This window comes from Calliphora vicina, chromosome 2, assembly GCF_958450345.1.
Source record: "Calliphora vicina chromosome 2, idCalVici1.1, whole genome shotgun sequence".
Lineage (NCBI taxonomy): Eukaryota > Metazoa > Arthropoda > Insecta > Diptera > Calliphoridae > Calliphora > Calliphora vicina.
Genome location: NC_088781.1, coordinates 96214103 through 96358281, shown reverse-complemented (window position 1 = coordinate 96358281; position 144179 = coordinate 96214103).

The window sequence follows — 144179 nt, the reverse complement described above, 5'->3', positions numbered from 1 at the left end:
TATATTTTGTTGCGTAATTTTTAATCAAATTGCATGTTTAAAAAACTTTAATGAAAAATAACGGGATTTAGAATTTTTGCAACGATAGAGTTGCCTTATTCTTTTTTTTAATCCTTATCTGCGGCGGCTTATCTTCCAAAAATATTGGACCTTGGACCTCTGCTAATAGGGTAAAGTATTTTTGATAAAAAAGTTAAAATAATAAGAAATATACACGGAATTCATTTCACCAATTTATATTTTGGTCGGTCCATAATTAGTCATAGCTCCCATATAAGACCCGCTTCCGAAATCACTTTAACGTGAATAAATTTCCAAAAAAATTTGGTTTACACATAAAATTCAACATAAATGAATCACACGGTCACGAATATAAATTATTGTAATTTTATTGCTTATTTACTTAGTGTAGGGTATTACTTGGTCGTGCTTGACCGACCATACTTTATTACTTGTTTATTATTATCTTTTCTATATCATTAATTTTCAACTGTTATTTTGGTCAAAATTATCACGAAAAAAAGTGCGTGGAAAAAATTTATAAAATGTTCATAAAAATATAATATGGACTTTCAAAAAAAATAGCAAAAGATCTGAAGGTTCATCTACATACTCTTTCCAAATCCATTAAACAGTATAAGGAAGTCCTGAACATTGAAAGGAAACCTGGATCAGGAAAAGTTAAAATTACTTTGTAAAATAACTTAATTTTTATTGATTTTTAACTTAAAAGAAAACTTAATTTTTATTGATTTTTAACATAACAGAAAAATCTTTTAAAAAACTACAATCAGTAAATGTAAAAAAAATTTGAGTGATGGATGACAAAATTTATGTACGGCAGACTTTTCACAACTTCCGGGTCAAGATTTTTATCTAGCTGATGAATGTTCAAGAAAAATACTGGACAAAAAAAAATTTCCCAAGAAAATTCTTGTGTAGCCAGCCGTTTGCAATTGTGGCAAAATAAGCCAATCATTTCTGGCACGAAAGGCTTTTACCTTTCTTAAAACAGCACAGAGTGTCTTCATATTTCTGGAACGATTTGGCAAAAATTTCCCAAGAAGTTTCTTGTGTAGCCAGCCGTTTGCAATTGTGGCAAAATAAGCCAATCATTTCTGGCACGAAAGGCTTTTACCTTTCTTAAAACAGCACAGAGTGTCTTCATATTTCTGGAACGATTTGGCAACATGCCACTATGGAAAAAGGCACTTGAGTGGTATTCAAACAATAATGTCAATTATGTACCAATTTTTGCAACTATAAAATCTTTAATGAAGAATTTCCGGAAAAAGTTTATAAATTTTAAAATACCCAGTAATATTCCAATATTTGTTAATTTCTAAACAATTACTGTTTGTTTAATGATACCCTACACCACCATAGTGGGGAGGGTATTATGCTTTTGTGCAGATGTTTGTAACGCCCAAAAACATTAGTCCAACACCCACCTTAAAGTATACCGATCGACTTAGAATCACTTTCTGTTTAATTTATCTATGTATCTACACAAATTTCGCTCCAAATAAGTTTTATATATACAAAATTCATGTCACCAAATTTTGTTACGATCGGTCCATAATTAGTCATAGCTCCCATATAGACCCGCTTCCGAAAATCACTTTAACGTGCATAAATCGCTTAAAAATGTTGGTATACTCACAAAATTCAACATAGTAAACTTTCATATAGACACAAATCACACGACCTAATTTCATGGTGGTCGGTCCATAATTGGTCATAGCCCCCATATAAGGCCCACTTCCGAAAATCACTCAAAAATATAAATTATTGAAATTGTAAAATAAAAATGTTTTTGCTCTTTTACTTAGTGTAGGATATTAAATGGTCGGGCTTGACCGACCATACTTTCTTACTTGTTTTTTTTTACGTTTATTATAATATTATTCCTGCCTTTAATTTCTAGGCCTTACAATCAGTGTTTAAAAAGCTACGATAACTAACAAATTTTTAACTGTTGCTACAACTACTGCTTCAAAAAAGTGTATGTAGCGGTAGCAGTAGCATTTGACTTTTTTCGTTTTCTTGTTTTATTTAAAGCTACTGCTACCTTCAAAATATAAAACTCTTAACAGAGCAGTAGTAATAAAACATGAATTGTAAATGTAAAAGTAGCATAAAAATACAAATCATTGCTACTGCTCTATATCGAGTTTTAATTTTTATTATTTAGAAATAAGGTATCAGTTAAGTAGCAGTTGATGCAGCAGTTAAGGTAGCAATAAAAGTAGTCAAAAAAGAAAATCTTCAGTCATAACACCATAATTGACAGAATTAAACACTGTGTGTTGTTTTTGTTTTGAGAGTGTTTGAAAGAATTATTCGTTTTTATTCCTCTCAGATGTTCGTGTTGCTAACAGAAAGATCGTGTTGTCTGTGTGTATAACAAAAAAGCCGATCTTTTGTTTACAACATGACCAACTTACACAAATATACATTCACAATAACAACACACAATATACTTTTTTGGCTGAAGATTTTTATTTTGACTTATTTTATTCTATATCAACTGCTACTTCAACTGCTACTTATTCTACTATCTATCTGCTACTTCTATTACTACTAAATTTTAAAAGTAGCAGAATTAATAAAAAACTAATGGCTCTGCTACATGAAAACTTTTTCTTTTTTAAGGTAGCAATAGAAAATAAATTACTCTGCTACTTTTAAATTTTTCTTTTATTGGTACTACTACAACTACTGCTACCAAAATGTGAAGGTAGCAGTAGTAGTAGTAGTTGATTGACTCCGAGTTTTTATTAATTTTTAAACTAGACTACTTGTGTTTTTTCGTTGCTACTGCTACTTGTAGTCTAGTTTTTCAAACACTGCTTACAATATGTAATTAAATCTTAAAACTAAACAATTATTGTACAATTTAATAAGCTAATAAATTAAAACTATCTCAATGTTAGACAACCTTAATGGTTCACTGGTGTTGCGGATGTGTTACCTTATTGAGTTCACATTACACTGTTGATCCAAATTATAATTAATTAGAAAACTTATTTTCATTAATGCTTAACCCATTTCTTACCGCCGTGTGTTTGAACACACGTTTATCATTTCTTAACTTTGAGTAAATATAAAACACAGATAAATATAAATAATAAAATGTATGAGGCGTTTATATTAAGGTTTGGTCTCTTACCAACACTAAAATAAAAAAAAATTTCTCAAGCCTCCCCACATTTCATAAGTGGTGATTGAAAAAGGTCCAAAAATGGACTCTTTTTAAATTAATTATATAATATATATAAAAAAATCAGAATTATTATATATGTATTGCCGTGTGTTACTAAATCTCCAAAAAGGAACCTAAGGCCATTCTCCCAGCGTACTGGTGAATATACAAGCCGCTAGGTGGCAGCAAATACCGGCGTGTGTTTCACCACACGTTGGTACTGATAGTGACATTGGTAATTAAATATTTTTTGTAATTACGACACAATCGATCTAATGGTAAACTTGGTTTACGTCTAACTACTTTGAAACATTAATTGCTAATATACTTTCCAAAATACATACCATAAACAACATAAATAACTAAAAAAATTGTACCGAACAAAAGATTTCAAAACACTTAACAGTACCAACGTGTGGTCAAACACACGGCAAAAACTATGCGTCAAAAACAAATTTTTTTTTCCAAAAATATTAGAAATGATAACATAAGACGTTCCTGAAATTTTCATCAAAAAATTCCAAAGTTTAAATTTCCGGTAATTAATGAGTTAAATATTTTTACTTTAAAGAATTTTTGTAGATTAAGTAAGTTTTCTGTTTACTTTTATTCTTTAATCTTTTACGTATTTTCAGTGTTGAAAAATATTTAATAATACAAAACCACTAACGGTATCTCGGCACCAAATTCTTTTCTTATTTGTTGACCCGTGTAATTTTGGTAGTAGCGTCAGATTTTGGTAGTAGCGTCATTGACACAAAACTATTTCCAATATTGTTAAAATAATAAAAATGAGCGATCAGCTAAAGTCGGATTCATAGATTTAAACAAAAACTGAGTATGCCCAAATATGTACATTTGCATATGTCGGATAGCCAATAATGGAAAAAATATTGTTTTATCTTGAATTCTTTTAACCAAAAAACACAAAACTTGTCCTTACTATGAGGAAGGGTATGTAAGATTCGGCCCAGCCAAATATAGCACACTTACTTGTTTCGATAAAAAATATTTGAAATATTTTATCATGATTTCTGCAGGATATTTTTTTGGATATAATGACTTAGGCTTAAAAGAAGAAATGATAAAAGCACTTAAATTAATAAATTTCTTTTTGTAGACCATAAAAACATTTCGAAAAAAATTCATTAGAAGATGATTTGAAGTGGATAAAGAGAAATTAAATATAAATAAAAAAGGAATAAATATAAAATTCTAATTTCATTTCTTTTGTAGCGTAGATTTAAATATTTGGCCTTTAAAAATTGAAGCATATATATGTGTATGAGTAAGTAGTACAGTAATTGTACTTGTTTATTTATTTTATAATAAAATTTTTATTTTTTTTTATTTTATTCAGGGTTTCGATATTCAGCTCTAGCAACATATTTCTTACATTTGACTATGCAATAAATATGAAATTATCTCATTTCATCACAATCAGCTAATATAAATATTCATACTGTTCGTTCGTATTACTATTAAAATTGCAATGCTAGTCTGCAATTTTTAGTAGCAAACACAATCCATTGCATATCCACCAAAATATATGTTCGTGCTTTAGTAGCACACACAGTTTTTTTGTCGTGCTAATATTGCACTCCATTCGTTTTACTTTGTTGTGCTGGCAAACTTTTCTAGCAAAAATACACACTTCTGTAGTTGTGCTATAGCACAATTGACATTTCTGCACTTGATGCTATCAGTTGCTGTTCTTGATAAGTGCATAACAACATATCAGTAAACACACCCAATGTATAGTTGGGCAGAATCAAAATTTTTTTGAAATAAATCTGGCATTTCTAAACGGCTGATTTGATCAGGATAAAATTTGACGCGGGCGTAGCCAAGGAGTATTCGAGTTTAAATTATTGAAATGGGCCCTACAAATGCCCCAGGGGCGGCGCTATGGGGGCTCAGAATAGGGTACCTTCGACATGCAAAATTTTTAAACACGTCCCATTTTTTTGTTTCCCATTCGATTTCAAAGAGTTTTGTATGTTTAGAAAGCGCTCGCCTATGTCTTGAAAAAATATGCTTGCGTGTGCTATTTATCTCTTATACTTTTCGAGTTATAGGCATTTCAAAATTGAAATTTTAAAATTTTGCCATACCTTGGTCCGCTTTTTTAAAAATATAGGTCGTACTTTTGTACCGAACGGGCTCGATTTTTTTTTTGTTAGTTAGATAACTAAATTATCAGTAATATACAAAATATTTCTGAGTAATATCGATTATAGATCCAAAAATAAACGATTTTCAATTTAAGAATTCAAAAAATAGTAGATTTTTGCTGTTTTTTGGATGAAAAGGTGACTTAACTCTTTTTTAATAAAAAAAAACTTTCTTTAAGAACATATAACAATGTTATGTTTTTCTGTAAGGTAGCTTTACAGAGAACATTTTGGTATAAAAAACATGTAATATTTTTTGAACATGTTGCCCTTTCGTCCTGCGGAATTTGACCTATTTTTTGATAAAAATTTCAACTTTGGGCCACATGTTCTAAAATCCCAAAGTTGGGATAAAAAAACGGAAAGCAGCTTTAGAAACCTTGATGTGTTCCCTATTTATCCCCAAAGTATTTTCCCAGCCCCGAAGGAAATGTAGACCCTATGGTTAAAATTGTAAAAAATACCATTTTCGGGATTTTCGCTTAAATTTTTAGGAATTGTGGGATTCCTTTTGACCTTTTGAAAAGTTTTTTTACACTTTGTAATTTGGAATGACAAATTTAAAAAACGTTGAAAATTTCATTGAGTTTTGCTAATAAATAAAGATTTTATTACATATTACATATTTATTGAGTTTCTAAAACTAAAATTTTTATCAAAATTTTAATAGGATTGCAAACACATATTAGGAACAATTTGATCCACATTTATTCCGAACATTTTTTTCTTGTTTAGATATTTTAATTTTGGTCTTACAAAAAAAATTCAAGTCAATATCTCAGTTAGATTCAAAAATATTTACACTAATGAATAATCGTTATTTCGTATTACATACTTGACAATAAAATAACTAGCAGCATCCAAATAGCCAAAAAACAAGAAATATCAATGCAACCATAGCAGAGCAACCAAAGAAATGTAAATTGCTGCCAGAGAAAATTGCTAGCACAACAAAACAAAAACGAATGCTGACGCGCAATATTAGTTCGGCAAAAAAGTGTGTATGCTGCTATAGCACGAACATATATTTTGGTTGTTGTGCTACAATAACGAGTTGACAACTGGTTGTATCTGCTACTAGAAATTGCAAACTAACATTGCAATTTGTATAGTAATATATGAATAGTAACAGCAAATTTATATTAGCAGAGTTATATAAAATTATAATAGTAACTATATTTTTAGTATGCAGATTGATAAAAATGTATATTTACTGCAATTGACGGCTAATATAGTAGCAATTGTAAACCCTGATTTTATTCATTACTTTTTGTGAAGAAGATTTTTAAACAATATTGTAAATATATAAATTTTGTGTGTCTGTCCATCCGTGTGCCTGTCAGTCAGTCAGTTTGTAGCACTCAAGTGCAATTAATTTAGCAGAAGTACTCACAGCCATTATTGCACCCTCCCACTGCTACTGCCACCGCACACCATCATTTAATGTTGGTTGGTTATACTTAACATGACCGCACATCTGGTATGGATAAGTATTCTACTTATTGCGGATTTTAATGAAGAATGGAATATTCAGAACAACACGTACTTACGAGTATTGTAGGTTAATTGATTCAGAAGAATACTTTACTCGGAATCATAGGTGTCCAATTCCATGTTTGTAGGTAACCTCCTCTGAATATCCTGATTTTTACTTCATTATTTGAATTACCTTCAAATTTTAAATATGATGTTTTCTTTAATTTGAAATATTTGGTCGATTCACAAGGGTTCCTATCATGTCATATTGTCATAATGTCCTAATATTTCAAAATGGTTTAAAAATGTTGTTATTGCCTTTCAAGCCAAAAATTTCCTAAAATAATACTACTCTGTATGCTATGTTTATGTTTAAACAGCAGATGCCTTCGCCGAACGCCTAAGAGTTGGTTAAGCCGAAAAGCCGCTTCGTGAAACATTAGGACATTATGATAATATGACATGTTAGGAGACCATGTGAATTGAAAAAGTACCATTTACTATTCGAAGTCAAAATACATAAATTTGGGGAATGTTAATGTGATATCGATATAATTCAAATGAACATGGGTTTATATAAGACCGCTTTCACACTAGACAATTTAGTTGCGCAAGTCTGTTTTTCGTTTTCAAAAACAGGAATATCCGTGTACAAGCAAGTCTGTACTTAAATACGAAAAAAAATTGTCTCCTTAAAGCTGGAGGTCCACACCACGCGTTTTACGCTTTCTCGCATTCTACGCGGCTGTCAAAAAAGTGGAATCAATGTATAGTACGCTGCAAGTTACAAGTACAAAAGCGTAGAATGCCGAACGTAAATCTACTTTATACCTTTATAAGCATCACAAGCGGCGCGCGAACATGTCAGCTGATTTTGACAATTTATACTCTTTTTTTTTGTGTGTATTTTTCAATTTTAATAAATTAAAACAAGCTTAATGGTGTAAAAATAACTAAAAGCTGCAGAAAACGCGAAGTTTTTTTTAATAATAAAATAAAAAATTGATGCTTAAAAAGCATCGCATGTAACTTGAAGCTTAGAATGCGAAGTAGGTATGAAAAGCACGCAAAGCTTTGACGCGTAGTGTGGACCTCCAGCTTAAACCGGCAGAAGCCTTGCGCAACTAATTGCCTAATGTAAAAGAGGTCTAAGTACTAGGGTATTCATTCGACTAATGATCGTTCGATTAATCGAATAATTTCTTACGAATAATTATTCGAACAATTTAAAAACGGCCATTTTCGAATTACGAATAATTCGAACAATTTTATGTAGAATAATCGAATAAAACGAATAAATGTTCATATATATTTATATTGATTAAATATTTTTCATAATTTCAAATTTAAATAAGTAATATGAATCACAAAAATTGTATTGTTTCTCAAATAAGACAAATATCTAAAGACAAAGGGACTTTCGATCAATATAGATGAGTGTTCCGATAGATCTTTCAATAAATATATAAATATTACTGCAAGAAGTTACAATTCTAAAAACAAATCTTTCAAAAATTTTAACTTAGGACTTGAACCAATGAAAATAAAAGGTACGTAATAAAATATTTGTATTTAGCTGGCGAAATATTAGAAGAATCGCAATTAATAATCAAAATATTAACTTAGATTAAAGTAGAGTTGAATGTGATGGAGAATGTGAGAAAGTGATATTGAGGATGATATTTATAGATAAAGGCCATGATATTAAAATATATTTAAGTGATGTTATTAACCGCGTATGTAAGTGTTGCAAAATATTTAATAAATCGAATGATAAACACAAATATTGCAAAGTTACGTTTTGCTGCAAGAAAAGCTGGAGTTCGTTTTATACATGATTTTGAACATCGTTGAACATCTTTGTCTAACATGGTAATAAAGTTTTTGCGTATTTGTAAATGCGTCAATCATGCACTGCCTGACTTTTAGCCACGTTCACTGACAATGATATCAAACTTTGGACAGATTTGTGTAATTCCCTACGACAACTTGATTAAGCAAAGATTCGGAACCCTGATAGAACTTGAGGGTATAATACAATTTGTTATAAATAATTTAAAAAAAGTGAATAATTTATTTACTAAAGAATTAGTTACTCATTTTAAAACCCGAATTAATGAACGTCATTAACGTTCTTAATACATTTTTATTGTACTTGAATTCAGGATCATGTCCAACTAGCTGAAATTTTTTAAAGCATAGCTCCAAAACGGAAACTATAGATTTAGCTAGTCAATTGAAAATTTAATGATGGACTTTGTTTTCGAATGTTTTTTAACATTATCAATACTTGAATTGTTAACTTTAATGTTATTTTTTGTTTTCTTTAACAATAAAATATTAAAAAACCGACATCAAAACTTCAATCTTTATTTTTTTAAAAAAATTTAAATTATTCGAATAATTCGATTAATTTTAAACTTGTGATCGAATTATTCGAACAAGTTAAAATCTCTTATTCGAATTATTCGTTTTATTCGAACAATAGAAAATCGAATAATTCGAATACCCTACTAAGTACATAAAAAGAATTTATGTAAGATTGGTTGAGACATAAAAACTGTTCGATTATTTCACTTTGGTTACTTCAAACTTTGTGCGTTTTGATGTCCTGGTATCCAGCACATCCTAACGTTGTACAGACCCGCCGATATTGTCACCTCTACCCTTTACTCGCGCAATTGGCAGTCATTTATTCATTTTTATACCGTCGTGGGAAGGGTATATAAAAGATTGTCATTCCGTTTGTAATTACAATATAATTTTCAGACCCTATAAAGTGTAAATACATATATATTCTGGAGCCTTAGCAGTGTTGCCATATTAACTTCAAAAACAGACCAGAAAAAAGCTAAAATATCATAAATTAAGAATTTAGGTTTATATTTATTTTTAAATAAGAAATAAGAAAATATGTTCATATAATTCATAAAAGTAAATAAAATTAAAAAGGTACTACTGTTTATAAAAAACCGACTTTTTAAAAAACCGGTTTGTCGGTTAACCGAAACTTGGCCTTTTTTAGAAACCCCGTTTTTTGGTTAATCGACATCGACATACAAAACATAAAATGTCTTATAAAGTTAAAATTTTTAGTTTTTAGTAGTCAGGAATGGTTAATATTAAATCTTATATATAAATAGGCTACACGTTTTTTTGTGGTACACTTTTAAGTATGTTATTGTCCACCAATACTGATGAAACATATATGGTTTAAAAGGTTTTTTTCCCTAGATGTGCACAATATAAAATATTTAAAAATTCTTTCCATAAAAGTGGTAAAAAGCGTTTTAAAAGTGGTAGAATTTCGGCCACCAGGCGATCCTAGTAACTATAAATATACAAAAGTGCTAAGTCCATTTTATTTTGTAAAAATTTCAAAATTATTATCTCAGTCAAATGGAATTGAGTATAAATATGTTACTAAATATATAATATTTGTTTTAATTATTGGTTTATTCATTAAATTTCAACCAAAAATGTAAATAAATTTTTTAATTAAATATTTGATAGTTTTAAAATTTACTAGGATCGACTGGTGGTCAAAATTCGTCCACTAATAACGAAATTATACAGTTACTTTGAGTATACGCAAAAATATTTTTTCACGTTTGTGTACAAATAAACGTGTATTTAGATGTGCATAAACATGTTGTTGTAGTTTTTCAAGCAAATTTAGAACGCTTTCCACTTTTGTGGAAATAATTTTTAAGAAGAATTTATATTGTGCACATCTAGAGAAAATAATCTTTTAAACCATATATGTTTCATCAATATTGGTGGACAATAACATACTTAAAAGTGTACCACAAAAAAACGTGTGGCCTATTTATATATAAGATTATCACCTCGACTTTCTGATATGAAACAGAAAATGTTACAGGTCCCAAAAAAGGAACTATTATTCTTAGCTGTGAATATTTGTCATTATAAATCTCTCCTGTAATATTTCTGAAAAGGACTTTGTACACTAAGCTAACGAAATGAATAATACAATTGAGGAGCCGCAGAACAAAAGGTACTTTTTCGCAATTTTCCAAATATTGGTTTTTTGGTATTTTTATAATATTTGGGTTGAAATCTTCTAGAAACAATCAAGTTAGCAAATTTTTTTTAATTTTATTACTAAGTAAATGGGTTCTAAAAACATTTGTGCTTAACAAAACGTACAATTTAATTTCAATGTGTAATTTGTTTATATATATTATATATATATATATTTATATTTATGTATATTAGATCAGGATTAAAAACATACTGGCATGTGCAATATATCTCATTTTGAAATTCAAATGAGTTCAGCGCTAGATTTTTTTTACACGCAGTTGAATTTAGTGATTTTGGAACACAGTGGTTCAAGAGCGGCATTAATTAATTGTTTTTATGTCTTCTGATCTACCTGATTTTTACACAGTTATATCTTTATTACTTTTTTGTCCAGAGACAGTTAAAGTTGACCTAAGTGAATGCGTCTGAAATGACCGTATTATATATGCTACCTTTTATCGCTTCATGCTTTTAAAATGACTTTTTTATACAATTGGATGTTATAATGAATATGTATATGCAAATAAAAAAAAATTTTAAAATTTTTTTTAAAAAAATCTCCAAAAATCAATTTATGATCCGAATGAACTGAAATTTAAAATATAAATAGTACTTGAGAAGATCTACTAAAAATATGCTTAGGTTATCTATATTAGTTGAAGGGATATTTAGGTTAATTGATTTACTTTTGTTTATATTTTGCACGATTTTTTTTACAAAGCTATATTGCCGATGAAACTCTAAATAAGATAAAAACAACATGGTAACAGTTATGTCGTCCCTATAAAAAGTTACATGAATCCAAATTTGGAACATGTAAAAACTAAAAAAATTATAATATGGTGATTTTCTATGAAGAAAAACATAAATTTTGGATTAAAATTTTAACGTTTAAAGATATCATAACAAAATGTGGAACTAATATAGACTCAAATGTCCTTAAATCAATGGCATTATAATTTTTGACATTTTTTATTTACAAATACCGAAATTCCTCAAATGAGCCAAGTTTTACTTTATACGCTTTTGCATTAGGTTCTCTTTTCTGATCATATACAAATTGTATATAGTTCCGAAGAAAATTTTTTCCTACAAAAGAAAAATATATAGGGACTTTTTTGGGAAAAAAAGTAAAAAATACGGCCCATTTTAGATGTTCCAAATTTGGATGCATGTAATTTTTTATAGGGACGACATAACTTTTAGCAAGTTGTTTCTATCTGATTTAGAATTGTATCACCAATATAGCTGATTTTGTAAAAAAAATTCGACCCGCCATATTTAAAAAATCAAAAAAAGATCAAGCAAAATTAAAAAAAATAAATCAATAAACCTAAATATCTCTTCAACTAATGGTGATAACCTACACGTGTAAGCGTAGACCTTCTTAAGGGCTATTTACATTTTAAATTTCAGCTCATTCGGATTATAAATGGATTTTTGGCAATTTTTTTTAAAAATTCGAGACCCGAGGTGACCAAATTTAAAGGACTACATACTGGCCCACATTGCACCTAGGAAGCTGAACAACTACGAATCAACTCGAAAACACCTCAGCTCTAACCATATGAAATTTCTTTTTTTTAAAAAAAGCTATTATTGCATGCTCAATAACATGCTTGTGAAGGAATTTTTTCCTAACTTTTTCAAGCTGAGACTTCAAGCGTTAATTTGATATAAGTCTCGGACTAGAGGTCGTTGGAGATCAATAGATACAAGCCATAGAAGTTGGAGAAAATAAATATTTTTGTATAATTTATAGTAGTAAACATTTTTTATAATTTCTCTCTGGAAAAAAAGTAATAAAATAAGCCTAATATTTTTGTTACGTGATAATTGGATTGTTTGTTGGATTTGTAAAAATTAGGGAGATCAGATGACATGAAAAAAAATTAATTAATGCCTCCCATACATATGTATATAACAGACATGTATGTAGCATCATAAACTAATTAATTTCAACTTCCAGAATAATGCAGCATGCTCCAGAGGATTCTCCCAGAGGCCAAAAAATAAACCAATCTATTGGTATTTTAAATTATTTTTTCCTTTATCCTTAATAAAATTTTGTATTAAGAAAATTCTAAATAAAACTTTTATCAAAGTGAAAATATTAAAAACACTAGTTTATTTTATAAAAGAAATTTACACACTTATGTAATTGTCCAAGTTGCAAATTTTAATTCCAAATTAAGCAAAATACAATTGGAGAATAGTGTATGTAATTGATTTTCGCTGAGTCTTTAACATATACACAATCTCATCTTACTAGCCATAATGATATCGAGCCATAACAGCCAAAAAGACGTAAGTAAATATAACAATATTTATAAAAAAAGATGGAAATTAAAGCAAATTTGTATGTTTGATACATTCGCTGTCAGTTACATAATAACAGACCCTTATCTAACCGAAATATTGATTGTTTAAGGCTGGGTTTACACCATGATTTTTACAACGTCGTTTTTTCTTAATTCCCTTTTGAAGTTGCATCCAAAATCATGTTGCGTTTATAAGATGAATTTTGGTTTCATGTCTTTTTTTGCAGCCAGGGTTGATTTTTATTGTTTAATCGTTTAATCTTCTTTATTAAACTTCAAAATCAGGAAAGAAAAATAAAACGGAACAAGAAGAAAAGAAATTAGTATAAAGAGAAATCTGAAAAAAAAACTCTAAAAACACAAATCGAGTCTATTTGATTACCCCCCAAGCTTCACTTCACCTCTCGCGAACAAACAAAAAGAGACGTTGTAAAAATCATCATGTAAGCGCAGTGTAAGAACATAAAGTTTTTTCTTATCATTAATAAAAATCGGAGATATTTTATGATCACGCTATTCTACAAAAATAAATCTGTAATTTAAATATAATCATACAGGTGTTAAACATGAAAGTTACGATCATTTGTATAATTTTTGTAATACAAAAAATATATGAAAAATTTTGTAAATCTTCGAGTTATGTGACAAATAGTTTATGACATTATCAGCGAATTTTAAATTTTTTATATACATTAGTTTATTAATATGTTTTAATATATATCGTGAAAATTGTTAACCCTTTTACCATAGGTCAAACTTTTAAAAATGAAACTGAAAAAAAATAATTTTCATAAACAAATTTGATTACAAAGAAAAGATACTTTTGTGTAGAATATAAGTAGAAACATGCTTTTTTAATTTTAGTCTCCATTTATGCAATATTTAACCAATAAGAAAAAAATTACAGAATCATGACAGGTAAAAACGAATATCAAAACTGGATTCCTCGACCCCAAAAATAGTAAGATACCGCAACTTTCCGGGATAATAAAAATAAATAGGCATTGTTTTATCAAATTTTTAATGATTTTTTCTTGTTAGACAGCGTTCCAAAATCACTAACTTCAAATGCGTGTAAAAAAAATCTAGCGCTGAACTAAAAAAAGCCTAGGGTTAGTTTTGTTATGGAAAACATAAGCTTTCATTTGCTTTTGGTTTCATCCCATTCCGATTTTGGTTGTTGCACGGTATAATTAATCATAGCTCTTAGAAAGTTGGTATCCACAAAAAGTTCAACAGAAATAAGTTTCATATGGACATAAATCACACAACCTAATTTCATGGTAATCGGTCCATTATTAGTCATAGCTCCCATATAAGGCCAACTTACGATTTTATTAAAATTTTATTAGTTAATTAGTTAAATAATAAAATCAAAAGTAATTGATTTTGAATCTGAAAATGTTGAGTTCTTCTGAATTTATGCTAAAACAACAGTTATTACTAGATCCCAAATAACCACACAGTATGTTTATCCCGCTTTCTGATAAATAAAAAAGCATTGGTCACGTTAGTTATGCTGCTACCGGCATTGTGTAATGCATCCTTTTGTTCTGGTTTCCTTTTGTGGCTCCTTTTGCTATTGCATCAAAAGTTCCATGTTATTTGTCGTTTGTCATTTTCTATTGTCACTCGTTTATGTTCCAGATATACATTTTTTCTCATTTTCTCTTTTTTTATTTCATTTTCAGATGTTTTTTTTTTTCTTTTATGTGGTAAATTTACAGTAGCATCTTTTCTAAACGGACTGATAATGGGTTCGATGTGCAGATGGCCAAGTGTATGTGCTATGATCGTAGTTGTTTCGTTCAACATTTACTGTTATGTATATTGCAACACTTACTTACGTGCGGGGTTGAGGTTTATGCTGTTGATGATGTTATTGCTGATGTTCTTTGCTTCCTTGCCTCCTTTGGCTGCAACTTCATCATCAAGTGTGCATTGAATATGAGTGGGTGTATGTATATCGCCGGGTGAATCTGTCTTTCGATATACAAAGAAAAGTTTTTCATTTCATTTCCTTTGATTTTATGATTTTTCATTTTGAAAAAATATCCTTTTGTTTGAGCTCAAGTATGTGTGCATTTCAAAATGTTGCTGGGTGGTATGTGTGGGTTCTGTCGAAGCTGATGTTATTGTTTTTCTCAATTTCCATTTTGCTACTGCAGCTGTTGTTGTTGTTCAAATTGAAGAAAATAACTTTTATATGATTTTCCATAAACATAAGTACGTTTTGCATACTTCCACTTGTACAAAAGCAAACGCAAATATTACTATGCACACATCCATGTTTACTGGCATGTATCCAAGTTATTTGTGTTTACATTAATGTGCATATATACTATATAGTATGTTTGGGATTGTGTTTCTAACAATACCGGCTCGTTCTCTCGATGCCAATGCACCCCTCACAAGTAACTGGTCACATGACCGACCCAAATTATTCTTCAGTGGGGTTAATTGACACTTTGAATTCCAATAACTTACGATTTTATATAGAGGCCAAGAATTATGGACCGAACTACAAACAATTTTCTATACTAACAATACATACCAAATTATATTTGAGAGTTTAGAATATTGTAATAATTTTTGTGAGTATGACTTATGTGGAATCTATGGTAAATTATGGACAATTCTTCACAAAATATATTAGATCGATTTATGTTTACATGCTTTTTATTTTGAGTTTTGTGAGCGCTTATATATATAATTTTTCAACAAGGTCAGGTTCTGAGTTAAAGCGGGAGCAAATTTGACATTTTGGCCAAACAGATGTTTTTTTTCTTCCATGTAACTTATTTTAGCAAAATGTGTCCCAAATAGTTTATTATTTGTTTATGTGCAGTTTAAATTAATAAATCATTTTGATAAATAAACGAAAAAAATATGTATTTAAAAGTTTGTTTGATTGTTGGTTTATTTGTTTGTGTGACAATCACGCTTAAACGGCTGGACCAATTTTATTTAAATTTGGAACAGAAATACTTGAATGCTATCTCCAAAAAAGGTTTAAACAGGGGTAAAACCGGTAAAATTGGTACCTTTAGTTCTTAAACTATCAAGACTAAACGGCTAAACCGATTTTATTGAAATCGGGAACTTATGTAAATAGATCCTTATAAAAAAATATTTTTAATTTAGCTCAATATAATCACAAAACTATGTATGTAGAAATTATCTACATTTTCAAAGGTTTACCTTCAAGGAGGTAAAAACGGGTAAATTTAGATATTTTGTGTTTATCCATATTTATGACTGTTTATTTGTTTGTTTGCACCTTATAGGAGGCTAAACCACTGGTCCGATCCGATTGTGCACTGCTTGCCTCAAAGTGGGCGGGATTGTATAAATGGGCGTGGCACCACCCATACAAAGTAACTAGTTATTTTCGAATATCTGCAAAACTATAATTGTGACAATGTTCACTGCATACGGTTTAACCTAAAAAGGGAGGGATCGGGACAGGAGATGAGTCATCTACCAAACAAAGTAAATAGTTATTTCTAAACAACTTGAGAACCATAGTTACAAATATTCATCAAAACTTTGTCCGAATAGCTCACTTATTATTATACATAAATTGAAAATGGACGCAAATAAAGTAAATAATTAATTTCGTATATTTGGAGTACTGTAACCGTAAAAGTATTTACACTTTTATGAATTAATTTCTCATCACTGTACGGAGTTTAGCTAAAATATCTGGGTAACTAAAATTGCAAGATTCTTCAAACTTTGTCCGAAACATCTTTTTATAATTTTACGTAATGTGTCTGAAAACGAGGCTATTAATAGTGGACATGGAACTGGACATATTAGCGAATTTCTGATGAACTGTATTAGAGAAAGTCGTTTTGAAGTATTTATTTCGTTACCACAGTTACATAGTTGGCAGAAAATAAAATGTACTGGAACAATAATTGTGAAAGATTAGTACCACTGTACGAAGTTTAGCAAAAAAATTGGCGAGATCGGAAAAGAGAGTGTAAAACCAAAATTACAAAGAAAATTGTAATTTCTTTTTTTAGGATGTTTGGCTGAAATTTGGTGGGAATGACTTATTTCTTGTTGATTTTGCAAAAAATCGGCTACTTAATATGTACATATTGTTACGTTTTAACCTTTTCAAAACGTTTGGTTTATTTCCTTTAAATAAACCGGATACTTTTGATTACAAATAAAAGCCGTTTAGTAGTTTAAAAATTGTAACAACTCTTTGTTTATTCAAAATGTACAACAAGCACAGAATTAAATAGCCACTCAATGGTTTTTATACACGTTTATCTCAGAAATACAGACACAATTTATAATGTACACGAATTTACTTGAAAAACACAACACACTTTAAAGCACTTAGTTGATGTTTATTCGAAAAGCGTCTCTGATAAACTGACTAACGACTGCAACCTCTGCCACTATTTATAACACTGCCATCTGCACTCTAGATTGCTCTTTAACTGTCAAAGTTCGAATATTCTAGATCATACGCCATCTGTGGTGTACTTTCTACAATGTTCTATAACTGAATATTCGAATTCAAACAGCGTTGCCAACTTACGATCAATGGTCAACTGAAAGCTTTTATTTAATAATGCCCACAGATATGTTACAGTTTGCTATTACAGCAATGTTATTATGCTACTTTTAAATCAGCCCTTAAAATCGTTATATTTGAATTCAAGTACAATTTCGTAACAATATATATGTATGTATATATCAAATTGACAACGGTCTAGTGTCAAATCGTACACGAACGGTGATAAATTGTCAACGGTCTGTTACAAAATTGTACACTAACGGTGTCAAATAGACAACGGATGGTGTCAATTCGGCAACGGAATGGTGTCAATTCGGCAACAGAATGGTGTCATTTTTTCGTTGTCAAATTGACACCGTTCGTGTACAATTTGTACACATAAGGGGTTGATACACTATTGACACCTAATGGTGTCAAATCATACAAAGATGTGTACATTTTTTCGCTGGTTGTAAAGGAAAAGACCTAAGCATTCTTTTGAGCAAAAAATTAAAGGAGGTTCTATTTTGAAAAAAAAAAATTTGAAAATATTGCAAAAAAAAGTAAAAAATCGTATGTTTTGAGTTACAAAACATTTATTTTAATACATATAAAACCCGCATCCCACTAAGCGACCAAAAAGTTCTTTAAGGAAAAGACCTAAGCTTTCTTTTGAAAAAAAAAATCAAAAAAATTTTTGATTTTGGAAAAAAAATGTCAACAATTTTTTATATTTTTTTCGAAAGATTGAAGAAATTGCTATCTAAACTATTTGGGACACATTTTGTTAAGAACAATAGGTAATAAGATACATGGTTATAGGCTGGGCAAGGATTTCTATGCAAATGCATGTTTGTTGTCAGTAACTCAAAATCACTTTTGACAATTTATCTTTCCGATTCGAAGAATTTGCAACAAAATGGCATCGATTTGTTGTTGCATATTTTTTTATAAATGCATATTTTTTTATAAATGCATATTTTTCTTTTAAATGCATATATTTAGCATATTTTTCCATTTTATTGCATACTTAATTCTCTTTTGGATATATTTTTATATAAGCGTACACTGTACCGTACCTCAAAACAAAATTCCCCGTACACCCCCTAATGTAATGTATTTCTGCAAGATAGTTACGAACAATTTTTATTTTGCCGAACGTAGAGGTCGCCTTTTTACATTTTTCATTATATCATGCAGTCGGATCTAAAAGTGTGATATATCAATATTTTTGTCTCGGGAAGACCAATGTTTTGCTCTAAGGGCCGTAGACCTCAAGCATCCCGTTCTATTTATCCACCAGATCTTTGTTCCTACCACCATATTGTACTATCCTAATGTCAGAAATTTAATGCTTGCAGAAAATCCTTGCCTTGGTTATAAGTTATCGGAAGACATCGATTTCAAAAATGGGTTCACTTGACATGAAATCCCCCATATGTTATGGGATCAACAACCAGTATTCGATATGCATATTTATGCAAGATTCAACAAAATATGATTTTTTTTCTAAAACATTTGAAATATGCAAATGCATATTTTTCAAGCAAATAGCTTGATAAACTTGCACTGCTAATAGCCTTCTTTATAGGACCTAACTTCCGTCATTTATATCCTCAATCACCATCAAATATTTGTTTCAAATTATAGGCCTATGAATATTAAACACTATTGTATTTAACATATGTACGTCCCTGGCAAGTACTTGCACCGATTTTTATACTTTTTAGTTTTAGTACGAAATTATAACATAGAAATTTCGATGTTTAATAAAAATATTACAAAACAAGTAAGAATGTATGGTCGGTCAAGCCTAGGGTATTCATTCGACTAATGATTGTTCGATTAATCAAATAATTTCTTACGAATAATTATTCGAACAATTTAAAAATGGCCATTTTTGGAATAACGAATAATTCGAACAATTTTATGTAGAATAATCGAATAAAACGAATAAATGTTCATATATATTTAAATTTATTAAATTGCTTAAAAGGTTTAATAATTTCAAATTTAAATAAGTAATAATGACTCACCAAACTTGTATTGTTTCTGAAATTCGACAAATAACTAAAGACAAAGGGACTTACGATCACTGTAGATGAGTGTTCCGATAGCTCCTTCTATAAATATATAAATATTACTGCAAGAAGTTACAATTCTAAAAACAAATCTTTCAAAATTATTAACTTAGGACTTGAACCAATGAAAATAAAAGGTACGGAATAAAATATTTGTTATTTAGCTGGCGAAAAATTAAAGAATCGCAATTAATAATCAAAATTTTAACTTAGATTAAAGTGGAGTTGAATGGGATGGAGAATGTATTATAAAGTAAAGATTCGGCAACATTGATAGAGCTTGATGTATAATACAATTTGTTAAAAATAATTTAGAAATAGTGAATAATTAATTTACTAAAGAATTAGTTACTCAATTTAAAACCCGAATTAATGAACGACATAAAAAAGTTCTTTATATATCGGCCCATAATCATAGTCAAACACTAAAGTCGGTTCTTTTTAAAAACAACTTTAAAATAAAAACCTGCTTTTTATTAATTTAGTCAAAATTATAGTATGTTTTAAATTGAACCGACTTTAACTGGGTGCCACCACAAATGTAGAAAATGTTTTCATACAATATACAACAAAAAACAGACAGGTGGCAACGCTGAACAGCAGACATACAAAATTAGAAAAAAAATCCAAAAAACGTAAACAATAAAAGTAACTGGGACATCTGAAGAAAGTTGTTTGTTGTGAAAAAATGAAAAAGATAAGATTAATATCATAATTACAATATTTTGGTACTAATTTTATTGATAACTGTTCAATAATTGCAAAATATCTACCAATATCTTGTAACTTAAACATTTTTTACTTTGTGGCGAACTTTTTTAATCGGCGAAGAACAGCTGATGCTGTTGTTAAACGAGTTAAAAACAACTTCAGCTAGTTTTAAATTTAGAGTCGACTTCAGCGTCAGAAATATACTTTAACTTGTCTATGATAGACCTAAAGTCCACTCTTAAGTAAAGTCGAGTTTAATTCTCTTAAAATGTACTTTATTTTTGACTATGATTATGGGCCATTGTATTTGAATTCTGGATCATGTCCAACTAGCTCAAATTTTTTAAAGAATAGCTCCAAAACGGAAACTAAAGGGTTTGCTAGTGGAGTTTTGTAGATTGTTCGGGAGTTAATCTGATCAGAATATTTCTATTGAAAATTTAATGATGGACTTTGTTTTCGAATGTTTTTTAACATTACCAATACTTGAATTGTTAACTTTAACCTTATTTTTTGTTTTTCTTTAACAATAAAATATTAAAATACCGACATCAAAACTTAAATTATTCGAATAATTCGATTAATTTTAAACGTGTGATCGAATTATTCGAACAAGTTAAAATCTCTTATTCGAATTATTCGTTTTATTCGAACAAGAGAAAAATCGAATAATTCGAATACCCTAGTCAAGCCCGATCATATAATACCCTACACTAAGTAAAGAGCAAAAACATTTTTCTTTCAAAATTTCAATAATTTATATTCGTGAATGATTTTCGGAAATGTGCCCTATATGGGAGCTATGACTAATTATGGACCGATCACCATGAAATTAGGTCGTGTGATTTATGTCTATATGCAAGTTATTTATGTTGAATTTTGTGTATATGCCAACATTTTTAAGAGATTTATGCATGTTAAAGTCATTTTCGGAAGCGGGTCTATATGGGAGCTATGACTTATTATAGACCGATTGTAACCAAATTTGGTGACATGATTTTTGTATATATAAAACTTATTTGGAGCGAAATTTGTGTAGATACATAGATAAATTAAACATTTATGACCGATAAAGTCCAATTTCGAGAGGACATTTGTATGGGGGCTAGGTGAAATAATGGGCCAGTTTCAATAGGCTTGGTCCTTGGGCCGAAAAAGTAATATGTACTAAATTTGATCGAAATATCTTCAAAATTGCGACTCAGAAAGTGATTCTAAGTCGATCGGTAAGTCGAAGGTGTGTGTTAGACTAATATTTTTGGACGTTACAAACATCTGCACAAACGCATAATACTCTCCCCACTATGGTGGTGTAGGGTATGATGAATGTACCTTACCATTCTGTGAGTGGGTTCTAAAAATATTGGATTAAAATGCACCGTAATTATTAATTTTTCTATTTATTGTGTTTTGTTGTTTTCAAATTTTTTTTTTCAACGTTTTAATGAAATGCTTCCAAAGGAGACCGACCACACATTTGTTTTAATTTTGGTAAGTTTGAATAACTTTACGCTTCTATAGTTTGCAGAAAAAATATTCAAATACATTTAGATGAATAAATACACATGCATTGGTTCTATTCATCTATATATATTAGAGTGTCCATGGAAAAAAATGTTGTACGAATGCAACTCAAAAAATAAAATTGTATTACAGCCATGATTTTAAATCGCTGGTATGAATGAAGCCTTGGTGAAAGACATCAAAAAACAGTTTGCGGGATCCCCTAATGTATTTGTAAAAATGTATGTATCTATGTCCATTGTGTGTTTTAATGAAAGTATATGCCAAAATATTAGCATACGTACTAGAATGTACTTTATACGTACCTACATACATACATACATATGCATATATATGCTGATATCCTAACTAACAATAAAACACAGAAGTATTTAATTGCATTTCAGATTTTTAGTTTATTTTAAAATCCAAATGAGAATAAATGCATTTTATGCTGCATGTGGCGAGTATGCTCATAGAAAAATGCTAATAACTACCAAATATCAATTTTCAATATTTCAAAAAAAGTTCGGTTATATTATTTACAAATAAATGCAATTTTAAAAAGTCTTTATAACCAAATTTTATACAATATTTCGGCTGAACAAATTCCAAATAAACAATAATTTTTTATGAGTGTATCTAGGATACAAATATGTGGACATAAATGTGCAGACTTCCATTTTCCAACAAGGATCAACTTAAATGAATTTATATAGCATAATAATAGTTGGCTAAAGAAACATATAAAAATAAAGAAAATCTTGACAAAATGTGACATCATATTGTCAATAGTTCTGAATGAATATTCCATGAATTCGAATTTGCTTATTATTAAGATGAATATTTTTATTCTTGAGCCACAGTGGGACAGAATTAAAATATTTTGCAAATAAATCTGACATTTCTAGCCCGCAAATCAGACTGACAAAAAATCGTATTTCTTTTAGTTTTGGCCATTAAGTTCACATTTTCTGATAAAATAATAATATGAATAATTTGAAATAAATCGTAGTATCAAAAACTGTTGCCCGTTTTTGAATTTTCAAATGTTACTGTGTAGTCTGTGCATGCCTTCGCCAAAAGTACTCGATTACTCTATTTAATTCTGCACACACTCCTATAGGTTTGCTTAAATGTCAATTTTCGAAAAAGTTTAATAATAGATTTTGATATTATTATTTATAAAACTAGATGAAGCGAAGTATTTTCTACACCGTTTTAAAAAACCATAAATTCTTATGTATATAATATGATGAGCTTCTGATTCCTTAATTTTTACAACAGATGAAGCAACATTATCGTTCTTGCGTTTGTTTGTTAACATACAACATTGAGCAGTATAATAGATTATTTCATTCTATTGAATTAATAAGAATGGCAAATATTGTTATCATCTGCATAATAAAAGATAGGTATTGAAGTTTGATGTAGAAGGCCATTTAGAAAAATAATGAAATAAAATAGGAGAAAGATGAGATCGCATCTATAACAACTCGTACAGTGTGATTTCTATAACCTAGAAAGTGCAGAGCAAATTCTATTGGACGATAATTTTCAGGGTTGTTAGCCTCTCCCTTTTTAGGAATGGGTGTTACATTAGAAACCTTCCAAAACATAGTGAATTCGCCGTCATGGTATAAAGTAACTGTTAGCAAATGGAACACTGCTTCAATACCAGTGCTGGTATACCATCCAGACCAGGAGACTTATTTATATTGAGATCCATTAGAACCATTTTAGTTCGTGTAGTTAAGCAAAATAATATATTCGGAATAGTCACCTTTTCGAACTCGGGTAGTGGTTGATTGCCTTTGAGTTCTAATTATTTGCGAATAGTTCAGCCAAAAGGTTAGGTTTATTAACCGAGTCAGTGAATGGTTGTTAATCCCTTTGTTACGTGGATTAATATAAGAATTATAATAATAGTAAGTACCCACGTACATGCCATGGGTATAATTTCCATATATTTAATATTAATAATATGTATAATTTTCCTATCGTAATATTCCCTTATTTCCCTTCCTGAATAATTTTTTTATTTTCCTTATTAATATCATTTATTTTTAGCTATCATAAAACATCTCTAGTGTGAACATTATTATTGTTTGTTGGTTGTTATGTTATGATATATACACACTAATAAATACTTATAATTCCCATTTAGTTAATAAACCATTCTGTAAAAGTACGATTGCAGTAGGGGCGGTTCAAACGAGACAAGAATTTACCATACTTCAATGATAATTGTAGACGACTTTTCAAAATCGGTCACTGGTGCTCGAACTTGATTCAAGCGTAACCTTGTACAGCGATTTCATCGACTTTTTCGGGCACTACAAATTCGGTTGCTAGTTTTGCACGACTGATAAAGCTCTAAGCGATATTGGTTATAGGTGCTCGGACCTGATCCGAGTGTCACCGTGTACAGCAATTTCGTCGACTGTTTTGGGCACTACAACTTCGGTTATTATTTTCTTCACTACGGTTTCGACCATCAGTTTCGACACTGCGACTTCGGTCGCCAGTTTCAGCACTATAACTTCGGTTGTTAGTTTTGGCACTGCGACTTCGGCCTTCAGTTTTGACACTATAACTTCGGTTGTTAGTTTCGGCAGTACAACTTCGGCTGTTAGTTTCGGCACTGCGGTTTCGACCGTCACGGATAAATAAATCGTGTTTTCTTCTACTTAAGGTTTGTGGATCTGTAAGTCATTATCCTTTGTCGAATGAGCTTTTGCGAAGCGAATAAGTTTTAACATTTTTGTTATTGCGCCAGATCTGAATGCTTCCTCTCTCGATTTCATTGCAATTTTCCAGTTCTGTTTAAACCTGTTATCAAAAATTTTCGCCATTGTCTTAGAAACAAAGAATTAGAATTTCAATCATTATTTTGTAATGTAAGTTTGTGTTCAAAATTTAGAAATAGCTGAACCTGGAAATATTTTACCTATACAACGGAGAAAAGGATAATGATTATTTTAGAATATTTATACAATTTCGTTCGAATGACTAAATTTATATGCCGTCGTAATGACGGTGGGTATCAAGTCGTTTAACCAATTTTGAAATGCTCTTATAGTGTCTATTTACATATTTTCATTTTGCAAACAAAATTTTCATAGTAATTGGAAAAGTTGCACTTAGAACACAATACTGTGCTTTCAGATAAATACTCTAAATATAAGACGAAAATATATTTTTGTATGTATTTAATTTTAAAGAATATTTGTGGGATTTTTGTTATAAAATTTGAAAAATTTTAAAATTATACTCTTGGGAATAACTTAAACATGGATAATTCGCATTTAAATGTATTCATATGTGACTGTGTGAGTTTGTATGTTTCCTTCTGTGAGTGTGTATTTATGTGCTGGTATCATTCTTTTATTTTTATTACAATACATTCAAAGGAAACCCTTTCAAAAAGTACAAGCTCAAAACAACTCGTATACATATTATATATTATGTTCATATGTATTTGTATGCATACACAATTTCATTTTATACACTTTAACGAAGAATATTTATTTATGTACTTGTATGAGTATTAGGGCTATAACTTTTTTTTAAAATGTGTTAAACAGGCCTGTTCTGAAATCCACGTGATTTCAAATCACTAATCGTTTTTAAATCACACGTGTGATTTGTGCCTGTTTTATATATCACACATATATGTTTGTGACAACCATTTATATGATGAAGGACTTATCATATTATGGTTCTCTCGGCTGAAGGCTTATCATAATCTGAGAACAACATATTATGATAAAATTATTCATCATAAATATGGTTGCCACAAACATATATATGTTTACTGTAACCATATATATGGTTGAGACAATCATGTGAATCGTAAGTTAACCATATTATGGTTACCACAATCATGTAAATGGTTACTGTGACTATAATATAGTTAAAAAACTTGTAACACTATATAAATGGTTACAGTAACCATGCCCAATTATATTTTTTCTCTGCGTGTAGACGAGTACTACAAAATATATACATATGTATTTGTTTTAATTAACAACAAATTTATTAATAATAGTAATAAGGAATTGTTTATGTAAAAAAAAATCTCTACTAAAGCTGCGTTTCCGCAAACACCGTAATCGGCACCGAAAATGAAATTCCATACAGAAATCGGCAACGAAAATTGGGAACCAAACCAAACGGCACACGGTGGCTCACATCTCAATTTCATCGGCCAAAAGTCCAACTTTTTGTTAACACCAATTTCAAAAATTTTAATGCCATTCAATAGTAAACACATTGAAACTAAGGTAGCCAAAAAATTAGATAAAAATATTGCCAATTGTGTGCGTGGCATGCTGTTAAAGTCAAATATTTTATGTCATTTTATAAAAATGTGATTTTTGTAAATTTGATGAGAAGTTAATTATGATTACTCGCAAACTATTATAGATAATTGGATGATTTTTCTTTTGTTATGTTGGTAGGATAATAGTCTTTAAGAGATGATTTGTCATTGTACCGTTTATACCTGATGTGTTATTAATTTTTTCTCAGGTACTATATTTTAGCCAAATTTGAATTTCAGTGGAGTAAAAGTGCTTAGGGTTAAAAGGGGTTAAACAAATTTTACAACCAGGAGAAAGTCCAAAGTGTCCTCTTTAAGCCTATATATACTTGTTGACCTGTTTTGACCTGTTTGTTGAACACTTTTTTCATTTGAATGAAATTACTCCTAAATTTTTGTTCTATTTTTATTTTATTTGTTCATATGACTGGCGCAAAGTACAAGTCGCAATTTTGAAGATATTGCGATAAAATTTGGTACATAAATTTTTTTCGGCCCGAGGACGAAGTCTATTGACAATTACTGAAATCGGTCCACTATTTCACCTAGCACCCATACAAATGTTCTCCCGAAGTTATACTTTATCGGTCTTAAATGGTTAATTTATATATGTATCTACATAGGTAAATGATAGGTCTATTATTAGTCATAGCTCCCATATAAGACCCGTTACCGAAAATCACTTTATCGAGCATAAATCTCTTAAAAATTTTGGTATAAACATAAAATTCGATAGAAATAACATTCATGTAGACGTAAATCACACGACCAAATTTCATGGCGATCGGTCCATTATTAGTTATAGCTCCCATATAAGACCCACTTCCGAAAATCACTTTAACGAGCATAAATCTCTTAAAAATGTTGGTATAAACACAAAATTCAATAGAAATAACTTCCATATAGACATAAATCACACGACCTAATTTCATGGCGATAGGTCCATAATTGGTCATAGCTCACATAAAAGACCCGCTTCCGAAAATCATTCACGAAAATAAATTATAGTGTAGGGTATTATATAGTCGAGCTTGGCCGAACATACTTCCTTACTTGTTTTTATCTGCTGATAACTTTTTTAATAAGTATAGCTGATTCAAAAAACAAAAAATTAGCATTTTCATACTAAATGCTTTAAAAAATTAAATGTTCAACTTTAACCTTAAATTGCGCATCAACTGCTGAACCCATTTTAATGAAATTAAAACTGGAGAAAAATTCAAGAAGTTATCTGCCCACCAAAAAAAATTTCTAAAATGTCTCTATCGGTTCAAAAGTTACAGAGTTTTGGCAGATGAAAAACGAAAATGAGCCACTGTGCGGCACCGATCAGTAACGAAAAACCTGTCATTTGGGGCCGGTGCTGTAGGAACGAAATTATTTTAATAATTTTTTATTTCAAATTTAAAGAAAATCAAAATGAATAAAAAAATAAATTTTCTTTATTGGAAGAGGAAAAAATAAAGGATTTTGTCAAAAATAATGACATTTTTTAATGTGCGGCACCCAACTGAAACGAAAACAATTCAGAAACGAGACGGTGACGAACACCAATGCGTTGCAACGTTTTTCAGTTTTCGTTATTGGCGCCGATTACGGTGTATGCCATAGGGTACAAGAGGCGCAAATGAGAGTAAGCTGAGAATAACAATAATTACTCTCTTCACACGTACTTGCGATATATGAATTCAACATACTTTTGAGAGAATTAAACATATCAAAATACTTACTTGAAATTTTAGCTTTGATTTTCCAATTAAATACAGACCGAAACACTTTATTACACTTCTACACAATATTTGGTAAATTTTTTTAATACTTTTCATTACACTTTTTTGCCGAAACATGTTAATTTTGCTCAAACGAAAACAAATATTTTTTAATAATTTTTGACACTTAATTTTATTTGTGGTGGAATTTAATTTATGGAACAGAGTTGTATTTTTTGGCATTGAAAATAGAAGAAAATTTAAATAAATTAAAATTTTAACATTTTTATACAACTCTTTGTGCCTGGTGAAAATTAAATAGGCACCAATACAATCTCAAAACTATGTACTAATACATTCTCACGACTTAGGTTTTTGACAACAGACTTAGGTTTTTTCCCTCTCAGTAACGCTTCTATCTATATATTATTCTATGGTGTATGCGGAAACCCAGCTTAAGTCAAATTTAAAAAAAATCACAATTTTGGGAATTTTGAAAAGTTTTTTGTTCCATAATTTTTTGAATTCTTAAACATTTTGTAAATTTTTTTAAAAGAGGACATATTTTCCTACAGGTTGGTAAACTTAAACGAACACCTCCTCTACAGCCATGGGAAATTTTTTAAAATCGGGCTATTGGAAATTTTTTAAAATCGGGCTATTAGTTTAGAAGTTACAGATTTATTTCCACTTTTTTTCTGTTCCCCCACTGTGCACCGGGAGGGATTTCCGATTCGCTGTGGATTAAAAATCCCTTGAATTCTTGGATGGGGTGAATGGAGTTATCAATTTCAGTCTTGGCACTGTCAGGTTTCGGTACTCGAAATATGACAAGACCAAAGAAGTTGCTAGTAGTTCAGATAAATCTATACCATTGTGATTTTGCATAATTGGCAAAATGCATTATCCAATCCAAGACGGAAGTGACCCTAATCCAAGAACCTTGGATTAAAAAAATAAGGTTTGCGGATACACGTTGTTTGTCCCTGACAAGGTTAGAACGTGTATTTTGGCAAAGAATGAACTCAAATTTTGAATATCTCATTCTTTCATCTGTATCCTTACTGGTCTAGTAATATATTTGTATAATATATTGTACTATTTCCGAAATGTTTTTGCAGTATTTTAGCAACATCTTTATTTTCTTGGTTAATTACAACACCAAGAGTAATACTATTAAGCAAACGGGAGGGTATTTACTAGGATCTTCAATCGGTCAACCGATTAATTTTGGTCGGTTAACTGTTCGAATAATTCAATTTGCCGATTTTCAAATAACAAATAAACCCATTAAATTCTGTCGATTAACTGAAATTCCTTTTTTTTGCACTTTAACATATTTGTTTTGTATTTATTTTTCCATTTTAATTCAAATACAAATGTCAAAGTAAAATTACATGTTTTTCGAACATCCAAGAAACAAGTTTAGTGAGTATAACAACTGACATGTTTAATTTACATGTATTTGTCCGATGAGAACATGATAATAGACGAAACTGGAGACTATACTGAAACGAGTTTTATCAGAATTTATCGATATTATTAAAAGTATTTAAAATCTAAAAAAAACAAAAAGGACTCCAATGGTATAATGGAGGATTTTATATGCTTAGAAAAAACTAAAAAAATAACTGAGATATTGAATATTCTTTACTATGCATTACTTTCGATTTTTTCAAGTCGAGTTTTATTAAAACTAAAGAAAATTATTTATTTTTGGTTGAAGTGTTATGTTTTGTTTATTTTTATGTTTTTTTCTTTTTATTTATAAAATACTTAAATAAGTACACAAAATTCGTGGTTTAATTTTCAGTTTAAAATTTAAATAGAAATTATTCGGTCAATCGAATAATTTAAAATTAACTGATTATTAACCGAATAAATCTAAACCCCGATTAATTATTTGCTCGATTAATCGATTAAAGCAGCAACCCGAATACCCTAGTATTTACTCTCTTTAAATTAGCAATTTTTCTTTGCCTTAAACTTAAGTTTTGAAAGTTGACTACTCAATTTGTAGAGAATTGAAATTAATTGTTTATATTCTCTATTTCATTTATGGGACGGTAATATTCTGCCAACATTTTTATATCTCTAATGATTAAACGCAGCCGTTTTAGAAGTATACATTTTTTGGAAAAAAATACTATTTTTTTTTAGCAAAATTTCGCAATTTTTGTTTTTTAAAAAGTCCTAAAAAAATGGAAAATGCAGCTAAGGTGCACAGTGTTATAGAAAAAACAAGAGAGGGAAATAAATCAGTCACTTCTAAACGGTTTAGTCCGGTTTGAATGAAATAGCATATGCGCAAAGGTGAAGTGTTGTCGTGTTTAAGTTTTAATTTTGACCTCATGGGTCCCCAAAGTTTGACACCTCTGGTATGTTGAATTTTTGAAACGATCCTATTTCCTCGTGTTCCGATTTCAAAAACATTACACTTATTATAGCCTAGGAGATATTCGCATTTAAAAAAACTGGAGTAGGGTGGGTAAAAATTATTTTTTGGAAATCGGAACACAAACGAAGAAATAGAATCGTTTTAAAAATTTAACATACCCGAATTGCCCAATTTGCGGACCCATGGCCGCGCCCATCGTGGGTCCATGAGGTCAAAATTTTCTCTTAGCGCATGTGAAATTTAATTCAAACCGGACAAACCGTTTAGAAGTTACAGATTTATTTCCCTTTTTTTCTATACCACTGTGCGCTGTTCAGATTTAGAGCTCAGCAAGGGCAATTTAAACAAGTTTTGAAAACTCTGACTAAAATAATTTGCAAAATATTCGATACTGAGTTTTGTATGGTTCTTATTATGATTCCACCCATTTTCATCTCAACAACTTACAATGGTAACACAATAACTATTATAATTTTTATTTAATATACATATATATACTAGGGCGGGTCGAAATGTAGGGACGCAAAAAAATCGCACAGGTGACAAGGAAAATCGTATTCTAGGGATCAAAATAAGAAACTTTACCCAAATACTAAAATGAATTCAAATTTTTCTTATTTTCACCCAAAGGTCAAATTTCCAAAAAATTGGAGAATTTGACTAAGCATGTTTTTCCAAATTTGTTTATTATGAAACGAACACTATTATCTGCTAGTTAAATACTCCGCTACTTAAGCACGCACACTGATCTCTACCTGATCTACCTGATTTTTTCACAGTTTGTAATAAACAATCATGTAATAAATTATCATGTACCAAAAATATTAGGTTTATATCTTTATTACATTTTAAATAAACCGGATACTTTTGATTGCAAATAAAAGCCGTTTAGTAGTTTGAAAATTGTAACAACTCTTTATTTCTTTAAAATGTACAACAACAACAGAATTAAATAGCCACTCAATGTTTTTTTATACACGTTTATAAATTCTCAGAATTACAGACACAATTTATAATGTACACGAATTTACTTGAAAAACACAACTCACTTTAAGGCACTCAGATGATGTTTATTCGAAAAGCGTCTCTGATAAACTCTCTCACGACTGCAACCTCTGCCACTATTTATAACACTGCATTACCATCTAGAAAGCTCTTTAACTGTCAAAGTTCGAATATTCTAGATCATACGCCATCTGTGGTGTACTTTCTACAATGTTCTTTAACTGAATATTCGAATATAGCGTTGCCAACTTACGATCAAATCAACTGAAAGCTTTTATTTAACAATGCCCACAGATATGTTACAGTCTGCCATTACAGCACTGTTATTTGAAAGCATTATGCTACTTTTAAATCAGCCCTTAAAATCGTTATATTTGAATTCAAGTACAATTTCGTAACAATATGCAAATAAAAAAAATTTTAAAAATTAAAAAAAAAAAAATTTACTACTATAAATTGTCCAAAAATATTTATTTTCTCCAAATTCTATGGATTGTACCTATTGATCTCCAACGACCTCTAGCCTGAGACATATATCGAATTAAATCCTGAAGTCTCAGCTAACGATTTATTAAAAATTCAGCTGCCCGTTTTTGCCCCTAAGCAATTCCGGTACAAAAACAAAAAAAAAAGTTAGGAAAAATTTGCTTCACGAGCATGTTATTGCGCATGCAATAACAGCTTTTTAAAAAAAAAATAATTCGGTATCTCGGGAACTATTGGAGATATTATTACGAAATTTCACATGATTGGAGCTGAGGTGTTTTCGAGTTGATTCATAGTTATTCAGCTTCCTACGGGTAATGTGGGCCAGTACGTGGCCCCTCAAATTTGATCACCTCGGGTCTCAAATTTTTTAAAAAATCGCCAAAAATCCATTTATGACCGCATGAGCTGAAATTTAAAATATAAATAGTACTTGAGAAGATCTACTAAAAATACGCTTAGATTTGTAGATTATCTATATTAGTTGATGTGATATTTAGGTTTATTGATTTATTTTTTTTAATTTTGCTCGATCTTGTTTTGGTTTTTTAGATATGGCGGGCCAACGGAGGGTCGAAATTTTTTTTAACAACGTCAGCTATATTGGCGATAAAATTCTAAATAAAATAAAAATAATTTGGAGACAGGTATGTCGTCCCTATAAAAAGTTACAAGCATCCAAAGTTAGAAAATGTAAAAACTAAAAAAAAAATTATAATTTGGTGATTTTCCATGAAGAAAAATATAAAATTTGAATTAATGTAAAATTTTAACGGTTAAAGATATCATAACAAAATTTGGAACTGATATACCCTCAAATGTCCTTAAATCAATGGCAATATTATTTTTGACATTTTTATTTTCAAATACCGAAATTCCTGAAACGGAGAAAATGTGTTCCAAAAACTGAGTTTTTTTTAGAAAACTGCTTACTGTGACGTTATTTAACCTGTGATAGTAAAAAACCTTTGCAAGTATTTAAGAAACATATAGGGCTATACTAATATGGGGCTATTTCGAGGATCGATGCTTTGCCTTTTTAAAAATTTTTCCGCAAACCAAAATTTTTTTTTTAAATTGACCAAGTTTGGATAGATCTAGGGAGTGTTATGTCCGCTTATGTGAGCCAAATTTTAGCTTACACGCTTTTCCATTAAGTTCTCTTTCCGGATCATTTAAAAATTGTATATAGTTCCGAAGAAAATTTTTTTCTACAAAAGAAAAATATTGGAATTTTTTTGGTAAAAAACGTAAAAAATACGGACTTTTTACATGTTCCAAATTTGGATGAGTGTAAGTTTTTATAGGGACGACATTACTCTTAGCAAGTTGTTTGTATTTTATTTAGAATTTTATCGCCAATATAGCTGATTTTGTAAAAAAAAATTTCGACCCTCCGTTGGCCCGCCATAACTAAAAAACCAAAAAAAGATCGAACAAAATTAAAAAAATAAATCAATAAACCTAAATAAGCGTAAGCGTATTTTTAGTAGATCTTCTCAAGGACTATTTATATTTTAAATTTCAGCTCATTCGGATCATAAATGGATTTTTGGCGATTTTTTTAAAAATTTAAGACCCGAGGTGACCAAATTTGATGGGCCACGTACTGGCCCCCATTACCCCTAGGAAGCTGAACAACTGCAAATCAACTCGAAACCACCTCAGCTCCAATCATGTGAAATTTCGTAATAATATCTCTAATAGTTCCCGAGATACCGAATTATTGCCAAAAAAATACGTTTCTGAACCACTGTGGCACGCTAAAACGATTCGTATTAATCATTTCGATCATTGCTATCAAAAGTTATGTTGACGTATGATTAATATTATTTATTACCTACATCACATTTATATTTATCATACGCTCTATAAATAAAATTTATACACAATTAGAGATGCTAATCATGTCTGATATTTGAAAATCCCGGGGATCGGGATTTGGTAAAGAATTTTCGGGAAATCTAAAATCCCGAAAATTATAAGAAAGAAACGTACATAATTATGTCTTTACAATTGAAAGTAAATTTTTTATTTAGCAATTAATTTTTATTAGACACAAAAAATTATACTATTGCATCTATGGTTTCGTCTGCCATTGTGGAACGAATTTTGTTTCCGACATATGCTGCTGCCGAAAAACATATTTCATATTGGCAAAACTATTTGCAAATACTTATAACAAATCTGCAAGTATTTTCCTCCTGTTCCTTCAGAAATAAAGTGATCTATTTCTTTTGCAAGTTGCAAATCTACATTATAACTTGGTTTCGTTATTGTTATTTGAGTTTTTTACATTTATTAATAATATCTTTCAGGTTTTGAGCAATCGAAATATTTTCATTTTGTTCGAGCTCCTCATCCGAAATAAAATCAATTTCGTTTGATGAGGATTTAAATTGAGTTTTGTTAGATAACTTACAAAAAAAAGTGAAGAATTGATTTTCCAGAGCCCCACTCTAGGAAAACCAAAAATACCGCTTTCCTTTATTAACTATGTTGTAGCAGGAGTTGAGCTTAACAACTGAAATAGGCCATACCCGCTAATCCAATCCCTCAATAACTAATTACTTTCTATGGGGGCTCCTCTTTTTAAATTAAGTTCCTCTTTTTAAATTAAACAACACTTTACTCAAAATCGCATGTGTAAAACTATGTGTTCTTATGTTCATTCTTTCTTTGATAGTACCATTAAGAAATTGCAATTATGACCCCTATGCTCTCAGTTTTACTTAAATTATAAGCATACCTAACTTTATAACTTAATAATAAGTATTTAAAAAGTACCAATGAATTATGTAGTACCAATATCCTATTTTTCGCCTTGATACCCGTAGTAATTGTAATTTTAAAGTAATTAATAAAAAATACATGAATTAGGCCTGGTGTATTTTTTTTTCATACAAATTAAATAAATTTTTTCTTTGTTTAAGCATAAACTTTGTTTAAAAATTTTATAATTTACCAGGCCTTAAAAAAAATCCAAAAGGATTTATATTTCAAATTAACTTTCAACATAGTTGTAATTTATAAAAGTTTAGAAAAATATAAGATTGAATTGATTTACTAAATTTCAATTGGTTATGTTTTGTAAACAAAACACAGTTATACATGAAAACAAATAGGCAATTGGGTAACAAATCTTAAACATTACTTTACTAATTCATAAACATGGACATTACTAATCTAAGTCTATGAACAAGTTTTAACCAATTTTGGCGAAATTTTATTACTTTTTTTTTGCATAATTTATGTTTACAAATTTAATTTATCTCGTACTTATTAATTCCGTAACAGATTTCTCTCTCATGGAATTCGTCCCAGAGAGTTTATTTTTATCGGATGTTTTATAATACCGACTTTTGTGCATTTTGTATAAAAACATACTGATTTACGTTAATTTTCTTATACAGCATTTTTGGAACAGAATAGCGACCCTATAATTCTGAAAGAGCATATTGAGTAGATCATTTTTGTAGCATAAACTTATAGTCCAGCTGGTCTGAATTTTTTTATAGTGGGTCAAAGTTTTAATTTTTGATCGAAGGGAGCATTATACTAACTGAAAAAAATGTTGTAAGTTAATATCTGAGAGAATTCTTATGGTCAGAGTTATATTATGGAATTTTATGGGGATAATTTTTGTGGAAGCTCTTAACCCTCTAGATCCTCACTTTAGGGGTCAATTTGACTCTTTTTTTGAGCAAATCAAAAAAAGTCCTTTTAAAAAGGACATTTAAGCATTCAAATATTCTACGAAAATTTTTGCTGGAAAATTTCAGTGGGGGTCACCAAAGATACCAAAGTTGTAAATAAAGCTCTTTACGCTTAATTAGCAAAATTACACGCCACTTTGGGTCTGACATTTTTAAAAAAATCACAAAAATCCTATTTATGATCCGAATGAGCTGATATTTAAAATATAAATAGTCCTAGAGAAGATCTACAAAAAATATGTATACATATGTAGATTATCACTTTTAGGCCAGACCAATCCAAACTTTGCCAATTTAAAAAAAATTTTGGTTTGAGCAAAAAATTCTAAAAAGGCAAACCACCGGCCCTATTTCTTATTTAAACACGTTCAAAGTTATTTTAGTATCACACAGTAAATAAACTTTATGTGTGTGCACAGTCAACTGTTTTCAGTAACCATGTGATCAAAAACTGAAATTAGTTACTTTTTTTTAACCATGAGACTGTAAAAAGTTAACTATTCAGTAAACGCGACTGCTTTTAGTAGTTCTTCGAAACCCTGAAATAAAGTCGCAGTAGGTTGTTTTCCAAAAAACTCAGTTTTTGGAACACATTTTCCCCGTATTAGGAATTTTGGTATTTAAAAAAATAGTGTTAAAAATTATAACACCGTTGCTTTAAGGACATTTGGATCTACACTATTTCCAAATTTTGTTGTAATATCTTTAACCGTTAAAATTTTACATTAATTAAAATTATATATTTGTGTTCATGGAAAATCCCAATATTAAATTTTTTTAGTTTCTAAGGTAAATGAAGCCCGAAAAATTCATAAAATTATTTCATTAAACTAAACTGTTAATCTTCAAGTCCCGAGGATTTCACCAATACCAACTTCTTATACACAAAGTTTATATTTATTCATCAGGAGCTCCACAAACCTTTCTCCCTTTTGAAAAATTTTAACTTTTTTTATATATTCCATGCAAAATATGCTTTTGAAAAAACGTATAAAATACGGCCATTTTTACATGTTCCAACTTTGGATGCGTGTAACTTTTTATAGGGACGATATAACTGTTAGCAAGTTACTTTTATAGTATTCGAAATTGTATCGCAAATATTGGTCATATTTTAAAAAACAATTTCGAACAACCGTAGGCCCGACATATCTAAAAAACTAAAAAAAGATCGAACAAAATTAAAAACAAAAAATAAATAAACCTAAAATTGATAAGCCCCATATGTATACATATTTTTTGCAGATCTTCTCTAGGACTATATATATTTTAAATATCAGCTCATTCGGATCATAAATCGATTTTTTGTGATTTTTTTAAAAAATGTGAGACCCAAGGTTGCATGTAATTTTGTTAATTAAGCGTAAAGAGCTTTATTTACAACTTTGGTATCTTTGGTGACCCCCACTGAAAATTTCCAGCAAAAATGTTCGTAGAATATTTGAATCCTTAAATGTCCTTTTTGAAAGGACTTTCTTTGATTTGCTCAAAAAGAGAGGAGCTAGAGGGTTAGGATCTTTCACAAAAATGATCCCTATAAAATTCCACAATATAACTCTGACAGTTAGAATTCTCTTAGATATTAGCTTACAACATTTTTTTTAATTAGTATAATGCTCCCTTCGATCAAAAAATTAAAACTTTGACCACTGTAAAAAAAAATTCAGACCAGCTGGACTATAAGTTTATTCTACAAAAATTATCTATACAACATGCCCTTTTTAGAATTATAGGGTCGCTAATCTGTTCCAATCAAAAAGTCTCAATTTGTTGGACAGTGTTGTTATTGTGTCCTGTGGTTCATATAAGGAAAAAAGGGCCACCACAAACTGATTCCATTCAGTCCTGTTAGATGATTTATGCTTGATTTTAGCGCATTCCACGCCTTGCTGGCATATAGGAGCGCGTATTTGACACAGCTGTTGAATAACTTTATTTTGGCTTTGAAAGAGATAACGGATGATTTCCATATTGGACTTAACATGCCGAATGCTTGTTTGGCTTTTGATATTCGATATGCCACATCATTACTAGAGTCGCCAGCGTTCGTAATGATGCTACCAAGGTAACAGAAATATATTACATCATCTAGGTCGACGTTGCGTTGCGAAAATGGTGCTTTTGATTTTGGCGGCGTTTATCTTTAGGCCAGCCTTTGCCTCTTCGATCTCTAGAGTCTTGAGTTTTGATACCATATCTATGTGGTTATGCGATAGTAATAGGGTTCCTAATTTCCCGGACGTTTTTCTTTCCCGGGAGGAAATTAAAAAATCGTTTCGTTCCCGTGATTTTTTTAACACTTAATTAAATCAAAAACCAGAACACTTTTTTCGAATAAATTGAAGTATAATTTCACCAGGGTTTTAAAAGAAGTATAAAATAACTACATTTGGTTGTACAATGTTGGTCCAGCCTTTATAAGGGTTTCTAATTTAATAGTGACGGTATTGTCACAATCGTAGTTTTAATCAGTACTAAATCAATAAATTCTTTGTTTAATTAAAAAACTTAAGAATTTCGACTATGTTAAATCTATTAAACATGCGTAGTTAGAGAATTGATCAAATCTGATTGTAGATAAACAAATTTGAAAAACTATTTTCGTTATTATTTTCTCGAAATATGAGTAATACTTATTGAATATCCCTAAAAGTTGTAATGTTAGTCATCTTAATAATTCCTTTATTATATAGTATATATTATATAATTCGGTTATTTCAACAGTAATACTTCATTGCCAACTATCTGTTGCTGGAACCGAAAAAATCTATGGATATTACAAAATAATTCACTTAGCAACAAATTTGCCCATCGAAACGTATCTGAATATTGTATCTTTTAGAAGAAAACTTATGAAGAAATTCCCAAAAATTCCCTACAAACATTTCCAGAAAATTAACAAAAACTATTCCCGGGAATTCCACAATCCGTCAAAGTCACTTTTGAAAAAATAGGATGGGAAACGAAGATTTACAGCCATCAGAGAATGAACCAAATAAAAGGATATCATTATAAATAGAAAACTATCTAACAGGTAGAGGTCCCTAATTTTGGTTATGCCCCTAATGTACAAATGTATTTGATGAAGGTTACCAACAACAATAATATTTGTATACTCAAGTTTCGACTTACGATGAGTTTAACGGAACATAACAGAGCTGGGTTGTAATACTGTATGTCGTACAGTAGGGCAGCATCAACATAATTTGGAGATAACATAACCGTTGTTTAACTATCTCAAACATAGATAGTTATTCACAATGAAGAGTACTTGGCCTAGTAAAAAGGCAGACAAACATTTAAATTTCTAATGTATTTTGTTTTTATTTTTTTGATATTGTGCTCTTTTACTACATTACCAGGCCAAGTACTCTAAATTGTGAATACCGCTATTATTTATTTTTGATTTCAATTTCAATTTTATTATAACTATTTTAACGTTCACATCTCGATTTATCACATTTAATTCACGATTTTAGCACATTTTAACAATAAAATTTTCAAGGAACGATCACAACATATAGAGATGAAATGAATGGGTTTTACTAAATATATTATTTACAATCACTTATTTGAACCTGCTTAAAATTTCCCTATCGCATGCGTCGATTTTTAACGTATGTAAGGTTTATACCAAGGTCCATTAATAAGGTCTGTGCAACTTATCAGGTGATCGTATTTTTACCCTTTGTGTTTACATACTGTTATTTATATTGGCTGGATCTGTCAAGCCCGACCATATAATACCCTACACAAAGTAAATGAGCAAAAACATTCTTCTTTCAAAATTTCAATAATTTATATTCGTGAGTGATTTTCGAAATGGGCCTTATATGGGAGCTATGACCAATTATGGACCGATCACCATGAAATTATATGTCTATATGAAAGTTATTTGTGTTGAATTTTATGAGGTTACTAACATTTTTAAGAGATTTATGGTTGTTAAAGTGATATTCGGCAGCGGGCCTTATATGGGCTCTAGCACTAATTATGAACCGATCATCATAAAATTAGGTGACATGATTTATATATGGGACATTTCACGTCAAGTGAACCAACTTTTGAAATCGATGTCTTCCGATCGCGATGAAATTTGCACCAATGTTAGTCTATTGGATAGTAATTCGGACACCATTTTTCAACAAGATCGGTCAAGAACTCTCTGAGTTATAGAAGGTCAAAATTTGACATTTTGGCCAAACAGGTGTTTTTTTTATCCATATAACTTATTACCTATTGTTCTTAGCAAAATGTGTCCCAAATAGTTTAGATAGCTATTTATGCAATCTTTCGAAAAAAAAATTAAAAAAATTTAATAAAATATTTTTGATTTTTTTTTTTAAATCAAAAATATTTTTGACTTTTTTTTTCAAAATGGGCCCTTTTTATTTTTTTTTTTATTTTTTTTAAGAAAGCTTAGGTCTTTTCCTAAGCGACCTATATGGTCGCTTAGTGGGATGCGAGTGGGATATCTATCAAAAAAAATATTTTGTAACTCAAGATTTAAAATTTTTGAATTTTTTTGCAAAATCAAAAACTTTGTTGACTTTTTTTAAAAAAATGGACCCATTTTTTAATTTTTTTTTTCGCTCAGAAGAAAGCTTATGTGTTTTCCTTTAACACCCTTTTTGTCGCTTAGTGGGATGCGAGTGGGATATCTATAAAAAAAATGTTTTGTAACTCAAGACATACAATTTTATACTTTTTTTTGAAAAATCAAAAACCTTTTTGACTTTTTTTTTCCAAAATGGACTCTTTTTTTATTAATTTTTTTTCTCAAAAGAAAGCTTAGGTCTTTTCCTTTAAAACCTTTTTGGTCGCTTAGTGGGATGCGAGTGGGATATCTATCAAAATAAATGTTTTGTAACTCAAAAGACCTAAGCTTTCTTAAAAAAAATAAAAAAAAAATAAAAAGGGCCAATTTTGAAAAAAAAAGTCAAAAATATTTTTGATTTAAAAAAAAAAAATCAAAAATATTTTATTAACACATTGACTGCCAAGTCTGACACATATGTGTGAAACTGCACTATGCGGTTTACGCCACGTCGGACACATATTTCCGACACGACTTTTATTCTCTCTACAATAGTGCTGGATTTTAAGCATTTTTTCGATGTTGTCTGGAAGTTTCTCATCAAAACTGTAATCTTCACATTCTTCATCACTTTCTGAACTTGTACTGAGTATTTTGTCTAACTCAGTATCCCATAAAAAATCCTTTTCGCTATTTCGTAAGACCCTCTTATTTATAAAAAAAAAATCTGCTTTTATGCAGTAAATATTACTGACAGTAGCCTAAATTCCAATATTGACGTTTTCGATGAGATTACGCAAAGAAAATGCTGTGGCCCCCAGCATCTTATTTTCTGAAAGTGCCTTGGCAGTCAATGTGTTAAATTTTTTAATTTTTTTTTTCGAAAGATTGCATAAATAGCTATCTAAACTATTTGGGACACATTTTGCTAAGAACAATAGGTAATAAGTTATATGGATAAAAAAAAACACCTGTTTGGCCAAAATGTCAAATTTTGACCTCCTATAACTGGTGTCCGAATTACTATCCAATAGAACTAACATTGGTGCAAATTTCATCGCGATCGGAAGACATCGATTTCATAAGTTGGTTCACTTGACGTGAAATACCCCATATATATAAAACTTATTTGGAGCGAAATTTGTGTAGATACCTATATGATTTATCCATTTATGACGGATAAAGTCCAATTTCGAGAGGAAATTTGTATGGGAGCTAGGTGAAATAATGGACCGATATCTGCCAGTATATGCCGAAAAAATAATATGTAAAATTGCTACCTGTACTCTGCGCACAAGGTTTACATGGACAGCCAGCCAGCCGGCTAGACGGACGGACATCGTTTAATCGACTCAGAAAGAATAATTAAGCTATGTATGAATCGTGAGTAAGATATACAACTATCTATGAACTATTTTTTAGTTATGATTTCTGAATATGCGCCATTGCTTTTACGTTTCCCAGTTGGCCACGTCTTCAAGACATACTCAATGATACCTGCAAGTTAAAAAAAAAAACAAGTAAGAGAGCTATATTCGGCTGTGCCGAATCTTATATACTCTTCACCAAATTATACTTCAAAATACAAATTTTAAATATTTTTAGGTAAACAACATTTTTTTTCCAAAGTTGTTTTTTTAATTTTTTGGAATTTTTTTTTCGAATTGTTATTTTAAATATTATTATATTAAATATATATGTATATATATTGTTATATACGTCGTTGCAAGGACTTTGAAATATCTATCATTAGATATCCATATTGTCTATATTAATGACTTAGTAATCCAGATGTATGTCAAAAATAAGTCAAAAATCGAGGTAGTCCTGGTTTTTTCCTCATATCTCAGCCATTTTGACGATATCTGTGGTCTTCAGAAAATTGATTTCAACAAGCAGACAGACAGACGGACATGGCTTAATCGACTTCCTTATCTATAAGGATCCAGAATATACTGTATACTGTATAGGGTCGGAAAATTATATTGTGGAAATTACAAACGGAATGACAAACTTATATATACCCTTCTCACGAAGGTGAAGACACTTTAGACACCATCCTATAATGAATTCGCCTTGATATGTAAGTTTGGCTTGGTATTGTAGCCAGCTGTTTTTGACAAGCTCTGTATAGTTTTACACAAACAAAATGGATGTTTTTATTTTTGTATTGTTGTAGAGTTGCACAGACCTTATTAATGGACCTTGGTTCATATCAAAATCTAATGTAAGCAGCATTATTTGGGTTGATTTTTCTTTGTCAACCTTTTAAAGTTTGTCCTACTGTAGGCAGTGTGTTTTATTGTGCTGAACCGTGCTGAGCTGAGTAGAGTTGAGTGAGTATGGTAATTTAGATGTTGCTAGGCACCTTTTGTTCTTTGGTAGTTGTATTTCATGTTACTGTTGTTGTTGTTGCTGTTTACTAATAAAATGTTATGGTTGGCATCTCGCACAACATTCAAGTTTCTAAGGATTCAAATGTGAAAATAAATACACATACATACACGTTAAGTAAATGCGTATGTGTTTTATGTTCATATATTTAAATAGTGTGTTTGTGTAAATATACTATACAGTCGAACTCGGTTATAAAGAACACTTTCTTTATAACTGTAATGTATTTAATATACATATGTATGTATGACGCTTTAATGAAACTCCAGCATCTTTAGCAGCTTTGTTTTCAAATAATGCTGACGAAATAGATTTTGATACATTCAAAATTACACAAATTTCGTTATAGTATAATCAAGAGTGTTCAATATAGATATAGTCCGTTATAGCCATATTAGACTTTATTCTAAAATGTAGAAGATATTTTAGAAAATGGGAATATGTATGTGTATATTTACATTCACATCTACATTCATGGTGAAAGATTATACATAAATAAGAAGAGAATTTCTAAAATTTAAAATTAGTTTTTACCATTTTTACAGTATTTTTTATGTCGTTCAAGCGACAGCTACCTACTGAATGAAAAATCCACATACGCAGAAAATGTATTCACAAGTATGTATTGATTTAGTTTATTTAAATAAATGTTTAGAAATTGATACCTAAAGCTTCTACAACCTATGAAATTAGTGTTTGCTTGTATAAGTACATATAAAGTACATACATACTAGGGCATTCAAATTATTCGATTTTTATCTTGTTCGAATAAAACGAATAATTCGAATGAGAGATTTAATCACACTTTCAAAATTAATCGAATTATTCGAAAAATTTAAATTTTTTTAAAAAAGTAAATAATGTAGTTTTGATGTATGTGGGTGAACAATTCATGCATTGATAATGTTAAAAAGCAATTGATAACATAGTCCATCATTAAATTTTCATCAGAAATATTCTGATCAGATTCCCTCCCGAACAATCTACAAAAAAAATTGACTAGAAAACTCTTTAGTTTCCGTTTTGGAGTAATGCTTTATAAAATTTGAGCTAGTTTTTTTTCGAAAGAATGAAGAAATAGCTATCTAAAATATTTGGGACACATTTTGCTAAGAACAATAGGTATGTAATAAGTTACATGGATGAGAAAAAGCACCTGCTTGACCAAAATGTCAAATTATGACCCTCTGTAACTCAGCGAGTTCTTGTTGAAAAATTGTGTCTGAATTACAATCCAATAGAACTGGTGCATATATATTTTAAGATCATATATTTCAAGATCCCCCATATATATTTTAAGATCATGGCCTTCGTCTATTTCAACGTAATCATTATAAGTGTCATCCTCAATATCACTTTCGATGACCGTTTAAAAATCACATACGCCATCACTTTCATTACCACTTTAATTTAAGTAAATATTTTGATTATTAATTGCGATTCTGCTAATATTTTGACAGCATATGGTCATGTTTAGACGCTAAAATTACTGTTTCGAAATCAATTCTAAAATCACTCAGCCTTTTTTCACTAAATAACTAATATTTTATTCCGTACACAGAAAAAACTATATTTCAATTCAAACATTTATCACACGTTGAACTGGTTTGAATTATTTCACAATTGAATCAAGTATTCATTTGCTCAAAAACAAAATTTTCTGATATTTTTTATTTAATTTTGAGTTTTGAATTTGATAATTTTGACAATTGAATATACAATTTTCGTTATTGGTTGAAATTTAAATACAAAAATTATTGAATAGATAATTTTCGTAATTGAAAACACAAAAAATAACAAAAATGTGTTTTCAATTACAAAAATTATCTATTCAATAATTTTTGTATTTAAAGTTCAATCAATAACGAAAATTGTATATTAAATTCTCAAAATTATCAAATTCAAAACTCAAAATTCAATAGAAAATATCAGAAAATTTAGTTTTTGAGCAAATGAATACTTGATTCAATTATGAAATAAATATGTATATATGTACAGTAGAGTGGGTCAATTTGTATGGATAAAAAAAATGCACCAAGGGTTATCAAAATCGTAAAAAAAGTGCAAATAAATCTTTAACTTCTAAACCGATAATCCAATTTTAATAAAATTTCCAAAGACTATAGAGGAGGTGTTGATGAGCTTAAATTTTAAATTTGGAATTTCAACACTAAGATGGGTCGGAAACTCAAGACCCCAAATTGGGACGTCTCCGGTATATTACAAATTAAAAATGATTCCAAATTGTTTTTCTCGATCCGATTTTAAATATTTGTATATATGTGCAATCTTCTTGAAGAGAGCTACAAAAACTATTACTATAACTTTACTTTATCTTTTAAAGTTTACGAGATATTCACCATTGAAAATTAAAATTTTATGTTTTTTGCCTACCTTGGTCTGTATAATATCGCATTCACATATCTCCCGATATTTTTCAAATATATATTTATACCCTACACCACCATAGTGGGGAGGGTATTATGCGTTTGTGCAGATGTTTGTAACGCCCAAAAATATTAGTCTAACACCCACCTTAAAGTATACCGATCGACTTTGAATCATTTTCTGAGTCGATTAAGTGTCCGTCCGTCCGTCTGGTCGGCTGGCTGGCTGTCCATGTAAACCTTGTACGCAGAGTACAGGTCGCAATTTTGAAGATATTTCGATGAAATTTGATACATTTTATTTTTTCGGCTCAAGGACCAAGCCTATTGAAACTGGCTGAAATCGGTTCATTACTTCACCTAGCCCCCATACAAATGTCCTCTCGAAATTGGACTTTATCGGTCATAAATGTTTAATTTATATATGTATCTCCACAAATTCCGCTCCAAATAAGTTTTATATACACAAAATTCATGTCACCATATTTTGTTACGATCGGTCCATAATTAGTCATAGCTCCCATATAGACCCGCTTCCGAAAATCACTTTAACGTGCATAAATCGCTTAAAAATGTTGGTAAACACACAAAATTCAACATAGTTAACTTTAATATAGACATAAATCACACGACCTAATTTCATGGTGATCGGTCCATAATTGGTCATAGCTCCCATATAAGGCCCACTTCCAAAAATCACTCAAAAATATAAATTATTGAAATTTTAAAAGAAAATTTTTTTTTGCTCTTTTACTTAGTGTAGGGTATTATATGGTCGGGCTTGACCGACCATACTTTCTTACTTGTTTTTAATTAACAACTAAATTATTAGTATTATAAGGAAAGAATTATTTCAAAATTGATACCAAGTCAAAACTTATGTGCACTTGAATTAAAAAAAATAAAAAGTAGTTTTTTTCGCGATTTTTTTCGAAAAAATTACTTATATTAATCTTTAGTTATACAGAAAATAAAAACAAAATAAATAATGTATTTATATTTTTCTCAACGGTAACATTTAGGGAAATACTATAGAAGAAAAATAATTTCAATATTTGTATAACTGCGTGGTCAAGAGCCTTCCGAAATAGACCTATTTTTTATGTAAATTTAAAATTTATGGCAAATTTTCTCTAATTGCATAGCTGCTTTCAAAAAATTAAAACCACTTTTATATGCCCCAATATGTTCTTAAATATTTTGCAAAGGGAATTTATAGCTCGGATCTCGGTACCGTCCACAGAGTCAAAAATTAAAAAAATTCCATTTGAAAATTTTAATTTTCAATGGTGAATATCTCGTAAACTATAAAAGATAAAATAAAGTTATAGTAATATTTTTTGTTTTAGCCCTTGGGAGCATCGATAATCCAAAAAGTGCAAAATTTGGTAAACTTAATAACTACAACTGCATTTGTTTGATTATTTTACATTTGTATGTACATTTATTAGTTGGAATGAAGAATAAAATCAGACCATACACCAGCTACAATTATGCCTAGACAGTGCAAGAATTTTAGGATCGTTAATGGCCTATTTCGAGAGATATTTATTTAGGGAAAATACACAGAAAAAAATAAATGTGACTTTCAATTACAAAATTAATTATATTAATTAAAAAATATTTGATTTTGATCCAATCATCAGAATGATAGGTTAGGTTACGTGGGTTGCTCGCAATTTAGCGAGTTCACTCGGAGGCCTTGTGATACCCTTAGAAATACTATTCCCTTATGCTGAAAATTCGTAAATACAGTGAGAATAGTTTCCCTCCCTAATTTCGTTGACTATGTGATTCCTGTGGTCCCCTTGGGAACTAACCGGTACTTCTAATAAATCTGATCATATTTACTAGTGACACATCTCTGAGACAGTCCAGATCATGGAAAAGAGCTCTACCAAGATGTAGTAGTCTATGCTCTTGTAAGGTTGGGCATTCACATAGAAGGTGCTGTACCGATTCCTCCTCCTCTTCATCTAAACAACTTCTACAGTAGCTATAACGTGGGTAAACCATACGTTCCGACATATGTCCAATCATACAGTGCCCAGTAATTATACCCGTAAGAAGCCTGATCGAATTCCTGCTAAGATACAAAAGAGTCCTAGTTCTATCCTCTGTCAGATTGGGTCAGAGCAATCTGGATATTCTACAAGTGATGATATTTGACCACCTGAGTTCCATCTCGCTCACAGCCCATTCATCTATCAATCTCGATTCTGTCACCAGGGGAGTGTGAATATCCCTTTGCGCTAGAGATACGTCCGGGGACGACCCGTTGGTTGCCCACTCATCAGATACTTCATTTCCCCGGATGCCCTCGTGTCCTGGAACCCATATCAACTCGACGTGATGTTGTGTCGGTTGTGCGAGTGATTTGATACAATTGAGAAGACATTTCGACCTGATCACGTTGGAGTTAAGAGCCTTGATTGATGCAAGGCTGTCCAAGTAGATATGTATAGTCGAATTTTCGAGATTCAGTTCCCGGATTCTTCTCGCGGCTGTATCGATGGCATAAATGGTATCGGGTAATCGAATAGACATGCAGGTATCGGGTAATCGAATAGACATCAAAAGGTCCAGTTCATCTGAGAAGATTCCCGAGCCCGTGCCTCTTTCTGTCTTTGAACCATCAGTGTAGATTGAGATCACGTCATCCCTTAGGACAGAGTTCGCGGACCAATCATCCCTTGTCGGTATTCTGGTCTTAAAAGTTCTGTCAAAATTCGGTGTAGGTATTATGTAGTCCGTTTCCCGCTCTATGATTGGCCTGCCTATATTTTGTAGGATGGTGCCATGACCAATACGATCATGCTTTAGTCCGCTCGACTGTTTAAGTCGTAGAGCAGACTTAGCAGAAATGCATTTGATATATATATCAAGGGGAGTTATATTTAGCATCGTCTGTGGTACCTATCCTGCTGAGCCTGAAAAGGATTTTATTTACGACAAGACTCCACAGAAGTGGAGAGATGACACCACCTTGTGGTGTGCCTCTTGTCACAACTTTCCTTGTCCTACCAATGCCCATATTCGAGTTAATGGCCCTGCTCCTAAGCATATTTTCTGTCCAATTTCTTATCCGCTGATCAACACCTAGGTCACACAATGCATCAACTATTACTGATACGTTCACATTATTAAACGCACCCTCTATATCCAAGAAAGATGCCATAACATACTCCTTTTTGTCCAGTGTCCCCTCTATAGTTCCGACAACGTCGTACAAGGCAGTCTCCACCGACCTCCCTTTAAGGTATGCGTGCTGTGCCCTACAGAAATTATCAGGGGAGAGGATGTTGCTGACATGGATATCGACCAATCTTTCCAGTGTTTTCAATAAAAACGATGACAGACTGATCGGTCTATAGTCCTTGGCGGTACTGTGGTTTACCTTTCCCGCTTTGGGGATAAATACCACTGTAACCTCTCTCCATTCTTTAGGAATGTATCCTGTTTCCAGAGTATACCTAAATATCATTATAAGCCATGGCATGATGGTTAAAATCGATTTTTGGAGTAACGCTGGGAATATGCCATCTGGCCCTGGAGATTTATAGGGCTTAAAAGATGACACCGCCCACGAAATTTTCTCCACGCTAACAATGGAACTAACTAATTCACTTATGTGGATTTGAGAAGCTGCAAGGTGCTCCGAAGCGGAGCCCTCATTTGCATCATCCCTGCAACCCGGAAAGTGTGTCTCCATAAGTAGTTCCAAAGTTTCGGTACTACTTTCAGTAAAGTTACCATCTGGTTTCATCAGGAATCCAGGCCCTTCTTTGCCCGTCTGGTTTCCCTTTTGAAAGTGTTGAAGCTTTGACGATAATCGTCCCAGCTCAACAAGTCTTGGTCCCTGTTCGCCTTATTAAAAAGTTTTCTACATTCCTTCCTTAGCTGCATTAGTCTAGGATTCCACCATGGTTGCTATTAATTAAATTTAAATTAAAAAGTTTAATTGAAAAAATCCAATTAAAATAGTATTAAATATATGTAGTAATTGAAATGCTTTACAAATTTCAATTACATTTTTTATTGAATCAGTTAAGTTTGTTATATAAATTTTGCATAAAATCTACAAAAATATATAAAAACACAAATTAATTGATATCAATTGGAATATTTAATCAAATTTTTAATTTAATTTCAAAATTATAATTATTTTACTGTATTTAATGAATAAAGTCTATATAATTTGTATAATGTAGTGTACTTATTAGAAAATTCTATAAATTGTGTGAATGCTCCTTCAATGGCCCTTTGTCACAATGTTTAATCGACTCAGAAAGTGATGTTGGGTCAATCGGTATACTTTAAGGTGGGTGTTAGACTTATATTTTTGTACACAATAACATTATTAGTAAAAGTCAAATATATAGGGAATATTTTTAAGATATCCGAAAAAATACCACTATTCACCCAATTTTAAAATTTTCAATCGATTTCCGGCACTGGTTATATTTATCAGATTGCACTTAAATTTTGCAGTTTAAGCTACTAATGAACAAAATAAGAACCATCCAAAGCAAATCTATTTTTTAACCCATTTTTCGCCGCCCTGTGATTATAATTACCATCACTTTTACTATTCATAACTGATAAATAAAAAGTTTTATATTCAATATAAGTTAGTTTATCAATTATTTAGGATCTTATTTCATTATTATATACTCAATTGAGTTCCTTTAGCAACATAAACTATTTATATTGGGGCTTTTAGAAATTAGCAAATAAAGGTCATCAAAATACATGGAAATAAAGTAACCAATATTCTATCAAATCTAACAACTATGTTCATATTTATAAAATTAAATGTTTACTTTTCTCATTTCTGCCCTATTCACTACAATTAATGTACATATATAATCTAAAATTGAATGATTAATATTGTGGTGATTATAATTACCATTGGCGAAAAACGTATGCTTTTTAGTGTGGTTTATGAACATGCGTTTACATATATTTTTGTCATCAAAAGCAGAATCAACTTATGTACGTTATTGCAATGATAGCAGTTTATTTGAACAGATCATGGATAGTAGCCTTTGGAGCTGTTTCACTTATTTTTTGATGAAGAAATTATGGAACTTATACTGATGAATACGAATGAGTAAGCAAAACAAAATAACGGTTTGGATAGTTCAATAGTTGAGACGTTTCATTGAATTTTTGATATTTAACCCTTAAATGCATGATTTTTACTTTTATTTTTCTATAAAGTATCAAATATTTAGTTGATTTTTATTTATTATATTTCCTTTAGCTTTAGTTTCATTTAGAATTTCTTTAGCTGAAACTTTTCGAACTCCATTTGATTTTTCGGAATTAGAATCTGAATTAGTATCAAGCTTATATTCGTATAAATTTAAGTGGAACTGGAATTTAGACAATTGGCAACAATATGCATTAAAGGGTTAAAACTATTGGAGTTAGTAGCTAAATCTAGGTGTTCCAATAGTGCCAAAAGCCTTGACAATTTTTGAATTTCGGTGGATGAAAATTTTCTGCATATCAGTACTAATAATAGGTTAGATTAAAATTACTGCTTTGCCAAAATAAGACCAATTAGGAGTTTTTAGTGAGCATTTGTCAATTGACGAATAAAAATAGGTCCAATATAAAATTTTAGGAAAATCGGTCTGATTGCCGAAAAAATTTATGAGGCACCCAGGTGCCCGGTGTATCATAACTGTTTCATAACTTCGAGGTATAATATGGAAAAAGTTTATACATGATACTCTTTTATATATATAGATTAGAGTTATTCCAAATAGTAAAGGAATCTAATGCTAGAACCATTGACGAGAAATTGCAGTTTTTAGTAAGAAAAGTGTGCAATATTTCAAAATGTCAAGGGAATGGCTAAATACACAGAAAAAACTATTTCTTAAACAATTTCAATTCAAATATATATCACATATTGAACTGGTTTCAATCATTTTATAATTGAATCAAGTATTCATGTGCTCAAAAACAAAATTTTCTGATATTTTCTATTGAATTTTGACATTTTCGTTATTGGATGAAATTTAAATACAAAAATTATTGAATAGATAATTTTCGTAATTGAAACACATTTTTATTTTTTTTGTGTTTTCAATTACGAAAATTACACCATGCAACAAATTAAGACTTTTGGAAAAACACAAGATCATGACAGTATAGGTTCGACTCTACTACCAAAGGGTAGTAAAACCCTATACTCAGTTTGGCCATTTTGGTGACCGATTTTTTTTTATGGGCCCCCAAAGTTTCTGAAAATCAGTGGGGCCTTTAAAAAAGGTGTCATCAGTTTTTGGTTAACAGCTAATTCAGACTTTGTGATACGGCTTAACTTTATATGGCAATAATATAGCTAAAAGTCCGCCAAATAAATTTTGTTTCCAAAAAATAGCTTTTTCGTGCACTTTTGTTGAAAAAATATAGGAAGAAAATTTTTTTTTTACTTTTTTTAGAATAACTTCCAGGGACTCCTAATTTTTCAATAACAATATTTCGCAAAGTTGTAGCTACGGTAAATCTGAGTAACTCTTGTGAACATATCTAGGCATTCTAAATAGCTGTCAAAAATCACTTTGTAGCTTAAAAAGTTTAGTTTTTTACTATTTTTTACTCTAAAACAAAATTTTTTTGTTAAAAATGTATATTCGAGTGTATACTTCTCTCATTATCGGTATGATCCGGGCGCATCACTTTATCCAATCTTGATCACGCAAGACCCGCTTGATGCAAGATTAAAACATTAAAATTTTTGAAAGTGGGCAAGGTTTGTGGAGCTTCTGAAGAGTAAAAATAAGCATTTTATATAAGTTTTTGATATCGGTAGAAACCTTATGACTTGGAGATTGGCATTTTAGTGAAATGAATTAATTTTGTGTTTTTTCGGATGTATTTTACCTTAAAAACTAACAATATTATAAAATTGTGATTTTCCATCAAGAAAAATAAAAACTTTGAATTAATGTAAAATTAGGAAGTAATATAGATCTAAATCAGGGATTGCCAAAACTAAAACTGTCATTGTATTGGTGAGAGAGCTACCCAGCAAACATAATGTCAAACACTTAAAATAAGAACAAAATAAAGAATGTTTAGATTTAGAATTTTTGCCAGATATAACCAATTTATTAAATGAATGTAATTTAAATTTTAAGGAAATAAAAGAATATACATTATACGTCCGAAATTCTCTGAAATTTTTTATTTATTTCTGACTTTGTTGTTTTGTGTTTAATTGTAATTGAAACGCGTGTGTTTGCTATGATTCGTTCAAAAACCAACCATCAACAATGCTTAATGAATTTCTGAAAAAATGAGACAATTGTTATGCTCTTTTAAAGAGTGTGTTGTTCGTCTGCACAATTGTGCTATGAAATGGCAATCCCTGATCTAAATATTCTTAAGTCAATGGCATCACTAATGTTGCCATTCTTTGTTTTCAAACATCGAAATTCCTAAAACGGGGAAAATGTGTTCCAAAAACTGAGTTTTTTTTAGAAAAAAGTGGGCTATTGACATTATTTACAGTATGATAGTAAAAACGTTTTGTATGTATATAAACAACATATAGGACTATACAAATATGATGAGTTTTTGAGGATCGGTGCTTTGCGTTTTTAGAAATTTTTACTCAAACCTAAAATTTTGTTTCAAAATTGACCAAGTTTGGATAGGGGTGGGGGGTGCAATGTCCGCTTAAGTTAGTCAAATTTTACTTTATACGTTTTTGCATTAAGTTCTCTTTCCAGATCATAAAAAATGTATATAGCCACGAAGAAAATTAGTTTTTTATAAAAGAAAAAATATGGGGACTTTTTTGGGAAAAAACTTAAAAAACACACGCATAAAAGTTGAAATATATAAAAAGATGCTTCAACTTTGGATGCGTGTAACTTTTTATAGGGACGAAATAATTGTTATCAGGTTGGTTTTATTTTCTTTAGAATTTTATCGCAAATATACGTCATATATAAAAAACAAATTTCGACCTTTCGTAGGCCCATCATATATAAAATACCAAAAAAAAATCGAGCAGAATTTAAAAAAAAAATTAAACCTAAATATCTCTTGAACTAAAAGAGATAACCTACAGATAAAAGCATATTTTTGTAGACCCTCTCCAGAACTATCTATATTTTAAATTTCAGCTCATTTTTTTAAGTGCGTGACATTGAGGGTCCACTCTCTGATCCCCATTCCGATCACCTCAGCCGAGTAAATAATACCGCACAACATAGAACTGCGGACTTGATCATACTAGTTTAACAAAAAATCTTTATTTTAGCGTAAAAAAATAGTAAAAACGAAAATTGTTAAGGTACAAATTGATCTTTATGTGCTATTTAGAGTGACTAGACACGTTCAGAATGCATTCATATGTTCTCAAGAGTTGTTCAACTTTACCGTAGCTACAACTTTGCTAAATATTGTTGGTGAAAAATTAGGAGACCCTGGATGTTATTCTAAAAACAGTAAAAAAAACAATTTTTCTTCCTATATTTTTTCAACAAAAGTGCACGAAAAAGCAATTTTTTGGAAAAAAGTTTTAACAAAATTTATGTTGCGGACTCTTAGCTATATTATTGCCATATAAAGTTAAGCCGTTTCACAAAGTCTGAATTAGCTGTTAACCAAAAACTGATGACACCATTTTTAAAGGCCCCTCTGATTTTCAGAAACTTTGGGGGCCCATAAAAAATCGGTCACCACAAACATCGGTTTACTACCCTTTGGTAGTAGAGTCGAACCTATACTGTCATGATAGTGTGTTTTTTCCACTGTTACACTGTGTTATCTATTCAATAATTTTTGTATTTAAAGTTCAACCAATAACGAAAATTGTATATTCAATTGTCAAAATTATCAAATTCAAATAGAAAATATCAGAAAATTTTGTTTTTAAGCACATGAATACTTGATTCAATTATAAAATAATTGAAACCAGTTCAATATGTGATAAATGTTTGAATTGAAATATAATTTTTTCTGTGTACTAGCAGTGAAGCTATCTTTAGCTAATTTCAGCAATTATTTTAGAAGATATTGGAGTTCAGCAATATCTTTTTGAGCGATCGTTAAGAACGTATGCTAAATGGCTGGGACTGTGACAATACCATTATTTAGCAATACGTCTTCAGGGCGATCAGGATATGGGTACACTAATAATGGCAACACTAATAAACTGTCTCTAAAATCACAGGCATAAATGCAGAATTAATCAAACGCCAGAATATAATATTGGAAGCAATAACTAGCGAAAATCACGTGTTCTAAACTTCATTAATTTAATTTTAAAGTCAAATGGGAATATTTTGTTATTGAATAACACATGCAACAATATAGCATATTTAGTGTATATGTTTAATTTTATAATAATTTCAATAAACCACTTGGTCAGCTAATGTGGTATAGCTAAAGAATTTCAAACAAATAATACGCCAAAGAAAGGTGAAGTAAGAAAATGGGCAGCGGGCGTATTGAAGAAAGCTACTCGAGCTATTAGAAATAATGATAAGGACATTATTTTCGCATCAGTCTTTCAATGTCTCCTACGAAGCGAAGAATGTGTTGAGAAGCTTCTGGTAAACTTGGTCAGCCGCCAACTTTAACCGCCTCCATTGAAGATGATTTAAATAAAACGCACCTCATTTACAAATTAAAATAGTATACATTGGTTATGTGGTTTAGTATACAATATTAAAAGAACATGGTATACCACATTACTCGCCAATTTTTTCAATGTCTTGTTTATGGATTTTTTTCTTTTTTCCAAACTTCTTTGAAACTTGAACTTAAAAAACTTTTTTACTTTCATGGATGTAAACCTAACACTTGTAGTAGAACACCAGCTGAGAACTGTTGCAATCGAATTAAGATTCTAAAAATTATAGTCAAATATAAAATAGGTATATTACCCGAACTTACTCTACTATTAAACAACTCCTTCCTGACCCGGATGCTGAAGCTTATGATCAGGCAAGGATTTCTATGCAAATGCATGTTTGTAGTGAGTAACTCAAAATCATTTTTCACAATTTATCTTTGCGAATCGAAGAAATTTCAACAAAATGGCATCGATTTGTTGTTGCATATTTTGTTATAAATGCATATTTTGCATATTTTCCTTTTAAATGCATATATTTTCCATTTTATTGCATATTTAATTATCTTTTGGATATATTTTTATATCAGTGTACACTAGAGCCTAATATGAAGTATTTCAGCAAGGCAGTGGAAAAAATTTTTTTGGGCGAATCGCCATTTTACATTTTTCGTTATATCTTTGGCATTTACAGTCGGATATTAAAGTATGATACATCAATATTTTTGTTTCGAGAAGACAAAAAGGTTAGCAAAGGTTTAATGATTTCTTCCGAGCTTTAATTTTCTGAAATTACGTTGGTATGTTACAGTAGTAGGAACAGATATCTAGTGGATAAATACTAGAACCGGATACTTAAGGTCAATGGACCTTAAATTATGCACCCTTACCCTGTTTCGTACTAGATTAAAGATAAAATGCAAACTGTTTCTTTAATCTAGTACGAAACTGTCGTAGTCGTATGACGTTTACGCCAACCACGATAAGGGTGATGATAAATCAAAGTTTTTGTCTAGAGAAGGCAAAAACATTGATATATCTATCATACTTTAAGATCCGACTGTAAATGGCAAAGATATAACGAAAAATGTAAAAAGGCGACCCCTACATTCGGCAAAAAAAAATAAAAAAAATTTCGTAACTGCCTTACAGAAATACTTCATATTAGGGTGTATTGAAATTGTCGAATTGAAAAAATAAACTTTAAACCTTTTATGTTGCTTTATATGTACATACATATGTACCTTAAATTTATATTTTTCTTTTATTAATAAATATATTTCAAATAAAAAACTTTTTTTATTGCTTATTTTTGTAATTTTTAGTGCATATTATCTCTTTTTATAGTGCATATTATAAGCGCATATTTTTAATTTTTTAGTGCATGGAAATCCTTGCTTATAATGAAAATGGTTTTGACGATTCACACTGGTATGAGAATAAAAAAAGATGGAAATAAATCTGTAACTTCTAAACCCTTACGCCGATTTCAATGAAATTTCACGTGCGCAAAGAGGAAGTGTAGTCGAGTTTAAGTTTTGACCTCATTTGGACCTCATGACCCCACCAGGAGCGGGACCAGACGTTCCCAAAGTAGGACATCTCGGGTATGTTAAATTTTTAAAATTATCCTATTTCTTCGTTTGTGTTCCGATTTAAAAAAAATTACACATACTGAATCTCCTCGTGAAGCACTAAACCTCGTCGTAGCTATCAATTATCTCTTATAGCTTAGGAGATATTCGCATTTGAAAATTTAATTTTCAACATTTTTACCCACCATACACCAGTTTTTTGGTGACCGCGGTTCCAAATATTCTTCGATTTTATCCGTTTTTCTTTTATAGGATTAACAATAGATCTATATATCAAATAAAGAAAGAACTGTTTAAAAATCATGACTGAGTCCAAAGTTACATGCATTTGAAAATTGAAAAAATAAAAAAGGCGATTTTTCGCAATTTTTTTGGGAAAAAAGTACTTTAATTCTTTTTAAGTTATCTAAAAATTTTCTAAGAGGATGTATAATGAATTTGTACTTTTTGAAAAGCTAACTTTACGCCAAATATTTTAAATGAAAACAACATTTATAATTTTTGATACCGACTGGATCAGGTCCATTCAAAAAATGCCTATTTTTTATGTAAAATTCAAATTTAGGGCAAAAATTCTCAAATCGCTTACTCGATATCAAAATATAGTACCCTATTTTAGATGGCCCAATAAGTTCTTAATTATCTTGTAAAGGGTTTCGATAACCCCGCCCCTATTATGGATATTATAGCCAAAAAACGAAAAAATCCCATTCTTGGGATTTTTCAAGATTTTTTTGGGAATTGCGGGATACTTGATTACAAATTTCAAAATTTTTTAATTTTTTTTTTTTTTAAAAATCTACATAACTGTGAAATTTAATTAAAAAATATTCATAAATAAAAATTTTATTTCAATTTGAAAAATTTGTATCTATGCAAAATTCAATAAAAAGCATTTTTTGTAATATTTTTCAAAAAAGTATTCCATGAATTTTTTAATTGTCAAAAGTTATATACATTTGAAAAGTAGACAAAATCCTCTATCCATTGATATATAACATGTCTACCTTATGTTTTTTACGTGTCAAATAAATTAGGGAAAACTTAACAACTCGCTGAGAATTTATCGGTCAAGCCCGACCTTATAATACCCTACCCATACCCAAGTAAATGAGTAAAAATATTTTTCTTTTAAAATATCAATAATTTATATTCGTGAGTGATTTCTGGAAGTGGGCCTTATATGGGAGCTATGACCAATTATGGACCGATCACTATGAAATTAGGACGTGTGATTTATGTCTATATGAAAGTTATTTATGTTGAATTTTGTGTATATACCAACACTTTTAAGAGATTTATGCATGTTAAAGTTATTTTCGGAAGCGGGTCTATATGGGAGCTATGACTAATTATGGACCGATCATGACAAAATTTGGTGACATGAATTTTGTATATATAAAACTTATGTGGAGCGAAATTTGTGGAGATACATAGATAAATTAAACATTTATGACCGATAAAGTCCAATTTCGAGAGGACATTTGTATGGGGGCTAGGTGAAATGCTGGACCGATTTCAGCCAGTTCCAATAGGATTGGTCCTTGGGCAAATGTAATATGTACCAAATTTGATCGAAATATCTTCAAAATTACGACCTGTACTCTGTGCACAAGGTTTACATGGACAGCCAGCCAGCCAACCAGACGGACGGACATCGTTTAATCGACCCAAAAAGTGATTCTAAGTCGATAGGGTATAAAAACATTTAAATAAAACGAAATCTTAAACTATGCTCGAAAGTGAAAGTGGTTAAAAACTTAATTTTGTCGACTATTATAATATATAATATTATAATATGAAATGTACGTCTGATTTTCTAAAGGAGGCCTTATATGGGAGCTAGGATAAATTATGGGCCGACCTTCTTAAAATTTGGTAAAATGCTTAAAATTCATATAAAACTTGTTCATGTCGAATTTCATCACTGTACGAATGTTAATTATTAAGTTAATTATGAACGTGAAACGGATTTTCTTAAGGGCCTTAGGCAATTATCGTACCGATCATATTGAAATTTGTTAGAATTATTAAGATTTATATAAAACACGTTAATGTCGAATTTTATCATGATACTAATGATTTTAAGTTAATAGTGAAAGTTAAAGTGAATGGTGACTAATGGGTCAAACATGATCTGATATGATCTTTAAAGCATGATTCCTGACATAGATGGGGGTAGTGCACTAATTTTGCAGTTTGCACTAATACTTAGTGATAGTGCAATCATTGTTTTCATATTTAGTGCTGAGTTGAAAATTAGCAGCCTCACTAGTTTTTTTTTTTTATTTCATATTTTATTTATTGTATCTTTACAAAATAATGTGAACTATCAATAATTTGTTCAAATCTTAAATCTAAATATTATTTTTTATTTACGTCCCACCACAGTTGGACGAAAAATTTTGTTTAATTTATAGATCCTATCATTAGCGCAGGTCTGTTGGATTCCTTCTTCTTAGCCGGATGTAGCCATTACTTCTCATTAATGTTCGTGCAAGTGGGTTTGGGTGAACTTCTAACTTTTTAAAATATGACTCCGCTTGTTTTTTTTATTTCATTTTTCACCAGGGAGACACATAGGTCCTTATGAATGTTAATATTTCTCACATACCATCATTATCATTCGTAATATTTTATTTTGGAATTTTTTCAATATTAGAAGCTGAGGCCGTGCCCCATAATTGAATTCCATAGCACCATATGGGTTTTATTATTGAGCTGTACAGCAAAAGTTTGCAATCTAAACTCAATCTCGAGTTTTTTACCAATTAGCTAGTAAATTTGTAGTAATTTTAACTTCATTTGAGTCAATTTCGTAACTATATGCTTTTTCCAAGTAAGACGTCGGTCTAGATGCAGACCTAGATATTTAACTTCAGTTTGTTGAGGTATTATATGATTATTTATTAGGATTGGAGGGCACGATTCTCTACGCAATGTGAAAGTAAGATGTATACAATTTTGCTCGTTTACTTTTATTCTCCATTGTTTTAAGTTAACCAGTTTAACCAGGGTTTCGAAGAACTACTAAAAGCAGTCGCATTTTACTGAATAGTTAACTTTTTACAGTCTCATGCTGAAAAAAAAGTAACTAGTTTCAGTTTTTGATCACATGGTTACTGAAAACAGTTGACTGTGTACACACATTACAACAGCAAGCAGCAATCGATTTTGTTTTTTTCCAGCAGCCAAACGAATCAGCAGCCGCCATGTTTCAGTTTTCAACTCTACCGAACTGATTAAACGACTTCAGCAGCAAAAACATTTCTGTGTGTGCTGCTTACGCATTGTCAGTTTCGAGTTTTGTTTTTCGTACTACGCAGCGTAACAAAAACTGCTAGCTCGACTGAATAGTACGACTGGCTAGTTTGGCTGGTTGTTTAAAATGTGTGTACAACAACATACACTTTATGAAGTTGAATCGTATGATTTTTTTTTTGGTTTTTGTGTTTACATATCACAGAGGAAATTTAAATGTTATTATTGTTAATAGAAATAAATAGGAAATTCTTATATTTATTATATCTTAACTAAAAATTCTTCCTATTAAAAAATAAATTTAATAAAATTATTAATTAATAAATTTAGTATAAAAAATTACTGATATTTTTTTATAATATTTTATATTGAATAATGATTATTTGCTTTATGATTTTTGGAATATATTTATTAATAAAACAAGTAAGAAAGTATGGTCGGTCTTGACCGAAAATAATACCCTACACTAAGTTAAAGAGCAAAAACATTTTTCTTTTAAAATTTCACACATTTTAAAGAACCAGCCAAACTAGCCAGTCGTACTATTCAGTCGAGCTAGCAGTTTTTGTTACGCTGCGTAGTACGAAAAAAAAACTCGAAACTGACAATGCGTAAGCAGCACACACAGAAATGTTTTTGCTGCTGAAGTCGTTTAATCAGTTCGGTAGAGTTGAAAACTGAAACATGGCGACTGCTGATTCGTTTGGCTGCTGGAAAAAAACAAAGTCGATTGCTGCTTGCTGTTGTAATGTGTGTGCACAGTCAACTGTTTTCAGTAAGCAAATTGTTGAAATTGAAGACTTAAACTTTTTTCAGTTCAGTCGTTACATGAGACTATTTATTTTGGTGCTGAATATTAAACCCTGGTTTTAACCACCTTTCTATGTCGAGTATATGGTCTTGTAACAGTACAGATGCTTCTTGGGGGTTTTCATGAATGGCTAGTATAGCTGTGTCATCAGCAAAAGTAGATATGTGGGTTCGACTGTTTGTAGGCATATCACAAGTATATAGCAAATATAGGAAGGGACCCAGTATACTTCCTTGGGGTACGCCTGCTTCAATAGGCTGTGGTGAACTTATGAAGTCTCCCTCTTTAAGAACGAACTTTCGATGACTTAAATAACGTTCTAGAAGCTTGTGTGTGTTCACTGGTAAATATTGTTTTATTTTTATCGATAATCCTTCATGCCATACTTTGTCGAAGGCTTGCGAAACGTCGATGAAGAGTGCAGAACAATATTTTTTTTCTTCAAATGTCTTGGATATGATTTCTCACTAGTGATAGTGAGTTAAAAAATTTTGCACTCAAAATTAAATTAGTTGATTTAAAAAATGCAATCATCAGTTTATTGCAACTTTTTTTTCTGCACTAATTTGAGTGCAACTTCAAAATGGTTTAAGTTTATTTCTGTGCACTAATTTAAAACTTAAGACTAATACTTCATTAAAAATAACAAAAAATATTTAAAATTTTCAGTTTTCGATTTTGGATTCAACAATTTCATGACCACTCATTTTTGAAAATTTAGTGATAGTATGTTTAATGAAGATCTTTTTTTGATTGCAGTTTAACATTTTGCGCTAGTTAGTTGTAGTAGACTATCATAATTATTTTAGTGCTAGTTAAGAAATAACAATTATCACTGAAGCTGATAAAAAATAGCGCAAACTAAATTTTTGGAAATTTTATTGAGTGATAGTGCAATGCTGATTTCAATCAACGTTTAGTGCACAACCCCCAACTATGATTCCTGAGTACACATAACTGATCCTTGCTAAATTTTATAAGGATTTCTCCAAGAGGAATTTGTACGGGGGCATTGCGATTTCAACCAAAATCAGTTGGGTGCGTCCTTGGCCCTAATTAAGCCTTTAACTCATTAAACACTTCTAAAAGTTTGGTCAGGTTTTCTGGTATAATGCTCCTTAGTGCCTTAATATTTTTGTCGGCCATATAATCTTGGACCACTGTAATGTAGATACGTATTGTAGAGTATTGTTTGTGATGAATAAATGTATGCGTTTGTATATGTATCGAACAAAAGGGGACTGTATTTCAATAACCAAAGGTGTCTATTGTTCCTATTTTTTGCCTTTATTTTAAATTTGCATCTACATATTTAGTATGTACGTATGTTTTTGTTTGTTTTGGAAAATATTTTTTTGGATTTATTAAAGTGTATACTTACACTGACAAAAAGTTGTTTTTTTTCAAAAAATAAAAAGGAAGTGGATCTTTATTTTTCACAGGGTCTTACACTGAGGGCAAGAGGTGTTGCAAAATCGAAAACGGTTGGTGAATTCATTAATTTAGAATGCAAAAGTACAAATAATTGAATCCGTGCTAACAAAATCAATCAAACTGAACAAAATAAATGGACTGATACACTACTGACACCGAATAGTATCGTTTTATGAATGGATTTGGTATTTTTTTAAAAATCATTATTGGAATGTTCAAATTTTCCACAACACGTAAAACTTTTTATCCCATGTTTATCGAATGTGGTAGAGTATAACTAACGAGTATATCCAAATTCGGCAATCGGCGGTATTATACCGCTTTTTGAATGCTCAATTTCAAAAACTCGAAACTTTCATCAATTCAGATTAATAATATGAATACAATTTGTCTTATTTTCGAATATGGCGATTGTAAATTATTTTCAAAAAAATAAAGTTTGAGAACTGTTTATTTTCGAATATAATTTGCCTTAAAACAGATTCAATGGCGATTCTAAATTTTCTTTTATAGCTCAGTAATTATTTTCAAAAAAATAAAGTTTGACAACTGTTGTTTTTGGAACATTTCCATTAATGTCAAAATGTGTTTGTTAGGGAAACAAATTCTGGTTGATATATTGGCTCTGGATTGATAATATTTGGACGAGTGGGACTGGGGTCGTTCCGGCGCTAAGATCCTATTGTTTTCGGAACGCGTACACGTTGTAGTTTGGGTTGCTTGCAATGTTTTTTTTTTAATGTTCACTCTTCTTTGAAAAATAATTTTTGTGTAAAATTGTCTTTCTAGCTTTTCGGAAGTGCTACAGATCAGATATAAATTACTTAGAATGTTTCTAATAGAATTCTATTTAAAGTTTTTTTTATTCGATATTACCCGGTTTCTACAAATAACTTAAAAATAAAATAGAGCAATTAAATTATTGTCTTTTGTTATTGATGTCTCATTTGAACTAACCTTTTGAATTCTTTATTTATTATCCCGTTTATTATAGCCAGTAATAAATGCATTTAGCCATTATCCATTTTATTGATCAGAAATTTTTAGTATTGAAAATGACAAAAATTCATGTTGTATTCTTGCCTACGACGCACAGTGTGGTAGATCGCAAATCTAACTGGACAAAATTAATAAATCACGTTGGGTTCACTTCTCACTTATGAATCATATAAAAATGAGTTCAAATATATAAACGATTATAAAAAAATCAACTTTTTTTTCGCAATGTATTTTGGGAGTTTTTACCCATTCTTCAAAAATTTTCTTTCGTGATAAAGTAGAAGTCATACTGGAAAAGTGAAAAAATTTATGGAGGTCGCAAGAATGCGCAAAATTTGTTTGATTTACTTTTAAGAGAACACTTGAAAGATTAACTCAAATATAGTTTTACAGCGGAACTATGCGAAATAAACAGCTTTAACTCTACTTGAAAAAAGGAAATATTTTATTTTTTCTTTGTGTAGGTCATACTGGAAAGTGAAAAAAATGTATGGCGGTCGCAAAAATGCGCAAGATATTTTTGATTTACCTTAAAGTGAAAACTTGACAAATTAACCCAAATATAGTTTTACAGCGGAACTATGCGGAATAAACAGCTTTAACTCTACTTGAAAAAAGGAAATATTTTATTTTTTCCAATTTCTGATCTTCTCACAAAAAATAGTTTTTTTTAATAGTTACAATGGAAATCATTAAATGAAAATTGTTGCATATTTCCTTGAAATAGAGCTTAATAATAATGTAAAAAAATGATGACAATAAAATCACCGTAGCGTTTTTAATCATACACCAAAGTCACACAAAAAAATACACTTCTCTTTGAAATCTTAATGTACCTATTGACAACAGCTGGCTTTAAAGCTTAGTTTTTCCTAATCGGAGCTAAAAACCAAAAAAACAAAACATGAATTACAGTTCCCTATTGTATTGAGAAGCTCATTAAATGATCAGAAGGAATGTTGCCAGACATTTGTTTTTTAATTTTGTCCAGCTAGATTTGTGATTTACCACAGTGTGCGACGACGTGTAGAATGACAAAACCGAAACCGGTGTTTTTAAAAACACACTTATTGGTTAATCCGGAAATTGGTTTTTTGAACACTCTAACCAGGTCTCATGATGTGCATTAAAATCGACAAGTATTATTTTGTTATCCCCTTGCAAGAGGTGGGATATATTTGGGTGATAACTTGCACCAGTGATGTTAACGGGCAGGATATATATATTGACGATATTCAATTCGATATTTTCAGTATTAATCGAAATGGACATATCTTGCAGAAGTGAGTCGGGTGACGAAGAGATGGGCGGATCTAACAGCATATAGCTGACGTTTCGTTCAATATTGAATGCAAGTCCTCAACCTTGGTCTGTATTTCTATCCCTTCGAATGATGTTGAAATTTCCGGAAGATGGGAGAGAACAATCAATGGTGAGCTTCGTCTCTTGTATTGCGTATATAAGTCTGTTATTGTCATGAATAAATTTTGTGATCTCAACAATATTATTCCTCAGACCATTACAGTTCGACTGTAGAATTTGGAATGACTGATGAGAATCGGTAGTATGACATAACCGTTGAGAGTTATGATTGTTGCCGGGATCTTTAGATGTTTTAGTTGGGTTCTTTGCATAGTACTGCAGGTGGATGTCAATTGCGCAACTATTGTTGACTGTTATTATGGGATTATTTACACAGTAATCAGCAAAAATGCTGCAACTCCAGATATAAATGAGTTAACAATGCCATAACAATTAATTAAAAAATCGTTAGCAACCCACAGTAATAATCTGAAATTAAATATGAGAAAATGAGTTAAGAAATAATTTTAACAAATTTGTGACCAAAACTGAATTTCCTCGAAATCCCCCAAATATAACTTGGCTCCCATGCTAAAATCAAACCGTTATAATTTGAATTTTTAAAACTCATTTAACTTTACTTTAAAAAAAAATAATATTTTTATAATTATATTTAAAAAGAATTGCATGCTATTTTATTTTGTTCAAAATTCGAGACATCAAATAAATGCAATCCCAAAAAGGCGATATTGATCAAAATTGTTAGACACCTTTCACACTAGTCAATTTAGTTGCGCAACTCCCTTGTTTTTGTAGATGCCAGAGGTAATGTCGGGTTAAGGAGAAGAACATTTTGCATGCTATTTTGTTTTTGGGCATGAGACTTGCTGAAATTCCAAAATTTACCCAACCTAACGGTAACTAAATTGAATATCCATTTAAAATATATCATTAACTTTTTAATTAAAATAAAATGATTAATGTGCTAATGCGCTACTTTAAAATTAGGTGTTCTCAATGAAATACTACTTTCATAAATAGAATTTCACTAAATATTTCGTAATAGTGAAAACTTTAATCGATTTTCCACGTGTATTTCAAAACAATTTCTAAGTGAACTAAAAAATTGCATCAACTGCTAAATTCACAAACGCTACGTATATACGTATACACTAGCATATTAATGTATGTATAGTGGTATGGAGTACATCTCGATTATAACGAATTCTTTGGGACCTGCAGAAATTGAATGTTTGAAGTTCGTAATAATAGTATATATTGGGTGACTTAAATACTGGCCAGAAAAAAAATGTTGTATAAAGTTTTACTGCTTTATTTCTATGCAAATCTTAACCATTGATATTCATTTTTTATAATTTTTATAAAAAATTTTATTTCTTTTCAACTTATCATGATTTAATTCATTTTATAAAAAAATAATTGCCAGACAGTGATTCTGAGTCGATCGGTATATTTTAAAACCCACGTTAGATTAATATTTTTGGACCTTACAAACATCATCACAAACGCAATATACCCTCCCCACTATGGTGGTGTAGGGTATAAATATTAATAAAAATATCATTATTCAAGACAAGGATATTTCAATTTCCAAAAAATTCGTTTAATTTTCCATATCTGATGGGGTAGTTAATAACGCTTTTTCACTTTTTAGTATATTTTGCTATTGAGAACAAATATACATACATAATTATAATTATCTAAAGGTTAAAAAAATCTTGACATAAAAATTATCTTGCTTCTAATATTAAACATTTTAAGCTTCCGCTAGATAAGTTGTACGAAACAATACGCATATACATTTATGAGGCATTAATTAACCTTCGCTTTACCAATACCCACCCGGGTAACCTTTTCGGTTTTGTTAGCTTAATATTTATTTTAATTTTGTTTCGATTTAAATGAAATTTAGACCCGCTGAACAAATTTAATAAAAACATTTTAAACTATTTATACTATTTTTGGATTTTTTAACATTTTGTTCGTCGCATATATGTATTTACCCGGGTGGGTATTGGTAAACCATGTGCATATAAAAACCTTCGAAAATCAGTTTTGCGGTTTCACTAGCACTTAATTAATATTAGATAAAACAAGTAAGAGAGCTACATTCGGCTGTGCCGAATCTTATATACCCTTCACCAAATTATACTTTAAAATAAAAATTTTAAATATTTTTAGGTAAACAAAATTTAAATTTTTTTTCAGTTGTTTTTTCGAAATTTTTTTTTTAAATTAAAATTTTTTTTTTTAAATTTTAAAATATTTTTTTTAATTTTAAAATTTTTTTTTTTTATTTTTTTCCGATTTTGACCCATTGTAGGTCCAACTTACTATGGTCTTATATACGTCGTTGCACAGGTCTTTGAAATATCTATCATTAGATATCCATATTATCTATATTAATGATTTAGTAATCCAGAAATGGGTCAAAAATAGGTTGTCCTGGTTTTTTCCTTATATCTCAGCTATTTGTGGACCGATTTTCTGGATTTTAAATAGCAACCGAGACGGAAGAATTTCGGATATATTGATGTATCATTCGTGTATGTAAGTTATTTGGGGGCTTCAGAAAGTTGATTTCAACACACAGACGGTCAGACGGACATGGCTATATCGACTCCGCTATCTATAACGATTCAGAATATATATACTTTGTGGGGTCGCAAATGAAAAATGTAGAAATTACAAACGGAATGACGAACTTATATGTACGCTTGCCACTCATGGTGAAGGGTATAAAAATAAATAAAAACATATATAATTTTTTTTAACTTTTTTCGGTTTGTACCAATTTTTAATTCCCAGTTTTGCCATTTTCTGAGCTGAAGGGTTGGCAAATTTTTGCTGGGCTCCGTGAAACCCGGGCAATCGAGGATCCACTGTATATGCACAGTTTTCTTTATATATCATATTTAAGATTTCCTTATAAAAAAATGATAAATATATGAAATTGTACCATGGGGCCAATAAAACTTTGTTTTAACAGGGGATTGGTTATGACGGAGTTCGTTAAAAAGTTCTTTGTATGTAAGTTGTTAGTTACAACTGAGTTTTACTGTAGTTGTATATGATGTTGGTCTTACTATTGTAGTTTTTTTTACCCAAAATACGTACATATGTACATTCATACACTCGAGGGTTGTCTGAGATAACTAGGAAAAACAGAATTGTTTGCTTTTGTGCTTAAAAAAGAAACCCAAACACCAAAATAATGGTAAAATTATTAATATTTCGCTATGTTCATTTTAAAAACGCTAGATTTGACAAGATTAGAACAATTTTTTATTATTTTTTTAAATTAAGACAGAGAAATAAATAATAATCAAAGTAAAAAAAACTAAAAATTTATGAAAAAAAAGACAAATAAAATAAACATGTTATTAATACCAAATACTCGTATGTTGTTTAACGAAGAAAAAGTATTGTCGAGTTTAAGATTTGAATTTTTACCGCATGAGAGCGCCGCCGCCGCACAGTGGTTCAAGGGCGGCATTAATTAATTTTGTTTATGTCTTCTGATCTACATGATTTTTACTCAGTTTGTAATAAATAGTCTAATTATCATGTATCAAAAGTGTTAGGCTTATATCTTTATTACTTTATTGGCCAGAGACACTCAAAATTGACCTAAGTGAATGCGTTTGAAATGGCCGTATTATAAATGCTACCTTTTATAGCTTCATGCTTTTAAAATACTCTTATAATGACATTATAATAGCGGTGTTCACTGTTAAGTGCGAATGGTCTAGCATCATTGCAAATGCAAAATTTTACCGTAATCCAATAACGAAATACACACAAAAACATATACAATTTTGCATTTGCAATGATGCAATACCATTCGCACTTAATACTGAACTCCGCTAATGATTTTCTTTATAGAATTGGATGTTATAAATGATATATATGCCCAAGACTTATATAAAATTAAAGCTTGAAGTCTCAGCTAACGACTTATTAAAAATTCAGCTTTCCATTTTTGCCGCTAAGCAATTCCGGTATAAAAAACTAAAAAAAAGTTAAGAAAAATTTTCTTCACAAGCATGTTATTGCGCATGCAATAACAGCTTTTTTTAAAAAAATAATTAGTTATCTCGGGAACTATTGGAGATATTATTACGAAATTTCACATGGTTGGAGATGAGGTGTTTTCGAGTTGATTCATAGTTGTTCAGACTCCTAGGGGTAATGGGGGCCAGTGAATGGCCCAACAAATTTGGTCACCATGGGTCTCAAATTTTTAAAAAAATCGCAAAAAATCCATTTATGATCCGAATGAGCTTAAAAGCGGCAAAAATAGAAAGCTGAATTTTTAATAAGTCGTTAGCTGAGACTTCAAGCTTTAATTTTATATAAGTCTTGGGCATATATATCATTTATAACATCCAATTCTATAAAGAAAATCATTAGCGGAGTTCAGTATTAAGTGCGAATGGTATTGCATCATTGCAAATGCAAAATTGTAAATGTTTTTGTGTGTATTTCGTTATTGGATTACGGTAAAATTTTGCATTTGAAATTTAAAATATAAATAGTACTTAAGAAGGTCTACTAAAAATACCCTTTGATGTGTAGGTTGATTTTTTTTTTTTTTTTGTTTTTGATTTGACAAAATAGAAAATCATCTTAATAATTTCAAATTATGCCAGTGAAACAATAAAGATAAGACAGAATCATTTTCGATAGAAGAAATCTGCATAAAATTTCATTAAATAAATGTTTCCTACATCCAAAAAATCTTAGCAATTATTTTATTCAATCAGTATAGGGAATTTTCAAAATTTCTTCTAGAAACATTAAATTTAACTGAACTATTTAACTTAAAAATAGTATTTCAATGTTGTTCTAGAATTAAAACTCCAAATAGTTGAATTTAATATTATTTTTAGTGATTTTATATTAAAATGTTATTTTTAGCGGGTTTTGACAGTATCGAAGGCGAAACTATAATGAATATATTAATACATATTTATTAATTGCATTAAACTATTCTAACTGTGTACTTCCTTTTGTATTTATTTTAAAATGATCTTGACTACATTTTTTGTAGCAGAATTATTGTTGCTGCAATTATTGATGAAACTATAGACCATGAGCTAAGTAAGACAATTTTAGATTGTATTGAGGTAGATATCGGAGAAAACTCGACGCCACAAGACAATAATACAAGTGTTCAGCTTCCGAGTACAGCCGTAAATAATGCAAATGCAGTCCGAAATGTTTAAAAATAAAAAGTAGAAAGCTGTACAAGAGCTAAACTTTAAAGAAGTTTTTATATACTAGGATCGCCTGGTTGCCGAAATTCCAACCAGAAATCCACTTTTGTGGTAATAGTTTTTAAATATTTTTTATATTGTGCACATCTAGAGAATAAAACCTTTTAAACAATATATGTTTCATCAATATTGGTGGACAATAATATACTTAAAAGTGTACCAGAAAAAAACGTGTGGGCTCTTTATATTAAGATAAGGTATATCTATATGAGAAGCCGCAGAACAAAGAGTACTTCTTCGAATTTTTTTACAAATTGATGTTTTGGTATTTTTATAATATTTGGGTTGAAATCTTCTAGAAAAATCAATTTCCCAAAATTTTTAGATTTTCAAAAAAATAACTTTTGATCAGCGGCTCCTCATATATATCTTATATGTCTATAAATAGGCCACACTTCCAATATATAAAAAAAAACTCTTTTGTACGAACGCGAACCGTTTGGTTGAACCGTTTGTCGTCAAATTCTTTTATCACGTATTGCTGCCACTTTTCAGACTTTTTTATTCCAAATGTGGTTCATATATAATAATCCATGGCTCTCATTTGATTACTGTTAGTTATATTTATAATCCTAAATAGCAAAAATGTGCGTTATAAAGTGCTAGATAATTGTTATTTTTGTAAAAGTTTTATTGTAGAAATTTATTTTGTTCAATTTGATACGCAATGTGACAAGGAACATATTTTTCTGAACTTTAAAAAAGGTTAGATTGGAGGACTTTTCGAACATCAATTGGAGATTTGAAAATTTGTACGTGAATTATATCGTTCGTTTCGTGTGGTGCAAAATTATATAAAAGATATCGAAAATTATGGTAAAAATGGAAATGCTGGCCAACCAAAAACCTTTTTGTAGGTGAAATTCTCAAAGCTTAAATAATGGCTTCAGACACTATACGAAGCCTTAATATGATTAAGATGGAATAGATTTGAATGCGTCGAAATTTATTAATCAATGCAAATACGAATCATTAGATCAAACACTTGGAATTTGGTAGTAAAAGCATGTGGAAATTAACTGATACCTGAATTTCGGCATATTTTTTTTTTTAAAGAAATACATTTTTTTTATTTATTTCAGACAAAACAATATTAAATTACCCTAAAATATTTTTGAGTGAGCTGTCACCGGGGCACCCGGTGGGTTAAACTAATTCGGGTAAGCTGAATTCAGTGGTGCTAACCGTTTTTTTAGGTTAGCTCGTATTTACCAGATTTTTAAAACGGCACGAAAAATTGAAAAATTAAAAGTCGTGGACAGATTTTAATCATTTATTTGGAATTTCGTTTTCTATATGTATAAAAAGAATTAATAGCGTATATGCATTTTCCAATTTATAATGCCGTTTTAGAAACCAAAAATTTCGATATTTTTCTGCAAAATTAATTTTGTTTTGCCAAAAAAAATTTTTATTTCTAAAACAACTGCTAATATTAAAAACTTGTTAAGCCTTACTTAAAGGTAATTTTATTGCGGAATTTCGTTTTTGGAAACCGTTTTTTTAGAACTAAGACTAATCTGAACAACAAGTATTTTAACCATTAGTATGTCTACTTTAATTTATTTATATAGACATTTTGGTTAAAGAAAAAACTGTTTCATGTAAAAATGCACCTTTCATAAGGAAAATAAATAGATTTTAATAGATTTATATGTCAAGTGAACCAACTTTTAAAATCGATGTCTTTCGATCGGGATGAAATTTGCACCGAGGTTAGACCTATTGGATAGTAATTCAGACACAATTTTTCAAGAAGATCGGTCAAGATAGGGGGTCAAAATTTGACATTTGGGCCAAACATGGGATTTTTCTCATCCATGTAATTATTGCTATTGTTCTTAGCAAAATGTGTCCCAAATAGTTTAGATATCTATTTCTTCAATCTTATATATTTAGATATCTATTTCTTCAATCTTATATATTTAGATATCTATTTCTTCAATCTTATATATTATAAATTTATATAAACATGATGGCTTTCATTCCATTTGTAAATTCTTTCTTATTATAAAAACCATTCTTTTTGTAATTTAAATAATGTTTTTACATTAACCTTTAAATTAAATGAAAAAAATCGGTTGACCGGAGTTCGACTTTGGATGCTTTAGTGAAGCTTTTGGGAAGACTTATTTAAAGGCGGAGAAAATCCTAAGTATTCTTTATATATATTCTTTCAAGAAATTGCCAAATAACCCGCGTATATATGTATAATTCTGTGCACATTTACAAAAACCCATAAAGTAGAATTCTACAAAAGAAGTAAAATTAAAAGAGGCGAAAAATCATTTCAATTTGTATTCACATACATTCATTTAAATGTATGTATATATCATATGTACATATATATTAATATGGCCCTTATTTCAGCTCCCAAGGTTCGTTATCTAAAAATCAAATCCTGAACATTTGAGCAAAAAGTCTTAACGTTTAGAGGTTGCACTTTTTATACCCTTCAGCTTCGTGAGAAGGGTATATATAAGTTTGTCATTCCGTTTGTAATTTCTACATTTTTCATTTCCGACCCTATAAAGTATATATATTCTGGATCCTTATAGATAGCGGAGTCGATTAAGCCATGTCCGTCTGTCTGTCTGTCTGTCTGTCTGTCTGTCTGTCTGTCTGTCTGTCTGTCTGTCTGTCTGTCTGTCTGTCTGTCTGTCTGTCTGTCTGTCTGTCTGTCTGTCTGTCTGTCTGTCTGTCTGTCTGTCTGTCTGTCTGTCTGTCTGTCTGTCTGTCTGTCTGTCTGTCTGTCTGTCTGTCTGTCTGTCTGTCTGTCTGTCTGTCTGTCTGTTGAAATCAATTTTCTGAAGGCCCCAGATATCTCCGGGATCCAAATCTTCAACAATTCTGTCAGACATACTTTCGAGAATTTTGCTATTTAAAATCAGCAAAATCCGTCCATAAATATGAGCAAAAATCCGAGACAACCTCTGAAAATTTCATCAAAAAACACAATGTATTGCATGCTTTGACAAAAAAACAACAAAACGTATGCTTGGATGTGCAAGCTTTGTGTATTTTGTTTTTTTGTGTTTTGTTTCTTTTGGCGTTGTTGTTGTTTTTTATACAACTAAAGTTTAGTTTGGTTGTGTGTTGGTTTTTTTGACAAAAAAACAACAAATCGTATGTTTGAATGTGCATGATTTGCGTATTTTGTTTCTTTTGGCGTTGTTGTTGTTTTTTATACAATTAAACGTATGTTTGGATGTGTGTTGGTTTCATTGCCTTGCGTATTTTGTTTTTGTTTTTTCTTTTGGTGTTTTGTTTTGTTTCGTTTGGCGTTGTTGTTGTTTTTTGTGTTCTTGATAAATTTAGGATACTGTATGCTGAAAGTGGGCAATGTACATACATACATATATACTAATTATAAAAAATAATAATGCATCCACAACAAAGGTGAAGGGTATATAAGATTCGGCATAGCCGAATATAGCACTCTTACTTGTTATTTAATGTTTTGAATTTTTGGTTGAAAAAAAATCAAATTAAAAATACTTTTTGTATTTTATTTTATTATTTTATACATGTTTAAATACTCGTATACAAATTTCTGACATCGACAACCCAATATAATTTGATACCAAAAAAAACATAAGATTTCTTATCTGAAATCGCAAATGTTCAAATAATTTTTTAAACAAAATTTCAAAAAATAAAGTAAATAATGAATTTCGAATATCTGGAAAACTGTAACTGTAAAAGTACGTATTTAAATTTTGTTTTGTTTAAATTCTTATCACTGTACGGAGTCTAGCTAAAAGTGGTGGGGACAGGAACATACAAAGTACATAGTCAATTTTCAATATCTGGATACCTAAAATTGGTAGAAAATAGTTATAAGGAAGTGGACACTTAAAATCAGTACGCAATGTAGTAATCATAACGAACAATTACTTTCTTATTTTATATTGAAAACAACAAATAAATTTGAATTTTTTTACTGTTTTCAATATAAAATAAGAAAGAAAATGTTCGCTTGCATTTAGTGAGCCAGGCCCTTAGAATTAAAAATGGCTAGAAATGGCTAAAATTCAAAACAACTGAATACAAATTCATAAATATTGTCTTTTTATTTAGTGAAATCGACTTTACTAGTATATAAAATATTATATTTCTTAGCAGATTAAAAAATTTAATATCAATAAAAATTGGTTCCTTTTTGAAAAATTAAACAAATTTCTGGATCCATTAAATATGTGTTTGCTTTGGAAACAATTTCGCAGCCTGTTCTCATCAAATCCTCTACGTAAGATTTTTTTAAAAATACTATTTCTTTGTCATTTGATTAAAAATATTGTTTTATTTTTAAACAAATTTCAAGAAAAGTTTAAAATAAAAAAAGCTAGGACAAAATAAAATGGCTATATCTTCCGGCTAGATTAAATCTAGCCATTTTTTATGGCTAAATGAAAATAAAATCGCTAGATCTAGCCGGAAAATGGCTAAATTGGCAACCTTGAACAACGCCCACTGTTATCAAAAAGGAAAAAGATTTACACAGATATCTAGAAAATGCGACTTTGTAGCCAAAATCTGAGTTTCAGGCAGATATCAGGTCAAAAATTTTACATCTCGTCAGCTCGAGGTTGAATACGTAAAATTTAACAAAAATATTAATTTGGCAGGGAATCCTCAGCTGCGGTTTGAAGAGTCAAGATTTTCAGACATGTTTTTAAAGAATTTTCAGAATTATACATATATAAAAAGTGAGTTAGGATATCTATTACATCTATTACAAAGTTTTAGCCAAGTTGTCACTACTCAATGACAAGTTGTCATTACTCAAATACAACTACGAAGTGGTATAATGAGAATAATATTGATGTTATACCAAAACACATCAATTAAACAAATTGCCCAAATCTTCGTCCAATTGAGATATATTGGGTAATTGTTAAACGTAAAATGAAAAAGCAGTACAGCAAATAACCAGATTTTGATGAGAACAAAGTGGAATAAATATGCTGGAATAACGGTAGAATTGGGAAGAAAAGTTGTGCAGCTATTAATGGGAGGCATAAAAAGAAAAGCCAGAAAATTTATTCGCAATAAAGACACATAAAACTACAGTTTTATTTTTTTAACCCTTCTGCACTCCTTGGTTCAATTTGACCCAATTTTGGTTTTCAAATGCAAAATTTTTCCCTTTAATTATAAGATATGAACGTGAAACTTAAATTTATCCATTACAGGAACGAAAACTATGGTTTTAAAAGAAAATAATTAAATTTAAAGTTTTCCTCCCACGATTTACAAACATTTAATATCCTTTGGGTCAATATTACCCAACAAGCGATATTGCAAGTTTAATTCCACTTTACCATTGATTTTCCATTAAATATAATTTTCGATTCTTAATGATATGAACTAAGAATCATCGATCAATAATTTTTTCAGTCAAATAATCAGTAAAATCGATTACATTGACTACGAGAGACTTGCTAGCGTTCCTATCGCAAAAATGGTGTCGTTCCATTCACCGTTTTGGCGAAAGTAAAGTGGTGGCTCTAGATATTTCCAAGGCGTTCGATAGAGTGTGTGTTAGGATGCTATTTTATCAAAACTTATTGCTTTTGGTGTCGGTATTAACTTCTCTCGATTTATATCGAGCTTTTTCAGAGATCGCACTATACAAGTTGTTATAGATGGGATCTCATCAAACGAGTTCAAGATAAATTCATGGGTACCGCAACGCTCCGTTCTTTCTCCTACTCTATTTCTTATTTTTCTAAATGACCTTCTACGTCAAACTTCCAAACCTATCTATTTCTTTGCAGATGACAGCAACATTTGCCATTCATATTCATTCAGTTACAGACCAAGTCTTTTAAGAATTGTGGCAATGAGGCGGAAATTGAATGATTACCTTTATCGGGACCTTCTGACAATTTCTGAATTGGGTCGTGCGAATAGAGTCACTTTCAACGCTCGCTAGAATCAGTGTTGTATGTTGACACATAAACGAACGACAGACCATGTCGCTTAACCTGTATTTGTGGGTGGTGTAAATATTGTGCAATCAGACACTCTTGATGTTCTGAACATGAGAATACAATGTGATGTCCGCTGGTCTAAACACATTTTTCAAGTGTCCAAAGAAGCATTCAAGTGTCTCGGATTTCTGAAACTGTGTAGGACATTGCCACTCCATCTGATCTCCTCACTATTTATACCACCTATATCCGACCGAAAATGGAATGCAGAAGGGTTAAAGCTTAATAAATTACCTTTAGTTTCATGTATAAAATGTTAACATACCTTATTTCATTTAAAAGTTATGCTCGCTTTAATCCGTACCGATTTTAAGTAGCCACTTCTTTAATTTAATTCTAACACAATCGAATACTTATTTTTTATTTTTGGGATTCTCTTATTCGGTATCGAATAAAATGTATAGAAAATTCCCAGTATGCAAAATGATTCGAAGTTATGTCGAAAATGAATAATTTTTTCGTAAAATTTTATCGATATCGACTTCGATATAATGTCGATAATGTGCGTGTTTTCCTGAGTAGAGTGCAGAGCGATAAAGAGTCGAAAATTATTTATTATTCTGATTCTAATTTTTATCGATATACTATACCTTTTTCGGTATTAAAAATGTTCTAAATTGATTCGATTGCGATTAAATATATGAACAATTTCGTATACTTTATACCATCGAGCAATTTCTTCTTGAAATAATGCCTATTCAATACCTTTATTATTATCCAATAATGTTGCGTTAGATGTGTTTTCATTTTCAAATGCAATAAATTCTGCACATATTTCTGATGTTTGCTGATTATGAGATTCGAATTGTCAAAAACAACATCAATAATTTACTGCGCTTTTAAGACGTCTTTGATCAATTTTTCGTGTTAAACTATATTTTTATGAATATGTTATTGATAGGATAAGGAATAAAATTTTATTTTCTCACAAATTAACAAAATAATAATATGTATGTATATGAATTTGTCAATTTGTGCAAAAATAAAAATTGACATTAAAAAAAAAACTCGAACATTATTCGCCATTTCTATAAAATATTAAAATACGATATTATAAAAAATGTAGATTGGATAGAGCATCATAATAAATTCATATTTTCGATTTTAATTCGAAATAAGTTCGATAAAAAGAACTGACTCGAAATGTTGCATACTGGGTTATAAAGATTGTGCTCGATAACAATTGAGTTTTTACTCGAACGCTATTACCCAGCGGGAAAATATGATAGGACTTCAGTTTGTAGGCCTTATAAAAGGCATACTTACACATTCTAAAATATCCGATACTCATTCCACTCTGCCTGCTCTTAGAAGGTGTTCAAGAAGGCCTATGAATCCCCTTCTAATAACAAGTGGTTAAATAAAAATAGTCTACATCAAAAAATAAAATACTCTGCATCTCTTTGATTAATTATCTTTACAAAATTTGCAACAATAAATTGCTTGATGTTTATTTTTGTTGTTTTTTTAAGTATGTAATCAGAAATTATCATGTTTCAAAAAATTATTCAAACAACTTCATTTTAATTCTTATTTTCATTTTAGATCTTCTAAAAAGACTTTAAATAGGACTTCCATAGCAGACGTTCTATAAAATGCATGATTTTTCTCTTTTAGGCACTTTATTAGGCAAAGTCCATAAGTCCAAAGTCCTTTCTAGGCATTCCATATGACATTCCTCTACAGGCCTTTCATTAGATCAGTAATAACAGGTTTTTGTACAAGCATAAGACCATATAGTAGCCCTTCGAATAGCCCTTCCAAAGTAGACCTTCTAATAGCCCTTCCCAATTAGGCCTTCTAGAAGGCCTTCTAGTAGCACTTCCTAAGTAGGCCTTTCTCAGCCCTCTAACAGCAGCGAGTATGCAAGGCCTTGGCTCGCAATGACACGCCGTGTAAAATTGAAATGATTTTGCAATGCGGCTAGAAGTCCTTGTGTCTGCAAAAGAAGGCCTTTAGGAAGGCCTTTTTACTGCATATATTTCCCGCTGGGTAAGTTTAAAGTGGTTCAGAACAGTGTAGTGGTATCTTCCTACCAGGTATATAGTTTTTTTTGAATACCAAGTGAATGTAAGTCTTTAAAATTTGTGTAAATTAAGTTTATGCCAGTGTTCTGTTATACTGAAATTTAAGGAGGTCGGTGACAGGGAAATTAAACACTAACAAGAATTCCAGTATTTATTACATACATATTTTTTATATAAAATTCTTGTTACGATAGGGGTAGCGAAGAGCACCGGGTCAAGCTAGTAAACTATAAATAGCAGCTGTATCTATTATGGGCTAGCAAGGGGACCGATTTGAAATTGAACAAATGCGAAGAAATTTAGTTTTTTGTAACAAATTTTTTTAAATTATTGCAAAAAATACATTTCATGCACAATAAGGGTCACCCTAGTATATACACATAACTACAATATGTATGTAGGTTTGTACTATGTATCCAAATTCGTAATTTAAACACATACAAACTTCAATACGTATGGCTGACCAATCAATTTCTGTTATTTCAGAATAATATTTTTTTCTATTTTTTTGATTTTTTTTCCTACGTATGCTTAGATTTTTTATTAAGCAAACATTTTCATCTTTTTCGTTTCATTCATTGGTTTTTGGCAATTTATGGCCAAATTAACACAGCCAATATTATTAATCTCACATTCATTTTTCACAATTTTAGACAAGAATAAATGAAAAACATGAAAAACTTTACTTTTTTTAACTAAAATATTAAGTTAAAAATTAAATCACAATTTGCAGAAACGAAAAATTTCAATAAAAAAAAATAATTTTTGAACTTTTTTTCTTCTGAATTCGATAATATTTGGCATAAATGTTATTAATGGCCATAAACAATTTAAAGTTCTCCAGAATTTCGAAATTCGCTTTAGTTTGGTTTTCATACTGGTTCTCGATATAATTAAAATTTAGGGATATTTTTAAATAACTAATTGTGCATTTTATATTAATCCTTGAAAATACATATTTTATTCGAATGTATTACTCGAATTTTTTTTATCAGAATGAAGATAATTAGTATAAATAGGGCCCTCTGAAGATGTATATCTCGAAATTCCTTTAAATTTTGATGTTTTGTTTTCATGAAAATTTGATTACACTGTTGGAAATAAAAATATCACAAATTGGAAATGATTTCAAACGATAAACGTTACTATTGCAAACTACATAGCAAGGCGAATTTATTGTACAGGTGGCGTTGATATTACAACAAGTACAACATAGCAAAAACAACATTGTGTTTTATTGTTGCTTGAGGGGCAAATGTGTCAAAACAAAATATGTCAAACAATCAAAAATTTGTGAAAACAAACAAAAATAATAAATTTAGTAAAAAATAAAAAAAGTAATTAAGCCTTGTTATAGCATTTTTAAAATGGTTTTCTGTGCAAAATAAGAGAACTCCAAGGCGGACAGCTCCAACAAGATGTGCCTCCAAAGAGGATGTGCCTAAGCCTGCGAAACGCAATGTGGTCCGAGCAAACTAGAGCTTGTCGGGAGAAGTCCAGACAGCAAATTTTGCTCCACTTAAGCAGGCGGTCATCACTTGGAATGCGAAAGAAGCTACCGTTTCCCGGTTTTTGTTTTTTTGCATATGCAGCAATTGTTGATTTTATTTTATTTTCACAAAAATAAATTTCAAATAATTTAATTTTGAAAGTAAAATTTTTTTGAAATTGAAAATGTAAACAAAAAACAACTTTTGACATAAAACAAATTCGCCTGTATACAACTTTTGACAAGTCGATCCCCAAGGCGAAGAAAAAAAAGTAGATCAGCTGTGCTGTTAACGCCACCTGTAAAATAAATTCGCCTTGCTACATAGCATATTTTCTAATAAGTATTTACTTGCAATCTTCTGATCTAGTATAATACAGAAACCATTATTAATTTATCTTATTTTAATATTATCTGCTGCTAAACACACTGGCGAACATATAACAATTTTATGTTCTTCTGTAAGATATCTTTACGGAGAACATTTTGGTATCAAAAATTTGTTCTATTTTTCGAATATTTCGGCCTTACGAAGAAAATTGACCTATTTTTTTTTATCAAAATTTCAATATTGGGCCACATGTTCTAAAATCGCAAAGCTAGGATCAGAAAATAAAGAGCAGCTCTGGAAATCTTGACGTGTTCCCTATTTTTCCCCAAAGTATTCTCCCAGCATTGAAGTAAATGTGGACCTTATTTTCGCTCCAATTTTTAGGAATTGCGGGATTCCCACTGACCTTTTGACAAGTTTTTTTACACTTTGTTATTTAAAATGACAAATTTAAAAAACCTTGAAAATTTCATTTAGTTTTATTAATAAATAACGATTCTATTACATATTTATTGAGTTTCTAAAACTAAAATTTGTATCAACATTTTAATAGGATTACAAATATTAGGACCAATAAGAGAATTTTTGGTCTTACAAAATAAAAATTTCAAGTCAATATCTCAATTATATTCAAAAAAACTCCACTTTTAAAACTCAGTCGAACGCTTTCCAAAAATATAAAAATCTTTGAAATTGGATGGGAAACAAAAAAATGGCATGTGTTTAAAAATTTTATATGTCGATGGTACCCTACTTTGAGCCCCCATAGCGCCGCCCCTGGAGCATTTGTACGTACCATTTTAATAACTTAAACTCAAATTCTCCTTGGCTACGCCAACGTCACATTTTATTCCGATCAAACTAGCCCTTTAGAAATGCCAGATTTATTTCCAAAAAATTTCGATTCTGCCTCATTGTGCGTTGTTTCAAATTCGGGTCACAAGCTATTTGGGTCCACATTTTGAACCTAAAACAAGAAAAAAAACTCGGCTTTTTTTATATGTATATAAGAATAAAAGTAAAAAATATATTTTGAAAAAACTAGGTAACTCCATTTTTTCGTAAAAATACGGGTAAAGTAAGTCCTAAGTTAATGTTTTTTTCATAAATGATTTCTAAAGTTGCCTTAACCCAGATGTGCCGACTGCTTGAGTTTGATCATTTTAAAAGTACTTTTATATTATTTTGGAAGTAAATGTGAAATAAAAACCATTGCAAATATAGTTTTTTTTTAAAATTTATTGAAAAAAGTGATTTTTTATGTCGTCCTATATAGGACATTGGGGTCACAACAACAAAACTAAAACGCAATAATGAAACATTCATGCATATAACAATCAAGCTACTCTTCATAAATATAAATTCCAAAAAAATTTAGTATTTATTCATTTGTAATTGTACAAAATTTTACTTTCCGTACAAACGAGATAAGTCCATAATGACTGAATATGGGCAATTTGAAAATATCACAAATTAAAAATTCAATAACTCAAAAATAGTAGCAAAAAATAATGCAATCACATAATCTCCCATGAGGTATTGGTGAGTACTAAGTATGTGAACAAAAAAATGGTATTTTGATAAACGTGAAGTATCCTGTAAACAAGAACTACATTTATGTACTACTATAGTACAGTCGGCATATCTGGGTTAATTATGTAACATTGAGAAATAATCATCGAAGACCCAACAAGGTATATATGTATATTATTGATCCTTATGAAATTCTAAGTCGTGTAAAACACACTCACGTTCAAAATAGACAAATGAAATAGGTATACTTGCAAAAAAAATGTTTATTATACCCTCCACCACCATAAGTGGTGAATGAGGGTATATATAAGTTTGTCATTCCGTGTGTAACATTGAGAAATATTCATCTGAGACCCAACAAAGTATATATATTATTGATCCTTATGAAATTCTAAGTCGATTTAGCCATGTCCGTCTGTCTGTCCGTCTGTGTAAAACACGCTCACGTCCAAAATACGCAAACAAACTTAGTAGAGTTGCAAGAAAAATGTTTATTATTGCATCCTAAGCAGTTTGGTATTGAAAATCAGCGAAATCGGTACAGTGGAACCAAAGTTATGAATTAAAATGTGGGACAACCTCAACAAAAAAAATTGATAATTTTCAGATATTTTTGGACATTTTTTGTAAATATATTGCAGCTAATATCATAAAATTTTGAACTCGTTACTTTTATGATAAAAGGAGTAACTCTGGTGAAAATTATAAGAATCGGTCCAAGATTTCTCCTAGCCCCCATACAAATTTCTTCCCGAAATATGGTACTATGGTCTATAAATGCCTACAGAATAAGAATATCCATATAAAATTCAGCAAAAATAAGTTTCGTGGTAAAAGAAATTATATTACAACATTTTTCGTGGATCGGCCCATATTTGACCATAGCCCCCATATAAAGTACACTTCCAAAAATCTCTTAAATAAGCATAAATGTCTTATAAATGTCGCTATCAAGTTGAAATTCGACATAAATAATCCCCATATATATCGCTGTACCTAATTCTATGAAGATCGGCCGATAATTGGTTATAGCTCCCATATAAGGACCACTTCCGAAAAATACAATAACCTACATAAATATCTAAAAAATTTCACACACATCCGTATTTTATATTTAGAAATCATACTACTGGATTTTGTGAATATCGGTACATATTTGACCATAGCTTCCAAAAATCTGTTAAGTACTCATAAATCTCTTATAAATACATTTATCATGCCAAAATTCGACAAAAATTATACTCATATATATAGATATCACTGTACGAAATTTTATGCAGATTGGCCGATAATTGGTCATAGCTCCCCTATAAGGCCCATTTCCGAAAAAAGATATTAACCTTAAAAAATATTAAAAACATATCGATATCAAAATGAAATTCCGCACAGATCAGTAATTTGTATCCAGTAATCACACTTCTGGATTTTGTGAATATCGGTCCATATTTAACCATAGCTCCCATATAAGGTACACTCCCGAAAATCACTAAAATCCTCATAAATTTCTTACAAATATAGTTATAAGGTTGAAATTCAAAACAAATTTATTCAATATATACAAAAATCGATGTACCAAATTTTTTGATGATAGGCCCATAATTGGTCATAACCTCCATATAAGAACCACTTCAGGAAAACACATTAACCTGCACAAATATCCATAAAAATCTATACTGAACCAAAATTTTACACCGATCAGTAATTTGTATCCAAGAATCGTACTACAAGATTTTTTAAATATTGGTCCATAATTCGGCATAGCTCCCATATAAGGTCCACTCTTGTTAATAGCGTTGTTTATATGAAATTCTACAAAAATAGCCCTTAAATACTTAGGACCATAATATTTCATAGCATCCATATATTAAACCAAAATAGTACACAGATCAGTAATTTGTATTCAAAATGCATAATACTGAATTTTGTGAATATTGGTCCATAATTGGCCACAGCTCTCATATAAATACATAAAAATCACGTAAAAATATGTCATGACAATCGAATCATAATAGGTCATAGCTCCCACATAAGTCCCACAACCAAATATTTTGAAATTTGTCTAAATATATTTGTATACCCTTTTTATACCCTTCACCTTCGTGAGAAGGGTATATATAAGTTTGTCATTCCGTTTGTAATTTCTACATTTTTCATTTCCGACCCTATAAAGTATATATATTCTGGATCCTTATAGATAGCGGAGTCGATTAAGCCATGTTCGTCTGTCTGTCTGTCTGTTGAAATCAATTTTCTGAAGGCCCCAGATATCTCCGGGATCCAAATCTTCAACAATTCTGTCAGACATACTTTCGAGAATTTTGCTATTTAAAATCAGCAAAATCCGTCCATAAATAACGGAGATATGAGCAAAAATTCGAGACAACCTCTGAAAATTTCATCAAAAAACACAATGTATTGCATGCTTTGACGAAAAAGCAACAAAACGTATGTTTTTGGATGTGCATGTTTTGAGTATTTTGTTTTTTTTTGTGTTTTGTTTCTTTTGGCGTTATTGTTGTTTTTTATACAACTAAACGTTTGTTTGGTTGTGTGTTGGTTTTTTTGACAAAAAAGCAACAAAACGTATGCTTGGATGTGCATGCATTGCGTATTTTGTTTTTTTTTGTGTTTTGTTTCTTTTGGCGTTGTTGTTGTTTTTTATACAACTAAACGTTTGTTTGGTTGTGTGTTGGTTTTTTTTGACAAGAAAACAACAAAACGTATGCTTGGATGTGCATGCTTTGCGTATTTTGTTTTTCTTTTGGCGTTGTTGTTTTTTATACAATTAAACGTATGTTTGGATGTGTGTTGGTTTCATTGGCTTGCGTATTTTGTTTTGGTGTTTTGTTTCGTTTGGCGTTGTTGTTGTTTTTTGTGTTCTTGATAAATTTAAGATGCTGTACGCTGAAAGTGGGCAATGTACATTAGAGTGCTCCAAGATTGTATGGACGAAAAAAACTTTCTAGGTACAGGCCGTCCCCCCCTCTAGAATTGTTCTATTTATTGTAGAAACACGTTGTGTAAAATATTAGGATGATAGGATAACGTTAACTGGTGGCGCAACGACGCTGAAGTTTTGAGGTGCATTTACAAGGGGAAAATATGCAATTTTTTCAGTTTTTGTAAAAATTTTGCCATTAAATAATGCCGTTTACAATTTAATTTAAAAGAATCGAAATGCGTACGTAATTGTCGTTATAATAGGATATAAAAGACAAAAATTGGTGAAAAAATGTTAAAGTTATTAAAAAATCGCCAGGCCACTAGAACAAGAAATTTATGAACAAAATTAACATATTTTGAGAAATATTAAAATAAAAGCTTATTTTTACTTAAAATATATCCATATTTACTTGTATATGAGTTTTTGTCCTCGTAGGATACAGTTAACCTATTCGCAGGTATGACCAAAAAAATAAAATTTTTTTAACGGCAGTTTCAAAACTCCAAGTTCAAATTTTTAAAAATTTTGTTAAACAAATTTCAGAATTTTTTGATCATCACATGGGGATTTATTGACAACATAATAGGGAATAAAAATGTGAAAAAAGTATGTCAATACCTCCTACAGTTTTTCCGTACCTGCGATATAAATTTTGCGATTTTCGAGAAAAACTAATTTTTTGGCCATATTTTGGGGAATGACCAGAATTTCCTTACTGTAATGATTTTTAAGTAAAAGCTATTCAGAATAATATAGTCCAGGTAATTTTAAATATAGTCTGAAAGTTTTACTAAAATCGGAAAACTTTAACCCTTAAATCGTGAAGGTCAAAGGTCAATTTTTTCAATATTTGGAATTTCTCATGGAAAGATAGCGAACTATTATATATTTTTGGGCCGATTTTGATGAAACTTAAGAAAAATATAAAATGAAGTCTAGTATTCACAATAACAGTACAAAAATGGAAATTAACCCTTAATAGTATTTGTGGTCCAAATGACCCTCAACTTTTAAAATCACGAAAAACACATTCATTTTGACCCCAAGTACTCTTAAGGGTTAATTTCCATTTTTGTACTGTTATTGTGAATACTAGACTTCATTTTATATTTTTCTTAAGCTTCATCAAAATCGGCCCAAAAATATATAATATTTCGCTATCTTTCCATGAGAAATTCCAAATATTGAAAAAATTGACCTTTGACCTTCACGATTTAAGGGTTAAAGTTTTCCGATTTTAGTAAAACTTTCAGACTATATTTAAAATTACCTGGACTATATTATTCTGAATAGCTTTTACTTAAAAATCATTACAGTAAGGAAATTCTGGTCATTCCCCAAAATATGGCCAAAAAATTTGTTTTTCTCGAAAATCGCAAAATTTATATCGCAGGTACGGAAAAACTATAGGAGGTATTGACATACTTTTTTCACATTTTTATTCCCTATTATGTTGTCAATAAATCCCCATGTGATGATCAAAAAATTCTGAAATTTGTTTAACAAAATTTTTAAAAATTTGAACTTGGAGTTTTGAAACTGCCGTTAAAAAAATTTAATTTTTTTGGTCATACCTGCGAATAGGTTAACGGTATCCTACGAGGACAAAAACTCATATACAAGTAAATATGGATATATTTTAAGTAAAAATAAGCTTTTATTTTAATATTTCTCAAAATATGTTAATTTTGTTCATAAATTTCTTGTTCTAGTGGCCTGAGACACGTTAATGGCCTGTCGATTTTTTAATAACTTTAACATTTTTTCACCAATTTTTGTCTTTTATATCTTATTATAACGACAATTACGTACACATTTCGATTCTTTTAAATTAAATTGCAAACGTCATTATTTAATGGCAAAATTTTTACAAAAACTGAAAAAATTGCATATTTTCCCCTTGTAAATGCACCTCAAAACTTCAGCGTCGTTGCGCCACCAGTTAACGTTATCCTATCATCTTAATATTTTACACAATGTGTTTCTACAATACATAGAACAATTCTAGAGGGGGGGACGGTCAAAATTCACAATTTTATTTTTTTGGAGCACTCTAATGTACATACATACATATACAGTCAGCGTCAAAAGAAAGTGTACAACTTGTTTTTACATTTAAAACGTTTTATTTACATATTAAAAAACAATTTTTTCTCCAGTTCTAGTATATTTAACAAAACACTTAATTGTTCTCTTGCAATATATAAACAAAAAACTAAACTATTTCAACTGCAACAAAAACAGTAACAACAAAACCAAAAATACTCCATTTTTAACGCGTCAGAAAAAAGTGTACACATTTAGAAATGCAATACGATTTTTCTAGCTACATAAAAAAATATATTTGTCCAATTCACAACCGTTCTGTATTTTGTAAAATTTATTGAAATACGCTATACACATATTCGGTTGTGAACAACCAGTTGTATTTTTCACTGTCACATTGTATTTCTCATTGTCAAACGTCAAAAAATTAAAAAGAAGAAGACCAAAATATTTTGTATGTTTTTAATTTTTAAATAAAATGAAAAGTGAGAAAAATAAAATAATTTCAGCTATATGCAAAAACTATCATTTCCAAATGTTAATGGTTAACTCAAGTAAGCTATATTCCTGTTCTTTATCTTCAGTTTTAAACTTAATATAGAATTTCCAGGTGACGAAGAAGAAGAGGATGAAATTCAAGAAGATTTCACAATGAACATGATTCATCTTCTAACGCATCGTAGAAGCGTCCATTTAGGATTACCTAAATCGTCAGACTGGAGGCATAACGTTTTAAATAAATTCGATGACAATAGGTTTAATCAAATGGTACGATTAAATCCAGAAGAATTTGCCCACGTCCTTGACCTTATCCAAAATGATGAAGTTTTTCAAACAATTTGCCACAAATCCCAACTTCCAGTTGAGCTACAATTAAAAATTGTTCTGTATCGACTAGGCTCCTCTGGCGATGGAGCTTCCGTACGCAAGGTAGCTTCACTTTTTGGAATTGGTGATGGCGGAACAATTCAAAATGTTACAAGACGCGTATTCAAAGCCATTTTAAAACTCAAAAACAATGTTTTATATTGGCCAGGTGAATTAGAAAGATCTCAATTGGTTTCAGCAACGAAAAGCGAATTGCCAGGATGTGTTGGCTATATCGATGGCTGTGAAATTAAATTGGCTGAAGCACATACAAACAATCATGAGCTGTATTTTTCTCGTAAACGCCAATATTGCCTTAAAATTCAAGCTGTTTGCGATCACAAATTGAGCATAAGACAAGTAACTATTGGTTACCCTGGAAGTGTCCACGATGCCAAAATATTTTCAAATTGTCCTATAGCAAAACATCCTGAACGATACTTATCTCACGGTCAATGGCTAGCAGGTGATAGCGCGTATCCTATTAAGCAATATTTACTTACCCCGTTTAGACGAAATAGTACTGCTCATACTAGAGAAGCAAGAGAAAATTTTAATAAATATTTCTCTAAATATCGAGTTCGAATCGAAAACTGCTTTGGTCTTCTAAAAGAAAAGTTTGGCAGTTTAAAAGAACTGAAATTTAGATTGCTGAATGAAAAAAATAAGAAGGAATGCAATAATTGGATTATGGTTTGTTGTATTCTGCATAATATACTTCTACACAGAAAGAAAAAAGCACTTCTAAATTTAAGTTTATTTTACTCAAATTTAGCCAGAATTGTACTTAAAAATTTAAGTACGATTCATACTCAATTGTACTTAGAATAAGTATAAACGGGATTGATTACAAAAATCAAGAGGAAGTTTTCTTAAAACAAGAACGAAATTCTTGAATTAAGTAAGAAAATCTTGTTTTAAGTACAAGTGAGTAGTTAAATCAAGTAGTTAATTCTTAAACTTCAAATTAAGAGTAAGATAACTTGAAATAAGAAAAAAATTCTTATATTGATCCATAATAGAAAAAGAGCGGTATAAAATTTACTCTCTGAGCTGTTCTCAAAGTAATTTTCTACTCGCGCTGTCGGTTAGTTACATGAATAAACAAGCATTTCATCAGTCTGTTTTGTGCGTTCCGTGTTCCGTGTTGTTCTGTATTGTTTTCGGTCTTTTGTGTTGTGTGAAAAATATGAGTGAGGCAGAAGTGGTTCCGGACAAAGAATACACCCTCCTGATCCAGCTTATCCAGGAGTTTCATCAGCCCAGTGTTTATGGGTATTTAAAAGGTAAGTCTATAATTTATTTATGATTGTGATTTATTTTTAAATAATACAGGTATTCTATTTATAAAACATAGTACAGCAAGTCAATCGAAAACTTTGGATAAGTTTCTTTTTACATGTTTTCTTTTGGTACTACGTGGTATGTACGTACAAATTTTTTCAATAAGAAATATTTTTCATTTGTACTAACACACACATATGTATATGTAGTTGCACATATCGTTTAGAAACAGGTTTTTTAAGACGCAAACAACAAAATTTGCACTTGTAAACAAATAATACAAGCATTTTGTTCTTAGTTTAAGAATTCTCGTGCTTGATGTTTGTGTGTCTATAATATAGACTCTATATTATAGGCACACAAACACCTATATATGTATTGACATGTGCACAATTTCTTGTTTGCGTCGTTGTGTGTATTAGTATAAATAACTGCGTTTTGTCCATGAACTGATGGTATTTTTGTACCACAAATGAAAAATATGTTTCTTATTGCAAAAATACAAGTACAGTCACTTAAAAAAATATAAACATAACTATACGATATTAATGATTTATCCTCATATTAATAAATAATTTTTAAATTTATCAAAGGTTTATAAAACGAATTTTGTATGGAAATATTGTTTTATAAACCTTTGAAAATTGTTTATGAATATGGGGGTAAATCTTCAATATTGTATAGTTAATATTATAAATGAATTTATAAACAATTTTCATATTATATAATTTGTTTGTACATTCTTAGGTAACATACAACAGCTTGCAATATATAAAAGGTGAAAACATTAAGGAAGCAATACCTCCTCTTGGTCTTCGAATCGAATTTAGGAAGAAGCTTTTAAGTGGAAAAAATACAGGTAAGCATTTAATAATACTGATTTTTGCAAATATAATTTAATAAATCTTAATCTTATTCTATAGTTTGGTGTCGATGACGACACAATTTCTCTCCAATCCAAAGGTGACAACTGGCTAATTGAAGAAGATGACTTCCGTGGCAAACGAGCTTTAAAATTGTATATATTTTTTATCTCATATTGCAATAAATTAAATATTAAATTTTTAAAACAAAACAAAATAAAATTTATTAAAAAAGAAAATAATGTGGTTTTCTTACATCAATCTTAGTTTGGCTTACATCAAGTACGAATTCGAGCTTAAATCAATCCTATTTTTGGATTATATCAAGTACGAATTCGTGCTTAAATCTAGTTCAGAATTCTTGAAACAAGCTGATTTTGAGATTAATTCAATCTCGGACGTTCTTAAATCAATCCGATTTTTTGGATTATATCAAGTATGAATTCGTGCTTAAAACAAGTTTAGAATTCTTAAATCAAGCTCATTTTAAGATTAATTCAATCTCGGCTGTACTTAGGGAGAGCTAAAATTAAGATTTTTGGGCTTGATGAATCCGTACTTGAATCGAGTATTATGTACTCGGTTTAAGAAAATCCGTACTTACCCTACTATTGACACCGCTCCGGATTGATTTAAGTACGGTTTACTCAATTTTTTTTATGAGTGTACGGTTTAACTCAAAAGATGTAAATTCACAAAGAACGGGTGTAACTTTACCACAAACTTTACCAACAATAAATAATCGAAATGACTTGCTTAGTTTTATAGAAAACCACCCAAATATATAAAAATGTTGAACCATGTTTATATGTAATCGGATTTTTATTAAATAAAATAATGTTTTATTTCAAAAGAAACATATTACATCAGTAATTTCCTGTAGATTGAACCATAGACTAGACTATAGACTAGAATAAAAACTAGACTATAGACTAGACTATAGACTAGACTATAGGCTAGACTATAGAATAGACTACAGACTTGACTTTAGTCTAGTATATATACTGTGCTAAGACTACTATTTATATTTTAGTTTCAACTCCTCCATTGCTAGACGTTCTTTCATTTTTATCTCCATTATCTTTATTTCTTTTTGATTATCAATTTCCTTTTCTTTTAATTCCAATTCCTTTTCTTTCAACAGCAACGTCCTTTCCATTATATTTACTTCTCTTTCCTTAATATTCTTCTCATTATCCAGTTTTTGTTTTTTTATTTCCAACATTTCAGTCTGCATCATTAATATTTCCGATACTGCTGTGCGGGAGTAAATTCCTTTGCGACTAGTTGAGGGAGCTTTGTCAGTAACCGATGTATCGGATGCATTTGTTATGTCCTCAGTTTCTGTTGAGTTTAAAAAACTTTCACATTCAGATTCTAAGGAATCTTCAATAATTGCGCACTGTACAATTCTGTTGCCAAACAAATCATCGAGTTCATCAAAGTAGCTGCACATTTTCAACAAAGTGGCTGTAACAAAGAAATATACAGATAAAATTTGATACAAATTTCTTTAATAAAATAGTCACCTTTAACAGTATCCCCTTGCATACTACCGGCGCCAGTTGACCCTTCCCATGCCTTCGCTTTGTTATAGCTAACACGCATGTTTCTCACCTTTGAGCGCACCTGTGTCCAATGCATCGACAATTGCTTTTCCTCACAAAAGCGTTTGTAGAAGACCTGCGTTGATGGTTTCTGAATTAAAAATTAGTAAAATTAATAAAATATTTATCTTTTTTCAAAAAACATACTTCAAAATCCCTATTTTCCATCAAGAACTCGATTAGAGCTTTTTCTTCTGGAATGGTCCACTTCCTTGTAGGATTTAGTCGAACGCGTTTCGGTTTAGTCTGAAAAGGATTTTAAAAAAATAATTAAATTTTAAAAATAGTTTTTTAATTTATCTTACCGGCGTGTCAATCTTATTTTCCATTTTTGTTTACATTAAAAACAAATTGTTTTCATCTTTTTAGCCATTAATTGACAATCACGTGAGAATGATAGCCTTCGGGTCTAATACGCAAAAAAATAAACATATGAAAAACAAATGTAAAGATGTATTGGGCTAAATAATGAAAATTACCAACAACACGGATACAACAGTGTAAACTATTACAAAAAAACTTGCGTTACACCAATACAAGAGGGTTGTGAATTGAACAATTGTTATTCTTTATTTTTGCCTAGATTATAATTTTTTGTGGATCTTGCTGCTAGTCTCATGAGATTTTAAGATAGTAGCTTTTCTTGTTTGATCGCGAGAACTTTAAAACCATAATGGGAAAACAAACTGCTATTGAAACAAGAAAGTAAGTCACAAAATTTAAAAATGAAGGCAAATCGTCACGTGAAATCTCCTCTAAAATAGGAAGAAGCCATAATACTGTAAAAAAAATTATAGACAAACAAAAAAGTTAGAATTTTAGAAGATCAGCAACGTGCCGGAACACCAAAACGCCTTAACAACCTTGAAATACGATCGATTGTGAGAGCAGTGAAGAAAGTATTCACAGTAAGTGCAGTAAAATTATGCGAAGAATTAACAGATTCGTCTGGAGTGAGAGTTAGTAACAGTACGGTTCGCCGAGCGCTACACCCAAATGCTCTATATGGTGGAGTTCCGAGAGAATAACCCCACATTTCCAAACGAAATAAAGAGCGACTTCGAGAATTCGCAAACAGGTATAAAAACCAAGAAAATTGTTTTGGAATAATGTGCTGTTTACGGACGAAAGCAAGTTTGAGATTTTCGGAAGTAAAAAAAGGAGTAAAATTTGGAGAAGCAAAAATCAAGAGTTCGACCAAAAAATGTACTATCTACCGTAAAGCATGGTGGTGGTTAGGTGATGGTGTGGGGGTGTATGGCGGCAAGTGGCATGGGAAAACTCATACTTATTGATAGTTTGATGAGCAAAACCGATTACCTAAACATTCTTATAGAAAATATGGAACCCATACTTAGAAAATTAAATCTAGACCGAACCTGGATCTTCCAACAGGACAACTATCCGAAGCATACTTCTTAACTTGTTAAATAATGGTTGTTGTATCATACACCGAAACAACTGGAACAACCCCCACAGTCACCGAACATTAATCCCATTGAACATCTGTGGTAGCATTTGGACAGACAGATCAGAAAATGAAATATTACCAGCAATGACTCTCTACACGAAATCCTGCAGGAAGAGTGGTTCAACATCCCAACATCGGTGACATCAAAATTGGTAGAAACAATGCCAAGGAGGCTTGAAACTGTTTTAAAACCCAAAAGATGTCAAATAAAATACTAAACACGTTTTTTCTTCTAATTTCCCTAAACTGTACACTTTCTTTTGACGCGTTAAAAATGGAGAATTTTTGGTTTTGTTGTTACTGTTTTTGTTGCAATTGAACTAGTTTAGTTTTTTGTTTATATATTGCAAGAGAACAATTAAATGTTTTCTCAAATATACTAGAACTGGAGAACAAATAGTTTTTTAATATGTAAATAAAATGTTTTAAATGTAAAAACAAGTTGTACACTTTCTTTAGACGCTGACTGTATACTAATTATAAAAAATAATAATGCATCCACAACAAAGGTGAAGGGTATATAAGATTCGGCATAGCCGAATATAGCACTCTTACTTGTTTATACTCTGTTTCTTCACTTGAGGTTAAAAGGGAAAAATGTTGATCCAAACGTATTAACTAATTATTAAGTATATAAATTGTTAAATTTCATAAGTTCTAATAGGAATTTCAGTTATAAATTGCTGAATTAGATACAATTCTTTGTACATTTGAAATAAAATATCTTCTGCGTAAACTAGTTTTTCTAACAATTGTTATATTATTTCTGTTTTTATACCATCATATTTAGGTGGAGGGTATTTAAGATTCGGCACGGCCGAATATAGTACTTTTACTTGTTTTATTATGAGTTTATTTTATTTTTCACAAATATCTTCGGTAATGGATGTTCAACTATTTTTCTAAAAACATCCACTTCTACTAAATTCATAAAAATATCTCAATTCGCCTTATCGTGAAAAATGGAACATAATTGTTTTTTATATTTCTCTCTGATTCGAAAAATTTTCACTTATTGCTAAGTTTGTAGTAGCAAAACCTTCATTCTAGAAGGTTGGAGAATGATATCAATAACAATTCATTAGCAATATCAAACGAGATTTGTTTACTATTACAAAGAATCGTAATTTTACAAATATTTACAATTTCTCGGTAGCACCGAGAAAAATATTCTGAATTATTTGGTAGTTTGTACAAATTTATAAGTTTTTGCGAAACTTTGAAAAAGCGAAGAAATTGTTGATTTTTTGTTTTGTTTTAAAGCTGTATAAAGTACTTTTAAATTCTAAAGCCGCTTTTAAAGATTTATTTTAATTCATTTTTTTTAATCGGTAATTGGCGCATTGTAACTAGGGTTTTTAATTTTCGACTTTTTTTAATTCCCGGGAATCGGGAAATTTTTGTTACGTTTCCGCATTCCCGATAATTATAATGTAAATTTGAAATATTAAAGTCAAAATTCATATAAAAACTTAGTGTTATAATCATTATGTACATTTAATGTTTTATTATTTACAAAATATAAAGGTTAAATAGCGCATAGATACGTACTGATACTGAAGAAATTTTAAATCAGACATTATATAGTTTCTGATTGAAAATTTTCCATATAATTTTTAAGAAATAACTTTTCATAAAATATAAAAAAATCTATGATGAAGTTTATCAATTTGTTTTGTTCGTTGGTGTTCATCCACAAAATCAAGAGGATTTTGAATTTTCATAATACAATGTCTGCTAAACACACTGGCGCATATTCAGAAATCATAACTAAAGTCGGAACTTGTAAAACAGAAACTAAAAAATGGTTCATAGATAGTTGTAGATCTTATTTACAATTCATAATACCGTAGACAGACGATAAAGTTAATTTGCATTAACAGCACACTAATGTGAAGTTTTTGCATTTAGTAAACAGTTGTTTGTTTGTAAACTGTTTAATGTTTAAAAAATTTGTTGCAAATCGGTAAATTCTATTCTAGATGTTAAGCTTTCCCAAATTAATTGCCACGTAAAAAACACAAGTTAGACGTGTTATATATCAATGGATAGGGGATTTTGTCTTTTTTTCTAAAATATATACAACATTTGACAAATAAAAAAATCATGGAATACTTTTTAGAAAAATATGACAAAAAATGCTCTTTACAAAAATGGGTTACTATATTTTGATATCGACTATGCGATTTGAGATTTTTTGCCCTAAACTTGAATATTATATAAAAAATAGGCGTTTTTCGAATGGACCTGGTCCCCTTGGTATCAATAATTTTCAATTTTTTTTCATTTAAAATATTTGATGAAATGTTAGCTTTTCAAAAAGTATAAATTCCTTATACCTATATCGTCTTAGAAATTGTTTGCGATAACATAAAAAGAAAAAAAGTTTTTTTTTTTTCTTTAAAATAGTAAATAATTTTCCTACAGCTGATTGATTGCGACGGTATTGCCATATTGAAATAGCTAAATTCAGTATAAATTCAGTTTGATTTTGTGTATTTACGTCAAAGCTAATGCGCATTAAGATGGGGATAATTCACAAGTTAATTTGAATTAAGACTGCTAATGCAAATTAATGCTATCGTCTATCTACGCTATAACTAGCTTAGTTACTGCTTTAACATGTAGAGAAAACAAAATGTCGATAACATTTAGATCGATATATACAGTAATTAATTAAAAGGTTTATAAAGCTATTAAAAAACTATTTTTGTTCTCTAAAAAGTAGATACACAATTTATAGTTATAGTTTGTATGTAAATCAATTAAAATAAGGGCATGTAAAAATAATTTTTTCATTAGAATGTTGTTGACAAAAAAAAAACACATCTCTAGTTTATATTCTTTTTGTATGGATGTATTAAAATGAAATCAATCAGCTGTTTTTTGAATGTATTAGTTAGTTGGCATATGCTATATATAATATATATATATATATATATGCTATATGTATATGCTATATATATATATGCTATATATATATATGCTATATATAACTATAGTTACAACCTTACCCATGATTAAGTGCTGAAAGTAACCAATTGTGAATAACTTAAATATGTACTTAAAAATGTTAACACTTGGTGATCGTTTATGAATATTCGCCACTCACTCTAAAAGCCTTGTCATTGTTACCAATACTTATTTATTGGATAAGTGGCAGCAGTACGTGTTCATCAATCAATTTACGAAAATATTTTTGTAACAAAATTTAGTATTTTATCAAAAGTTTTTTACATTTTTTTGATTCGCAGATTTGAATTAACCCAATGAAACCAAAAAAAATCAATTATATCAATTGGATTAAGAGACTACTGCCAAGCGATGAGAAACTTGCTTGAAATGTATACCATTTCTTCTTGTAATGCTATTGAAATGCAGATTTTTTCCATTTATAGATAGACCAATGTCCGTATGTCTGTTTAGATTAACATTCGAAAAAACCCAAATAATAAGCGGTCCATTATTGCCGAGAATATAAGCAAAAAACTTTAAAAAAGATCTCTTCACATTATTTCGTGCGAAATTTATCGTTCTGACTTGATTTCTCTGAATTTTCATCAGTTTTAAACTCCTGGTATTCCCGACAAAAAATCCCGGGAATCCGGTAGTCAAAAATTTTTTAAATTCCCGGGAATTACTACCGGTAATTAATTTTTTTTTAAAAAATCGCCAAAAAAAACCATTTTAATCCGAATGAAAATATAAATAGTCCTTGAAAAGATCTATAAAAAAATACGCTTACATGTGTAGGCCCGGTTTTTAGTAACCGGTTATAACCGGTTTTTTTTGGTAGGGTCGGTTTCGGTTTTTTTTGAAAAGCTCACATTTCGAATATCGAAGAAACCGGGGTTTTCTCCTCGAATAGCCGGTTTTTTCTAAAAGTGCGTTTTTATGAGTTTTAGTGTATTCAAAACTTTAAAAAATATTCAAAATCCAAAAAAAAATTAAAACAAATACTTCAACTATTTTAGAAGACTTTTATATTTAGAAAATGTCACAAGTGATCTGGTAAGCCTGAATACTTACTCAATGCTTTGTTTTCTATATGTCCTACAAATACACCGAGTAAAAGATGATTTTCAATGTCTAGTTTTATAAAAACAAAAAAAAAAATCGATATACTCCAAAGCATTTAAACTGTGTTTTACTTATTCCTAAGAGATTATTTTACCTTCATAAGGTCTTCAAATTTGCTGACGTTAACGATCTTCGGGTCAAATTTGACCCAAATAGAAATTATAGAAAATAGATAGAAATCACTAATTTTTAGAAAAAATGCAATTTTAATTTTAAAATGGGTAAAATTTTACCCGAAGACCTTATGAAGTATAAGAAAAACAGTAGTTCGAGTATAATGTTCAGCAAGTATGATAAAAAGAGACAGATATATATTAGAGCTACCAAAGTTATATTGTAGTGCTACCAAAGCTCTAAAAAAATGTAACTTAATTGTGCGTAACAAAAGGCCTTAAGATATAGATATTTTTTTGCCAATTCGTTTTTCTAAAAACCTAACGTAGTTGTTGACATTTGAAATTAAATAAAATTCATAAAATATCAAAAATATCAACCACTCACTTTTAGAAAATATTAAATATTAATTTCAAAATGGGTCAAATTTGAACCGAAGACCTTGTGAAGGATAAAAGAAGTAGTCAAAATTGTTTTAATCACTATTATTTTAAAAAATAAAACATTTTTTCTTCTTCCCAGTAAGCACCAAAGCCCTTAAAATTCAAGCACTTGAACATTTTGTTGGAATTTGACTTGAATGCGAATGTAATTATGTTTTAAACTTGAAATATATTTGAAAAATTAAATATTTTTCAAACAAAAAACATATGGCTTGAATTTATGTTTCCTTTTTACTGGAGAATGCTATTGAAATAAAGTGTAATACAACTGTAATTCAATTCCTTGACTAGATTTAAAGGCTGGAATTACACTTGCTTTCAACTTGAATTCCAGTAAAAATGCTTATTGGGTTATTTCTAAAACCGGTTAACCGGTTATTATAAAAAAACCGAAACCGGTTTTATTAAATTGCAATTTTTCGAAGAAACCGAAAACCGGTTTCTAAAAAATGTCGAAGAATCGATCAACCTAGTAGGTTATCTCTTTTTGGAATTTTTTTTTCGAATTTTTTGCTTAAAAAATCAGAAATATTGGCGATAAAATTTTAAATAAAATATAGCTTGCTAACAGTTGTCTCGGCCATATAAAAAGATACACGCATCCGAATTTGGAACATGTAATTTTCCATTTGTAGAAAATAATCTTCTTCGGGACAATATATTTTTTTAAAAATTTGAGTCCCAACTCTGAGGGGCCGCATTACTCTAGGAAGCTGAACTCGAAACACCTCAGCTCCAACCATGCAAAATTTCGTAACAATACCTCCAAAAACATTTCTATCACTAATGTGATAGACCAGATCTAAAAATTCGTTCATAACTTCTGAAGTATATATTATTTTCGTCTTATACGACATATTAAATACTATTAAGTCGAACATGTTTCTGTGGCAATTTCATGCAAAAGAAAGAATATTAAAATAAAATACCAACGGAGTTTAATTATTTTTAAGTTTTTTTTTTCATTTACATAAACAACCAGTTTCTACATCATTTTACGGTTGTACATTTTGCTACTTCAAACACAACATCCCCACAGTTAGACCATGTAAACCTAGATACATATGAATAAATATGTATATAAGTACAGTTTGTAACAAAGTTTAGGTTCGATCTAGTTTTTAAAATAATAGACAATACAAAAGATAACAATAAAAGTAGCAGTAAACTTGGACCGAGACAAATTTATTCTATTCATCACTGTCCCTAGCTTCAATAAAAGGCAGAAAACTCTGACATAAACGTAAATACACTCATGTCTCGTTTTATGCGGATTCAAATTTATGCGATTTTTAAATAATTTTTTTTTTAGAATTTTTTTTTTATAATTCTTCATTTACATAACCGAGCCCTTAGGGCCTTACCTTTTTACCATTTTTAAATTAAACCAATTTTGTATCACTGATATAATGGATATAGTTTGTTTTTTACAAAATCAAATTCTTAATATAGATTCAGATACGGAAAGAGAATTAAAGATTCATCCCGGACTGACTGACTCTTAAAAATTCTTCGATTTCGTCCCCTATTCACTAGATATATTCTATTGATGAACATGATATTTTACCATATGATGACAATATGATTATATGATCTAGTGATGAAAGTGACATTGAACCAATTTCAAACCGATGCAGGCAATTATTCAGTGATTCAGATTAATCATGCATATTTACAGAATTTCCTTAAAAAATGTGTTAGCTCATTTCTTTTGGATCATTTTCACTTTTTCTGTAATTAAAAATATTTTTGTTTATTTTTTTTAACGTATTTTGTTTTTATTGTTTTTTGATTTTTTTTATGCGATTTTGTTCTGATTTTTTAATTAAAATCTGAATTTATGCGGTTTTTCTGAATTTTGGAACGAATCATTAGTTTTTATATGAAGCTAGAGTATCGTTTTATGCGAATTCAATTTATTTTTTTTGGAACGCATCTATCGCATAAAACGAAACCTGAGTGTATTAGGAAACAGAAACACTGGAATTATGCCACTGTCGAATTATGTAGGGGATTTCATGTCAAGTGAACTAACTTTTAAAATCGATGTCTTCCGATCGGGATGAAATTTGCACCAAGGCACGGTGGTAAATTCCGGCCAAAAAATTTTTTTTTTTTTGTTTTTTAATTTTTATAAAATGTTGATGGTAAATTTTTCTTAACACTTCAGAATATACAGTATCATTGTTATTTTGGCTATAAAGTAAGTATATGGTTATTTATAGTGCTGTAAAGTCAAAGGTTTTTTCTTGTCATTTTAATATTAGAAAAATGTGATTTTTTACTTTTGAATCGAAGTAGCCTGTGCTTTATTATTTAAATTTTTTTTTTGCAAATTAGCACATGTTTTTATAGAACAGTTAGCAGTGAACCATTCCACGTGGTTATTACGGAGTTTGAAAGGCCAGAACAAATTAAAAGAGGCTATTAGAGGTTAAGTGTAAATTACATCAATTATCTGTCATTCCAATAACCAAAACGATTTCAGTGCCTTCATCTTTTACACATTTTTTTGTATTTTTTTGTTCAATTTCAAAAATTCTGTAAGTTTGAGAGTTATTTACTTCTATGCTGATTTGGCCAAACCATGTATTTGAATGTCGAAATTTTTTCAATAGATCATTTATGTTATTTTTAATTATAAACCTAATTGAAGCCATTTTAAAAAATTACATACCTTTTTCAATACTTTTATAACGTCCATGTTTATTTGGCCAACCAATGTATGCAATTTCTAATATTTTTTGCGATGGATCAAGAGTGTTGTTCTTAAATGTACACCAAATTTCAGGCATTTACATGATAACCCAATTTTTCCGATAAATTCAAAACGTCCATGATTGTTTGGCCAAACCCTGTATATGTATTCCGAAATTTTTACGACCATTTTTTTCAATCACTTATGCTATTCTTCATTTTTGGACTAAATTTCAGGTATTTACACGAATAACCTAATTTTTCCGATACTTTTAAAACTTCCAGATTGTTTGGCCAAACCCTGTATTATATGTAATCCGAAATTTGAATGACCAATTTTTATTTCGATCACATATTATATTCTTTGTTTTTGGACTAAATTTCAGCCACTTACATGCAATTTTTTTGATACTTTTAGAACGTCCATGATTTTTGGGCCAAACCCTGTATTTGAACATCGAAATATTTATCGATAGATCGGTTATGTTATTCTTAATACAAATACCAACTTTCAAACATTTTTATGGAGAAATAAAGAAGTTATGGATTTTTGGCCGGAATTGACCAAAAAAGTTAGATTTGGCAACAAAAAAAGTCAAAAATTGTATATCTTGAGTTACAAAATATATATTTTGATAGATATCCCACTCGCATCCCACTAAGCGATCAAAAAGGTTTTCAAGGAAAATATCTAAGCTTTCTTTTGATAAAAAAAATGGGCCCCATTTTGAAAAATAGTCAACAAAGTTTTTGATTTTGCAAAAAAAGTCAAAAATTGTATGTTTTGGTTTACAAAACATTTATTTTGATAGATATCGAACTCGCATCTCACTAAGCGACCAAATAGGTCTTCAAGGAAAATCTTTTTTTTAAGAAAAAAAGGGCCAATTGTAAAAAAAAGTCAAAAAAGTTTTTCACTCAAAGTACAAGCTTGTAAGCACATACAATTTTTTGATAATGAGCGAATTCACTTAAGTGTGAATAAATTCGAAAAGAGTCCATCGATTTTTATGAACGATATATCATTTTGTTCTCATTATATGTGACTTTACGATAAAGTAATATATATAAACAATTTCTGCCGTTTTAGATTTTTCATGATATTTTAAAAACAAAAATAATTGTTATTTTCATAACAATATTATTATAACTCCGAAACTCCTGAGCCGATTGAAACGCAATACAGAAACGGATTAAAGGTTATGTAAATCTTTACTTTTCTAAGTTTATTCTAATAATATCGGACTAACCCCTTTTGAGTTTTATGTGGGGAAACTTCTAAAAAAATTCATAATTTTGTTGCCTTGTATCACTGTTTAGAAGAAGTGGGTTGGCGTCCATCTTTAGAACTTAACACATTTTATATTATATATTTTGGAGTAGATTTAGTTCATTTTCTTAAAACATTTGTTCTTTATTTTTATCGTGTTGGCTCTCTTAATTGATTCAAAGTCTCTATTGTCAATAAAGTTGCTCTCAAAAGGGAATGGAGCAACGTTTTGGATATCAGATGATAATATATTTTAAAATTATCAAATATTTCCTTAAGAAATTTTTGATTTATAACGTAGTTATAATCAATTCCATTTGACTGAGATAATAATTTTGAAATTTTGACAATAACAAAATTAGCTGAGCGAGCACGCTTAAATACCACAAACTAGACTTAGCGGTTTTGTGTACCACAGTGTAACAACGAGAAAAAACAAAATAATTGTAACGTTTTTTAAGCAAACTGTTAATTTCTACTAAATCTAAATTTTCATAAAAAGTGGACAAGTAAGCTAACGACACGATTAATATAATTTGTTTGCGTACTGTAAAAACATGTCCAACAAACATTTTGCTTTGATATCAAATTGAGAATAATTTGAAATCAGTATGAACGTAAACATTTTTTTTCAAATCAACCTCATACTGAATTCAAATGCGAAATCTAAACTTCGATTTATGTGTGAGAAAAATTTGGGAATAATTTTTGTTATTAAATGAAAATTAATGATCATTTGTTGAACATCTGATTCTGTGTTTGTTGGGTTTCAGTATGTTTCAATGTTGCCACACTGGAAATATTTTTCTTTCAAATTTAGTTTTTTTTAACATTAGTATTTTTTAATATATAATTCTGAATAGATTATGATTCTATTATAACTGAATTCAAAAATTGATATTTATTTTTGTAAAAAACTAAAAAAACTAATTTTTCTAAACTTAATTTTCAATGACTTGTTCTGATCGTTCAACTACACTGTGCAACTCACTGACCCATACCATTTGTCGCATAGTGTTATTGATTGAAATTATTTTCAATAGTTTTATTTAATCATTTCAGCTAAAATATAGGAAATTCTAATGAAGAAACCAAGAAATATAGCAAACCAACTAAACTCTTTGTCAAGCTTCGCGTTCTTAAGTGCAAAGATATTTAGAGGGATCTAAACTGAGCACGAACTAAGAACTACACGAACTACAATTTCCTTATTTTTCAAACTTCAAAGATGCATGAAATATATCAGACTATGAGCTGTGACGACGAATCTTCTATTTTATCTGACAATAATGACACACAATCAGTATCAATGTTAGTGGGTGACTTTTTTGGCAAGATGAAAGAGGATGAGGACTTGTTGGCGTCCTGTCGTTCACAGCAACCAATTTAAAGTTGCAAACAAACTAATAGTAGTTATTAGGTGCAATGAACCCATCATTACTGTTACAAACATAGGAGAGGTTCTTGATGTTACACTTAATAGCATTAAATTGATTAGTAATCGCAAATATCGGAAATTACATAATTTTATTTATCTTTTTTTTATAGATCTTCCTGTTGATTACACGTTACCCGAACCCGTTTTCGATCCAGGTTTTATGACGAATATTCCGGATAGATCCCATTATGATAGGAAAATTGTCTTGCAATTCTGACTCTGTTATGACGAGGAATAAGTGAATACTTTTAGACCCAGGTGAGTTATGCTTCGGGCTGCTGCCTAACACCTAGAGAGAGGCCTATTTATTAAAGTAAAACTACTATTTTTGTGGAATAGCAACAAAATGGCAACGCTGGAACTGAACTTTGACTTGCAAACAGACGCTGTACATAAACACACTCACGCAAATAAGTATGTATACAAATACAAAATGAACATTTAAAATGCTAAAAACAATTACTTTTTTTACAGTTAGGTGCCCCCAAAGCCATTGTTTACCCTCATTGCAATTCCTTTGTGACAATTGTTTCTTTGCATTCACAGAGCAATGAGCAAGCATCACATCACATCACTACTACTCATACTCCTCCATACTCCACACTACAGCACTCACCCACCCACCCATTTTCTCACACCATTGTATTTAAACAACACACACAAACAAATGTTTGTCATAGAAATACACACGTACTGGTAAATATAAACATACATAAGTATAATAGGGCGGATCACATAGAAACATTTTCTTATTTTTGCAAAATAACAATCATATTTATCCTGGCAACTATGAAAATCATAAAATTTTGCGGAAAAAAAATCTAAAAAGTGACTTTTCAAAATCATCGAACTGAAAAGCACTATCTTTTATAAATATATATCATACATTTTGTATTTTATTCGCACTGAATTAATTGGTCAATTAATATTTAGCTTATAAAATATGGTCACGTTTTTACCTTTTAAAAACCGTGGTTTATTTCCTCTAAATAAACTGAATACTTTTAATTGGAAATAAAAGCAGTTTAAATTTATAAAACAACAGTTTAAATAGTCACTCAGTGTTTTTATACATGTTTATAGTTCGCAGAAATACACAATTTTAAATTACACACTTTATAGTATACACTGGTAATGCAGTTGATGTTTACTCTAACAGCGGCTATAATATACTTACAAACGACTGCAACCCCTGCCACTATTTATAGACAGCGCCATCTTTCGGGTAGCTATTCGAATTCTTTCGATGTTAATGTTAGCAACATAAAACTTTAGTGTTGCCATACGTACAAACAATGCTAATAATTGTATATTATCAACACAGTTCATAAGTAGAAGCTTCCACAGATGGACATGTTTATTAACATGATGAATGTAGCAGGCAGTCGTTGCAGATCATTAAATTCAAATCGCTAATGCAAATTCGTAACAATATTGTTACGAAATTGTACTTGAATTCAAATATAACGATTTTAACGGCTGATTTAAAAGTTGCATAATGCTTTCAAATAGCAGCACTGCACTCTCAAACTGTAACATATCTGTGGGCATTATTAACATTGAATAAAAACTTTCATTTGACCATTGATCGTAAGTATGGCAACGCTCTTTGTTGCAACCGTATATTCGAATTCGAATATTCAGTTAAAGAACATTGTAGAAAGTACATCACAGATGGCGTATGTATTAGAAAGCACTAGAATATATGAGCTTCGACAGTAGTGTTTATAAAAAACCGACTTTTTAAAAAACCGGTTTGTCGGTTAACCGAAAAATGGCCTTTTTTAAAAAACCGGTTTTTCGGTTAACCGACATCGAAAAAACCGGTTAAACCGGTTAACCGTCATATATGTGTAAAAAACATAAAATGTACAAAAAAGTATATACAGCTTTAAATTTTTTAATTTTTAGTAGTCAGGAATGGTTAATATTAAATAACTATAAATATACAAAAGTGCTAAGTCCATTTATTTTGTAAAAATTTCAAAATTATTATCTCAGTCAAATGGAAATGATTATAAATATGTTACTAAATATAAAATACTTGTTTTAATTATTGGTTTATTCATTAAATTTCAACCAAAAAATGTAAATCACTTTTTTAATTTAATATTTGATAACTTTGAAATTTATTTTCACCTCTACTTTCTGATATGAAAGACAAAATGTTCCAAGTCCCAAAAGAGGACCTATAAGATGTAAACGCACTTCCACTTAGCTGTGATTATTTGTTATTATAAAAAACTCCATTATCAGATTTCATAAATATTTCAAATAATGAATTTTAGAACGTTTTTTGTCTCTCCTGTAATATTTCTGAAAAGCTAACGAAGTGATTAATAAATTAAAATTTTAAGAACAAAATACACTAGTGAAGTCAAATTTATTGAATTCAATTTAACGTTTGGTAAGATCATCACTAAGTTTTTAATGAATCATTAGTAAGATTTAGCCTAAACTTATAGAATTATGCGGAATTTAATTTTAATTTTTAATAGTTTCATTATGTGCAAAAAAGTTTTTAAGTAAACTCATCGTATTCTATTATTTAGAATCATTGTAATTCTTAAAAATATTAATCTAAAGAGTTTTGTATTGTAAATCAGCAGTTTAGGTTTCAAATCAGACCAATAATGTGTATACAATGAATATTAAAAATGCACAAAAACGTCAGATTTATCAATTTTAGTCCCAAATTTTAAAAACCGGTTAACCGAGTGATAAAAACCGGATAAACCGGTTAACCGAAAATCAACATTTTAAATTAACCGGTTCGCAAAAAACCGAGATTTGGAAGAAAAACCGGTTTTTCGGTTAACCGGTTAACCGGTTTATAAACACTATTCGACAGTTAAAGAGCAATCTAGAGTGCAGATATATATATATATTAATTCCTGTTGTTCCTATAAGGAGCATAGAGTGCAGATGGCAGTGTTATAAATAGTGGCAGAGGTTGCAGTAGTTAGTTTAGTTTATCAGAGACGCTTTTCGAATAAACATCAACTGAGTGCCTTAAAGTATGCTGTCTTTTCAAGTGAATTCGTGTACATTATAAAATATGTCTGTATTTCTGCGAATTTATAAACGTGTATAAAAAACCATTGAGTGACTATTTAATTCTGTTGTTGTACATTTTAAATAAATAAAGTGTTGTTACAATATTCAAACTACTAAACGGCTTTTATTTGCAATCAAAAGTATCCGGTTTATTTAAAGGAAATGTTTTGAAATTGTTTCAACTTAGCTTTCTTAGCGAAAGAAACCTGATTTTGGGTTAAGCACAAAATTCGGTTTCTCTATTTTCGTATGTATATGTATTGACAATATTATTTATAAAAACTTATGAAATTGGTATTTTTTTTTATCAATTTAAATTTTAATAGTTTTATTACAAATATACATATATAATATAAGTTAAAAATTACACACAGAAAACGGATTGGTTGGAAAATGGTTGCAACTATGAAAATTTAGTAGAATAAATCAATATTGTGTTGTAGTAATTGAAAATTTATAAATTCAACAGATTATCTATATTTATGAGTGAAAAATCATAATTGTAATAAAATTGAGGTTCCTACAAGTGTATTATTAGTTAACATAATCAATTTGAGTCTGATAAGCATTGAATTAAGGAATTCGCAAGAGAAGACTGACATTTTCAGTTACAATAACCAATAAATTCGGTCATATAACCAAAAAAAACAAATTCGGTGATTGCAATGTTTATTATAAAATTTATTTGTCAGTTTTCAAAAATTAATTAGAAATTAAAGAAAAATTTCGTACACACACTTAGAATTAAAACATTAATAAAAATATAAGTTTTAACAACAGAGCGCAGTAACGCTCGGCCTTAGAACGGTAAGTGAACCAATTGTGGGTAGTTTATGAAATAGGAATTTAACTTTTCTCATTGCATTTTTTTACAGAAGATTTTATAGACTAACACAAAATTGGCCAATGGGTAAGGTAGACTTAATAGAACTCCTTCTTGTAAATATTAAACAAAATTTACTTAATCCAACAAACTCTCGTTCCTTTTCCATGTTTACCAATGATTTCTGGTGATGAGATAATCAATATCATGCAGTTGGAGAATTATTAACTAAAGCAGGTCGTTGTGCATACTTCCAAGTGGTTCTCCGTGTTTTAATGTCTGGAAGTTAAATGTCTGGCTGGTTCCCAAGAGATGAAAGGACAAATAACGGTAAGGAAATTATGAATTTACAATATAGTCAACCGTTTTGTTACAACCATTCACTTATTTAATTCTTTGTAAATTATCTTTAGCATTACCATCAAGTAATTCTTTCGTAAATATCAATATCGTTATGGTACGTCGCACATTGGGGGATCTGAAAAAGAGTGGAAATAAATCTGTAACTTCTAAACGAATTTGGGCTTAAACAACCCCCCTTGGTTGTTTAAGCCCAAATTCAAAACTTAAACTTATCGACTCCTCTATAGCCATGGGAAATTTTATTAAAATCGGGCTATTCGTTTAGAAGTTACAGATTTATTTCCACTTTTTTTTCAGATCCCCCACTGTGCGTCGCCATTTAGGCTAAAATTGCGGTTAAAAAATAATAGTGCATTTACACTTGTAATTTTCAAACTAGTTTATGATCATAAGCTACTTTCATAAACTATACCGTTTACATCAGCATTTTAGACAGTTAAGTGGTTTATTTTTGACAAGTCATAAAACTGCTGAATTCAATATAAACAAGTAAGAAAGTATGGTCGGTCAAGCCCGACCATATAATACCCTACACCAAGTAAATGAGTAAAAATATTTTTCTTTTAAAATATCAATAATTTATATTTTTGAGTGATTTTTCGAAGGGGCCTTATATGGGAGCTATGATCAATTATGGACCGATCACCACAAAATTAGGTCGTGTGATTTATGTCTATATGAAAGTTATTTATGTTGAATTTTGTGTGTATACCAACATTTTTAAGTGATTTATGCACGTTAAAGTGATTTTCGGAAGCGGGTCTATATGGGAGCTATGACTAATTATGGACCGATCGTAACAAAATTTGGTGACATGAATTTTGTATATATAAAACTTATTTGGAGCGAAATTTGTGTAGATACATAGATAAATTAAACATTTATGACCGATAAAGTCCAATTTCGTGGGGACATTTGTATGGGGGCTAGGTGAAATAATGGACCGATTTCAGCCAGTTTCAATAGGCTTGGTCCTTGGGCCGAAAAAGTAATATGTACCAAATTTGATCGAAATATCTTCAAAATTGCGACCTGTACTCTGCGCACAAGGTTTACATGGACAGCCAGCCAGCCAGCCAGCCAACCAGACGGACGGACGGACGGACGGACATCGTTTAATCGACTCAGAAAGTGATTCTAAGTCGATCGGTATACTTTAAGGTGGGTGTTAGACCAATATTTTTGGGCGTTACAAACATCTGCACAAACGCATAATACCCTCCCCACTATGGTGGTGTAGGGTATAAAAATACTTACATATATGTATGTATATGTACATATATGTATAGTTTTTATTTTCGTTGTTCATATTCTATAAAAAATACTTTTTAATAAATTTGTTTAAACTTTTTCTTACAGTGTGGCTTTTTTTAAAGATGTCACCAGCGTTGCCAGACAAATTTTGAAAAACAGAGTTGCATTAGCAAAAATTGGTTGTTTGTAACTAGTTCATCTCAAAAGCTAGTTACAAACCAGTTTTTGATTTGTATGGATAAATAAGTTTCTCAAAACTAATTTATCACCATAAACAACTTATAACAAGTTTATGGCGTAGGTGTAAATGCACTATAAGCTCCCAATTATCATATAGTATGAAATGAATTTGACTCTGTTTATTTGCCATTATAAACTAGTTTATTGAAACCGAATGTATATTTCCATTATTTTTTTAGTTTTTGTATACATTTATTTACAGAATATATGTATATTGTTTTATTATAAGAGAAAAATCAGTCACGTACGATGTTAAATTTTATTTATTATAAAATCATGTAAATATTGTTTTTATTTAAATATGACGGATTGTAAAGGAAAAATATTTCGTTTAGTGTAAGAAATTAAAAGAAAACATAACGCCTCTCACGATTCGAACATTTTCGCATATTTCTACATGTACCTCAAAATTACTTCCGTTTTATGTCACGTACGATATACCCATATTTCGTTCGATATTTTGGACAACAATGTTTCGAAAGAACTTTTTATTATTTTAAAATATAGTAACCTCTGAATGGAGACCAAATTATTTTTCAGATACTCTTATTTTTGCAAAATCTATTCCACTCTATAGGCGTACAAATGTCAAGTACTATGATATGGAATATATCATAGTTATGTTAAGTAAAATACTTTTTACATCCTACTAAAATATATTGTATTTATACACCTCATTATAAAGGATTACATATACGAATCACCCACGCATATTTTATTGATAATATTTTGTTATATTTTCTTCAAAATGCTTACCTATATGAATTTATAGTAAAATAGGACTCCATCGACCAATAAGATGGAGTTTAATTTTGCTAATTTGTTATAGCAATAACATCGAAAAGTTGCTGAATATTAAAAACTGTTTGTTTTTCATAAAAATATTGTCGAGTTATTATTCTTATGAAAATTACCTTTTCAACACATTTTGCTTCAAGAATGATAAGAGTTTTATTCCAAAAATATATTTAAGAGATTTTGTTAGCCAAAAATGTTGTTTTGTATTACAAGATGAAAATTATGGTAAATTTCTTTAGACACATATATATGGCTTTAAAATATTTTTACGAAATTGCATTATCGATTTGAATTTAACTGTATGTAACGGCTGCTTGCAACATTCATCATCATTGGTTATTAATATTTTCATCTATAGAAACTACTACTTATAAACAATGTTGATAAAACGCAGTTATTAACATTGTTTATAAGTATGAAAACATTTAATGATATTCCATGTAACATAGAATGAAGTAAACAATAGTCACTTTAGTGTCTCTTAGTAACCTATAGTGAAGTCACTTTGAACGTTTATTTTGTACTGCACTTTAGAAAGCAATTCATTGCAGAGTTGTCGGAGGAAGGTTTGATTACAAGCAATCCTTTATTAGACTGTCTATGATATCTTTTTAAAATAATGTTAAAATAACTAGTTATGTAGCTGATCAAGTAACAGTTTGGTAGCTAGTAAGGTAACTGACACTATTTAGCCAGTATGTGAAACCAATGCGTTGACTACTTTGAACCAGCTATTAGACAGTTTCATTGAAAAGGGTCAATTGACCGCCTGTTTAGGACATGTACGTGTTAATATAACTAGTCACGTAGCTATTGAAGTAACTAGTTCCCACCCTAAATGATGAGTAAAATCAATAGTTCGTGTTACAATTTATAAACTAATTGCTGCTTTTATTTAAATAAAAATGCAAAAACGTATCAAAATATCTTATTTAATACTATTGTAGCTTTATGAAAATTATAGAAACAATTAAAAAATTAACACATTTTACATGATGTTTGAGCAACTAGTTTCACAACATTTCAGGATAAAGTGGCAATGCAAGGTTATATTGGATATTTCATTAACTTTTTCTTTATGCTGGAACTCTTATGAAATGACATCAGGTTTTGTAAAAATACGCAGTCAGAGAAAAGGTAAAACCCGTAACGATCTTTAAAAAATTTCAAACAAATTGTTGGGACAAAATAGTTCTAATACCGCAAAATTGTAAAAAGTAGTTTTAGTGAAATGCCCTAATATATCCTCGTATATACATATAGGATTGTTTATTTGAAAGTTCCTACGTACATACAAATGTATTTACATTCATTCATTTATACATCTATACTTATTTTTGTACGTATGAATTCATATAAAAAAAAAACTGAAAAAAATTACAAACAACATGCATGAATGAATGAATTTTAACTAAACGGGTTATAATAGCGAACGAGTATGTTCATTTCAACTTGTTTTTTATTGTTTTTGTTTTATTTCTTCTAAATTTTATACTCGCAAGCATAACGTTTTGTTCCTTTCGACGGCTCCGTTGACAAAGAATCAGTTTTATACAACAAATTAAAGAGGTCCTGATGTTGATGATGTACTTCAACAACGTTGATTGTTTTATGGTACGATTGCAAGATTATTTAAAGCTAAACATAAAAAAGCTATTAAATTTTGAATTTATTTTCACTTAAGTAATATTTTATGTTCAACCACTTATTCAAAAGTTACACATGGATTTTTATTCGTATTCCCACAAAATTACGCGTTATCCCTAAGTTGTAGAACCTCGTCAGAGTAAAACAATTACTATTTTACCTGAAATTTAGGACATTTATAACATAGGTGTTTGTTAAGAATATGACAATAGACCTCACATACTCCAAATGAGTTGTATGACAGGGACACCAAGGGTGACATCTTGAAATTTGTTTCAATGCTGTGTTATGGGACTTTTTGTGAAAATAGGATATTGAACCAAAAGAAAACATTTTCTTTTTAGACTGTTTTTTAACTTCTCTTCACATCTATGTAGTTCACACCTAGTTTTATTTCTAAATAGTATCACTATGGATCCTATTGGTTTCCGAGTCTAAGTATTTACTATGCAGCAGTGTTGCCAGGGCACTGTGGTTCAAAATCAAAATCTAGGTGGATAAAATTATTTGGCGCTCTTTTTATATAGAATTGGTGTTTCCGATTCCAAAAAAAATATTTAAAAGATCAATATAAACTTATTTTCAAGTTACAGTAGAGTTAGATATATATAAATCATTAATAAAAAAAAATTAAAAAAATACGTTTTCATGTGCTTCTGAAACTTAATTTTTAAAAAGATCTGTATTTGCTATATTTCAAGTTCTGGAATCTAAAAATTAAATTCCGTAAAAATTAAAAAAAAATTATTTCGGCTGGCGGCTATAATTTTTTTACAAGTACATTCCCCAGAAGTTTCTTTAAATGATGTATATAGTCATTGGGCGGGCTTCGACGGTCTTTTTTTTGGCAAGCTATATAATATTCGTAGAAAAAAAAATATCTGTATATTTGAGACCCAAGTTTAATGGACTATAACAAGAAAATACACCTAATAAAAGCCAATATCAATGTTTATCTATACTTTGAAGTATGAATTTCTATATGTAAAACAATTGACATATATGTAATTTAGTGAAGCAGTAAATTATAATTATTAAAAAAAATTAACGAAAATATGATTCAAAATGTTTGAACTTCTGGCGCTTCTGTAGAGAAAACGAAATGTCCAATTGAAAACCCCATTTGTTTTCGAGGAGAGCAGATTGTCAGCTTTTGAAAATACTTCGTTTTTCCAAATTCTGAAGATACCAATTTTTATAATTTTGTGCACATAAATTTTGATTTGGCACCACAGTGCTGGGGTAGCTTGGAAAAAGTTACAACTTTTCTCATTAAAAGTTACATTTTTTCATAAAGACTTACATTTACGAATTTTTCAAAATAAATACTATATATTTACAATTAGATTTAACAAAATCTAACTAACAATAATAATTTTGTCCGAATTACCGCATTCGATATCGAGTAAAACTTATCGCAATTTTCTTATTCGAGATTATGGCGAGAAATATAGTAAATTCTATTATAAATCGTTTAAAAGTGCTAGAGTGTATGAAAGGAACTCCAAATATGTTTTTGTTATGCCGATGTTTAAACAAGCAATTCTCTTCAGTAGGGATTTTCAGCGAAAATATACCACTAAATCTCTGTGTTGGTTCTTGTTAACCAAACTCTCACAACAATACATTTGCTTCGTATTCTACTGTTACGATATGAGTTCACTGAACAAAATTTCTTATGAAAATATGCTTCACTGGCAACACTTGTAAAATAACTCATGTTCGATTTTTAATTTCGGTTTCACATGTATAAGAAACTCACACATAGACGGTGTCCGCGGGCGTACTGCTGGAGACCAATGCTCTAGAGTTCCGTCTACACTTGTTTTAAATGAAAGCTATCTTAAAATTTTATGGTTATCTAATTAAAAGAAATGATGGTATTTAGAAACTTATATAACATTTTGGAGTTTCAACAAAAATTTTAACAAAAACAAGACACATGTAAAATGTACACTCAAAGTACACGCTTTGTCCATGGACATTATGTCAATGGACACTGTGACATGCCACCACTACAGATATTCCATAATACATTTCTATTTACTTTGTATAAGAACAAGCACGTCCCTTTTAAGTTTTTAGTAAAACAGGACACTGTCATCAACGTAATTTACACAAAGTTTAAAGATTAACACATTTACATTCACTTCATATTCGAAAATAACCATATATTTAATACATATATGAGGGTAGTGCACTAATTTTGCAGTTTGCACTAATACTTAGTGATAGTGCAAAATTAGTGCAATCATTTTGTTCATATTTAGTGCTGAGTTGAAAATTAGCAGCCTCACTAAACATTAGTGATATTGAGTTAAAAAATTTTGCACTCAAAATTAAATTAGTTGATTTAAAAAAATGCAATCATCAGTTTATTGCAACTTTTTTGTATGCACTAATTTGAATGCAACTTCAAATTGTGCACTAAATTTTTAAGTTCAAAATGGTTTAAGTTTATTCCTGTACACTAATTTAAAACTTAAGACAAATATTTCATTAAAAATAACAAAAAATATTTAAAATTTTTATTTTTCGAATTTGGATTCAACAATTTCATGACTACTCATTTTTGAAAATTTAGTGATAGTATGTTTAATGCGGCCTTTTTTTGATTGCAGGTTCAAATTTTGCACTAATTAATTGTAGTGCAGATTTTTGCACTAAATCTTCGTTTAGTGATAGATAAAAAATTATCACTATCACTATTTTTTTTAGTGCTAGTTAAGAAATAAGCATTATAACTAAAGCTGATAAATAATAGTGCAAACTAAATTTTTTGCAATTTTAGTGAATGATAGTGCAATGGTGATTTAATCAACATTTAGTGCACTACCCCCAACTATGATATGTATGTACATTAGAGTGACAGCCGATTTTTTTTTTTAAGATTTCAAAGAGTTCCGGGTGGAATATTGTGACACTAGGCCTAAATGTTATGTGCTGAAAATTTGAGCCAAATCGGGAAACGATTTCTGGACGCGCATCGAGGTCAAAGTTCAGATATATGCAAAATTATACTATTTATATGGAATAAATAGGTGAAACTCGTTAAATTTCTGCATTGTTTTCTAGAAATGTATAGATTTATTTATATTAATGAATATTAAATTAATAAAATTTTTTTGGAAGGTAACCCTGCATCTCCTTTGGGTCAAAATGACCCAAAAACTGTATTATCGCCAAAATTCGGAAAAAATACAAATTTTTCAGATATTTTTTAAAAATTATGCTACTAAATAAATATTTTTGCAATTGAATGCAAAAGAATCGAAATGTGTACATAATTATCGTTGTAATGAGATATAAATGACAAAATTTGGTTAAAAAATGTTAAAGTTATTACAAATTCGCCAGACCATTAACGTGTTTCAGGTCACTTGAACAAAAAATTTAGGAAAAAAATTAACATATTTCGAGAAAAATTAAAATAAAAGCTAATTTTTATTTAAAATATATCCGTATTTACTTGTGTATGAGTTTTTGTCTTCGTAGGATACCGATAACCTATTCGCAGGTATGACCAAAAAAAATAATTTTTTTAACGGCTGTTTCAAATCTCCATTTTCAAATTTTTAAAAATGTTGTTAAACAAATTTCAGAATTTGTTGATCATCACATTGGGATTTATTGAGATCAAAATAGGGAATAAAAATATGAAAAAATTATGTCAATACCTCTTACAGTTTTTCCGTACCTGCGATTTAAATTTTGCGATTTTTAAGAAAAACAAATTTTTGCCCATATTTAGGCGAATGAGCCCAATTTCCTTAATGTTATAAATTTGAAGTAAAAGCTAAATCGGCCCAAAAATATATAACATTTCGCTATCTTTTCTTTAGAAATTCCAAATATTGAAAAATTTGAACTTTGACCTTCACGATTTAAGGTTATCGTTTTCCGATTTTAGTAAAACTTTCATACCATATTTAAAATTACAAGGACTATAATATTATGAATAGGTTTTACTTAAAATTTATAACATTAAGGAAATTGGGCTCATTCGCCAAAATATGGACAAAAAATTAATTTTTCTTGAAAATCGCAAAATTTAAATCGCAGGTACGGAAAAACTGTAAGAAGTATTGACATAATTTTTTCATATTTTTATTCCCTATTTTGATCTTAATAAATCCCAATGTGATGATCAAAAAATTCTGAAATTTGTTTAACAAAATTTTTAAAAATTTGAAAATGGAGATTTGAAACAGCCGTTAAAAAAATATTTTTTTTTGGCCATACCTGCGAATAGGTTAACGGTATCCTACGAAGACAAAAACTCATACACAAGTAAATACGGATATATTTTATATAAAAAATAGCTTTTATTGTAATTTTTCTCGAAATATGTTAATTTTTTTTCCTAAATTTTTTGTTCAAGTAGCCTGAAACACGTTAATGGTCTGGCGAATTTGTAATAACTTTAACATTTTTTAACCAAATTTTGTCATTTATATCTCATTACAACGATAATTACGTACACATTTCGATTCTTTTGCATTCAATTGCAAAAGTATTTATTTAGTAGCAAAATTTTTAAAATATATGAAAAATTAGCATTTTTTACGAATTTTGGCGATAATACAGTTTTTGGGGCATTTTGACCCAAAGGAGATGCAGGTTTAACTTCCAAAAAAAAATTTTTAATTTAATATTCATTAATATAAATAAATCTATACATTTCTAGAAAACAATGCAGAAATTTAACGAGTTTCACCTATTTATTCCATATAAATAGTAAAATTTTGCATATATCTCAACTTTGACCTTAATTAATTATTTATTAATTTAATTATTTTTTTAATTGCATGTAGGATTTTTTGATAAATAGAAAAAGTCTGCCGTTTTTGAAGAAATTAAAATAGGAAAAGAAAAAAATATTTTTAAAATTGTATAAGTTTCATAATAATTTTATATAAAATGTCCGCAATTTGGATTATTTTGAAACCCGTTAGATCTAAATGATGTCAAAATATATTCCTGTTCTTCTTTGGATTATATTAAGCTATTCGGTAAGTACGAACATGATAAATTATATATATATAGAAATGTATGCAATTTTTAAGACATTTTGTTCATATTAATATGATAGACAGCATTATGGAGGTGTATATGCGGAAGCCAATCCTTGAAATACATTTTCATTTGGAGAGACTTTCTTTAGATAAGTACTATTATATTCTTTTTCAAATATCATGATATTCATGAGATTTCTCTTTCATCATTCCTAAGATCTTGTTTTTTTGGAATACGTGCCCTAGCTGCACGCAAATAAAAAACATAGTTATGGGAACCAGAATCTGAAACTATCATTAATGATTGGTTTTATTTTTATGGCAAACATGTAAAATATTACACATTGAGGAAAATAATATGATTCTTATAAGTCTTATCATAATATTGTCCCTACGTAACTATAACATGATTCTCACAATAACAATATGATAAAATTTTTGTTAAATTTTTTATCATAAAATGGTCACAACCATCATAATATGGTTTTACTTTTATAATAATTTAATCCTCACAGCCATTTAAATTTACCATAATATGGTTTATTTTTGTAATATAGTCCCTCCAATAATAATACAAAATATTTGGAAGAAACATTTTATTTTCAACATAAATTTATATTTATAATACATTTTTTTAATTTTTATAATTATTATTTAATTTAAAAACTTTTTTGTTGTACAAATATATGCAATTAAATTAGACTTTAAAGATTATACATTAATTGATAAAAAAACGTCTTCATATTCAATACGATATGCAAAGTAATATAAATCGAATCCATTGTTTCATGTCAAATGAAACAAGTTTGAAATCGATGTCTTCCGATCGGGATGAAATTTGCACCAAGGTTAGTTCTATTGGATAGTAAATCAGACACAATTTTTCAACACTTAAAAATAATGACCAACAAACAAAAAAAATAAATTTGCTATATGAATTTGTTAAAAACTTTATTGACACACACTTATCTGGCTTTATTTCAAGAACAAAATCAACTGAATTTGTATACTGTTCAATTGTTTATAGAAAGTAATCCTGCTTTACTATAAAGTTGTTGTTTAAAATATAAATTTCCACTTTCGTTGGAATTTTGCAGACACCTTTTGCTGCAAAAATGTAAAAAATATAAGAATGTATAAAAATGAAAGTACATACTTTATATTTACCCTTTTTTATAATTGCATGTAACCAAAGTCTTCATCAAAATTAACAACAATTAATTCCGTTTTTACGAGTTTAATTCCACTTATTTTTAATTTGTGTGTTAAACGTCTTTTAGCTTCTAGTTCTTATTATCAAATGACGCTTTTTGTATTTTATATAGAGATAATGACATAGAAAACAATGATATTGTCTTCCTAAACATAAAATGTTTTCTATAAATATGAAATTATTATATTGAATATAATTTGTAAAAACACTAAACACAATGGCCCATAATAATAGTCTAACACTAAAGTCGGTTCTTTTTAAAAACAACTTTAAAATAAAAACCTGCCTTTTATTAATTTGCAACCATAGTCAAAATTAAAGTATGTTTTAAATGGAACCGACTTTAACTGGATGCCACCGCAAATGTAGAAAATGTTTTCATACGCTGAACAGCTGACATACAAAATTAAAAAAAAAAATCCAAAAAACGTAAACAATAAAAGTAACCGGGACATCTAAAGAAAGAAAGTTGTTTGTTGTGGAAAAATGGAAAAGATAAGATTAATATCATAATTAGGATATTTTGGTACTAATTTTATTGACAACTGTTCAATAATTGCAAAATCTCTACCAATATCTTGTAACTTAAACATTTTTTACTTTGTGACGAACTTTTTTACTCGGCGAAGAACAGCTGATGCTGTTGTTAAACGAGTTAAAAACAACTTCAGCTAGTTTTATATTTAGAGTCGACTTCAGGGTCAGAAGTATACTTTAACTTGTCTATGATAGACCTAAAGTCCACTCTTAAATAAAGTCGAGTTTAATTCTCTTAAAATGTACTTTATTTTTGACTGATTATGATTATGGGCCAATATGTTTGAACTTTAGCGTCATTTATTGAAAAAATAAAATTATTTTTGTAGGAACAATTTCAAATGTTTGGAACAACAATGAAATCCATTTTACAATTGACGACCATGTAACATTATAATATAAAATATAAAATTTTCAATTCAAAAAAGTTTTGTTTAAAATATGATAAAAATTATAATGATTTTATTATGATGATCATATGAGGCAGTTAGGAAAATAATTTGATTGCAATGAAAATGTTGCTAACATATTTTTTCTCTGCGTGTGAGAGAGACCTTTTCGCATGATATTAGATTTTCGTTTTTTTTTTGGAAATCGATAATTCAGTCTATTAGCATCATTCCTGAAAATTTCGTAATTATACATAGATGTAATAGTTTCAATTCTACGAGAAAAAGAAAAAAGACGTAAGTACACATTTATTTTATATTTATGAATTTTGTAATAGCAAGGTGTCGGTTACGTCTAAATTTTCTTTTAAAATATATGAAATTTAAAAGAAAATTTTGAACATATTAATGTTTTAAATGTGTTTATACATAAAATGTCCAATATCTTAATATACTTGTTTATCATTTCCTTTGATTATCACTATACCATTGTAATTTATGTGATGTAATTTGTATACTTTTATATGAATCGTATCCGTAAATACAAAGATTTGAAATTACTTTGTGATAAAAATATGATACCTAAACAATATCATAATGAATTTTTAAATCTTAGGTATGACAATAATGTAAACGATGCATTGCCTGAAACTGACCAAGAAGATTTTTATTTATTTAATTTTTAATTATTTTTCCATTAAACTTTAAATGTTACTTAAATTTGTTTGTTTGCTTGCTTATGTATTAACTTAATTAAAACTTAGGATGTATTACACTTAAATTTCTCTTTTATACAAATTAAACAAAAGATATAAGAGAGAAAATATATTTTTTTAATAAAAAAATTTAGTCGTAACCGACATAATTTTATTAATATTATAAAATGTGTAACGGGAAAAAAGGCGTAAGCGACAAAAAAATCGGATATAGTGTATATATAAAATTGAAACAAACTGTATCATATATCTCAGATATAAATAATAATACTTATTAACGGAGTTTTAAAGAAATACCATGGCCTACTAAAGAGATATTTAAAAAAATGTAAAATTTAGTTTTTGTCGGTAACGTCTTTTGAGCGTAAACGGCTCAATATATATTACACAATGCTTCGTTGATTACAAAACTGTTTAGCAATAATGCGAACCATTTGACGCGAACCATTGTACTGATTGATATAGAGTATGGTGCATTTCACGTCAAGTGAACCAACTTTTGAAATCGATGTCTTCCGATCGCGATGAAATCTTATGTGTTTTCCTTTAACACCCTTTTTGTCGCTTAGTGGGATGCGAGTGGGATATCTATAAAAAAAATGTTTTGTAACTCAAGACATACAATTTTTTACTTTTTTTTGAAAAATCAAAAACCTTTTTGACTTTTTTTCCAAAATGGACTCTTTTTTTTATTAATTTTTTTTCTCAAAAGAAAGCTTAGGTCTTTTCCTTTAAAACCTTTTTGGTCGCTTAGTGGGATGCGAGTGGGATATCTATCAAAATAAATGTTTTGTAACTCAAGACAAAGGTTTTTAAATTTGCACTATTTCAATTTTTTTCATATTTGTGTGTAAACCTTAAAAATTAAACTTACGCAGAGAAACTAGACACATTAGCCTTTCCGATGGTATGTAACATACCCAACTAAAATTTCATAGCCTCGATACTGTAATACCCATAATATGTTAACCTCAGGAATAAAAATCACTTTTTTTCTATGGAAATGTTGAATAATTTAATTTTGTTATTTATTTGTAATAATAATTAATTTAATATATAATAATAATAATAATAATAATAATAATAATAATAATAATAATAATAATAATAATAATAATAATAATAATAATAATAATAATAATAATAATAATAATAATAATAATAATAATAATAATAATAATAATAATAATAATAATAATAATAATAATAATAATAATAATAATAATAATAATAATAATAATAATAATAATAATAATAATAATAATAATAATAATAATAATAATAATAATAATAATAATAATAATAATAATAATAATAATAATAATAATAATAATAATAATAATAATAATAATAATAATAATAATAATAATAATAATAATAATAATAATAATAATAATAATAATAATAATAATAATAATAATAATAATAATAATAATAATAATAATAATAATAATAATAATAATAATAATAATAATAATAATAATAATAATAATAATAATAATAATAATAATAATAATAATAATAAAAAGATGAATAATTTAGTAAAATTTAATCTTAATCACAATAGATCAATTTATATAATAACTATTTTTAGATTCAGCTACTGATTTCGCTGCTGGCTTCTTTTTTGGCTTTGGAAAGAAATCGCATTGAGTAGATGCAGAAAACTTTTTTAATTTGAGTCTTCCATCGACAAGCGGTATGAAAGCATGGTATTGAGCAGTGCCATCGATTGTTACCGCAGCATCGAATCTGCTCTTTAGTGTTTTCAATGTTTCCTCATGATCCTCTTTGCTACTAAAAACTATTTTAGTTTCTTTACAATAATTCTTTGCCCAATGGAATAAAGCAGTCGCATCTAAGATGCGATCTTGATGAGAGCACTGGAGGCTATACTTCGCTGCATTTCTTTTGAGGTTTGCTCCAATAGCAGTAGGATGAAAATGCCACTCAGCTGGCATTCCAAAATCTTTTTCATGAGCTGTAAGATTTGCGAAGCTACTTTTGTTTTTAAAATGTTGACGAGCTCCGTCCGAAACGTAGTGTACCTTTTCTACTGTAAATTTTGATTTTAGATAATTTAGTATTATCTTCTGGTACTCATAAACTGCAACGGTGTCATGTTTTAAATCGTCGGATATGATTGCCATACTTTTGTGTTCCAGGTTTTCTTCTTTCATGTAGTAAATAACTACTGTGAATATAGTTGCTTGGTCGTTATTGAAGTGGAATGCTTGTATGGAATCCTGAAGAACATATTTATAGTTCTCTGCGAAATCAAATGAAATAATGAATTCACCAGACTTCAAATGTGTTTTCAAATCCTTGAAGAATGACCACTGCTCTTTGACTAAAAAGTCATGGGTTCTCAAATTTAGCAATCCTCTACACAGTTCTTCCACAAAATCATCCACATTTAAAATTATGGTTTTCAGTGTGCATCTTTCAGTCTGAAGCCAAGATTCAAATTTTAACTCCTCAATACATTCTCGATCAAAAGAGTTGATTAAATTTTCTTTGATGGATGTGGTTTCCGGGCAATTCGAACATTCACCTAAGTGGCAAGAAGTTGTAGCATTAGGGCACATAGTCAATGTAAGGCAATCGCGGTAATGGTGTAAATCTTCTGATGAATCATCTTTTAAGTAATTTAAGTTGATTTCCTTCAACATCAATTTAACATTTTCATGGTAAATACAAACACATACTGTGTGAGTTCCGCTGCTTCCTGCCAAAACGCAATGTTTTGGCCTCAGTTGTGTAAATTTTGTGAATCCAATTTTGACATCCTCGTATTTAGATTGAAATGTTGCGAATAATTCATTCAGGTTACAGAGAACCATTCTCTTCTGCATTTGAACTTTCTTGCCATCGATTCGTACAGACATCCAGCCTTTCATCCCTGGCATCAGGCGACTCATATCATCTCGCTGATAAAACTGAGTTATTAGAGATTTTGTATCGCACTCCAAAGTTTTTCCCTTCTTTTTGTTTGGGAGTGTGAGAATCCCATGCTCAGTAACCAATTGTTTAGCAATTCTTGCTTTTCGTTGAGACGTTCCAAACTCAGTCATTGTTTTTGCAGAACTCCATGTTCTTGGAGCAAGCGTGAGAAGTTGAATTCTTTCAGCTTCACTCTGTGACGTTTTGTATTTCTCTTTTATTTGTTCAAGAACTTCTACTGCATCCTTATGGTATTGGTTTCGACACTCATTCGTTGAATTTGAAAAGTTAGAATAACCATCATCATCAACAGTTCTGTCTTCATTCTCGGAATTACTTTTGTCTTCATCTGGAATAACTTCAACGCAAGGCTCATTACTATTCAAATTCGGTAATTCGTTCAACTTTCCGAGCTCTTTCCTGCATGATCCACAAATTTTCAATCGTTTTGACAGCGTAGGGAATTTTTTTAATAAGCCGTCGGATATATTTCGCATATCTGATGATCTGTGCTTCATTTTGTTAAAGGGATTAAAACAAAAAGACGAATAAATTTCATTTTCAACCTTAGCCTTTTTAGAAGTCGTAGACATTTTGAATTTTGTAAGTATTTATGTAAATAACACACGTCTTAACTTTAACGCTGTTTCTAAAAAACTGATTTCCGTATGTCTTCAGAATGACAATAAATAGTTTTTTAAGATCATATAGGTAGTACGTTTTAATGAATGAGTCTAAAATCTTTTATTAGGGTCAAGAAGGGCTTACATACTAAAGTACTTAGTTTAACCAAATGTTACAAATAATAATAAAAATAAACCACCATATAAATAACCTACCTGTCAACTTCTACCTCTCCACCCACTTCTTAAAGTCAAATGTCATAAAATAATAAATAATAAATAAACTGGTACTTCGGAGAAGGGCCATAAAATATTTCCACTTGATTCCAAAAATTTGTTTCTGGGGCACCTGATATTTTAACAATGAAAATCACGTGCGCTGAAAACTACCTCTAGGATTGACTAAAAAAGCCGCAAGATACAAAACTCAGACAAATTTTGGGGGTGGAAAATTAATAGCGGTCGGCCTCATATTGCACCCCTCCAGTGGCTATTATCGGTCAGCTGCTGTGGTTTTTATTTTTAAGGTTTTAGAAACACTTACACACAAATATGAAAAAAATCAATTTAAAAACATTTTTCTTGAGTTACAAAACATTTATTTTGATAGATATCCCACTCGCATCCCACTAAGCGACCAAAAAGGTTTTAAAGGAAAAGACCTAAGCTTTCTTTTGAGAAAAAAAAATTAATAAAAAAAGAGTCCATTTTGGAAAAAAAAAGTCAAAAAGGTTTTTGATTTTTCAAAAAAAAGTAAAAAATTTTAAATCTTGAGTTACAAAATATTTTTTTTGATAGATATCCCACTCGCATCCCACTAAGCGACCATATAGGCCGCTTAGGAAAAGACCTAAGCTTTCTTAAAAAAAATATAAAAAAAATAAAAAGGGCCCATTTTGAAAAAAAAGTCAAAAATATTTTTGATTTAAAAAAAAAAAATCAAAAATATTTTATTAAATTTTTTTAATTTTTTTTTTCGAAAGACTGCATAAATAGCTATCTAAGCTATTTGGGACACATTTTGCTAAGAACAATAGGTAATAAGTTATATGGATAAAAAAACACCTGTTTGGCCAAAATGTCAAATTTTGACCTCCTATAACTCAGAGAGTTCTTGACCGATCTTGTTGAAAAATGGTGCCCGAATTACTATCCAATATAACTAACATTGGTGCAAATTTCATCGCGATCGGAAGACATCGATTTCAAAAGTTGGTTCACTTGATGTGAAATGCCCCGTATGTATTACAGCTTTTATGAAGATACTCATAGTTGAATCAATGGTGTATGATAAATGTGGGTTTTAAGTAAATTAATATAAAGTATACGTGTTTGTGAATTGATATTTTTATATTACACTATACAACAAAATTAAATTTTTTACAAAATTACAATAATAGAGGAGACAAAAAAAGGCACGTATATCGGCGTTTTGAAAGTTTACAAATCGCTGAAATATGATGGGCATTGTATGATAATAAAGTGGAATTGCCTAGAGCTAAAAAAATGTAATTAATGAGTACTTCCTATCCAAATTTGCTATCGAAGGTAAAATAATACAGATATTAGTGATTTTTAGTTAAATTTTGTCATTCTAAATTTTTGGAGTACTTTGAAATAAAATTCTTTTTCTGTCTTTCTGGTTGAATTTTCCGTTTTGGTGAATTCAGGGACTTATAGTAAAATTTCACGGATAATATTTTTGCGGAACATTTTAACCCCTTAAATCCATGTTTTAATAGTTTTGTTTGTTCTTTTTTTAAATAAGGACAAAAAAGACGCAATGCTTGATGATGTATTCTACAAAACTGTTCTCCGTAACATTTTACATAAATTTGCTGAACACATTTTATACCTAAAGTGTAAGGATCACATGGTTTCTTATGCCGATTAACAATAAGAATGTGCCAGGAAACTTTAAAAACGCTTTTTTTATTTTTACTTTAATGCATTAAAGTCACTTTGATCACCAATGTTCTAAAATTCGTTGGATTAAAATTATTTGCGTTAAATCATAACTGAAGTAAATACGCGTCGTTTGAGATATACGTCGAAAACAATAAATTATTTTTTAGCTGGACACAGTCATAATATTGTACTCAGCGAGCTTGAACATCGCGTGATCGTAATATTTTTTAATCGATGGCACATGTGCATAATAAACAAATGCAAAATTAGTTTGTATATTAAAAGTTGATTCAGATTAAAAAAAACTATTAATTGTAGATAATTTGGAACTTAAATTATTTTCGAGATTCTTAATAGCACCAAAGAGTTAAAGTTTGATCTTTAATATCCATATTTAGTCACTCTAAGGCTAAAAAGTTAAAAACATTACAAATACAAATTACTACAATACATACAAGAAAATCACTAAGGTGTAAATTTGTCAAATAAAAATTAATTCAAAAAGATTTGAATTCTAAAAATTTATAATGAAAGCGAAATCTTTGGAACAAACGATGGTAAACCTAGTTTGGAAGATTTTACTTATGTTCTTGCTGTTGGATAACACTTCGATACACAATGTTATTTATTCATCATTTATTTTCAAAGTCACGCTTATACAATATTTATAATTTATTGATTTGTATTTCTTACAAGTAAAAGTAAAAAAAAGCTGCTTTAAATGAACAATAAATCAGTTCAAATTTGTGATTCTAAATTGCCTTGCAAACTTATCAGAGTTGTGCAAACGAATTTCCATACAATTCGTTTGCGAGAGTATAAAAACTCACAGATTGCACCATTACTTTCCTTGCATGAGAAACTTCACTTTCTCATAAAAATTACTTTAAATTTCATTAAGAAGTGTACACTTTAAACTAAATTTAGCCCATCATATTTCAGCGATTTGTAAACTTTCAAAACGCCGATATACGTGCCTTTTTTTGTCTCCTCTATTATTGTAATTTTGTAAAAAATTTAATTTTGTTGTATAGTGTAATATAAAAATATCAATTCACAAACACGTATACTTTATATTAATTTACTTAAAACCCACATTTATCATACACCATTGATTCAACTATGAGTATCTTCATAAAAGCTGTAATACATACGGGGCATTTCACATCAAGTGAACCAACTTTTGAAATCGATGTCTTCCGATCGCGATGAAATTTGCACCAATGTTAGTTATATTGGATAGTAATTCGGACACCATTTTTCAACAAGATCGGTCAAGAACTCTCTGAGTTATAGGAGGTCAAAATTTGACATTTTGGCCAAACAGGTGTTTTTTTTTATCCATATAACTTATTACCTATTGTTCTTAGCAAAATGTGTCCCAAATAGCTTAGATAGCTATTTATGCAATCTTTCGAAAAAAAAAATTAAAAAAATTTAATAAAATATTTTTGATTTTTTTTTTTAAATCAAAAATATTTTTGACTTTTTTTTTCAAAATGGGCCCTTTTTATTTTTTTTTTATTTTTTTAAGAAAGCTTAGGTCTTTTCCTAAGCGGCCTATATGGTCGCTTAGTGGGATGCGAGTGGGATATCTATCAAAAAAAATATTTTGTAACTCAAGATTTAAAATTTTTGAATTTTTTTGCAAAATCAAAAACTTTGTTGACTTTTTTTAAAAAAATGGACCCATTTTTTAATTTTTTTTTTTGCTCAGAAGAAAGCTTATGTGTTTTCCTTTAACACCCTTTTTGTCGCTTAGTGGGATGCGAGTGGGATATCTATAAAAAAAAATGTTTTGTAACTCAAGACATACAATTTTTTACTTTTTTTTGAAAAATCAAAAACCTTTTTGACTTTTTTTTTCCAAAATGGACTCTTTTTTTATTAATTTTTTTTTCTCAAAAGAAAGCTTAGGTCTTTTCCTTTAAAACCTTTTTGGTCGCTTAGTGGGATGCGAGTGGGATATCTATCAAAATAAATGTTTTGTAACTCAAGGGTTCAAAGGTTTTTAAATTTGCACTATTTTAATTTTTTTCATATTTGTGTGTAAACCTTAAAAATTAAACTTACGCAGAGAAACTAGACACATTAGCCTTTCCGATGGTATGTAACATACCCAACTAAAATTTCATAGCCTCGATACTGTAATACCCATAATATGTTAACCTCAGGAATAAACAGACTCAATTTTGAGGACCACTGTATTAGACCATTCGCTGATCGCATTTGATATTTTACAAACTTTAAGAAAACTAATATATCTTTTAAAATATTTCCACCCCGATTGATGTAGTATTTAAACAAAAACCAATTAATTAAACATTGCAATCAAAGAGTTTTTTTTTATTGAATTTTAAATCAACATTGAAGTCCACTACTAATGGAATAATTGTGCAACATTTAAATTGCAAAGATTCAACATTGCATTGTGAGTTTATTGATTTTAAATGACAAAATACTCATGCTCGTAATGTTGAAACAAGCATTAATCCCCTCAATAGTATTCGCTGACAAATTTAATTCTAAATTCAAACTGAAACTCGAAGTTGAATTTGCATTTCCATACAGAATTTGTATTTCATCACAGCAAAACGTTCAAGTACCAGCCAGTTGTACGAGTAGGAGTAGCACTTGTCAGTATGACTTGAGAAAATATTTACATACTTTGATTGCATTTCTTCTCTCTCGATGATGGTGAAAATTAAATCTTTTCGTTTTTTTTTTGTTTTTCTCTATTTCTAACAAAAATCAATATTTTTTTCACAAACTAGGCACGTTTCTTAAATTAAATTCAATAAAACAGAGAAAATAAAGAAGAATTTTATTTTCGTATGAATGTTACTAAAGTGAAACTAATTGAAGTTGCTGATAAAAAAAATCTAACCAGTCGAAGAAAATTGTTATTTATATGTATGTATGTTAGTCTTTAGTATTTCCGTGGGGTTTCCTTCGGTATGTTTTCATTTCCGTAATTTGTGGCGTTAGCGGATGTTTGGATAATTTGTGATCGAAAAATTGCAAACTACGATACATATTCGATTACCTTTGTTACATAACTGAAATGTGTAATAATAGTAACATTTAATTGTTATATATTTATAAAGGGTGTTTTTTTAAGCCCGACAGAACTTTCGAAAGGGTTATTGCCGCTTATGGAGTGAGACCAATCCACAACAGACCCTACAGACTCCATTACATCCAGAAAAATGCACTGTTTTGCGGTTTAGTGAGGATAGTTGCCCATCATCATCAATGATTTTTTGTTTGAAAATATGGATGACATTGTTTCGAGAGATGAACCTGTCAATTGGCCTCCAAGGTAATACGATTTGACACCTTTCGCTTATTTTCTGTGGGCCACGTCCAGAATGCGCTACGTTAAGAACAGTCGCGGTGGCCATATGCCGAAATCATTTTCAAATGTTAGTACCATGTATAGATCTGTTGAATAAAAATGTATTTGATTTAGTTTGTTTGTATTATTTTTAACAAACACCCTTTACTAAAGTTACAATACTTACGGTTATATGAATGTATGTTTGGGTGGCAGTGAAAAGTTAGCTTTGGATTTTTGAACGCCCATATATTTACATTGAATTAAAACATGCAAACAATTACATAAAAAGCTTTTCCTGTAATGTTTGTTGTTATGCACTTAAGATATTTTTGCGGTTAAGGCTCGATATGTCATACAGAATTAAGGTGAAAGTCACTATAATCGAAAACATTGTCACGTCTAAAGTACGACAACGCACAGTGGTATGAGAATAAAAAAAAGAGGGAAATAAATCTGTAACTTCTAAACCTTTACTCCGATTTGAATGAAATTTCACATGCGCAAAGAGAAAGTGTAGGCGAGTTTAAGTTTTGAATTTGGACCTCATGAGCCCACCAAGAGCGTGACCAGGGGTTCCCAAAGTATGACACCTCGGGTATGTTCAATTTTTAAAATTATCCTATTTCTTCGTCTGTGTTCCGATTACACATATAGAATCTCCTCGTCGAGCACTACATAAAACTTTGTCGTGGCCATCAATTATCTCTTATAGCTTAGGAGATATTCGCATTTGAAAATTTAATTTTCAACATTTTTAACCACCCTACTCCAGTTTTTTGGTGACCCCGGTTACAAATATTCCCCGATTTTATCCATTTTTCTTTTATAGGATTAACAATAGATGTGTATATCAAATAAAGAGAGAAGTGTTTAAAAATCATGACTGAGTCCAAAGTTACATGCATTTGAATTTAAAAACATTAAAAAAATAATAGTACTTTTATTCTTTTTAAGTTATCTAAAAAATTTCTAAGAGGATGTATAATGAATTTGTACTTTTTGAAAAGCTAACTTTACGTCAAATTTTTTAAATGAAATGAAATTTTAAAATTTTTGATATCTAGGGGACCAGGTTCATTCAAAAAATGCCATTTTGTATGTAAAATTCAACTTTAGGGCAAAAATTCTCAAATCGCATACTCGAAATCAAAATATAGTAACCTATTTTAGAAGACCCAATATGTTCTTAATCATTTTGTAAAGGGTTCCGATAACCCCGCCCCTGGTATGGATATTATAGCCAAAAAACGAAAAATACCATTTTTCAATACTTTTTTGGGAATTGCGGGATTCCTGATTACAAATTTCAAAATTTGTTTTTATTTTTCCAGAACGACGGACGGACGAAACGACCATTAATTTAATTGGTAGTGATGATAAGACATGGGTTAGACGTCCAAAAAATGGCAAAAACCAAAAACGTTTGAACATGGTTGGGGAAATATTATTATATGGGGATGCTTTTCTTGGTATTGCGTTGGTCCAATTTATTGGATTAAAGAAAATATGGATAAGCACTTGTATGTAAATATTTTGGAGAATGTTATAAAGCCACATGCAGAATGGAATATGCCCTTAAAATGGTTCTTCCAGCAAGATAATGACCCAAAGCACACATCAGGTCCTGCCAAAAAATGTTTTTTATATAACAAAATTCATGTTATGGAATGGCCGTCTCAATAACCAGATTTAAATCCTATGGAAAATAGTAAAAGACAAACTCGGACCTGAAAAATTGAAAAACAAGGAAAAACTTTGGCAGAAAATTCAGGAAATATGGTATGCAATTTCCCGATCTACATGCGAAAGTTTGTTAAATTCAATCCCCAAAAGATTTGATGCTGTTATTAGAAATAATTGATATGCAACAAAATATTAAGAAAACAACGAATTCTTATGATGATTATTTATTTTTAATCATTTTAAGACTGATTGATTCTATTTGAATGTCGCATATTTTATTTAGTCATTTAGATTTGACATCGTTTTTAACATAAGAATGTGTTATTTTTTTATTTTATTTTTTTCTATTTATTGTTTACGTTATGAGCATTAATATATAATGAAGAAATTTAAAATTTTGAAATCGAATTTTGTAGTTTTACAGCATTAATCGAATTCATATGTAGTGATTCTATTGTATTGTCCGTCACTGTAAGTGTAAAATTTCATTAAAAAATATTTATAAATAAAAATTATTTAAATTTTTTGTCATATTTTTCAAAAAAGTATTCCATGAATTTTTTAATTCGCCAAAGTTATATACATTTTTGAAAAGCAGACAAAATCCTCTATCCATTGACCTTATGTTTTTTACGTGTCAAATAAATTAGGGAAAACTTAACAACTCGCTGAGAATATTGGAACCTTTTACAAAATGATTAAGAACATATTGGGCCATCTAAAATAGGTCCCCTAGGTATCAAAAATTTTAAAATTTCTTTTCATTAAAAAAATTTGACGTAAAGTTAGCTTTTCAAGAAATAGGTTCATTTTAAGAATTGAACATACCCGAGGTGTCCTAATTTGGGAACCCCTGGTCACGCTCCTGGTGGGCTCATGAGATCCAAATTCAAAACTTAAACTCGACTGCACTTCCTCTTTGCGCATGTGAAATTTCATTCAAATCGGAGTAAAGGTTTAGAAGTTACAGATTTATTTCCCTCTTTTTTTATTCTCATACCACTGTGTAATGTATGATCATCCAGAATCAGTTTAGTATTATAAATCAGTAGTAAATAATTTGTGGAACAAAATGTTAGAAAACATCGAACAAATTTTGTGGCATATAATGAAATTTTAAAATTACTATGTATATGAATTGGAAACCTGCATTTTTCCAATACCATGCATAACATCAAAAATAAGTCTCTCTTATGTGGCCCACCTCCGAAAATTCATTTATATTCATAAATATCTGTCTCGAATAGGGTTGCCAAATGTCCAGATTTTCGCAAGATTGTCCAGATCCCGCTTTTTTTGATTTTCTAAATCTAAAAATTAAAACAATTAAGTGAAACTGATATCTATGTATTTCCCGTGAGCAAATATTTATTCAGAAAAGAGTTCGTATACTAAACCAGTTATTTCTTAATAATCAATCGACTATGAGTAATTAAAAATCATTATATCCATCTTCTGGCTGGTTATCCGTGACTGAAATACCCAAGAATTGGAGGCGTTCCTCAATAAAGATAGTTGTCAAACTTAACAAGTGCTTGCGAAATCATTTGGAACGACTAAGTCAGCAATTTCAAAACGTTTGCAGGAAGCAGGATTCGTCCAAATGCAGGGAAATATGAATTGAAGATGAGACACATTGAAAAACCAATTTTTTATATCTGAAATGCTGCAGTACATGTTAAAAACCACCTAAAACAAAGTGGTTGGGAAGTTTTGCTTCATCCGCTTTATAGTCCAAACGTTGTCCCGTCCGACTTCTATTAAGACCATTCGCACTTAATAGTGAACTCCACTCATGTTAAGGTATAATTTATTATCTTTTGTCCCGCGTAAGTTTTGAAAATCCCGCCATTTTTCACCTATTTTTAAAATTATCCCGCTTTTTGCTAAAATAAAACTGGCAACCCTAGTACTGAATCAACATTTTACACACAAGTCTTTGAATGCAGTAATCGTTTTATTTAATTTTGTAGGTATAGATATACATATAACTTGAAAAAGTTCCTATGTAAAATAAAATTAAATAAATTTTAAATCGTATTCTATACCTATCAAAAAATAGTAAATACGAATTCAGTACTTTTTGGAAATTCGAACCCTTAAAATATAATAATTGTGTTTATTATTGGTACATTTTTCATAAAATATGTTTTCCTATAAATTGACATAGACATATCAGCTTTTAAAAAATATATTCTTTTTTTCAAATTTATAAACCTATAGCATATAATAATTCTATGATAGTTGCTACTGCAAAATGAATTCAACAAATTTCGATTGATATGTTAATTATGAAAATATAGGGCCGTAAATGTATGCAATGAATAAGTAGTACGTTCATGAGGGATTTTGGTTTCATGTTTCACCCAATGTATTATGAAAAATGTTATTGCGCTATTGAACCTACATTTTATTTTTTGATGAAACAAGTCCTAAAGATTACGAGGACATGATTTGTTGTAGTGATAATGATTTTATTAATACCTTTTGCAATTAAATAAATAAAAGTATATTTGTGTCAAAATTTCTTAATGTGAAAAGGGATTAGAAAAAAGTACCGCAAAGTACCGCCAAACTAATTAAGTAAGTCTGTACAAAAACTTTTCTGCCACAAAGTAGAGTTTTAAGCAATTGTTTAACCCTCGCTCTGGCACCAATGTTTTTCTACGAATCCTGGCACTATTTACATTTGTAAATACGATTAATTTCTTGTATAATATGTTTAATTTCTTATATAATCATATTGTTAGGAATATTCTATGAACCATTAGGGATACTGGTGTAGCAGTCTTTAATTTCACTATAATAGGACCAGGCCTGAAATCGGACCACAAATATACAGTGCGGGACTTAAATATTCACACAGCATACAGATTTATCTTTAATCTTCCATATTTTTTAAACGAAGGCCACAACTTTCTCACGGGTTTCAAAAAAATATTTATTGACATATATGTAACTTATTGAAATATATGGAAAAACTAAACATAAGTTGGCACATTTCAGAAAAAATAAATAACTAATGTTTCGAAGTTCGATTTTAAGGGGACAAAAATATTCACACAGTGAATGACTTTTTTTAATCGCCTTGGCATTGAATCGACAAATTTTTGGTGACGTCAGCTCCAATATTTTGCAATTCTTGTGACAGGACTTCTTTAAGTTGAGTCTTACTAATTTAATAGAGAATTTTTGAAGTTTGGCGAAATGCCAATTAATGTTCGCAAAAGATCATTTCTGTGATTAGTCACGTTTTTTCGAGGCTTGGACTGGTCAATGATGAAGGAAGTGAAAAGTGAAAAAAACTTAATTTGTATTATGTATTTAGATTACTATATTATTAGCAAATTTATATATATTTTATAGCAAAAAGCAATTGCTATGATTTAATGAACATATAAAAAGATTTTTTTGTTGAGTTTTGTTTAACAAACAATTTTGATTTATTTTGTTTAACTTTAATATCAAGTTCTTCATAGCTACATTTTATTTAAAATATTACTACATATATCAATAGCAACCACTATCAGTAAATGATTAAATCTATCAAATTATATAAATGCAACATAGGGCAATACTTTCAGAAAATTTCCAGAGCATTCGGTGAAAAATTTTAATTTCCACTAGAACCTTCCTTTTGGTGCACCCTGTAATGAAACAGGGTGTCTACAAATACAATATATTTAAAGGTCACTTTATTAGCTACAATCGCTTCATACATTTCTTACACCTAAAATCAATAGTTTAAAAGATACGATTTTTTATAAGCTAGATTGGTAATTTTTCCCACTGTGAAGAGGCGGGAAAGTCAAAAATTCGCGGACTTATTGACCCACCCTCGTTTGGAATTTCGGAACGCATACCCTCTAATTTTTTTATATATAGAAAACTATAGTTAAATATGAAATTTTGTCTTTATATCATGATTGCAACCCGTGCCGACATGCGATTTAGTTTTGTGGTGCATTTACAAGGGGAAAAAATTAAATTTTTTCAGTTTTTGTAAAAATTTTGCCATTAAATAAATTCTTTTGCAATTTAATTTAAAAGAATCGATTAGTGTACGTAAAACACAAAAGTTGGTTAAAAAATGTTAAAGTTATTAAAAAATCGTCAGGAACGTGTCTCAGGCCACTAGAACAAGAAACGTAGGAACAAAATAAACATATTTTGAGAAATATTAAAATATGAGCTTATTTTTACTTAAAATATATACATATTTACTTGTATATGAGTTTTTGTCTTCGTCGGATACCGTTAACCTATTTGCAGGTATGACCAAAAAAAAATATTTTTTTAATGGCAGTTTCAAAACTCCAATTTAAAATTTTTAAAAATTTTGTTAAACAAATTTCAGAATGTCAATACCTAATATAGTTTTTCCGTACCTGCGATTTAAATTTTGCGATTTTCGAGAAAAACTAATTTTTTGGCCATATTTTGGCGAATGAGCCGAATTTCCTTACTGTTATGATTTTGAAGTAAAAGCTATTCAGAATATTATAGTCCATGTAATTTTAAATATAGTCTGAAAGTTTTACTAAAATTGGAAAACGTCAACCCTTAAATCTTGAAGGTGAAAGGTCAAATTTTTCAATATATGGAATTTCTCATGGAAAAATAGCGAAATGTTATATATTTTTGGGACGATTTTGATGAAACTTAAGAAAAATATAACATGATGTCTAGTATTTATAATAACATAATCGCACTTGGGACTTCTAAAACCCAAACTTCTAAAACCATTAAAAAATAGTCAATTTCAATAGTGCTGATGAAAATTTGATTTTTATAGGAAACAAACTTTAAAATATTGTGTATTAGAAAATAGTATTACGAAGCCATTTTTAAAAATTTTCACAATTTTGTTCAATTTTGACAACACATTTTTCAAACGGCAAAATATTGTATTTATACCTAATTTTTGCTTTAATAAAGTAATTAATATTTTATTGAGGATTTTTGAATAATAAAATTGATTTTAACCCTTTAGTGTACTTTTGATTTATTAAATTTAAAAAATAATTTGAATTATTGAGTTTACTTAACTCTGAAAAACATTAAAGTTAGCACCATTCATATCGAATGTGTTTTTCGTGATTATAAAAGTTGAGTGTCTTTTTAACCCCAAGTGCTATTAAGGGTTAATTTTAATTTTTGTGCTGTTATTATAAATACTAGACATCATGTTATACTTTTCTTGAGTTTCATCAAAATCGGACCAAAAATATATAACATTTCGCTATTTTTCCATGAGAAATTCCAAATATTGAAAAATTTGACCTTTGACCTTCTCGATTTAAGGGTTGACGTTTTCCGATTTTAGTAAAACGTTCAGACTATATTTAAAATTACATGGACTATAGTATTCTGAATAGCTTTTACTTAAAAATCATAACAGTAAGGAGATTCGGCTCATTCGCCAAAATATGGCCAAAAAAATAGTTTTTCTCGAAAATTGCAAAATTTAAATCGCAGGTACGGAAAAACTATTGGAGGTATTGACATAATTTTTTCACATTTTTATTCCCTATTATGTTGGCAATAAATCCCAATGTGATGATCAAAAACTTCTGAAATTTGTTTAACAAAATTTTTAAAAATTTGAAATTGGAGTTTTGAAACTGCCGTTAAAAAAAATGTTTTTTTGATCATACCTGCGAATAGGTTAACGGTATCCTACGAAGACAAAAATTCATATACAAGAAATACTTATGTATATATTTTAAGTAAAAATTAGCTCTTATTTTAATATTTCTCAAAATATGTTAATTTTGTTCATAAGTTTCTTGTTCTAGTGGCCTGAGACACGGTAATGGCCTGGCGATTTTTTAATAACTTTAACATTTTTTAACTAATTTTTGTGTTTTATGTCTTATTAGAACGACAATTACGTTCACATATCGATTTTTTTAAATTAAATTTCAAAAGTAATTATTTAATGGCAAAATTTTTACAAAAACTGAAAAATTGTATTTTTTCCCCTTGTAAATGCACCACAAAACTAAATCGTAAGTCGGCACGGGTTGCAATCATGATAGAAAGACAAAATTTCATATTTAACTACAGTTTATATATATAAAAAAATTAGAGGGTATGCGTTCCGAAATTCCAAAAAAAAATTTTTTTGGGACACTCTAACCCTCGTAGTATATGGCAAGGTCTATTAATAAGGTCTGTGCAACTCTACAACAATTCAAAAACAAAAAGCAAAACAGGCATTTTGTTTGTGTAAAACTATACTGAACTTGTCAAAAACATTACCAAAACAAACATACATAATATAATTTTATTTTCAACAACATACATTTATTTTTTTTTAGATATGGGGAATTTCATGTCAAGTGAACCAACTTTTGAAATCGATGTCTTCCGATCGGGATGAAATTTGCACCAAGGTTAGCTCTATTGGATAGTAACTCAGACACAATTTTTCAACAACATCGGTCGAGAACTCTCTGAGTTATAGGGGGTAAAATTTTGACAATTTGGTCAAACAGGGGTTTTTTCTTATCCATGTAACTTATTACCTATTGTTCTTAGCAAAATGTGTCCCAAATAGTATAGATAGCTATTTCTTCGATCTTTCGAAAAAAAATATTTAAAAAAAAAATAAAAAATTTTTAATATTTTTTTTCCGAAATCAAAAACTTTTTTTTTTTTTTTTAAATTTTTTTTCTTTTTTCTCTTTTTTTTTTTTTTTTTTTTTTTTCTTAAAATAAAGTTTAGATATTTTCCTTGAACACCTACTTGGTCGCTTAGTGGGATGCGAGTGGGATATCTATCAAAATAAATATTTTGTAACTCAAAACATAAATTTTTTGACTTTTTTTGCAAAATCAAAAACTTTGTTGACTTTTTTTTTTCAAAATGTACCCTTTTTTAATCTTTTTTTTTAGGTCAAACAAAAGCTTAGATATTATCCTTGAAGACCCTTTTGGTCGCTTAGTGGGATGCGAGTGGGATATCTATCAAAATAAATATTTTGTAACGCAAGACATACAATTTTTTAATTTTTTTTTGCAAAATCAAAATTTTTTTCCAATATGGGCCCTTTTTTAATTTTTTTTTTTGCTCAAAAAAAGCCTAGGTCCATTCCATAAGATATTTTTAGTCCCTTAGTGGGATGCGAGTGGGATATCTATCAAAATAAATATTTTGTAACAATTTTTTAATTTTTTTTTGCAAAATCGAAATTTTTTTCCAATATGGGACTTTTTTTTAAAAATTTTTTTTTGCTCAAAAGAAAGCTTAGGTCTTTTCCTTTAAGACCTATTTTGTCACTTAGGAAGATGTGAGTAGGATATCTATTAAAATAAAAATGTTGTAACTCAAGACATTCAATTATTGACTTTTTTTTTGCAAATTCGAATTTTTTTTCAAAATGGGCCCTTTTTTAAAATTTTTTTTTTAGTCAAAAGAAAGCTTAGGTCCATTCCTTTAAGATATTTTAGGTCCCTTAGTGGGATACGAGTGGGATATCTATCAAAATAAATATTTTGTAACTCAAGATATACAATTTTTGATTTTTTGGCAAAATCAAAAACTTTTTTGACTTTTTTTTAAAATGGGCCCTTTTTGTAATTTTTTTTTTTTGCTATAAAGAAAGCTTAGGCCTATTCCTTTAAGATGGTTTTGATCGCTTAGTGGGATGCGAGTGGGATATATATCAAAATAAATGTTTTGTAACTCAAGACATACAATTTTTGTGTTAAAACATTTATTTTGATAGATATCCCACTCGCATCCCACTAAGGGACTAAAAATATCTTAAAGGAATAGACCTAGGCTTTCTTTTGAGCAAAAAAAAAAATTAAAAAAGGGCCCATATTGGAAAAAAATTTTGATTTTGCAAAAAAAAATTAAAAAATTGTATGTCTTGCGTTACAAAATATTTATTTTGATAGATATCCCACTCGCATCCCACTAAGGGACTAAAAATATCTTAAAGGAATGGACCTAAGCTTTCTTTTGACTACAAAAAAAATTTTAAAAAAAGGGCCCATTTGGAAAAAAAATCGTATTTGCAAAAAAAAAAGTCAAAAATTGTAAGTCTTGAGTTAAAAAATATTTATTTTGATAGATATCCCACTCGCATCCCACTAAGCGACCAAAAGGGTCTTCAAGGATAATATCTAAGCTTTTGTTTGACCTAAAAAAAAAGATTAAAAAAGGGTCCATTTTGAAAAAAAAAAGTCAACAAAGTTTTTGATTTTGCAAAAAAAGTAAAAAATTTTATGTTTTGAGTTACAAAATATTTATTTTGATAGATATCCCACTCGCATCCCACTAAGCGACCAAGTAGGTGTTCAAGGAAAATATCTAAACTTTATTTTAAGAAAAAAAAAAAAAAAAAAAAAGAGAAAAAATTTAAAAAAAAAGTCAAAAAAGTTTTTGATTTCGGAAAAAAAATATTAAAATTTTTTTATTTTTTTTTTTAAATATTTTTTTTCGAAAGATCGAAGAAATAGCTATCTATACTATTTGGGACACATTTTGCTAAGAACAATAGGTAATAAGTTACATGGATAAGAAAAAACCCCTGTTTGACCAAATTGTCAAAATTTTACCCCCTATAACTCAGAGAGTTCTCGACCGATGTTGTTGAAAAATTGTGTCTGAGTTACTATCCAATAGAGCTAACCTTGGTGCAAATTTCATCCCGATCGGAAGACATCGATTTCAAAAGTTGGTTCACTTGACATGAAATGCCCCATATATGAAATTAAAGAACTATTGAAGAGCATTAACGCATTTTTTATTAAGTTTTTTATGTTTTTAATTTATTTTTTCCGTTTTCAATTTGTTCACGACACTTTTTATTATTTTTTTATGTTTTTAATTTATTTTTTCAGTTTTCAATTTTGTTACGAAACGTTAGAAAAGTAAACAAATTTGAAAAAAATACAATGGCGCTCTAAAAATGTAAACAAATTTTGACAAACACAGTATGTAAACACAAAGGGACAAAAAATTATCAGCTATTTAGTTGCACAGACCTTATTAATAGACCTTGGTATATGGTTTGTTATCTTTCAAAATATGGACATACATTTCGTAACAATTTGTGATGACCGATTTTATGATTTTTGTAATGTACTGGTAAAGGTATTTATAGATGGCAATACTGAGTATTAACACTTTTCAAATTTAAAATATTATTGAAATCAGTCGGTATTTAAAAAAATCGTTTTGAAAAAAAATTTATTGTTTACACGATAGTATTACAAATATTTTATTTCTTTGTTGATTGATATTTTTCTGAAAATTTTATTTTTATTTTATATTTTCTTGACATTTTTATTTGCCTTATTTGTTTTTATATCAATACCGACCGTAAATCAAAAAAATCATTTGTATTTTTTGAAAATCTAATACAAATTTTGTTTAGATGATGAAATTGTATTATGATACTTGAGTTTTTGACAAATATTAATACTCAGTATTGCCGTCTATAATTACCTTAAGGAAAGCTGTTTATTGAATAATTTTAAAAAATGATAATATCTATTTTTTAAACGCCAAGAAGTTATATTCTTGATAACGTTTTTAACGCCAACAAAATATGTAAGCCGTCAGAATTGGCAGCATGGGTACATTAATGCTATATCCCTAATGTACAAATTTGTTTATACATAATAGGTCTTATACTTTAATAGAATTTTTAGGTGTGTAGATCGGATTAATATAACTCTTTGTATAAAACTGCAATTCCCCAGACTATTGTTTATCCCAGACATGCTATGAACTTTTGTGTAGCTTTAATAAAACATAGCCGAATAAAACATGGCTCGAATAAATATCACCCTAATATACATACATACATATAAGTATATATGTACATTAGAGTGTCCCTCATAATTAAATTTTTGGAAACGTTGAGACGGTACCCCCTGAAAACTTGTGTAATGACATAAAATACCACCAAAAAATTTTTTAGCTTGTTCTAAGAAGGGCAACCTGTGCGGACTTAGCGATTTAGTTTTGAGGTGCATTTACAAGGGGAAAAAATGCATTTTTTTTCAGTTTTTGTGAAAATTTTGCCATTAAATAATTACTTTAGCAATTTAATTTAAAAGAATCGAAATGTCTACGTAATTGTCGTTATAATAAGACATAAAACACAAAAGTTGGTTAAAAATGTTAAAGTTATTAAAAAATCGCCAGCCCATTAACGTGTCTCAGGCCACTAGAACAAGAAACGTAGGAACAAAATTAACATATTTTGAGAAATATTAAAATAAGAGCTTATTTTTACTTAAAATATATACATATTTACTTGTATATGAGTTTTTGTCCTCGTAGGATACCGTTAACCTATTCGCAGGTATGATCAAACAAATTTTTTTTTAACGGCAGTTTCAAAACTCCAATTTCAAATTTTTAAAAATTTTGTTAAACAAATTTCAGAATTTTTTGATCATCACTTGGGGATTTATTGCCAACATAATAGGGAATAAAAATGTGAAAAAATTATGTCAATACCTCCTATAGTTTTTCCGTACCTCCGATTTAAAGAATTTCCTTACTGTTATGATTTTGAAGTAAAAGCTATTCAGAATATTATAGTCCATGTAATTTTAAATATAGTCTGAAAGTTTTACTAAAATTAGAAAAAGTCAACCCTTAAATCGTGAAGGTGAAAGGTCAAATTTTTCAATATATGGAATTTCTCATGGAAAAATAGCGAAATGTTATATATTTTTGGGACGATTTTGATGAAACTTAAGAAAAATATAACATGATGTCTAGTATTTATAATAACATAATCGCACTTGGGACTTCTAAAACCCAAACTTCTAAAACCATTAAAAAATAGTCAATTTCAATAGTGCTGATGAAAATTTGATTTTTATAGGAAACAAACTTTAAAATATTGTGTATTAGAAAATAGTATTACGAAGCCATTTTTAAAAATTTTCACAATTTTGTTCAATTTTGACAACACATTTTTCAAACGGCAAAATATTGTATTTATACCTAATTTTTGCTTTAATAAAGTAATTAATATTTTATTGAGGATTTTTGAATAATAAAATTGATTTTAACCCTTTAGTGTACTTTTGATTTATTAAATTTAAAAAATAATTTGAATTATTGAGTTTACTTAACTCTGAAAAACATTAAAGTTAGCACCATTCATATCGAATGTGTTTTTCGTGATTATAAAAGTTGAGTGTCTTTTTAACCCCAAGTGCTATTAAGGGTTAATTTTAATTTTTGTGCTGTTATTATAAATACTAGACATAATGTTATACTTTTCTTGAGTTTCATCAAAATCGGACCAAAAATATTTTTCCATGAGAAATTCCAAATATTGAAAAATTTTACTTTTGACCTTCTCGATTTAAGGGTTGACGTTTTCCGATTATAGTAAAACTTCCAGACCATATTTCAAATTACATGGACTATAATATTCTGAATAGCTTTTACTTAAAAATCATAACAGTAAGGAAATTCGGCTCATTCGCCAAAATATGGCCAAAAAATTAGTTTTTCTCGAAAATTGCAAAATTTTGACATAATTTTTTCACATTTTTATTCTTTATTATGTTGACAATAAATCCCCAAATGATGATCAAAAAATTCTGAAATTTGTTTAACAAAATTTCTAAAAATTTGAAATTGGAGTTTTGAAACTGCCGTTAAAAAAAAAATTTTTTTGATCATGCCTGCTAATAGGTTAACGGTATCCTACGAAGACAAAAACGCATATACAAGTAAATATGTATATATTTTATGTAAAAATTAGCTCTTATTTTAATATTTTTCAAAATATGTTAATTTTATTCCTAAGTTTCTTGTTCTAGTGGCCTGAGAGACGTTAATGGGCTGGCGATTTTTTAATAACTTTAACATTTTTAACCAATTTTTGTGTTGTATGTCTTATTAGAACGACAATTACGTTCACATATCGATTCTTTTAAATTAAATTTCAAAAGTAATTATTTAATGGCAAATTTTTTACAAAAACTGAAAAAATTGCATTTTTTCCCCTTGTTAATGCACCACAAAACTAAATCGCAAGTCGGCACGGGTTGCAATCATGATAGAAAGACAAAATTTCATATTTAACTATAGTTTTATATATATAAAAAAATTAGAGGGTATGCGTTCCGAAATTCCAAAAAAAAAATTTTTGGGACACTTTAACCCTCGTAGTATATGGTTTGTTATCTTTCAAAATATATACATACATACATTTCGTAACAATTTGTGATGACCGAATTTACGATTTTTGTAATGTACTGGTAAGGAAAGCAGTTTATTGAATAATTTTAAAAAATGATAATATCTATTTTTTAAACGCCACGAAGTTATATTCTTGATAACGTTTTTAACGCCAACAAAATATGTAAGCCGTCAGTATTGGCAGCATGGATAAATTAATGCTATATCCCTAATGTACAAATTTGTTTATACATAATAGGTCTTATACTTTCATAGAATTTTAGGTGTGTAGATCGGATTAATATAACTCTTTGTATAAAACTGCAATTCCCCAGACTATTGTTTATCCCAGACATGCTATGAACTTTTGTGTAGCTTTAATAAAACATGGCTCGAATAAATATCACCCTAATATACATACATATAAGTATATATGTATAGTAGGTATATAGTGAGAGATATTTCTTCTTAGATGCCACATAAATTCGTTTATTTTAACTTCCCCAGTGAGCTGGTCGAATATGTGCGTGAGTAGCTTTGTGTGTTTTGGTTATGAGCTCATATGCATAGTTGGAATGTTTTCCTGTCGGTGTTTTTTTCCTTTTTTTGTTCTTTGTTAGATTTATTTGGTTTTAAATTCTTGCGAGATCAACTACAGCTGAGTTCCTCTAAATGAGATATACTTTAACAAATAAAAATTCGATGGAAACAATTTATTTATGTTGAAAATCCGTTTTTTTAATAAATTATGCTTTTTATAGTTTTAGTTATATAACCCTTCACTATGAGTGGCAAGACTATATGTGAGGTCGCAAATCAGAATTGTTCAAATTACAAACGGATGACAAACGTATAAATATATATATGCAGTGTCCGTCAAAACACACAATTGGATAGAAATTGCTTCTGTTCTATTTCTATAGGGAAAACAAATTTGTTTGTTTTTCAAAATAATAACTATTTAACTAAAAAAACAGGTAAAAAACAAGTAATAAAAGTGTTTAATATTAAAGTTAAAAAAATATTTCAAAAAGTACGGAATCCAAAAATTAAAGTAATAAAAAAACTTTCAATTCAATTCACAAAGTAAGATATGCCTTCGCATGCATCATTGAAAAAAGATAAATGCAAGCTTTCAATTTGAAAATGCATCAACAAAATTATAACTCTAAAGGCCAATCTAACGTTCATGTTGAAATTTTTTTTAAATATTCTACAATCTCTGCCAGAATTTTAAATTTTTTAAAATAATTTATATTTTATTGTAATTGCTATAATGTGTTTTCAGTTGTAATTAGGGTTTGGGGTTTCCCGGATAATTTTATTTCCCGGGAAACGGGAATGAAAAATTGCATTTTTTTAAACAAGAAAAATAAGTAAAAAAGAAAATTATTTTACAAAATTGTGTAATTTTATTAAAAGAAAACGAAAAACACTACATTAGAATTCTACTAACATAAAACAAAAAAATGTTGGTTAAAATATTTGGATATCATTTGTTACTATAAAATTAAATATTAGCGATATTTATGATGTAGAGCTCTTGTCCTGGTAATAGAGAAAAATAATGTATTACAAAATTTTATAAATTGTGATTGTACCTTTATAATTCGCTGTCGATCAATATGTTAATTGCATTTGTAATGCAGTTTTTAGCTTCTTTCTTTTAATATTTCTGTTATATTTTTTTTATAAAATACATATATTTTAAAATAAAATTTAATTCGTTTTCAAAACAAAAATTACCTCATATACATAGTTTAAAAAGTGTAAATACTGTTTCGCTTTAAACAGGTTGTGGTTTTATCGTTAGTAAAGCTTTATAAAGACAATCTAAATTTTTTCTCCGATTGCGACTTTCGACTTTCAGCATTTGATTTTAAATGTTTAGGATTTTTTTTTCATTATTGATGGAATAATCTAATTCGTTTTTAAAATTTTGCTCCATTTGTATTTCGGAAACATCATCATCATCGCTTTGAACTGATGAGGGTACATTGCTGTCAAATAGGCGTATGTATGAACATTGTATTTTTGTATTATAATTTAGCTTATTATGTTGTGAAGTTATAAGGAAATTTACATAAGTCTGCTGTTATATTGTTTATTAACTTTACATTTTATGGCAAGAACCATTTTTTGAGAAATCGTAGAATTTTTAGATAACAGCTGTTCATCATTCCAAAATATCGGCTTAATGATTCTACTGTATCCTTAATGGGAATTAAAGCCTCCACTAATATTTGAAACAAGCCATTCATCAAACAGTGATGTTATATTTAAATCTATTAAAGTATTTTTAATTAATTTAAAATTTACCATTTTTTCCGGGAAAAAATTCCCGGCAATAAGTTTACGGGAATTCTCGGGATTTCCCGAGCGGGAATTCCCGGACCCCAACCCCTAGTAATTTTTATACTAGTAATTTTTATACCCACGTTCGTACGCAAAAAAAATTTTTCAGAGTCCTTATAAAATTCTAAGACTATATATTCTATGTAGGTCTGTCAGCAGAAGGCGTGAAATTTTTCTCAAATATTCTTTATTGATCAGAAAAGTTTGAAAATGTTCAAAATGAAAAATATAAAAATTTTAGAACCAAATGTCCTACGTTAAAAAACCATTAAAACGCGATAGGTCCAAAACAAGGAGACAGACATTTAGTTCAAATAGTTATTCTTAATAGCTAACTTATGTGTTTAAAAATTAACTAAATAGGTTGAACCAATAAAATGTTTTGAATTAAAATGAAAAATATCGTTCGGACTTACTGCTATAAATATTTTGTTTCCGATAACATTTAAATGCATGCATCTGATTGAAATTTACCTATGGTATTTTCAAAATACTATTTTGTAGTAATTGAAAATATTTAATTAACCAAATCGGGTGAACCAGTCGGTATCCGCATTACGATTAACTTTGACTTTGCTTTTTTGTCAACTGGAGACAAATGTCGTGTGCCATTGTGCCATTAAGGGTTAATTTTCATTTTTGTGCTGTAAGACTTCATGTTATATTTGTTTAAGTTTCACCTAAATCGGCCCAAAAATGTATAACATTTCGCTATCTTTCCATTAGAAATTCCAAATATTGAAAAATTTGACCTTTGAACTCACGATTTAAGGTTTAACGTTTTCCAATTTTAGTAAAACTTTCAGAGTAGAATTATCAGTAGAATTACAGTAGTTTTGACTTACCTGCCTTTCACTTAAGAGCATTTTGCATATAAGTGCACAAAACTTGTGTTTTGTATATTTATTTATTACTTACCAAACTCCATATAAATTCGTTAATTTAAGTGCATTGTTCATACCTGCACATTTAAGATAAGTGCATAATACTTTTGGAAGCTATAACTGGTTTTCATGAAAAAAATTTTATTTAGCTGCCTACTACAAAATTAAATAAAAACAAATAAGAAAAATACGATTTTGAATGAAAAAATATGTTGTACACTTCTTAATAATTTTAAAAGTAGCTAAAATATCAATTTGACATTATTTTTAGACGGAAAAATCACAAAGCTTCGTGTAAATTATTTGCCGTTAGCTGCTTTTTTGGGCAGTAAACTGTAAATGCCCTTACCAGCATCAATGAGCAGGTAAGTGCATTGAGGTTAACGGCACTTTTAACTTACCTGTACAAAATATCGTGCAA